The following is a 144,179-nucleotide window of genomic DNA, read 5'->3' as shown; positions in this document are numbered from 1 at the left end:
AACAGTCTCTGGGCTGTGTAGCAGGGCTGGTAAACTTGGCTAGATGCGGCACATGAAGGACTAGTGCCACTGGAGAGAGACAGGCGTAGGTACACAGGATTGCATACTCAGGAGGCAGTAGTGTAGCCTGTGCCGCCGGGTTGACACAAGCAGCTTACGCTGGCGTGCGGCCCATGCCGCCGAGTTGACACAAGCAGCGTATGCTAGAGTGCGGCCTGTGCCGCCAAGTTGACACAAGTAGTGTATGGAGAACTGCGCACTCTTGGACACTGTAGTGCGGCCTGTGCCGCCAGGTTGACACAAGCAGCTGACGCTGGAGTGCGGCCTGTGCTACCGGGTGGACACAAGCAGCTGACACTGGAGTGCGGCCTGTGCTACCTGGTTGACACAAGCAGCGTATGCAGGACTGCGCCCTCATGGACACAGAGTGCTGACAGCACCGCCTAGACGACACAAACCGCAGGTAGATGGAATGTGAACTGTGCCACCTGATGGCAGAATAATAGTCTTAGACAGGAGAACTATAACTCGATTGATAACAGGAGACAATGCCAGAACCGGAAACATGAAAACTCTATCACCGGCATCAGAGCAGTGTTCGCATCAGGAGGAAATAGATGCCGGAGCCAATTCAGAAAGATCCTGAAATGACGGACAGGAGGAGCTTCAGCAAATGCTTGCCCGGCGTAAATCCGGAAATTGCAGCAGAAAGGAGACACTGATGAAGTAGAATGGCAGGAGTTGTTGTATGCAAATTCAGCGAAAGGCAAAATTGGAACCCAGTTGTTTTGACATTTGGAAATTAAGCAACGGAGGTACTGCTCCAGAGACTGCTTGGCCCGCTCTGTCTACCCACTGGACTGTGGGTGATACCCTGATGACAGGCCGACATTGATGCCTAGATCAGCTCAAAAGCACCTCCAAAATCGAGCAACAAATTCTGTACCACGGTCTGAGACAATGTCTGAGGGAAGTCCATGAATTCTAAAAACATGCTGAACAAAGAGTACTGCCAACTCTTTGGCTGAGGGTAAATTGCTGAGGGGAACAAAATGTACCATCTAGTAGAACCGGTCTACAATAGTCCAGATGACCGAGCAGCGAGAAGATGACAGAAGATCCACCACGAAGTCCATCACGATATGAGTCCATGGTTTAAGAGGAGTTGGTAATGGACACAACAGGCCAGAAGGAGTGGTTCAGAGAGTCTTCTTTCTGGAACAGACATCACAAGTTGCCACAAATTCATGAACATCATGAGACATGGACTGCCACCAGACAGAGCAGGAAACTCATCTATACACATTGACAATAATATCTACAACCTGTCGCCATAAAAATGTTTCAGACAAATCCCACAAATATGTTATTATCTCTCTCCTGCTGCTTCTATTAGCTGGTGACATATCACCAAATCCAGGCCCAACACACATGCCACACCAACAATGAACTATAAATCCGGCTAACCTCAAAAACATTGTGTGCCTCCCTTCACCCTCCAAATCACTAAAATGTGCCTTATGGAATGTACGCTCTGTTTGCAATAAGATAACATCCATCCATGACCTCTTTATTTCAACTAACCTCAAGCTTCTGGCAATAAGAGAAATATGGCTCACACAATCAGACACTGTCTCCCCTGCTGCACTTTCACATGGTGACCTACTCTTCTCACATACCCCCTGGCCTGGTAATTGTAAAGGAGGTGTGGTAGGAATATTACTCTCCCAATCTTTCACATACACAGTTCTCCCACAGGTACCTTCACTCACATTTACATAATTTGAAGTACATTCTATCAGAACTTTCACCCCTTTCTCTCTGCGCATTGCTGGGCCACCTCAACAATATCTGGAACATTTTTCTGCCTGGCTCCCTCACTTCCGATCCTCAGACATCTCCACCATGGTTATGGGTGATTTCAATATCCCCATTGACAGTCCACAATCTCCTCATGCCTCCAGACTACTCTCTTTAACCTCCACTCTTGGCCTCACCTAATGGGCTGACTCATCTACTCATCAGGATGGCCACTGCCTTGATCTTGTATTCACCAGACTATGCTCAGTTTCTGATTTCACTAATGCTCCTTTCCCTCTCTCAGATCACAACCTTATCACCTGCACACTCTCCTCCATTACATCAACGTCAGTGAAATCAACCAAACCTCCTAAAATCCGGAGAAATATTAATGCTATTAATTTTCAACAACTATCTACCTCTCTACAACAACGACTCTCACCAATTTCTACATTCACTTCTCCTGAGACTGCTGTATCACACCTAAACCAGATTCTAGTAAAAGCCCTCGAAGAAGTAGCTCCAGCTACCCATCACACACCATGTAGACTTAGACGTCAACCGTGGCATTCTAACTTAACAAGGCATCTACAAAAACTGTCACGTAAAGTAGAACGTCAGTGGCGAAAGTCTCGTACTCCAAGTGACTTCCTCACATATAAGACTATCTACAACTCTTATTGTACTGCTCTGGACGTTGCCAAACAAACATATTTCCAATCTCTAATCTCTACTCAAGCCTCTAACCCCAAGCAACTTTTTAATACATTTAAACTGCTTCTTACCCCTCCCTCACCTAAACCACCTGCTACTATCTGTGCACAAGATCTTACTTCCTATTTCAAGGACAAGATTGATAAGATCCAAAATGAAATGGTATGCTCTTCCTCAGTTAGTGACCTGCTCAATTCCCTACCTGAATCCACTGGCACATTCTCTTCATTTGATCTCACAAACGAAGATGAAGTATCTACAGTCTTCTCATCCTCCTACTCTATTACCTCTCTTCTAGATCCTATACCCTCACAAATCAGTAAAGCTCTGTCTCCTGTGCTTATCCCAACCCTAACCAAAATCTGTAATCTCTCTCTCTCTACTGGCATCTTTCCATCACTGTTCAAGCATGCAGTGATTACTCCCATTCTGAAAAAACAAAATTCTAGCCCTAACACTCTCTCAAATTACCGACCTATCTCCCAGCTCCCATGCCCCTCCAAGCTATTTGAGAGACTTGTCTACCAGGGGCGTATCTACCCATTGGCCAGGATGGCACTCGCCAGGGGCGCCGGTCGAAGGGGGGGGCGCCGCCCGGTGGTGCTATCCGCAGCCAGGGGGCAGATACTACCCTCCTCATGTACACATCTGCAGAGCCGGCTTACCCACTATGTAACTGCCTAGGTCCCAGCGCCGGCAAACCCTAATGATGCTGCCTGCTGCCACCATCAGCGAAGGGGAAAAATTCCGGCAGCAGGTGTATACTAGTTAATCGGGGGCTCTAATTCACTGTGACTGGCCCCTCCCCGGGACCTTCTGCAAAGATCTGTCACACCCTTTCCTTCTCAGCTGCTGCTCAGGGAACTTCCTTGATAAGCGCCTGGCGCGGCGGCTCGCTCAGTGCAGCACATTGGATCCCCAGAGGCCTCCATCACAGTCACCCCTCACTGAGCCAATGGTATCTGCATATCGTGGTGAGGTGATGACATCACACCACTGCCGCCTGTCCAAAGAGCGCAGCCGAAGTGAGGAAAGAACGGTAAGTTAGCTACATTTTGTAGGGACGCTGGGGGAGCACAGTAGATGAAGTAGTCACACAAGGGGAGGGGAGAATAAAAGGCTAATCTGGGAAAAGGTAGCATAGTAAGGACAGTGAGGTCATGGGTACAATACAGTTTATATGTCCATTCCATATGAGGGGAGGATATGTGTGTATATAACTATATATATATATATATATATATATTATATATATATTTATACACACAGACACAGTCAAATAGTGTGTGACAAATACATTTATAGCCAATGGTTTGTTCTCGGACAGAGGGGGCCCCAAGGACTATCTCACATAGGGCCCCAAACAGTCTAAACCTGGCTCTGGTAAGATGTAAAATTACTGAGCAGCGAGCACTGCACACCGTGATTGCACGCACCACCAGGACTCCAAGCTGACTGTTCCAAGTTCTAGCAATGCGCCTGCGCTGCTGTCTAACTGTCAGTATCCCCACACAACTGTGTGCCAGAAAACTTTCTGTAACCCTGGCTGTCTCACGAATGTGGGATGGGAGAGCTGTGTGATGTAGGTAGAGCTGGGAGAGAGCTTTGTGATGGGGGAAAGCTGTGAGAGGGGTAGGGGGGGCGCCAGTTCCTTATTTTGCCAGGGGCATTCGGACCCCTAGATACACCCCTGTTGTCTACACCCGCCTCACACACTTTCTTAACTCACACAACTTATGGACCCTCTTTAGTCCGGCTTTCGTTCCCAACACTCCACAGAGACAGCACTGACTAAGGTAGTAAATGAACTGGTCACTGCCAAGGCTAAAGGCTATTACTCACTCCTAATTCTTCTAGATCTCTCTGCTGCTTTTGACACTGTTAATTATACTAGAAAGTTGCCACTGCAACTATTACCAGGCGCTTACAATTAATATGATTTAATCTATAATATAAACCAGACCTCCTTTTACATAAAACAAATTATATTATACAAGGCAGCACCCAAAGAAATGTCTCTGATCACATTAAATATCAAAAGCTAAATTGGTAATGGAAGTTAAACGATCTAGAGGGTGCGCATAATTAAATCACAGGTGAGGAAGATTGAATAGGTTTTAATATATCACTCTATGTATACAATACCAATTATAATTAAAAAAACATCTTGTACTAAACCATACACATCTACCTCATAAATTAAGCATATAATAAATATTTAAAACTGAGTCTAACAGATGTTATTAGCAATAATATCCTTCACATATTAACTCAATGTATTGATGAGTTTAAATGACCAGTTGATAGTCTCCGAATAGTGAATGTCCACTTATCCAATTTGTCAAAAAAACTGTCCTTTGAGACCTTTACTGGAGCAAACAGAATGTACTTGTGAAAATATATTCCATTACATGGTATAGTCACACCTGACAAAGAGCAAGTCCCAATATATGCCTTTTTTAATTATAATTGGTATTTGTATACATAGAGTGATATATTAAAACCTATTCAATCTTCATCACCTGTGATTTAATTATGAGCACCCTCTAGATGTTTTGACACTGTTGACCACTCTCTTCTCATACAAACACTACAATCCCTAGGTCTTAAGGATACAGCTCTTTCTTGGTTCTCTTCCTACCTATCTGATTGCTCTTTTACTGTTCGTTTTTCTGATTCTGCCTCCTCTTTGCTACCTCTATCAGTTGGAGTACTGCAAGGCTCTGTCTTAGGTCCTCTACTATTCTCAATCTATACCACCTCTCTTGGCAAACTAATCTGCTCTTTTGGATTTCAGTACCATCTGTATGCGGATGACAATCAAATCTATCTATCTTCTCCAGATTTATCACCATCTGTATTGGTCCGTGTCACTGAATGTCTTTCTGCCATTTCATCTTGGATGTAATCCCACCACCTGAAACTTAATATTTCTAAAACAAAATTAATTATATTTCCACCGGCCAATAACAGTTACCAACCTGATCTCTCTATCACTGTTGATAACTCGACAATCCACCCTGCCCCACAAGTTCGTTGCCTTGGTGCCATCCTTGACTCTGAACTGTCCTTTGTTCCCCACATTCATACTGTCTCTAAATCATGTTACATACATCTAAAAAACATATCCAAAATTCGACCATATATCACACAAGACACTGCAAAAACTCAAATCCGTGCCCTCATTATTTCCTGCATTGACTATTGCAATAGCCTCCTTACTGGTCTTCCCAAAAACAGGCTATTGCCATTAAGATCCATTATGAATTCTGCTGCGAGGCTTATCTTCCTTGCCAAACGTTCATCGTCTGCTGCCCCGCTGTCAGTCCTTCCATTGGTTACCAGATTTCTACCGTATTCAATACAAAATACTGTTACTTACAAATAAGGCTTCTAACCAAACAACTCCAACATACATCTCTTCACTCATCTCAACCCGACTTCTCCGCTCAACACAAGATCTGCGTCTCTCATCCCCACGCATTACTTGCTCCCATTCATGGTTACAGGACTTTCTTCAGGCTGCACCCACTCTATGGAATGCCTTACCACGCACAATAACATTTTCCTCTAGTCTCCTATCACTCCAGCGTTCCCTGAAAACTCACCTCTTCAGGCAAGCTTATCAGATTCCAGAACCGCCCACATAACCTTCATAGCTTCCATATCTAATTACATCCCCTTTCACAGTCCACACATAACCTCACACATTGTCTTACTTTCACATCCTCCTGACATTTGGCCGACATTCCTGTGTGACTGGATCATGCAGCCCACCAAGAAACTTCATTCTGGCTGGACCAAAATGCAATATATAGCACCTACCCTTGTGTATCAATGCCTATTTCCCTATAGATTGTAAGCTTGCAAGCAGGGCCTTCCTACCTATATAGCTGTCTATTATTACCCAGTTTTGTTCTATTAATGTTTACAATTGTAAAGCGCAACAGACTATGTTGCGCTATATAAGAACCTGTTAATAAATAAATAATAAATAAATGCCAATCCTGGGGGAATTTCAGGATGAGCTTCAGAAAGGCACTGCCTAAGAGAGTCCACTAAAGTTCTTGTTAAGGCCAAATGAATCCGAGAAGCCAGAATGATGGTTTCTTCCTTTATACTAGGAAATGATCAATGGGAAAACTATGAGAAAGGGCAACCGCCTTCACATTCTTGGACCCAGGCCGAAAGGAGATGATGAAGTTAAAGCGTGTGAAGAACAGGGCCCATCATGCTTGCCTAGTATTCAGTCTCTTGGCAGTCTCGATATAGGCCATATTTTTATGATCCGTCAAAACTGAAGCAACATGGTTAGCCCCTTCTAACCAGTGTCGCCAATCCTCAAATGCCCACTTAATGGCCAAAAGCTCTCGGTTGCCCACATCATAGTTTTTCTCCTCTGGAAGAAATTTTCGAGAGAGAAAGGCACATTGATATAATTTGTCATCCTCCAAATCCCTCTGAGAAAGGATGGCCCCTACTCCGATTTCCAAAGCATCCACTTTATCCACAAAAAGAAGGTCTGGATTGGGATGTCGGAGGACAGGAGCAGACACAAAAGCCGTCTTGAGAGAGTTGAAGGCGTGAACGGCTCTAGAGGACCAATTACCAACATCAGCCCCTTTCTTTGTCAAATCCACGATGGGGGAAACAATTGAGGAGAAGCACTTGATAAACCTGCGATAGTAATTCGCAAATCCTAAGAATCGCTGAAAGACCTTTAATGATGTGGGTTGTTCCCACTTCAAGACAGCCTTCACCTTATTAGGATCCATGGAGAATCCGCGAGAGGAGATAATGTAGCCCAAGAAGTTGACCTTTTCCACCTCAAACTCACATTTCCCCAACTTGGCATACAAACTATTATCCAGGAGTCTCTGCAGAACCAGTCTCATGTGTTGTCGATGTTGTTTCATGGATTTGGAGTAGATGAGAATGTCATCTAAATAGACAACCGCAAAGTCCTCCAGGAAATCCCTAAAAACCTCATTAATAAAGTCGTGGAAGATGGCTGGGCATTGGAGAGACCGAATGGCATAAAAAGATACTCAAAATGCCCCGAGTGAGTGTTAAATGCCATCTTCCACTCGTCTCCTTTCCGGATGCGGATGAGGTTGCATGCTCCTCGCAAGTCAATCTTTGAAAAAATAGAAGCCTCCCATAATTGATTGAATAGGACTGAGATGAGTGGCAAGGTATACGCATTTTTGAATGTGATTTTATTCAGTCCTCAGGGCTGGAGTGATCCGTCTTTTTTCTGAACAAAAAAGAAACCGGCTCCTACCGGGGACTTGGATGGCCGAATAAACCCTTTTTCTAATGTTTCCTGGACATACTCCTGCATCGCCTTACTCTCGGGAACAGACAAGGCATATAACCTGCCTTTGGAAAGTCTGGCATCAGGCAGCAGATCGATGGCACAATCGAAAGACCGATATGTAGGCAGCATGTCAACCTTCTTCTTAGGGAACATTTCAGCCAGTTCACGATAGGGAGCAGGGATAAGCTGATTCTCTGATGGAATGGCCGCTGCTAGACGAACAAGAGGACAAGATAAGAGGACCCCTATTGCAGTATTTCCCCAGTTTGCCACTGGATCACTGGGATATGCTTCTTCAGCCACGACAATCCTAGTACAACGGGAGCCAGCAGACACTGAAGGAGGAGAAACGAAAGTTCTTCCAAATGCAGAGCTGCAACGGTCAACTGTATCAGTGGAGTCCAGAGGGAAATTGGAATTGAGGAAAGACTCTTGCCATCCAGACCCATGACTGTGACTGGACTACATAAAGGTTAAGGAATAAGTCCCAATGTCTCAAAAAATGCCAGGTCCATGAAGTTATCTGCGGCTCCACTATCAACAAAGGCTGAAACAAATACTTGACCATATGGTGACTTGAGTATTGTGGGAAAAAATACTGAATTTTTCGGCGAGATGGATGCAAGGCCTAGATGCAACTCTCCACTACCATCTAGACCTTGCCTTTTCCCAATTTGACGGGACAAAGTTGGGCCATATGTCCTTTACCCCCACAATACATACGACCCAGTGTGCATCTCCTCCGTTTGTCTTCTGCAGAGAGACGGAAAGCCCCCAATTGCATAGGCTCCTCCTGTTCAGCCGAAGGCATCCAAAGATGTGATCGAGGAGCCTTTGATGGCAGATTCCTTTCTAATCTGCGTTCCAGGAGACATCGGTCGATGTGGATGGTCAGACTCCTCAGGTCATCCAGATTTTCTGCAGAGGGATGTTGGACCAAGATGTCCTTTATCTGATGCGAAATACCCCTTTGGAACTGACTCCGAAGAGCTGAAGCGTTCCACCCAGAGTCCACGGACCACTTATGGAACTCCGTACAGCAATCCTCCGCTGCCCTGTTCTCCTGTTTTAAAGACTGGAGGCTAGCCTCAGCCATGGCTGCTTTGTCCGGGTAATCATAAAGTAATTCCAGGGCTGTGAAAAAGGAATCCACAGTCTGAAGTGCAGTTGAGGTGGAGGGAAGACCACAGGCCAAAGATTGAGGGTCTCCCTGTAGGAGAGAAATCACAATCCCGCCTCGCTGGATCTCAGAACCCGAGGACAGGGGTCTAAGTTTAAAGTAAAATTGACAACTTTCCCTAAAGTTCACAAAGTCGTTGCGATTCCCCATAAACCGGTCTGGCATGTTCAATTTGGGCTCAAAGACCATAGGACGGGCAGGTGCCGCCTGAGACTCCTCCACTCGGAGGGAAAGTTCCTGCACTTTCTGGGTCAGAACAGAAATCTGACCTGCAAAAATTTGTGTGGGATTCTGACCAGGGTCCATGACTAGAGAGGAAGATAGATGAATACCTCAATGTAATAAAAAGTTCTCAGAACAACTCTTATTGGCCAGTGATAATGTTAGGAACTGAGGTATTGTTAGGATTTGTTATCACAAACTGAGTCCCGCAACAGCCTTGTGTGCTGAAATCCTCGACAAGTCGACCCTATGGCCAAAGAAAAAGATGGAGCTTTTGAGCTGTGAAGCAGCCTTTGGGCTGTGTAGCAGCTTTGAGGGCTGGTAAACTTGGCTGGATGCGGCCTTTGGGCCATGTTTCTGCCTTTGGGTTGAGTAGCAGCCTCTGGGCTGTGTAGCAGCCTTGAGGGCTGGTAAACTTGGCTAGGTGCGGCCTTTGGGCCGTGTAGCAGCCTTTGGGCTGAGTAACAGTCTCTGGGCTGTGTAGCAGCCTTGAGGGCTGGTAAACTTGGCTGGATGCGGCCTTTGGGCTGAGTAGCAGCCTCTGGGCTGAGTAGCAGCCTTGAGGGCTGGTAAACTTGGCTGGATGCGGCGTTTGGGCCGTGTAGCAGCCTTTGGGCTGAGTAACAGTCTCTGGGCTGAGCTGCAGCCTTGAGGGCTGGTAAACTTGGCTGAATGCGGCAGATGAAGGACTAGTGCCACTGGAGAGAGACAGGCATAGGTGCGCAGGATTGTGTACTCAGGAGCAGTAGTGTGGCTGTGCCGCCGGGTTGACACAAGCAGCTGACGCTCGAGTGCGGCCAGTGCAGCTGAGTTGATAAAAGCAGCGTACACTAGAGTGCGGCCTGTGCCGCCGAGTTGACACAAGCAGCATACGCAGGACTGCGCACTCTTGGACACTGTAGTGCGGCCTGTGCCGTCGGGTTGACACAAGCAGCTGACGCTGGAGTGCGGCTTGTGCTGCCGGGTGGAAACAAGCAGCGTACGCTGGAGTGCGGCCTGTACCGCCGAGTTCACAGAAGCAGCGTATGCAGAACTGCGCACTCTTGGACACAGAGTGTTGACCGCACCGCCTAGATGACATAAACGGCAGGTAGATGGAATGCGAACTGTGCCGTCTGGATGACACAAACGGTAGTATAATAATCTTAGACAGGATAACTGGAACTCGACTGGATAACAGGAGACAATGCCAGAACCGGAAACACGAAAACTCTATCACCGGCATCAGAGCAGCGTTCGCATCAGGAGGAAATAGATGCCGGAGCCAATCCAGAAAGATCCTGAAATGACGGACAGAAGGTAGGAGGAGCTTCAGCGAACGCTCGCCCGGCGTTTGCCTCGCCCTGCATTCGCAGAGCGGCGGCTTGTGACAGTGAGTAAAATCTAAAAAAAGACAGAAAAAAATAAAAACAAGAAAAAATCCCAAACTAAAGAAACACCAAAAACAAAATTGAGAAATATTTCTGTAACAAATAGCAGCCATGAGTTATAAGTATTTTTCAATAGATAACAAATGTGTGTATTAAAGTACCACATATACAAGGCATGAGGACTATCTCCTTTAACATAGGATTTGCTTTTTTTGCAAATTATGGTACAATAATACCAGAGGCGTCACTAGGGATGGTGTCACCCGGTGCTGTAACTCATGGTGACACCCCCCCTCCACAAAAAAAAAAAAATCAGGACCAAGGTGCACAGCTCGGCACTATTTCCCCCCTTTACCAGTCCACTACTCACACTGCAGTGCTCCTGCATAGAATGTAGGAGTGCACTCACCAGAATTTCAATCAAATAGGTATCAAAAATCTTTTATTCCATCATCAAAAAAGTGTTCACCAACGTTTCGGTCCTCTCAGGACCTTTGTATACACACACACACACACACACACACACAGCAGTGGGGGGTGCAGCACTCCATGCTCTTACATAGAACACAACTCTAGCATTAGATTTGCAACGTTTCAGGCAGTCATCAGGCTAAGAAACACAAAATAACACTATAACAATAGAAAACTACCATTCACCACATGTATGCCGAAGCCTGGACCACTCACCCGGAGCGGCCGCGCCCGATCAGTAACAGGTTTCAACCCTTCACCGTAACATCAAACAACTTAAACAACATGATAGCAGCAAAACAATTACATATTATAAAAAAAGTATCACTATACTGCCATTGTATCTAATGTGCATATAGTCAAATACATATATAATTATAAATGAACAATCACAGTAATGTCATAACACGTAATAATTATCTATATATCAGGAAGGATAATTAAATTATACTGTAAACATCACTAAAGCGAGAGATGCATTATATCCTCTTATAGTCAATCACATATAATACAATGTGCTATCTATATTTCATATCATATGGTATGAAACCACGGTTTCCCCAGACAGCATGCCCCCCCTTCTGTGTCCAGCCAGCCAGCCTTCTGTGTCCCCAGACAGCATGCCCCCCTTCTGTGTCCAGCCAGCCAGCCTTCTGTGTCCCCAGACAGCATGCCCCCCCTTCTGTATCCAGCCAGCCAGTCCCCATTCTGTGTCCCCAGACAGCATGCCCCCTTCTGTGTCCCAAGGCAGCATGCCCCCCCTTCTGTGTCCCCTGCCAGCCTGCCTCCCCTTCTGTGACTTCTGCCGGATTTCCCCCCATTCTGTGTCCCCAGACAGCATGCCCCCCTTCTGTGTCCCCAGGCAGCATGCCCCCCCTTCTGTGTCCCCTGCCAGCCTGCCTCTCCTTCTGTGTCTTCTGCCGGCTTTCCCCCCATTCTGTGTCCCCAGACAGCCTGCCCCCCATTCTGTGTGCCCATGCAGCATGCCTCCCCTTCTGTATGCCCATGCAGCATGCCTCCCCTTCTGTGTGCCCATGCAGCATGCCTCCCCTTCTGTGTCCCCTGCCAGCCTGCCTCCCCTTCTGTGACTTCTGCCGGATTTCCCCCCATTCTGTGTCCCCAGACAGCATGCCCCCCTTCTGTGTCCCCAGGCAGCATGCCCCCCCTTCTGTGTCCCCTGCCAGCCTGCCTCTCCTTCTGTGTCTTCTGCCGGCTTTCCCCCCATTCTGTGTCCCCAGACAGCCTGCCCCCCATTCTGTGTGCCCATGCAGCATGCCTCCCCTTCTGTATGCCCATGCAGCATGCCTCCCCTTCTGTGTGCCCATGCAGCATGCCTCCCCTTCTGTGTCCCCTGCCAGCCTGCCTCCCCTTCTGTGACTTCTGCCGGATTTCCCCCCATTCTGTGTCCCCAGACAGCATGCCCCCCTTCTGTGTCCCCAGGCAGCATGCCCCTCCTTCTGTGTCCCCTGCCAGCCTGCCTCCCCTTCTGTGTCTTCTGCCGGCTTTCCCCCCTTTCTGTGTCCCCAGACAGCATGCCTCCACTTCTGTGTGCCCATGCAGCATGCCTCCCCTTCTGTATCCCCTGCCAGCCTGCCTCTCCTTCTGTGTCTTCTGCCAGCTTGCCCCCCATTCTGTGTCCCCAGACAGCCTGCCCCCCATTCTGTGTCCCCAGACAGCCTGCCCCCCATTCTGTGTGCCCATGCAGCATGCCTCCCCTTCTGTGTGCCCATGCAGCATGCCTCCCCTTCTGTGTGCCCATGCAGCATGCCTCCCCTTCTGTGTGCCCATGCAGCATGCCTCCCCTTCTGTGTCCCCTGCCAGCCTGCCTCCCCTTCTGTGTCTTCTGCCAGCTTGCCCCCCATTCTATATCCCCAGACAGCCTGCCCCCCATCCTGTGTCCCCAGACAGCATGCCTCCCCTTCTGTGTGCCCATGCAGCATACCTCCCCTTCTGTGTCCCCTGCCAGCCTGCCTCCCCTACTGTGTCCCCTGCCAGCCTGCCCCCCTTCTGTCTCCAGCCCAGCCCTCTCACTTCACTTACCTTCTTGACGACTTCAGCCTTCCAGTGGCGGCGGACTGTGGCAGCGGGCTGCTCTCTTCCAGCAGCGGTGGACGGGCAGTGGGCTCCTCTTTTTCACCAGCGGTGGCGCAGTGTGACGCCTCGGCGTCATGCGCCGCGCGCTTTCTTTAAAAGCAAAGATAACTTTAAAGCAGGGCGGCAGGGGCGGGCGGCAGCCGGGGAAGTGGGCGGGCAGTGGGCGGATCCCCTGCCCGGAACTGTGGCTGCAGAGGGGATCAGTAATTAAGGGCTTTGATTTAAAGCAGCTGTGTGGCAGCGGCGGGGGGTGCGGGCATGAGCGTGTGGCTTTTGGTGTCACCCCCTTGGAGGGTGACACCCGGTGCGGCCCGCACCCCCTGCACCCCCCTTGTGACGCCACTGAATAATACCCCTTTTACACCAGAGCTAAAACCCGGGTTATTGCAGGGTTAACCTGGGTAGCTCCTTGGTGTAAAACGGGACAGGGTTGGAGTCCCGGGATGTGATCCGAGTCACGATGACCTGGAGCGTGCCGTATGCCGGCTTTTGGAGATTACATCATCTCCAAGCGTCCACTTCAACGCCGTAAGAGCTGGGTCACTGCAGACCCGGCTCCAGTATGCACGGTGCCGACTCGGGAATATCCTGGGTCGGCGCCGGCTAAATTCCGGGTTTGATCCGGGTTGGAACCCAGGCCCTGATTCAGAGCCGAATGCTCTGACAGAGCTCTCGCTCTGAATCAGGGCTGTCCCTGCTCCATTTTGGAGCGGCCTCCTGGACGCTCGCATAGCTGTGGGTGACCACCCACAGCTATAGCGAGCGGCCAAAATGATTGTCGCGATGGTCAAGACCATTGCGACCATCGGGCTTGCCACGAGACCCTGCGGTAGGGTCCCGCTGCCGCAAGCCCTGGAGTGCTTTTGGTTCTATCAGAGCCAAAAGCACTCCCACTGACATCACTAGTGATGTCAGTGGGGCCAGCCCCAGACGGTAGGCGTTCCCATGGGAACGCCTCCGTCTGGGCAGCCACGCCCCCGGTACGCCCACCAAAGGGGGCGTGCTGTCAATCACCATCGACAGCACGCCCCCTTTGGTGCGAGACCCATAACGACAGCTTGGCCGTCGTTATTCGGGTCTCACGCATGCGCACGACGGAGCCGGCTCCCTCGTGCGCATGCGCACTTGGGCAACATCGACCCACTTGCGAGCGCTCTGCGCTCGCGAGCGGGTCTGAATCAGGCCCCCTGTTCCAACCACCGGGTCAGACCCGGAATTTAGGTATAAATGCAGTATAACTTTTCTAATAATTTATCCTACTGATTTGCAGTTTCTGTATTCATTTCTGTTAATCTGATTTAGTTCCAGAGACCTCAACAATACAGTAGCCATTTCAGGAATTAGAATGTATTATTCTCTGTAACAGCCACATGTATCTTTGTGGAGAAATTATTACTCTGCTGAAATGTGAGCTGCTCACAGGTATCTCTTTCCCCTGTCTGTAACAGTCACTGGCTAAGCGCACATTCAATTGTGAAGCTGTCACGCGTGATAAGAGACAGGTGGGAGATTGAGATTCAGGCTCACAGATGAGGCAAAGGCAGATTTTCCAATCTCAGTGATCTTCTCTGTATGTTTTATAGTAACACATGGATGCAGGACATCCGACAGGAGTATAGTACATTTATCTTGTGAACTCAATTCTAATAATGTCTGTATGTTTGTAGGTATATGCACTCTCATGACCTAGGAGTGGGAAACAAATCATTGCCTTGACACCCGTTTAAAAAGTGACACAACCCAGTGACAGCTGTTGAGAACCTTGGTAGGTCATCTTAACTACGTGACCTTCAGTAGTTGGAATAAGGCTGCAGTTGCCTGTCTAGAATTCCTATCAACTAAGTTTACTCCTTGTCTCTATAGAAATATCCGCTTATTATGTAAGTAGTGGATGTACTTAAGTCTCATTTTTGTCCCCGTATATTAACACTATTGATTGTTTTTATTAAATAGATTTATACTACAGCTAACGAGGAGTGGAACGCAGGCCTTAATTTCAACTACACTTGGATGTCCAAGTCAAACACTAAAAGCAATCATTTTATTCCTGCTTCAGATCAGACGGAGCCCAGTGTTTCCACTGTGAAGTGTACACCTGACCATCATTGTGGGTGGTCCCCTGCGTCTCTATTGCTTGTTAGAATAGTCTAAGGCCATCAGAGTACAGAGGGTAAGAAGATTAGTGCAGTCTGGCATCTTTTCCTTATAGGCACCCAAGCCTTGTTTAAACATATAGATTATAAGCTTGCGAGCAGGGCCCTCTTACCCTTATCTATGTCTTTTACGTATGTCTTATATGTATGTCTTTTACAACTCAGTAAAATGTTAATGTTGATTCAAATTGTAAAGTGCAATGGAATTTGCTGCGCTATATAAGAAACTGTTAATAAATAAATAAATAAATAAATATAGCTCCAGTCAAAAAAAAATTTCTAGTGACAATTTTATGAAAACATGGTGGCAACCATTATTGCAAGCATTAGCAAAGCAAACAAAGAGCTGTGGAAACCGAAAACAAAGGTTTTACACCATTACACTGGCCCAAACCATGGTGCATTGGAAGTTATATGTCACTTAGCTGTGTCAGTGAGGTGTCATTTTACAAATTGTATTTATGTTTTACTTACTAAAGATAGCAACCAGGTGGGAACCATAGCATATAAAGCTGCTTAAGGGGACTTACAGAGGAAAAAACATAAATCAAAGCATGCAGACAGCATTACAGCATACTTGCCTACTTTTGAAAATGCATTTCAGGGAGATTGTGAAAGTAACACCTATATGCGTGCGTTAAAGTGGGCGTGTACTGCTACATCTGAGAGGCGTGTCATAAATTTGACTTACGTCCAAATGTAAACGAGCCTCAAAGCACTTAGGGCTGTATTTACTACATTCCGCATATTGAATGCAGATTGTAGTGTGATATTATCGACTGAATTCGCATAGCGAATTCAGGCAATATCCCAGGGATTTACTACAAATCCCTTGCAGGGACAGAGCTTGCGATAAAGCTCTGTCCCTGCGAATCCCCTCCGCACACTAGTCACGGTATTTTCACAAAAAATACAGTGACAAAGTGCCCGCACATGCGCCGACTGACCGTCGCTGCTACCCCCGGCGCTAAGCTCCGCCCCGGTGCTAAGCCCCACCCCCACCATAGCAGACTTCCCCCCGACCCTCCCTCTCCCTTAATTACACTTACCTGGATTCTCCGGGCCTCCGGTGATGTTCTCCATGCCTCCGATCAGGTGATCTCCCATACTGCACTGGGACCTGATCACCTGATGACCGGGCCGCAGTGCACTATGGGAGACCAGCTGACCGGAGGGGCGACATCACCGGAGGCCCGATCACCGGTCCCTGGAGTCAGGTAAGTAAATAAAATTTTTTTCTTTTCTTTTTTTTTTACAGTAATCAGCTTGTGGTCTGTTAAGACCACACAGCTGATTACTGGGACTGACTCCCAGCTCTGCTCTCCCCGTTAGTGCAGAGTAGGAGGCCGGTAACTGGGGAGACCCTGGATAACACTACCTCCAGGTGGCGTTATTATCACAGGGCTTTCCCCGATATTTTTTTACAATTTATTTTTAGTAACTCTGGTCGGATCACATTTCTCATTACAATTATGGGAAATGCGATCTGCTTTACTAAAAATAAGCGATACTTAGGGGTTGGAGTAGAATTTTACGAATTCTACTCCAATTGCCCTGTAATAACTATAAGTGATACTAATATAATGTGGAAAGGGTGTGAAAACACCCTTTTTCACTTTATTTTAGTAAAAATAATGTTAATAAATAGAGCCCTTAGTAAGATCTACCTGCTGATGAAAACACACTGATACTTTTCAGAAAATGCATGTAGCCATAGGGATCATTGTGCCAAATGCAGGGAAATTATACTAATGATCCCATTTTAATGTATATACCTCTGTTTTTTTTGTTTTTTTTATTATAACAGCTTCAACATGGGGGTAAGGTGCAATCAGGGAGAAAGGGACATTGCTACTATTTCAGGGAGTCTCCCTGACAATGAGGGAGAGTTGGCAAGTATGCATTACAGTTGAGGGTAAGGGAATAGTGGCATAGCTGATGGACCCTGGTCTCCAATACAAACTCTGGCCCATTACCCCCTATACACATGTAAGGTGAGTTTCAGATATTGGAGACTTCTGAATTCTTGAACTACACAGCACCTCTGATTTTGAAAGCCTCCTCAGTTCTTTTACCATTTTGGGATCACATCAAGTTCTCACAGGGCCTTGTTGTGGTTGTAACTGATTTTCCTAGTGTAGTTTCTCTTGTCAGATTTTGTTTTGTGAGCCAAGGATTCCCTTTTTCAGTTTAATCAATGTAATTGTTATGTTTAAAGTACTGGGAGGACATCTATCTGTCAGCAGCAATGGGAGTGATTTAGAGTTGAGCGAAGGTTTGCAAACTTGCATAATGATATGCATTGCAAGTTATATACATTATTATGGAAATCCAGGACACAATGGCACTAATGCAGATTTCAACGCAAATCAGTTGTGCAGACGCATCTTCCGTCTTTTTGATCTGTGTGTCCTCCGGAGCCAAGGGCACACAGGTATGGATGATTCTGAGGGTACGTAACTGGTCGCTAGTAAGCAGATTAGTGACGGAGCATCGACAGAATTGCAGGCTATGCAATGTTGTGTGTGTATATGTAATTGCGCTTGTTTTCAGATGAATCTCATGCTCCAGGCAGGGCTATAGAGAGTGTGGCCAAGCAGGGTAGAGACGAAGGGTGTGTATCTGTGTGCTCCACAGGGGGGCGCCGTTGTGCCTCTCAGCCAGGGGCTGATCCAGGGAAGGGGGGGTGCAATCAGTGCGTTCGCTCTCCCCCTCCCATCAAGTGCAGGGCACTCAGGAAGAAGAGACAACTGCTGCACTCAGCAGCAGTATTAGCCTCCCTGTAGACAATCTGCTCACGGAGTTTGGAGGCAAATGGCAGGAAAGAGATGGGGTGGTAGTTGAAGAGAATGTTAGGATCAAGACTGTTTATTTTTAAGAATGGGGGAGACAGTAGCATACTTGAATGTAGAAGGGACTGCGTGCATATCCACATTTGTCTCTGTGCAAGTAATATGAGTGATCTGACAAAACTATGGAATAAGTAAACCAGGTGCCAGCAGAATATTAATTTACAGATTCCAGAATACCTGCAGATCCACTTGGAGAAACATTATACAAATAGAATTATACAAAATAGAAAAGACTGTTAAGAAATATTTACCTCCGCAATTCTGAGGCTTCTTTGAAAGCTTCACAATATGAAATGTGTCCAAAAATAGTTTATATCGAGTGGGAAATTGCTAATGTCCGCGGTAGAAAGGTCCTAACTGTAACCAAATACCTGCAACTCAAATGTCAGATGTGGAAGTACAAGTGTGCAGACTTATCTTTATGTTACACTGTAAATCACAGCCTGTGTACAGGGCCACCTGACCGTCAGGCTCCTCCTACATTGGAAACCAGCAATGGTGATGTGCTCTAGTATGCACTGACACCATGTACAGCAGGTAGAGTTGAGTCTCCTGGAATACAGCCCATAGCAAATGCTACCAGGACTACCATGACTGTCACTGTAGAGAATCCTAGAATCTTGGCAAGTTGATGTATTAGAAAAATGCCCTTTTACGACATAAGGAACTTGGAATGGAGATAAAGAAAGGTTGGCATGTCATTGTTACTTTCAGCAGTGTAATAAAAAATGACAGCAGTTTTGGGGCCTGATCCAGAGATGGACGCTAATGGCACTGCAGCTGCAATTTGTAAGCAGCGGATGTGTGAAAATATGCAAATGTTGAAGTTGCCTGGATTTGAATTGAGACGCCCACTGATGGTTTTGCAAATCCAAGCGACTGCGAACAAGATGTCGCATCAGTCATTAATCGGCCTCCTGAGTAACCCTATGGCCGTGCAGAATGGCTGCGGTAACAGAGACGCTGGAGCTATTTTAACTGCATATGGGATCAGAGTCGCAGCCTGCATTTCAGTCGCCACCCCCCACGTTGCCATCTACAAACTGTTTCTGCCTGTCAGTCACTTTGGAAATAAATCCTCACTGCCAGCAACATTGGTAATGAAACTTGACGCATGCGCAGATTGACGATAATCGCTCTGCTGCATAAACTCGCCGATGCCTCCATTGCGTCCATCTTTGTATCAGTCCCTTGGTTGCCAGATATTATAGTGAATAAGGAAGGTATTGAGAGTGTGATTCACGCAATGATTTGCTAAACATTCTACCATTTAGAGCAGTGGTGTCAAACTTGGGCCATCCAGCTGCAGTGGAACTTTATATCCCAGCATGCGCTGCCACAGTTTTGCTATTAGGGCATGCTGGGATGTGTAGTTCCACTTCAGCTGGATGGCCAGAGTTGAACACCCCTGATTTAGAGTATATGAATTACAGATAAAAAAATGTTGTGCCTAGATTTATTAGATTATAGTCAAGAACTCTACTAATCTTGACTGATGTACATAGGTATTATGTAACCAGGGATTCCTGTCAACGGAAACACAGCTTTTGCCCCCCATGGTGCTGTAGAGAATCTGAGGAGAAGTCATTCATCACTCTTCACGCGGATGACAAAACATGGACAAGATTGCTCCCGGTTGGGCGTTTTGGAACATCTACGTACAAATATATATGGTATAGTGTTATAGTCTTACTTAACTCATCAGAGAAATCCATTCTAAATAGCAATCTGTGTACAGGCTGTAAAAGCTTAGCTGCCAAGTGCCAACCAGTACTCTGGGAAACAGCAGATGTTCTAGACTAGAGTAGACTGTACAAATGTTACCAATACTGGAACTAGTCAGGTTTCCCCTATACATAAAGTTTGTATTAGGTTTCACATTTAGAAGTTCTCTAGTTCAAAGTACACTATTTAAGATTAGCAATCTCTGTTCTACAAATCTTCTACAAGACTGTTTTGGGAAGACGTGTTAAGGTTAAAATAGTTGTTACCTCTATTGGTAAGTGGTCTGGGAAAAATATATCCTTTCCTCAACTCAGGTCTGTCTCCTAACACTGGATGGAGCACTGCAGCTGTTCTATACTCTTTTCTGGGGCCTTCACAACTTATTACTGTCAGACACAGGACACAAGACTTGATAGATCTGACATTGGCAGATCTTGTATAGAAATTAGATCATTTTAACCTTTGTGCCCCATCACTGCACAGGCATTCCATGGCCCCTTAACTAAATTGCAAAATATTTATTCGGTCTTCTATGGCCGTGTCCAGCACATACATTAACAGCTTCTATGTCAGCAGTTTAATATGATTGTGCTGCGATGGTTAAATCTTTATAATTAGTCTGAGGACTTTATAATGTTTTTTAATCCTAATAACAGTAGGATGGAAATTTTAGATCAGAAAAATTATTATTTTTTTTAATATTAATGCAAAACCATATATGAAACACAATCTTGGAATAGGTAAAAAGGTGACATATTAGGTCATGGGCCTGACTCAGCAGCACCGTTTCATGAGCGGGCATTACTTGCAATCGCAGCATGAGACCTCTCTGCGTGTGGGGAGAGCTGCAGTGTTTGCTGCTGGTCGCACATCAAGCTGCGTGACTGCTTGATGTGCATTGATAGTACCGATGTTTATGCAGGACGGATATGAGAAGGCAGCAGTGGGCGTCTTTATATCCGCTTTGCTTTGGCTAGCTTCAGCAAATTTTAGCAACTGCGATCCGTGGGCCTGATTCAGCAAGGATCGCAGTTGCTAAGATGCATGCAATTGGTCGCTTAATTCGCATTGCGCATGCATCACTGCTTGTGCGCGTACTAGCAATTGCGATGGGAAATGCATTTGTAGAGGCTACGCAGACCCTGAGCACAGTGATTGACAGGAAGTGCTGTTTGTGGGTGGTGACGGGGGGTGGTCGGGCTAACACAGGCGTGCCAGTGCGTTCGGACACTGTTGCAGGGGCGTGCATAAATTATCCACTGCAATACCACACGCAGCACGAGGCCTCATAGCGTGTACTGATGTTAGCAATTCCTGAGTGAGGTCTGACCTGCCTTAACTGCGTATGGGTCCGATGTTACCGATCACTTTGTTATGTTGCCAAAGTATATGGATGTGTGTAAGGGGAAGTGGGTGTCCTTATGGTAAGCTGTGATCGCAATGCGATTGCAAAGTGCAAACATTTGCATTTCACCGCTAATATTACCAACTGCGGTGCGTGCATTCTAGCAGAATAGCGATCCTTGCTGAATCAGGCCCTGTAAGCGATAGCAGTTGCGATTGCTTTTGTGTCTGCTGCTGAATCAGGCCCAATGTGCTAAAATAAAAAATACACATATTGGGGTAAATGTAATAGTCTGCGCGATGCAGGCATGGTGAGTTTCTGGCAAGTCTGCCCAGAGGGAATCCATTTAAAAGGAAAAAGCAGGTTGGTTTTGCCTTTTAAATAATTGCCGCTTTAAAACATGAGACAGACTTGCTGGAAACTTGCAGACGCCTGCATTGCACAGTATATCACATTTACCACATTGTGTTCCCTGGTGAGTATGTCAGTATGCACTCACAAAAGCAACACCACAAGCTTGCATGTGTGTTTCATTGTGTAGTGGATAACACAATGAAACATAGCATGTAAATATTGAGGTGTCACATAAATTGGAATGCAGTTGATATCCCAGCTGTCTGGATCACGGCGCCGGCATCCCAGCGGTAAGAAGTGAGGTTAGGGGGAGAGTTAGGGGTTAGGGTTATGCACTAGGGGCGGTGGCGTCACAAGGGGGGTGCGGGCCGCACCCGGGTGTCATCCGCCAAGGGGTGACACCAAAGTACAGACTCCCCCTCAGTGACAGGAGCTACTCCAAGTACAGTGGTCCACGGAGGCAGCCCGGACCTCCTGGACCCCCGGATAGACTTAAACCGGGGTTCGGGTGCATGACCCCACCCCCACACATGAGATCACTCCCCTTATCATGAGGTCACGCCCCCTTTTTTCTGGCACACGGCTATGCAGTGCACACTGCTCTGCTGCCCGCACCAGGTGCATCTAAAGGTAGGGACGCCACTGACTAGGGGGGGAGGTTAGGTTTAGGGTAAGGGGAGGGAGGGTAAGGGGTAGGGTTAGAATACTTAACTGACAGATGTCGGTATCCTAACCCTGTCAGGATCCCGAGTGCCGGCATCCCGTACCCGACTCACATAAAGTAACTATATATTTTTCCATTCGTGTTACTGTGGGCATGTGGGAGGTACCAAAACACTAAACACTTTCAGCAGCACAGTGCTTACTTTTTTTTTCTATAATAATGGTATAAAGAGGGTGACGACATACAACACAATTACTGTAGTGCTTTCTTATCAATGTTTCTGAAGAGAATAAATGATGACTTTATTAAGTGGGTATACAGAAGAATTTCTTTACTCTGTGTGTTTTGTATTACGTGCATCTTCCTACTGCTACTCTCCCAACATTTATTAAAATTGTTTCTAACATCTGCCCTTTGCATAATTAAGACCAAGCGGAGGTATTGGTTAATGTAATCTAAAAAGAGAACTAATAAAGTTAATTTATGATCCTGAAAAATGGGGTGTATTTATAATGGGTGCAGGGTGTGCGGGGCACACGGACCAGGGGAGCCTGCACCGCATGCCCTGCACCCATAAAGCTTACCTCTCTGGAGTCCCACTTCGGCTCCGGTGTCTGCACCTGTAAAAATGGCTGGAAAATGGCTGCCGCGGGCATTTTCCCGTTGTTTGTGCATTCCCAGTACAGGGAAAATGGGTGCCGCACCCATTTTCCTTGGTCACCTGTGCATGCGCTATAGACTCTGGGCACACTCTAGTGCCCAGAGTCTATAAGTGTGGTGCTAGACGCGCACCGCTCAGTGCACAGCCAGCCACCGACTGGAGAGGAGGGGGCCCATGTCGGAGACTGCACACGGGCCCCCTCCTCTCTAGAAACGCCCCTGTAGGCGGCCATGAAGAAAATGCTATTATGTGGAAATGTGTCTACCCTGGTGCATAACAAGGAACATGCAGAGGTGTAGCTTGTAGCCATGGCGCCCCGGAGCATTATAATGCAAACCCCTCCCTTCATCCTGAAGTGTGCCAGGGAGAGCGGGAATGTCCAGCATGTGGGTGGAAGGTAAAAAGAAATAAAATTGAACATTAGGGGCAATATCGGATTATGGCCCCTTTGGGCCACAAACATTATACACGTTCGCCCTCTCTCCCTCAACCCCCCCCACTTGTGTATGTGATTGTGTATGTGTGTATATGTACATTAAAATATATAAATGAGCACTTACTGCCTATGAAATATATACATGTAATAGAAACCACTAAATTATAATTATGCAAAAATAAACAATGATTTAATCATCACATGGGAAGAATAAGAGCAGCATTATATTGTCATTGCCTAAGACTGGGGTTCCCAAACGCAGTCCTCAAGGCACCCTAACAGTCCAGGTTTTAAGGATATCCATGCTCGTGCATAGATGCTATAGTCAAACTTACTGAGTTACAAATTAAGTCACCTGCACTTAAGTATGGATATCCTGAAAACCTGGACTGTTAGGATGCTTTGAGGACCAAGTTTGGGAACCACTGTTCTAGTATGTTTTTGGACTGTGGTAGGAAGCTGAAGCATACAGATGACGGCCACACAAACAAAGTAGACAACCTGCAAACGGCATACAGATAACACCCTGATTGGAATTAAACTAAAGACCCCAAGCTTTGCCAGACAAAAATTCCAATATTTCTATAGAAATATTTCCATGTTATAGGGAAAGAAATGCATGTGTGCGAGAGGGCAAGTTGCTATGGCGTGTCAACGGCATTGGATCTTGCCCCAGATTCGTGGATTTTTGTACGCAGCACTATAGTGTAATTGGATTTAGCCAGAAACAAATAAAACCATAAAATCATTTCAGAAATGAATAAAATAAGCACCTGAATAATTGTAACTCAAGGTGAGTACCAGCACCTTTTTTCAAAGAGAAAAGAAACGACTCTGGGTAATGTTATATGGATATGTACCTTTCAAAGATGTTCTGGCTACATTTAAATTTCCTCCCTTCAGGATCTGCCACTAACTGCTGCCATCTTGCTGGGCAGGTACTGAACAATTAAATGAGAAATCAGGGGATTGCGTAAAAACATAGCACATATTGCATCATTATTCTGTATTGTACCATGAGTTTTCCCTGATAAATCAGTGGAACTGATCAACCAGCATGGTCAGCTACAATCTATGTGCTCCTGCAACTTGGACTGAGCAGTGGCGCAACTAAGGGGGAGTGAGCGGGGTGCATGCCCTGGGCATTTTGCGTGGCATTTTTCATCTTGTCCTGGGCTCTAAATACAGTACTCTAGTTACGCCACTGGCACTGAGCGAAAAAAACAGTGTCAAATTTGGCACCAAAATTGGTCTCCCCCCCCCGCAGGTAATAGGTTCCGATGCCAGGCTTACCTACGTTCGGTATTTCGGCGTGGGACTGATGATTAGACACCTATCATTTGTCCGATGCTGGGATTTCACAGTCGGGAAGCCGGCGTTTCGGCAGCCGGCTTCCTGACTACATACCGTTTGCGAGAATGTCTCTCTAATGCCAAGGGAAAACAGCACAGGATTTAACATCCAGATGTACCCAGAATGTTTAGGAAACCATGGTCAATTCCTTAACGCACTTATCTTATTCAAGAAATAAGTATATGCAACAAATATTTTTACCCATCTATAGAACATTTGTCAACTATTGCACAGTAAACACATTGCAGACAAAAACAATATTCAAAGATGCTTTTCTATAATGACAATTTTCTATAGATGTCCCTAAAATAACTTGCGCTTATTCGAGGGCTGGTCTTTCTTGTTTGAAGACAAATACTTTAATATCACTGGGTTTTCTATTATGGTCACTCTGCTCTGAAGGATTAATCTGCATTTTACACACAGGGGTCTATGTGCTAACCGAACTGCCGCGATTATTAAGTATCCATATCGTACCGGCTATGTACAAAGGGGAACTCACACGGACAGCGATTGCGGTAACCTCTTTCCCTGCGAGTTATATCCCCGGCAAATTGTAGAAGTCTTTCACAGAAGTGAAACATTTCTCCGGGGGAAGCTGACACTGCGCATGAACACAGTGTCAGCTTCCGGAGCCTGCGAGAGAGATCGGAAGATATCTCTCCTGCATCGGGAGCCTCCATAGGCTTAAAGCAGTTTACAGCATCTGATGAAGATGGTGTAAACTACCGGGGCCAGATCAAAGTCTACATTGAAAATAATGGGGACTGTGATCTGCAGCGCTAGTTAAGTTAGCACTTTGCCAGAGATTTCTGTGAAATCTCCTACATTGGGCTATTAGTATATAGGTACAGTGGATAATTTATGCACACCCCTGCAACGGCGTTCAAACGCACTGGCACGCCTGTGTTTCTTTGACCACCCCCCTCGTCACCACCCACAAACACTTCCGGTCAATCTGCGATGGCTCTGGGAAATCACGGAAATCGAAGTGGCCGGTTCGAGCATTGCGATGCATACATAGTACGCAACAATTGGCCTATTGCATGTGTAATCGCCGTTGCGATCGGTAGTGAATCAGGCCCATTGTGCACATGTTGTACTGCCTGTATTTTCCGCTGGTGATTCTAATATTATAAACATATCGGATCCATTTTAGACGTGGACACTTTCAACTAAAATAGGAGGAAAGACACCCTTTACACAACACAGGAGAACCATGAAATATAAATGCTAGGGCACCTGCAGATTATAAATATGAAGCTCATAGATAAGAACAGATTATTAACCAATGAATTCAGTATTACAGTTCTGAAATATGGTCCTGTATATTCTAATACCTGTGTGGAGTTGTAGCAATGCCAAAAGCAGCGCTCTTAAAATAGTATATTTGAAAGAGCCAGGTGCACCTTATTTACATCCTCCGTGATACCTATCGTAAGAGTAGAGCCAGCACAATGGAAGGATACATCAGAGGAACCTGCACTTTATGTACTGTACCTTTCTGGGAACAGGTGGTACCTGCTGCTGTTGAGCAAGGTTACAGGGTTTACGGATGTGGAGCATGAACACGATATTTATTCATAGCTTTTGTTTTTTTTAACCAGTTATGTCCAGACACGATCACGGTCTAATGGTACTTATACATGTCCACCCTCCTTGTTGTAGGTTTATACACTTTTGCACAAGGCTGCTATAGGACTGTAGATATCAGCATTAGAAAGCTTTCTTCTTAATTTAAATATGTACAAAGGACAAATAGGCCACAAAAAAACAAAATTACCTTAGAACACCCCCCCCCCCCCCCCCCCCGAAAATAAAAACATGTCACTTTGGGGGCAAAAATGAAAAAACTGGAGGAACAAGGATAAAAAGTAGCAAAAAATAGGTTTCTTGGGGGGCTGTATAGATGCAGCAGGTGGATTTTTAAAAATTTTTAAAAATGCACTTGAGACACAAAAATATGCTAGCACCCATTTCAAGCACCCCAAATTTGACAGGACTATTTATTTTCCACAAAAAATACTGTTTTCTCTCATTCTTCACCACTTTTACAAATATGCTTCTAGAAAGCTTTTAACATAACTTAAGGACACGAAGTACATTTATTATTTTTAGCATTGCTCCCTCACAGCACTGAGGTCATGGGTTCGATTCCCACTACGGCCCTCACTGTGTGGAGTTTGTATATTCTCCCTGTGCTTCGTGGGTTTCCTCAGGGTGCTCCGGTTTCCTCCCACACTCCAAAAATATACTGGTAGGTTAATTGGCTTCTTACAAAATTAACCCTAGTGTGTATGTGTGTGAGCATGTGGCAGGGAATATAGATTGTAAGCTCCACTGGGGCAGGGATGGATGTGAATGACCAGATATTCTCTGTAAAGTGCTGCGGAATATGTGTGCACTATATAAATAACTGGTAATAATAATTAAGGCTAATAGTGCACATCTGTAATGATTTCCAGTGTCAGAGCATCTTATTTTGGGGTACAGACTGATTCCCCCAATCTTTTCAGTACTTTCTGCCGGTTATGCATTCGCCTATTATCGTTTTCACCTGTTCTGTAATTGAATAGGGCGAATCGCAGGGCCACGCATGCCACAAATTCACATCTCAAACAGGCGAATGCGGCAGAAAGTGCAATAGGCGAAAAGTATCAGACTTTTTGCCTCTAATTGAATACGGGCCATAGTGTAAGATTTATTTTTAAAAGTGAATTAAATACATCTTGAATTAAACTGGTCCTTCATACAAGAACACTGAGCTGTCGGGAATAATTGCATTATAGCGTGTGCTCTGTCCATGCAGATTGGGACATTGATCCTCTGCACCGTCACCCTCTACCAAACCCAGAACTGCTATATCACCACTGCGGATTACAGCCAGGCTTCTGAGCGCCTGCAGTCAGTGCACTGGGATCCCAACTACATCCCCTCCCCCTATACCTGCTTATCATCCATACTTACAAGGCTGGGTGGCAGCAATGTATGCTAATTGCAACAAAATAGACTTATTGGCTTTTCACCATACTTACTGCATTTTTGGTATTCCGTATACAAACTAATTCTCAGAGTTCCCTGGATACTAACTACCTATAAGTGTATTAACGATTAAATATTGATGGGCATTTTCTGATTTTAATATTTTAAATTCATAAAGGGTATTGTGCGCACTACAGCCCTATATTTAATAAACGACCCATCATTATGGGTATTACCTCTTTCTGGTTGTATTATTGAGTGTTTTTGCCAATTTTATGGCTGTTTAATAAATATATACAGAAGTGTCCCCATCTTACCTCCATGCGCTACAAGTCGCGGTGAACATAATGCGTGAGCACCCTGCAACTCGGTAGCACTGAGCATCTTCTTGTGCAACTTTTACTTTCAAATGCATCTTATTCGCAAAGCGATGCAAAGTGGGTGCACAAGCAGCTCCTGCTGATTACAATGATATGCAGCACGTCTGTATTCTGTCTGCGACTGCGGGTGTATCTGCATGCGAAATGCTACGTTAGTGTCACAGTCGCTGACACCAACATAGTATTTCGCATGGCGAGACTAGAAGAGCTGTTTACTGCGCAAACTAGTAAGATGTATGTGGACACATCAGTATATTATAGACCTTATTCCAGCGCTCTCCCCATTGCTTTTAGTCCTTCACACAAGGACTTGTTACAGTAACAATGCAGAGAAAAGGCAGGGAGACCCATAGATGAAATGTAATCCTAAAACTCAGCAGTGGAGTTAGAGTGAGATACTGTAACCATGGTTATTACCTTTATATATAATGCAAAATAGATACTACTGGTAACTTACTGTATTGATGAACAGGATAGAGATGTTCTGCACACTAATCGGCAGCCTCGCCAAGGCCTATTAGTGCCGTCACAATGAACATCCCCCTGAACCTAATGCAATATTCCAACCACTTTTACCAAATTCTGTGATCGAGATTCTTTTGGTATACTTTAGATTATAGAGCATCAGGACTGTTTCAGGGCGACACATACTACAATCTTGATATGTAGTTTATAGCCAGCAAATGATATTTAAGTACTAACTGTACTTAACGGTTAACGCAGAATCCTTATACGACAGATTTCACTGTCGCCTTACACCTTTACTTTATATTATTATTTATAGAACTTCTATTCTAAGTTCTTTGGGGAGATCATGTTAGTATAAAGTCCAGCAGAGGTGTTCAGAACTTATTGTTTTTACATTGCTATAAATGATGCACGCAGAACACTGCAGATACTACTGGACACTAGTGTTTTCTGGGTAACAGAATAGGCAATACCTTCTTTAGACCTGAGTTAAAGGAGACCTTTCTATAGCAGTGGGCATGTATGCAGCAAGCCTCCGGTTTCTGATACAGTCACGTAATATTAAGGGATGCCACATCTACACAGAGGAGAAAAATGCTCTGGTCTACGTGTAGAAAAAACAGTCATGAAAAACTTAGGGAAACTGCGGCAATGAACAAATATTTGCTACTATTACAGTATTTTTTATTCAATATATTAAATATATATTAATCAGAAAAACACATACTGTAAATCCAGTAAGGTACACAAATATAAAGGTTTCTTTTTAAAAATTACACATATATACACACAGCTTAGAACACTGTGGAAACCATAGTGACCATTACAAGGGATAGCTTTGCATTTTAATACTATATACAGTTTGCTCTTCATTTATGTACAAGACTTTACAAACTGGCTGACACTAAAATAGGGTCCATTTCTTTCGGCCCGTTACAACACAGACGGGAGGCCGGACAGGGCAGGTGGGGTCCCTCTCCCACTGATTTCACTTTAGAGTCTGATGCAAAAGGACTGGCTTAGCCCTGGAGTGCGGTAGGAAAGGCAGTTTAGGAGCCACATGAATTATAAAAGTATTTTGGAAAAAAACAAAAAACAAAAGTGAAACAAAAAGACGAACAAGTACAAAGTCTGTCTTAGCCAAAGGCACATCCGGATTTTCTAGAATAATAAAAAGTCTTCATATAAGACCCAGAAGATCCCACCAAGGACAGGATCAACTGGGTTAGGCACCTAATGTCAAAGAATAGGTTCCACGAGTTTGTAACAGGATACGTCTCCTCCTCCCAAGCGTGGCTTTCCTTTTCTCTGAACTTGTAAGAAAAGTGCAAGGTTTACTTAGAAGGGCAGGGTGTCCATGAATATTTTCTCTACAATTGGAGGCGGTGGTACTAGGTCCTCTAACTTCAGGTAAAATATGCGCTGAAGACCCTGCGTGCAGAGCGTGCGGAGCTCAGGAAGTTTTCCCAGTAACTTTGACAGACAGCTGGATCTGTTCTGCTCACTCAGTGCTGATGGTACATGCTCCTTAAGGCAATTAATAATACGACTCTGCAGTTCCTCTACTTTCTTAGGCTCTTTCAATCCATGTCTGTCTGCAATGGAGACCAAACAATATAACTGGTTAGATTGTAAATGAGAAAACCAATGTTATAGAACAGTTACAGAAGCTTATATTTGTTATTTGCTCCTCAGCTAAAGTCCTAATTTCTGTTCCAACCACAATGATGCAACTGCAGCATTTTAGAGGTGCCGCATATCGTTATACAATCTGTATATGTCAGCACAAGCCTACAGTCTGCCTTAGAATAGACCATGTATGCTCCCTTTGCTGTCATTTCTTCTGACTCAATACCCCTTGCTATCCTTTCAGTTACATATACAAGTGATGGTGGAGGTCCCTGGGTGGTATACTGGTATTTGGCTTTTGTAACTATTAGGAATGTTGTATTTTGGATTTATGGTATCTTTTGCTCTTCTCTCCCTTTATGTTCAACCACTTTACCTTCGATTTATATTGTTATTCAAGAAAAGCTAGGACACAAATGAATATCCAGAACCTCTGACAGTGTGAACATTCATAGATACACTTAGTATGAGGGAAAAGCATATTGTGAATGTAGTTTCTCCATGACAGATAGTTGACTGTAAAAGGCCATGCTAAATTCTGAGCCTAAGATTTACCTGTAATGATGACAAGGGCAGAGAGGCAGGAAAAAGACGGGACGTCAATGTTCATACGCTGAAGACTGTGGGAGAATTCTATTATGGAGTCTATCCACTCCCCAAAGCCTCGCACACACTGCATACGGTGGAGCACCAATCCATTGCAGAATATTAACTTCCCTTCCTCTGGTTTGGAACTGTTCGTAGAGAGTGAAGTCAGGGTTACACAGGGAACACAGTATGGTCAACAGTGCCAAGCGCAAATATAGATGATGTAACAAATATAGCCATAGTATAACCATGTTTTACCATGGGGAGGCAAGAAAAAAAAAAAAAAAAAAAAAGTGTGGCAGAAGATACCCAGGTAGTATTCATTCTAGCACCCTGCACTTGTCACAACCCGTGCAGTTCCTCTTTCCAGCCAGCGGTGTCGCTCTCTGCTCTGGTACTTTTAGCACACTCTGGTCTGTATCTCAGCAGTCTGTTGCATAAGCTGAGTGTGCTAGAAGCACCAGAGGAGACAGCGACATCCCAGGCAGAAAAGAGGGACTGCACAGGTTGTGACAGGAGTAAGGTGCTAGTATAAACATTACCTATGTATGATAAAAATGACAAAACAATAAAATGGATGGTTGCAATGGATAAGAAGAATCACTAAAAACTTACATTGTAATACTACTCATAAAATGTATTCTGAAACACAGCTAGGGGGCACATGTCATTTCCATTACAAAATTTGTCTTAAGCCTCAATATATAAAGGGTTTTATTTGTACTGCTTTTAATAATATATCAGGTGTGCAGCGATTGCCAAGAAATCAGTTTAGGTACATATAAAATGGCTAAAAAAAACAAAAACAAAAAAAACCACCCAATTAAAATGACTTTGTTGCTAAGAGATCATACGATGCAAGCTAAATGGAGACACTTTATTTTGACTCCTGCTGGCTTTAGCTTCTTCATTGATGGAGAATTGAGATTCTCCTATTGTAGAATAAGTCAAACTTTTCTAACTTGTTTATTATGCTTGACCTGCTCATTGTTGAGGACAGGATTAGCAGCTCTAACAAGAACACGCATCCAGTGAGTGACAGATGGTTTACCTGTAAGCAAGTCGTAGGATGAACAATTCCAGGAATGATGACTCCAGCAGGAGATCCTGGTCTTCTTTGGGGAGCTCTAGGAATCCATGGATTTTCTCTGCCCATTTGCGAATTACTTCCAAGGAACCAGACAGAAGGTCATAGAACTGCTGTACGTCAACAGGATTCTCCTTCTCCAACTGGATGGGGACATTTTCCTGGTACTAATGAGGACAAAGACAACATGGCTGTGAGGCCAAGGGGAAACTAAATACAGACACACACAGCAAAAATAAAAAACAACAATTTCCTTTTCACAAATAATTTTACCAACTAATAAAAAGGTCATGCTACTAAAGAATATTGTTCAAATTCCAATTATGACTTTGTAGACTAAAGGTAATGTAACATTTAAGCTTAATAAACATTACCCAAAAAGGAACAAAAACATTTTAAACTAAAATAATTAAAAGTCATGCTGACCAAGAATCATTTCGGACTATTATAATGATTTTATGCCATGCTAGGGTTTGTTCCAGGATCTATTCTAGCATCATTCTAACCAAAGACAACATTCAACAGTCATTCTACAAGTTTAAAAAGGAAAATAAACCTCCGCCGATGCAAGATCAATTAGCTATACAATTACAAAAAATGTCCTATCCCTATGCAAATAGATAGCTAAAGAAAACCTTATTAGACGGTTTAAAAAATAAAACTGTGGTTCACTATGGGATGGCCTAACAACTGGAAAGAAAGTAGAGAAATCATGACTTGGTGACTTACCTGAGAAAAATCCAGATTCGTGGAACTGGGGATGGTGTCAATGTGAGCTCTCACCAGCGAATTGATAAGACTAACTGGAGAAGAACACTCGGAAACTTGCCTTGGTTTAGATGGGAGACGACCCCTCCTGCCCTTTAAGCTGTCTGTACGTACAACTGAAAAAGAAACATTTAGGTTAAGAGATGTGCTAATGAGTCAATTAGGCATGGTTTAACACCAAAAAACATTAGACTTTCATAGACTTGACACAAAAGGCCTAATTCAGCTAGGATCGCACTGTTAAAGTGTATGCAGACGGTCAATTGTTGCGTGCTGCACATGCATCGCAGTGCGCAAATGAATGCCTCACTACGATCGGGACTGCGACCGCAGTGTGATTGACAGGAAGTACTGTTTGGGGGGTAGTGATGGGGGGCAGAGAAACGCAGGTGTGACAGTGCATTTGAACGCCTTTGTGGGGCGTGTATAAATTAGCCAGTGCACAGGCATACGCAGCTAGAGCTCTCACTGCGTGCAACGAGGTTAGCAATTTATAGGCAAGGTCAGGGCTGCACAAATTCTGCGTGAGGGGGTCAATGGTACTCGATGGTTCTGATGTTTGAGGAGGTTTGCAAGGTATTACAGATGTGAGAGAGGGGAAGTGGGCGTCTGCATGTTGTCCGTGCGAGTGATTTGCGATTGCAAGCATTAGCATACTTTCGCAGCAGACCTGCGTGCGCGATTGTAGCCACAATCGCATCAGTGATCCTTGCTGAATCAGGCCCAAAGTCCGATGTTCTCAAATGGCAACAAAACTAAGTTAAGACACAAAAACGCAGTTGTAAAGTACTTAAAACAAAATCTTCATACTAATTGCATTTCTTTTCTCTCCTAGTCATATAGAACAACCCCTTATGAGCAAGTTTTTGGAAATCTTATTTTACTTAACTCTATAAAATGTGATAAGTGATAATATGTGAATTTGGAGCGGTAACTACCTTCTTTTACCATTCCAACTGCTAGGCATTTTTGAAAGCGACAGAACTGGCAGCGATTCCTGCGCCTTTTATCCACGGGACAGTCCTTGTTAGCCAAGCAGATGTACTTGGCATTTTTCTGTACAGTCCTCTGTGGGGAGAAAAGACAACAATTGTCACGGGAAGAAAGATGCCAGATCGACACAAAGCCCCGTCTGTTCCCATTTATTTTTGTAACATTTCTCTAGTGTCTGACTGTTCCCAATATCAAGTTGACATTTGGCTCCAAGTATTAGGGAGCGTTTCACCTATCTTAATTAGTCGAGCATCTTTTCTAAAGCACCTGATTTACCTACAATGCAGATGGACCTGGACCAAGATGTGCAAAAGCTAAATATCTGGTGACTGGCTGAAACTGTAGCCAGTTTGCTCATGCTAAAAATATTGAGATTGATTACTGCAAATGTGAGGGACAGCAGCCAAAATACAGTCTTTAAAGTTGGAGAAGACCAACCAGATAGTGAAAAAGTCTGTTGTGATGTAAAAAATTAAATGTAGTCAATGTGGCATTTTAGCACCAAAGGATACACTAAAACAAGCTTGTATCTTTTAAGTAAAAATCAATGCAGCATAGGTTTTCCTGAAAGTTTTTATTTCACATGCAACACACAGTATAGGAAACTTGGCTTCTTTGATGCTCAATGAACTATGCAAAGACCACTTTATCTGAAAAAAAAAGTATATTTAAACAGCTGCTAAAATATAACTCAATACCTCAAAGCAATGCAGCATTTTATACACATACGGATTGTTGCAGGTATCTTCACAAACTAACATCTCAAAAGAGATTAAAACATAAAAAAAAAAAAATTATAAAAAGTATCAGTGTGCCACAGAAATCTATCAGACAAATTAGGAATAGCTCTGGTGCGCTCAGATTTCCTAATCAGTTTCCGCTGCAGAATGTCATTGTGTCTGTGTAGGCTACACATAGCTGGACCTGGGTTCTCCAGCATTCCCCTTTGTAAAGTTGGTGCATGCGCCGAATGGCCCCATTTTATACTGTAAACAAAGCCAATTATCTCTGCGAATGGACTGGTGCCGCAAAGTCCTCCTCCTCAACCTGATTCTACCAATTATTTTTCTTCATCTATTTTGTATTGTAACCCAAGAAGTAGAATATTTAATAATTTTTATATTTTATATATTTTAAAGGTTAAGCACTTTTTTTTTTTTTTTTTTAACAAATTCATAGCGAGTGTGAAATAATGTGAATTGAATTAAGACTCAAACCAAAAATTTATTCTGCACGGTGGCTATAGCCCATGCAACTCCTATCTGCTCTGTTATGGAAGGGTTAAAGTTGCAATTTATTTTGCACCGTTCCAACACCTGCTGCCTAATGGAAACTTCTGGTCCCCTAGCCGCTATCTAATTGGTGTAGGGTTCCTCCTCTTATCCCTAGTGTGCCCCTGCTCAATCCTTCCAGTTGACGTTAGGAAAAGACAGCAGAGATGATCCACTGCTGTAGAATCAGGCCAAGAAACTGTACACGGGGGTGGACAGCTGGTTTTTAAAACCACAGGACAGTTTTGGGACGAGCCCTCTTTCTTCATCCCTAGGAACGCGTATCAGCTAAAGCGCAAAGACTGGGTGGCTCAGAACCAAATACATGTGCCAGGACCACCTGCCAAGTCTGCAGGGCAACCAGTACCCTGGGAGACCAACAGGTGAGGCAATCAAGATCTAGTCAAAGCAATGACAGTCAAGCAGTGAAAAGCAAGTATTTAATGCCTACCTTAAAAAAACCTTTACATCCTTCACAGGTTCGTACACCATAATGCTGACATGATGCATTATCTCCACAGACAGCACAACGCCCCTCATTTGAACTGGGACTACGTGCTTTTGAGGGAGATAGAGGACCATCCAATAATACAGAGCTGTCCAGTGCCACAGGCCCCTGACCAATGGGTATTGTGGGAAATCCGGCTGAAGAGTTTTGTGCCAATGCAAAAACATCAGGATCCACAATTTGCTGTTCAAGTCTATGTGGAGCTTGGGTCATCTTTAATGAATTAGCCATGTTTGGGCTGTGAGATTGTGTCCCAAAGGAGAAAAATGAAGGCTGTGGAATGCAGTTTTTCTGCTGCTCAGTCCACGGGCGCATGCTGTCGTAGGTCTGAGTTGGAGAGTAAGCTCCATAAGAGCTCTCCCATGACGGTACTTGAGGATTCTGAAAACCGGGGGTAGAAGGAGATGGGATGGAGCAAGGGCTACCATAATAATCCGAACCGCTTGACGACATGGTTTCGTCCAACTGGTTTGTGAAGGAACCTGGGTAACAGCCAAACACTTGAAACTCCTCTACCTTCAGCGAGGATTGGGGGTTTGAAGTAGGTATCTGGTAGAGAAAAGCATCAAATTCTCCAGTATAACCGTCCATGAAGGTGCTAAAACTGGGTAAAGAAGTTGAAGCTGCAATTTCACTGTTAACAAGGTCCATGGTGAATTTACTGAACTCTGAGCTCAAGATGTCTGGTACATAGCTGTCACTTGGGCCTGCACACTGGGACAGACTTCCATACTGCGTTTGAATACAGGGCATTTCTAGACAAAGAAAGGAAAAAGTAGAGGGTTATTTTAACACATTTTAAATCATAAATGTATATTTACAATACTTTCAATAACATATTTACAATGAGACTAGGGCCAATGATGGACCTTCAATCATTCCAGAACTACAGAGGTCTCATCATGCCCTGCCAGGCACCATCAGAAAAGCATACTGAAGTTTGAGTTCAACATGCAGAAATAAATAGCTGACCTCCAAATTAAACATTTCACCATACAAAGCACTCCGAACAATGATCATTATGGAACCAAACTTAGAACAGAAGCGATGACAAGACAAATGGCAGGTGCAGGTGTCACTGGTCATCAGTGTGGCTTCAATCGGAAACAAGTGATCTATTTCTGCAGCAATATGCTGTCCCACAAGGCTCCTTTCACATTGCAAAGTATCAGTCCTTTCTTTTTTGAGCACAAAGTGCTATAAATTTAGTTGTCAACACTACAAGTCATTGAATTTAAGCCAGATAGACTGTAATCATGCAGCGATAACATGAGTCTGACACTTGTCCACTGAATGGTACCAGCAATTGTACAATCAAGACATATATAGAATTAGAATTCACTCCCTCTACCTTGACTGCTGTAAAGCCTGGATGAGACATATTGTGAACAAAGAAGCCATTTTAGGTTTATCATTTGCAAACACATCCCTTGGGGTTGGCAGAAAACTAATACAAACAGAGAATGGCAAATCTTAAATTCCTGGATTCATGGGGGATTTTATTTTCTGAATTCTCTATACAGTAGATCAATCACTAAATTAATGAAAACAATTCAGCAAAAACAAAAGTCATGGTAGCGAAGGCTTGTTTTATACCTTAAGGAGGCAGCGGTCTAGGGAAGCAAATGTTGATGAATAAAAGGGAATTTAAATATTCCAATATGTTCATGAAAAGGTATCAGCAATATTTACATTGTTGGTGGTTCTAATAATGCTTAAAAAGTGCAGATGACCCATATACAAAAGATTATGGTGCTTTGTAAAAGGAATCATTTCTGTCACAGGCATTGGAAGGGCTGGGAACATACCTGGCCTTACATGCGATGTACACTGACTATTTGAATCTTTCACTGTACTATCTATTTTTTTTTTTCTCCACCGACATGAAGTGGCTGTGAAGAGCCTACATCGAAGTAAGCAGATTAGCAGCTACCCAACTTGGTGTTTGGGTGATTGACAAACGATATTGTGGACTTGTTCAACAACAGCTGAAAGTATAATATATTAAAATAAACAGAAATATATCTAGTGTAAGACAGAAAAATATAAAGCCAAATATTAGGTCATCGCTGGGCTTTTAGTATTCTCACCGTATTTATAGACAGAGATGGGATCTGCCAGGATAACTGGATTTAACAAAGGCATCTCAGCTGCTGCAAAGTGCTTGAGAAGCTGTTGCTGCATGTTCTACTTCCTTACATCATACTCTAGTAAAGAGTGGGACGTCATCAAGCAGACCTCTCCCAGAGCTTTTTATTTACGCCTATGAATTCCAAGAGCTTCTGAAGCAGCTGCAGCACTTACAGCTCTCTGGTTTTTATGGTCAAACATCTGGATCCATTAGAGTTCTATATTAAAATAAACTACACTTGCATGGCTACAACCTTTTAGTGTAACCAAATGAAGCATTTTAATTTAAAAAGCTATGTTGTGAACTTCTGCAAACTACTAACTTGCAAATAAATCATCTCTCAAGTGTGGGTACATTTCAGGGAAACCGCTACTTTTTTTGTTGTTCAGTAGCTGATAAACACCATTGTAATACAACACAATAAAACGGTTTTATAAGCCTTATAGGTTAGAGTTTTCCCTAGAGGAAATGCAGCCAGAAGCATGAGATAGGAGACTGCATAGAGCCAAGAAAGCACTTTGCACAGGAACACAATGCAGAAGATTGGCTCCCGATAGGCCAGACTTCTATGCATCTTATCCTTTCTACAAATAGGAAAAAACACTATGAAATTCCACCTTGTTTTATGCTACGTGCTTAGATTCAAATTTACAAAAAGTTCAACAGATGGCAAAGTTGAGTACAATGTAAAAATCCATTGATGGTAAATAATGTAAACATTGGCAGTTTGCTAGCTCTACAGCTAAGTATTTTCAGTACATAGGTGTTTAAAAGATAAGAGTAAAAAAAGGCCGCATGTTATTATTACTCATGTATTAATGCTATAACTTACTCGGATTATACTTAGAGAGGCAATGCAATCATGTAACAGTGAACAATGTGAACATGCAAAACAGAATGAAGCTGGGATTTATTTTGCAGACACTAGTAGAACTGGAATCTACAGCATGTGCAGGTGCACACTGGAACATACAAGGCATAGAAGCTTCCATTGAAAAGTATCAAATTCACTGTACAGGAATAGACTAGGATCCTACTCTATATAGAAGCAGCAGGTGCAATTTTTGCAGGTTATTATGCATGTATGTATACACACAAGCCTGTTGCCTAGATGGATGAAGATGGTCTGCATGGCACTGGGTGTCTATAAATCTGCACCTGTTGCTATAAAGCAGCCAAGAGCAGAATTCAGTACCCGGGACCATCATCCAGACCAGCAGAGGATTGCTCGCTATAAAACTGAAAATGCATCTAACCTACAGAGTGCAATCAACTAATATTGTTCATCAGTGTGGGGGGAAATGCAAAGCACAGATTACGAAAGCAACAGAAAAACAAACCGTTAATCTACAGTAGAGCATCAGTTTTCTTCTATCGCCATCAGCAATATCCTCAATTAAAATGACAATTGAAGATTTCAAATTGTGTGATATAGTGCAATGCTGACCCATTGTTATGACTTATAAAATGGAACCACCAATAACCATTCTAGAAATATAAATGATCGCCCATCTATCACTGAAATATGAACAATGCTGCTATAAATCACATGCATGTGCATGTACAGCGAGCAGCATGGACCGGTCATGACATACCAGAGGTGTCAGCTGGAAGTCCCCAGGGTGGGCTGTCCGCGGGGGTCAGCGTGTTGCAGAGTAGTGCTGCGGCTGCTGCCTGTCTCCCTCCCTGTAACCCGGTGCACTGTGCTCAGTCTCACTGTGCTCCAACCGTGCAGCCACATTCTATTAAAGCCTCTGTGACGCACTAGGGGGCGTGGTCATGACACAGGGGGTGTATGACGCACGCGGGTGATTCTACTCCGCTCTCCATAGAAGGCAGAAGGGGGCGTGGCCTTTCCGGCAGCCCGGCCTGGAATGTCTCCGGTGACGCACGCTGTTTCCTATGACGCAGGCCACATTGTTTGATCTATTAATAGCCCCAGCCGCTATTAATAGGCCGGCGGCTGGAGGGACGCGGCTCTGAAATAGCAGCCAGGGGAGGGGAGACCCCGAATGGACGTCATCAAGCGTCGGATATAGCACGGACGGGAGGCTTCCCTGGGATTCTCTGCATATTTACGGCAGAAGGAATTCCATATGCAGCGTGTGTATAAAGTCATCAGATGGGCAGAGTGGAGCATGGCTGTCATGTGCCCGTGATGTCAGAATAGACACGAGGTGTATGTCTTACATCACCGACTCTTTATATATATATATCTATATATATATGTAGGCTGTGTCTGTCTGCAGTACTGTACTGTAACTGTACTAGCATGTGCAGGAGAAAGTATGTTGTTACTACATGGGTTTATGTAAACATGATGCTGAAAGTGACAGGAAAGTAGAAGCCAGTACTAGAACACTATGCTCCTTTTAGCCTCTGCATTAAATATGATAAGTTGCCACATTTTAATTATAACCCATGACAAAAGGATATACAGAACATTTATTTGGGGACCTGTTTAAGCAAAGCAATAGAAATAGTGGATGTAGGAAATCATTTATCAAACAAAAGTCTATTTTTCTTACATATATAATTAGACCCAAGTATTAAATTTCCTCATTGCTAAGTGTAATTTCAACTACTTATGTCAATCTTTTCAGTACTAGTGAATTTCTATCCTAGCAATTATTCACTTCATGTTATATGCAGGAGCCTATAATTTGTCAAACAATTCACCTCTGCCTCCTCAATGTCTGGCAAACGGTTTTGCTTCTAAAGAGTAGGTCTTCACCTTTACTTACACATATCACACTGCTCCGCTAGCAATAATCCAGATATTGGCTGTTTGCCTTCAGACTGTATATAATATATTATTGTCATTTATAAAGCACCAACATATTACAGCACATCACTGTATGTTGAGGGGATCATGACACAAAGGGCCTGATTCAGAGATGGACGCTAATGCGATCGGAAGTGCGATTTAGCACAGAACGCAGCTACGAAAATATGCTAATCGTTCCAAAGCATATGGATGCCCACCTCTGCCTTCTCATCTGCGTACGTCATCGCTTACCAGAGTAAATATTGGTAACATCGACACACATCGAGCAGCCATCTTGGCCTTGTGGAAGGTCTCAAATGCCGCAAACACTGCAGCTCTACTAACACGCAGAAGGCTCTCATGCTGCCTATGTAATTGCAATGGCTAATATATGCATGCCAATGTAACAGTGTTTAAATGGTAAGACAAGCCTGCATTTTCCTAACCACCCAGTTACCTCCCCCAAACGCTGACTACCTGTCACTCACTTTGCGAATTCATCCTCTGAGCGTGCATAAACGCAAGCCAGTCACAACTCGTGCGGCTTACACGCATGCACAATGGTGAACAATCTCTTGACCTGCGTAAAAATCACATTAGCCTCCATCTATTAATCAAGCCCAAAGTCTATAAAATAACATAAAAACAGAAGGTAAAGGAAGTTCTGTCCAAACAACCTTACAATCTAAACACATATGGCATACCTCTCAAGGGGAGGAGCTTTGCTTAAAGGGCGTGACCTCGTGGAAACGGGGATGGAGTCTCCCCCTGTTTAGCTCCAGCCCCCCCACCCATCGCAGTACACTGCAGAATGCGGGACATGATATGTTAAAGCATACCTAACTACTGCATTTGTGACTGGTATAAAAAAAAGAGGTGGCCTGACCTAATGACGCCATTTGCATCATCCAGTGGGTGTGGCAAGGCATATGACAATGCAGTGGGCACCATTTCCCTCAAGTGGATGAGGCTTTTTGATGGGGCTATTTAGTGTCACAGCTTGTCTCTATGGTATAGTTGGGTGTAAGTATAGACATTTCTATATGTGACCCATTAACAACGTAGCACTACTGCTGTATTTTGAGTTGGACAGATCTTGAAATACCCGAGTGTATTGAACAACTGCATTTTTACGTGATTGTTCAGTGTGTAAAGATGCATCAAGCTTTTAATCAGGCCCATACTGTACGGTATATATTGTTATTGTTGATTGTATGGCTGCTCAACACCATATTATGGAAAAAAACTGCATACATAAATAAATAGAAGGGAAATACAAGGTACACAAAATAATACAGAGGTGAAAACAAAGGGTAGGTAGAGCCCTGCTCATGAGCTTACAATATATTGTGAAACAGTTCAAAGTGAGTGTGGCTCAAAGTTGAGATAGGGACAGTAGCGAGGATGTGTCTGTGAAAGTAGGGTAGGTTCTAGTGAAATACTCCGTATATATCATACCATGGGGCCTGGACCGTAGGGAGGGGCGTGTGAGCACTGCCATCGCCCAGTGTGCCACCATCGCTGCCCCACGGCCCATGCATCCGAATAGCAGGGTGCCTCGCACCCAACGGCCAGTAGCGCTGCTGCAGTGAGCAGAGGTGCCCAGAGCTTTAGGGCAGCTCTACACCTTCTCCTGCCGGCAACACCGCACCCCAAACGTGACGTAATGCCGAGCACAGGGATTTGGTAAGTAATGCGCCAGCACTGATCATAAAATTTGAGTATGTCAATACATGTTTTAATTTAATTCTAAAGGTGCCCATACACGGTGCGATATAGCAGCCGGGATTGGTACGATATCGCTGCTATATCGTACCGTGTATGGGCATGATATCGGACAGTGCGCACTCCCTTGGGGTCGTACATCGCACCTCCAGATCTTTCTGCATGTTCACTTCATCTGGGGATGAGATGTATGATCCCATGCAGCGCTATTGTATTGTATTGTATTGTATTTATTGTTGTCATCAGCAAAACAAGTTTGACAGACGAAATTACATTGCACTTTTTTAAAACAGTGAATAGCAATCCATGGTAAAGGTTATCACAAACAATTTCACAAAAATAATAAAATTAAAATTAACTAAAGAGATACAATCATAGCATTCAACATGCGCACAGCAGATGGAAGAAAACTAACCCTCAAGCGACTCGTACGTGCCCGAAGTACTCTAAACCGCTTTAAAGATGGGAGCTTATCAAAAAATTCATGAAATGGATGGCTTGGATCCGATATGATACCTTTGGTTCTCTTTAGAACCCTAAGCCCATAAACATCATGAATAGTTGGCAACTGCACGCCAATGATTTTGCTGGCGGTCCTAACAACCCGTTCCAGTGCACTTCTTTCACTCGCTGTGCAGTTGCCATACCAGATAATGATACCAAACGTCAGAATGCTCTCAATTGAGCATCTGTAAAAGTTTAGCATAGTTACTTTGCTAACTCCCGAGGCCCTCAAACGTCTTAGGAAAAACAAACGCTGTTGCGCCTTTTTAATTAGGGACAGTGTATTTAAAGACCATGTCAAATCTGCCGCAACCTGGATACCCAGAAATTTAAAAGACTCAACTATATCAACATCCTGGTTGTTAATAGACACTGGCAATTTCTGCTCTAAACATCTCCTACGAAAATCAATTACCAGTTCTTTTGTCTTGTCACCATTTAGGAGCAAGTGATTATCACCACTCCAAGAAACCAAATTTTTGATCTCTTTCCTATAATGGGACTCATCATTCCTGCTAATTAACCCAACGACTGCAATATCATCAGCAAATTTGATGATTTTCACAGAATCAGAAGTCGACACGCAGTCGTGGGTAAATAGCGAGTATAATAGGGGGCTGAGAACACAACCCTGGGGAACACCAGTCTTAATCAACACTTCCCCCGACACAGCACCTCCAATTCTAACTACTTGTGGTCTATCAGTTAAAAAGTTTAAAACCCAGTTACAAATAGACCCACTTAACCCCAAGTCAAACAACTTAGATGTTAGTGAGATGGGAATAACCGTATTAAAAGCAGAACTAAAATCAACAAAGAGTATCCGAACATAAGAATCCCTCACTTCCAAATGAGCTAAAATAGAGTGAAGTGCTGTAAGTACCGCATCATCAGTGCAACGATTTTTCCTATATGCAAACTGAAAAGGATCAAAATCTACTGGGAAAAAAGATTGAATATGTCCTAATACCAGCCTTTCAAAGCATTTCATTATCAATGAAGTTAGTGCAATTGGGCGATAATCATTAAGGCATTTTACTACCCCCTTTTTTGGAACTGGAACAATATTTGCCTTCTTAAAACATCTCGGCACTACACAATTAAAAAGGGACAAATTAAATAAGACCGTTAATATCCAACTTAACTGGTCTGCACACCCCTTGAGGACTTTACCGCTAATCCCATCCGGGCCGGCTGATTTACACAAATCAACCCGACGTAGACATTTAATCACATCATACTCCTCCAACATAAGAGGAGACTCCCCCACCCGGGGAATTTGGGGCGTAACAGAAAAACTATTCTCTTGATCAAACCTAGAGTAGAACAGGTTCAAATCTTCAGCTAATAGATTATTGTCATTGCTAATCACCTCCTTTTTTATTTTACAACCAGTAATATCCTGGATCATCTGCCACAGGCTTCTCGGATTCCTGTTATCATGACTTCTAGCTTCAATCTTTGCGGAGTAACTAATTTTAGCCCTCCTAATACCTTTCTGCAATTCACACCCGGAAGATTTCAACATTTCTAAATCACCAGATTTAAACGCTCTATCACGAGCCTTGAGTAGAGATCGAACTTCCCCGTTCAACCAAGGCTTCACGTTGGGAAATATTTTAATACTCTTTGTTACTGTAACACTATCCGTACAGCAACCGATGTAACCTAATATCAATGATGCTAGAGAGTCAATATCTATATCGCCATTTACCCTACTCTGATCAATAAACAAATCCCAGTTTGTGAATTCCAACATATCCTGTAATCTAGTCAGTGCGTCCTCCGGCCATATAGTTACCAGACGTCTGACCGGTCGCACTCTCCTAACTAATGACCTGTAAACAGGTATGAGAAACAGGGACATATGATCGGATCTGCCAATATGGGGGCAAACAACAGTTTCATAAGCTGACTTGAGGTTTGTATACACCTGGTCCAAGGTACGCATGCCCCTAGTTGGAGCCGATACATTTTTATATAACTTAGGCAATACTTTCCTCAGGTCAGCTTGATTGAAATCACCTGCTATAATGAAAACTGCCTCAACATACACAGATTGTAATTTTGCAATTTCCTCGTAAAGAATTCCCAGGGCAATTGTCACATTAGCCTGAGGGGGAATATAAACGGCAATGATAATTGCCACCGAAACTTCTCTGGGCAAATAAAAGGGTCTACATTTGACAGACAGATATTCAATATCCACTGAGCAATGATTACCAATACAGATAGCATCAATACACCAGGTACGCAGGACATACAAACACAGCCCCCCACCCCTACTTTTCCCTGATGAAGAAGTTCTGTCTGCTCTGAACAGAATCCTGTTTCCAAAAGAGACCGCAGTATCCAGAACTAAGTCATTTAGCCAAGTCTCGGTAAAAATTAATACAGAGCAGGACTCCAGATGCTTCATGTATGAAAGAACTGCATGTAATTCGTCCAGTTTACTAGTCAGGGACTGAACATTTGCTAGAAATAAGCTAGGCAAAGGGGGTTTGATAAAACATAAATTGAGCCTGGCTCTAGTACCAGCTCGTTTACCCCTTTTTTGCCTCCTCTCCCTCCTCCGATGCCTCTTCCAAACCTGCCTGCGTCTCCAGGGATAACCGAGTCTCCAGAAATGCCCCCCTCCAGAGCGCTGCCCACCCCCATAATCTCTACTTCCATTGCCGTGCACATGGCTCTTCTCACAACTCCAGTCTCCAGACCAGCCACCACTCACCACCCCAGCTGCGACAGACCCATCCAGGGCCGCCACGCTTGCAGGCACAGTAACTCCAGGGGCAGCAGACACACAAGCTCCAGAAGCGGCAGCAATCCCAGCCACCCCCGCTCCACCCACAATGCCTGTGGCTGAGGGGTTACCCGGGGCTGTACCTCCCTCAGAGACCTGCACAGCCTCTGCGCCGGACCCAACAGCTCCTGCAAGCGGCTCCACTCCACCAGCTCCGGAACCTGCCACTCCACTCCAAACTCCAGTCAGGCGGAGACCAAGGAGCACCTCACGGGGGGTATGTGATCCCACACCAGCCGCCGTCACCACACAGGACTCCGACAAGCAGGAACAGGAACAACCACACCACATCCGGAGCGCGCAACACACGGACACCCGGACCATAGGAATCGCCATCACCGGCACCAACGGTAAGTGCAGCCGCAGCGTATACACGCGCCGCCATTTCCAGGCACAGCAGGGATCTGGCAAGAGTCCACGAAAGACTTTATCATTCAGTGTGTATGGGCGAATGCAATGTTGTTCCATCGGTCACCCCATTGCCTGGGAGGGGTGGGGGAGGGGTTGCCGGCATATCGGGCGGTCGGGCAGTGGATCGCTCCGTGTATGGGGACCGCCTGATATGTCGGCTGTCTGATCGCAGGTCGCGTCGCAAGGTGCATATCACACCATGTATGGGCGGCTTTAGACGTTTTAGACAAACTGTTACCGCTTAATCAATTTAAAATATGTCTAGCCACGCAACCAAAGACACAATTAACAAATGTATACAAAAGGCTAGGTAACATTAGTGAAAATATATCGAATATGTGTTGGACTTTTTTTTTTTCTCTGTTTCTGCAGAACTTCAGTACAGGGGTATCAAACTGTTCAAACTGTTCCCATGGGAACGCCTTCGTCTCTGTTAGAGCCGAAAGCACTCTGGGGCTTGCGGCAATGAGACCCTACCACAAGGGTCTCATCGCAAGCCCGATGGTAGCAATGGTCTTGACCATCGCGACCATCATCATGGCCGCTCGCTATAGCTATGGGTGGTCACCCACAGCTATGCGAGCGGCCAGGAGGCCGTTCGAAAAAAACAGAAGGCAGGCCCTGATTCAGAGCGAGCGCTCTGTCAGAGCGTCTGGCTCTGAATGCGCAGTTGGGCTAACATCGCTCGGAACGAACGAGCGCCGCTTACGAGCGGCTCTGAATCAGGCCCATAGTTTTAAGTACCAATGTAACGTTTAGACAAAGCATTTACTATACACATATGAAGAATGTTACAAACCATGTATTATATTTATGTAATGCTTCAATATAATGTCTCTCTTGCTCTATACCTGTGCACTTTGACTCATTACCTCCTATAACCATTTCCATTCAATATGCAGGAGATTGCAGTAAGCCAGGGATGGGGAACCTCAAGCCCAGGGGCCTTATAAGGCCCGCGGAATAATTTGGTCTGGCCCTCGGAGATTTATTCTGCTAGCCTCATCTGGCTAGCAGGGTGCCTAGAATGGCACACTGCAGCCAGAATCTATGCAGCAGTGCCGCTTGGAGCATCCTTAGGAAGTTTCAGACGGTCACACCGCTGACCTTACAGCTCCCCGGAGCATTCTCAGGATGCTCCGGGGCATTGCCGGAATCTCCGGCAATTGTGGCCCCGTCCCGTGTGACATCACTTGGAGGGGGCGTGGCCTGCAGCGGCCCCACAAATAATATTTTATAAATCAAAATGGACCTCAGCAGAAAAAAGGTTCCCCACCCCTGCACTAAGCCATCAAAGCTTTACTTTTGCTTACTTTTGGGACAAACGTCTATATAAGATATGATGCTTTATAAGCATTCTTCCTCTTCATTTGAAACATTTGCAATCAAAATTTCCTAACCCAGGCTGAGGGCTTAACTCGAGAATGAGACACAACTACTTTAGCACTCGCTAAAGGGGTTATGCCCGCCATTCATTTTTAACAAACAGGAGTAAGCTTAGCTTACCGCTGCAGGTCACTGTACCGGTTACGCCATCTACAGATGCTGTTAGCCTTCCAGACTTTGCTGAGGTTCCACCAGGTGAAAGTGCAATACACAAACGGCTGCCTCATATGCACATTACACAGCAGCGGTAGGCTACCAGCTACAATGCTGTACCTCACCAGAGAGGTGAGTCTTGTTGAATGCCAGCGGGATATTAGTTATACTAAACAAAAAATGCCGCCAGCAATAAGTACTGTTATTAAATGGTGCCCTGAGTGAGAAATGTAGAAGTAACAGATTAACAAAGTTTGTTTCATAGTACCTGGAAAACTACCTACATTCCATACTTAACCTTTTCTCAATAGAGTCCTGTGGTACATGCGAGGAAGGGGTTAATATGATTGTGCTACCCTTTGCTGGTGTAAATGTTTATATTGTATATAGCCTTCACTCCCATCTGTAACACTTGTTTTGTGCACTTGTGCATCTACACTTAGGTGTAATAAAGTTGCTACTGAACTGTACGTCTGTACCCTGGAGGCTTGCCTCCACCCCTACCTTCCACAAGGCCTCTGCCACAGCACCATAGTAACCTATCCTGCCTGTTCCTAATGACCCCGGCATTATTAGAAACGTGCTCACACTAGTTACCATGGCAGCCGCCAAGAAGGGGGAAAGAACAGACTTTAAAATACACTGTTAGGAAAGGAATAATGCACATTGTCTTCGCTCACCTCCAGCAAACAATGTATATTGCAGCACTATGTCTTTCTCATTAATGGCAATGGGTATTTTATACTCCATTCAAAAAATATAAGTGTACCCCTAAATGTTTCAAATGAGAAGTATCAAACACAATGTACAATAAAAGGATGGCTTTATGCTTTGTCACTCTGGCTTATAGATGTAAACTTGTCTTCATACAGCTATCAGTAACTACAAAGACAAATAAATGTATGTATTTATGTATATATAATTACCTCATTGGCCTCTGGTTCCACTTTGTGGTTTATGGGTCATTAGCCAATTGAAGTGTGTAAAATAAAATCCATGTAACACTTACTTAGCAATTACTCTCCATACTGCATGTGGCAGTCACGCATAAAAGTAGTAATCAATAGAGATAACATCCCACTTACGTCAATAGGAAAACTTGACTTGCTTGAGAGATTATAAAGATATGATGCTTCTCTCTGAGCTCCTATAACATTTCATTTTATCTTTAGATGCCGAGCTCACAGATGGCCACATTATCATGGGGGGCAATTGGAGTTTATCCTCCAGGCCCCTTTCATAGATAGGTCCACCAAATCCAGTCAACTGTAAAAAAGCAGCCGTGTCTCATTAAAAAGGCCAGGTCTCGTACATTCAGTGTACCACTTGCAGTTCTCAGTGTGACCGCGGGTGTTCTCGTAAACTGGAAGAACTTAGCCGCCACTGTGTGGAGTAAAATAGGACCCAAGCATATGTCCATATCTAAGTAAGCTGCAATAGAAAACACCAGCCAGTAACTAGCTGATGTATAAAAGTGTGTTGGATACCACAAGTTGCCTTAACACCCTCCCATCCCTACTTTGTGCTGCTGTTAATGTTTAGATGATCAACTACAAGTTATCCTGTTAGTTCTGCCCAGAGACCACCACGAATTTGCCACTCTCTAAGTAGAGGATGTTTGCTAGTGCTAACTGTTATCATGGCTTTTTAAATGTACAGTGCAACTTTAGGGGACATATTTACTAACTGTCAGGTCCTAGACCTGATAATATAATTTTTTTATCGCCGCTATTTGTGACAATAAGCAATTAAGTTCTGCCTGAGGGACAGGGGCACAGACAGTAGCGCACTCCTGCGATGTGTAAAAGTAAAGTGATTGCATTTGCGGCCGAATCAGTACTGCACATGTGCTCTCTGCTGACCGTGCATGAATGAGTGGAGAGTGTATGTAGTGTATAGGCTACAATGGCTAACACCATCTTTAGATGCAGTTAGATAAAGAGGGCCCCCAGTGTGGGAATCGGTATGCATCACCGCCGGACGTAAGGCCGGCGGTTGAAATCCCAATGCCGGAAGCCCGATGGGTGAAGATCCCGATAGCAGCGGTGAGTAGGTTATCCCTATCCTTCACCCCCCCTAACCCTCCCTTAGGGGTGCCAACCCTAACCTCCCCCCCTTAGTGCCTAACCCTAAGCTCCCCCCAGGGGTGCCTAAACCTATCCCTCCCTACCCGCACCCTAAACCTAACCCTCCCGGGGGGAGTGCCTAACACTAACCTCCCCCGAGGGGTGCCTAACCCCCCCTTCCCCTAGCCTATCCCTCCCAGGGGGGTGCCTAACCCTGAGTCCCCCCAGGATTTCCTAACCCTATAGCTGATAAGAGGCCCTGGACGCCTGGCTTACCTTTGTTTGGTATGCCGGGCGTCGGGAATTTGGGTATGTGGAATAATGATAGGCGTCGGGATTTCAGCAGGTGGAATAATGATAGGCGTTGGGATTTCAGCAGGTGGAATAATGATAGGCGTTGGGATTTCGGCAGGTGGAATAATGATAGGCGTCGGGATTTCGACGCCTATCATTAGTCCCATGCTGGGATTTGACAGTCGGGAAGCCGGTGGTCGGTATTTCGACCCCTGGCTTCCTGACTAGATACTCGCATAGGTTTCTATTAGGCTGATTTTGTGAATGAAACCTGGGGATCAATATCTTCAATATCTGCTGCGGTCCCCCATAAATACAAACGGGGATACTTATTATTTGCGGGAACCCCTCATAGATACATATAGGCAATGCTTAGTTCTTCTGGGTAACTCAGAAATAGTAAGTGATAAATAGGTCTCTAAGTATCAATATTCCAATTACACCTAAGTTTTCCACATGATGTATCATTTACCAAATACAGACATTACCGGCGGGATGTAATAGAGTTCTAGTTTTTCGAATTTGCGAGTTTCCCGCAAAACTTGCACATTTTGTAATCTCGACAAATGTAATAGCGTGCGCGATCCTGCAAACTCGCATTTTTCCAAATACTCATAATCATAATTATTTTAAAAGTGTCTAAATTGAACCCATATTCGATTAGGAGCCAAACCGCTATTGTGTGGTGAAAAATTATCCCCTTTTTTTGCATAGACTTTTTCGCCCCGGTGAAAAGTCTTGGGGATAAGTTTTCGCCATGGCGAAAAGTCACGATCAGTGTTTTTTTTTTCCCGGAAACCTACTTTTTGCGGCTAATTAAATACAAACATCTGTTCCATTTAAATATAGTTCAAAATAAATGATACAATCTAAGTTTAGTTTATAAAGAAAGACAGACACAAATTTAATTGAACTTACTTTACTAAACTAGTAAGGTATCAGGAAAAAACCCACAAATTCTAAAAACAAGTATCAGGAAACAGGTATCAGGAAAAAAAAAAACAAATTCTAAAAACAACAAAAAATGTGAGGCAGATGAGCCTCTACCCATCTCTGACCCTGAAGTTGCACCCCCCCGTGTAGGGGCACTTCGCCTCGGGGGACTCATTGGTGAGGCCGTTTGGGGACTGGTGGCTTGTGAGCTGGGTGAAGATGCTGATGGCACTTCCATAAGGGCCCTTTGTGCCACCAGCTCCCTTTGTAATGCCACAAACGCCTGTGTTTGCTCCCGTATGGCAGCATTTTGGTCTCTGGCGGCCTGTGTTAACTCCACCAGATGCCTACTGAAGTCACTAGCCATACGGGTGCGGTCGGCATTTCGCCTCCCGGACTTTCTGCCTACTTCGCCTGTTTTGCAGGCGGAAAAGTATTGCAGGGACGCGCGCGATACTTTTCCGCCTGCAAAACAGGCAAAGTACGGTAGGCGGAAAATCCGGGAGGCGAAAAAGTATCGCACATGTCCCCGCGATACTTTTACGCCTGCAAAACAGGCGAAGTAGGCGGAAAGTCCGGGAGGCGAAAAAGTATCACGGGTGCGAATCAAATTGAATACGGGCCCAAATTGAATATGGCCTTAATATGGGAGTGCCTACAGGTGCGTACACACTACACCATTTAAAATAATAAAAAAAAATTAAGATCTACAATACTTAAAAAAATGGACAGTCAAAAGTAGTAACATTTGTTTGCATACTCACCACGATGCCTAGGGGTTGCTGGTTGGTCAGTGTCTACAATATGTGGACCTGGCAAAAACTGGCCTCAGCTCCTGTTCATATGGAGTGAAGTAAACTCTCACTGCTCGTCCTCCTCCTGTCATGCGTCGCTGCCTATGCTCCTCAGCCATTTTCTCTTTTGTGTTTAATATCATTATAGCGCCGGCATTCACTCACTGCATTCACTGCATCAGTGATGTTATTCCACATCTCCTTTCGCCGCACTGCTGACGTCCGGTGTGACTGTGTCCCAAGTAGGTTCGGAAAAACAGGTACTATTGCATGGACCAGGGCGCAATTTATCATAACTGAAGCGTATATTACCCCCAGTACTTGTTTTCCCAGGGGCTGGGGGTGCTTCAGCCTCCTCATCCTCAACACTACTCTCAGCCTCAGATTCCAGCTCCTGCGCTTCCTGCTCCTCACTCTCCTGCTCCTCCATCTCTTCACTGCTCACCTCCTCACTGCTCACCTCCTCACCAATATCAGATTGCAGCACAACCTCCTCCTCCTCCACCATCCTGGCCACCCTCCTTGCTTGTCTGGATGCCATGCTGCAGCACAATAACAATACAATTGTAGGCTTTTTTTATACTCTCTCACCACTCCTTCACAAAACTCCTCAATACCATTCAAAGGACAAAATGGAGGATAAGGTTTATATAGAGTGTGTGAGGTAGGCATCAGGAGACTTTGGAGGGCCAATGAGTGACTTTGTTTAAACTCGACAGAACACTAAATGAAACTCGCATTCTGGTTGGTGCAAAAAAACGCATACTTCCGGATCTGTATTCTCGCGAGAACACGCACGTGAAATCGCAATTTGGCGGACGAATCGCACCCCATTATATCTCGTGAGTTGTATGGGAAACACAATCAAAACAAATGTGCGAGAATGTGCGAGTTTAGAAATTACTAAAAACTCGAACTCTGTTACATCCCGCCCTAAAGATCTTAATGAAATTAAAGATACATAAGTTAATTTGAAAATGTTTTATATAGTATCGACTCTAGTGAATGGATTGTAGCTAAATGATTTTTTTGTTTTTTTGCAATGTTTAAATAAAATTATGTATTTAATTTTCAATTATCTTAAATGATGTAAAGCTTTATTTTTAAAATAATAGAATCAGTTTCCTAGTATATGATACTTAGATGTAAATGGTTACAGCTGCCACATACCAAATATGCTAAATATCATCTACAAAAACTGTTCTATAGAGTGCAATTATTTTTCATTTTTACTGTAAAGTTAATTATACATCAATACACTTGGATTTAAATTTTGAATGCTGTATTCTAAAAAATATATAATTACTTGTGATATAATGGCATAATAGATACAGTTTTAATGGTATAAAATATATTGTATAAATGGTTTAGAAAAATAAATAAATTACAAAACACATTTTTGAAAGGTGATACGATAGATTCTGAAAGAACATCAAAGAAAGTCTGTACACTGACAGTTTTCAAGGTTACAAAGTAGCAGCTGTGGTATATTTTATATATATATATGAAGAATGCTTAACTAGACTCAAACCGCAGTATTGACTTATTTCCCCTCCTGTTGTTCACTCAGCAGTGATCCTAATGGGGTTAGCAGTGAAAAAAAGTAATAATGAAAAAATAGCACAACTGTCTAGCGCTCAGTGGTAGAAACATAATGTAGCTGTGGTTTTAAGCTGAAAGGAAGTCTTGGTCTATCTCCTGACCTTGTGATTAAGTCAAGGCAAGTCCTGCACTGTACATGTACAAGATGTGTGCATTGTTCTTGCCTTGGGATAAGAATCTGCTCAGAAGATAAGAGAGCTCAGGACATTTCAGGGTAATGTTCTTTAACAATGAATCTACCAATACTAAAAATAAAAATGGTCATTGCAAGAGGTTCCACCAAAAAAGTGCTATCAAATAATACAAACTGGATAGTCCATTGATCCCCATTGAGGACCCATGTTTTGTTTACAAATTAATATGTCAAAAGTGAAGGCCTGGTTAAAAAAAAAAGATAGTGTCAATTCATCTTCATCATGCGATCAAATTTGAGGCCATCACAGTTGGTGTTATTAAATGTACTTCAAAATAATAATATGTAGTTACCGTATATACTCGAGTATAAGTCGACCCAAATATGAGCCGAGGTACCTAATTTTACCACAAAAAACTGGGAAAACTTATTGACTCGAGTATAAGCCTAGGGTGGGAAATGCAGCAGCTACTGGTAGTAATCCCCCCTCTGGTACTGTCCCCAGTAGTAATCCCCCCCTGGTAGTGCCCCCAGTAGTAATCCCCTCCTGGTACTGCCCCCAGTAGTAATATCCCCCCCTGGTAGTGCCCCCAGTCATAATACCCCCCTGGTAGTGCCCCCAGTAGCAATATCCCCCCCTGGTAGTGCCCCCAGTATTAATCCCCCCCCTGGTAGTGCCCCCAGTAGCAACATCCCCCCTGGTAGTGCCCCCAATATTAATCCCCCCCCTGGTAGTGCCCCCAGTAGCAATATCCCCCCCTGGTAGTGCCCCCAGTATTAACCCCCCCTGGTAGTGCCCCCAGTAGCAACATCCCCCCTGGTAGTGCCCCCAGTATTCCCCCCCTCCCTGGTAGTGCCCCCAGTAGCAACATCCCCCCCCTGGTAGTTCCCCCATTATTAATCCCCCCCCTCTGGTAGTGCCCCCAGTAGCGATATCCCCCCCTGGTAGTACCCTCCGTAGTAGCCCCCCCCAGTAGAAAGAAATGTAAAAAAAACCAAAACACTTACCTGTAACCCCGCTCCTGGTCCCGACGCTGCTACAGGCTCCTCCGCCGCTTTTCATAATGGGAGAGACGTCGTCATGACGACGTCTCTCCCATTACCCACTGCGGGAGCCGGAAGATGGCTCCCGCAGTGGGAGCAGCAGTAGCCGCTGAGAGTCTGACAGACGCTCAGCGGCTGCTGATTACACCAAACACATAGCTGCCGGCTTCGGCGGCTGTGTGTTTGGCAGTGTGTAGCGCTGACCGAACTCCGTCCGGTCAGCGCTACACACGCGGTGCAGGCTGTGTCACAGTGACACAGTCTGCACCGCGGCCCGCATGGTACGCTACTCAGCAGCGTACCATGCGGACATGACTCGAGTATAAGCCGAGGGGGTGCTTTTTCAGCACAAAAAATGTGCTGAAAAACTCGGCTTATACTCGAGTATATACGGTATGTAGCCATTAGAAATCCCTGCAAACTTTTTAACATTTTAAAAAGTTAGAAGATGTACCACATATGCTCTCAATATCATAAAGCCAATTTGAGTTCTTTGGGGGTGATTCAGCTTAGGTCGGAATTGCAAAGCTGCACACAAGCAGCTTTGCAATTCTGTCCTTGCTAATATGCAAATGCAGCAGGAGGTGTATGACACCCGCCTGCTGCATTTGCGATCCCAGTACTGCAACCGAGGTCGCAGGCTGGGATCACCATAGGTGGCTGAGACCTAAATTGTAAAATTAATATCAGAAGACGCCATGTTTGCGTTGTCTGCACGACGCTATCTGGTGTAGTCGGTATAATATCATTGTGCACGGCACTATTTTAGCGTTGTGTACATCTGCCGTGTTACTGCACACTGTTAAAAATATATATAATAAATGCACACGGATACAAATATATAAATATATTTTTAAAGCCTTCATATATTCAGTGATGACAGACGAGTCTTGTGGACATGTTTGTGACAAATAATTAAGAATACACAAAGATACTGTGAGTGTTTGCTCCGCATACAGATACAGTGTGTCTGTGACAATTGAAGTATAACACAGACACTGATACGCTCAGAAGGAGCGTTCTGAATGTGTATTTGGAAACAATGGTCAGACGTTTAGCTATCGTTAAGAATTGTAGGCCTTGTGTCCAATGCTGATGTGGTTAAGTAGAACTAACAATTGTATTCTGTATAAACATAGGAAAGCCTTTTGTTAAAATGATCAGGCTGTTTGCCAAAGCTTGTTCCATCTATGACCTGGACAAACTCCACTGTCTGTCATTATTGTAGTTCAGACAGAAGTAATATTACTGTTTGAAGTTATGTATATATATATATATATATATATATATATAGGTATATATGTATATATACACTTAAACGATCACATGGGTATCCACAATGCGTGCACACATATATATATACAGTTGCAATTATAAATAGAAACACACACAGCGCATGTTTTGCGCTGTAACACAAACCCTGCACACAGCGCACCTTTTACGCTGCATGTAGACACACAATGCATACTTACATAAAATCATGAATATACACGCACTCATAAAAGGTTCCTGCACATTATGGTTTATATTAAAGTTATTAATTATTATGTAAAATGTATGTATTTAATATTAATGGTATACAACATGATACACATGGCATGTTTGGTACTAAACTGACACACTGTTTATTTCCAGATATCTGAACCTATCAGCGAAGGAGTCGCATCTTGCGTTCGATGGTTATGGAATATAGGAAATTATTGGTTAGAATGTATACACTGTAATGTAGTGTCTCTATCTAGTTTAAATCAATTAAAGAAAGACAATGTAATCTGGAGAATTGGGACATACCCCTAGTGAACTGTCCTATGAACTACAGCGTACTACAAAGACCAAGAGCAAGAACCAATGGAATTATGTTTGTCTGTCTACAGTGTTGTTATCATGATCTGTTAGTATAGCCTGTGGGCCTGATTCAGAGCCGCTCGTAAGCGGCCGCTCGTTCGCTCCGAGCGATGTTCGCACATCTGCGCATGCGTATGGGTCGTAATGCGCATGAGCCAACCAGTCAGTGCGGTCGGAAAACGTGTGTTCGCAAAATAGCGAGTGCCTGCTAATTTGAGTGACAGGATGAGGCGTTTGTGGGTGGTTACAGGGGAAGGTGCTTGAAAACGGGGAGTGGAGATCCGAACGCAGGCGTGCCAAACGGTCAAAACGGGCGTATTAAGGGTGTGCATAATTAACAAAGCAGCGTCATCGACCACGTCACTTGGTTGTTTCTTAGCCTGAACTGTTCGCATGATTGCGGTAGGAAAATCCAACCACAAGCACTGCGAGCAGTTCAGACGCCTTTCGATGTACTCGATTAATCAAATAAATAGTGGAGATGACGTATGATGCGAGCGGCCAGGGGGCGTCTTTACAAAATAGCGAGCGCATGTTTCGTTTGCTCGCTCAGCAATAGAGGTGTCAACAGATCGCAAAGAGAAAGCGCTCAATTTAAATAGGCCCCTTTTTCTGAACGAGCGCAAATAGCATCCGGCTCTGAATCAGGCCCTGTGTCCCGGTCCCAGTTAGTAGCCATTCTCATGATTGACTACAGACCTCAGGATTGATGACTGTAACTGGGACCGGTGCGCTTGCGTATGTATCGACTGTACCTTATGTATTAAATAATCCTTTGCACTCATTGTTTAGATCAAAGCGCGTAATACTCTTTTATTGTAATAATAGCTTTTTGTGCTTTGGAACCACACTCAAAGTCTGGAAAGCAATTCTTGTGCAACTTGCAATGCTAATTAGCGATATTTGGGTATAAAGGTTATTAGGTATTCATAGTTGGGGGCTCATAGAGTGAGGTCACGCTACCACAATTCACATGGTAACACACGTTTATCGGTCTCACCAAAGGGTGGAGGCGCCATACGCAGGAAAGAACGCACTGCCTTCGAAAACCTGCTACCACTTGATGCTGAGAGACCGCTATCCGTTATTGTGTGAGTTAAAGGAGCACTGACTAGAACCTAGGGACAAGGAAGGAAGAGTTGTTTTCTTTCATTGTTAAAATTTTGTGTTAGAGGGTAATTCGCACAATAGCGTACGCATATTTCCTGTAATGATGCCACATGTTCAAACGGTCATTGTATGCATAGCGTGATTGCTTGTTAAACCTCTGAATTATACTGCTATATTAAGGGAAAAGGTTTTATTTGTTTTCTGCGCAGAAAAGGTGTATGTAATTGAAACGTGTGATTGTAAAGCGGAGGCTACTGTCTGGTTAAGCCTAAGTGTAAAGTGGAGGCTACGGTCTGTTAAGCCTAACTGAAACTCGGTAGGTGCCTGACGGGGCAGCACAAACTACTGGGCCAGTGTACAAAGCAGGTACATTGTGGTTATCGAGAAACTAAGGAGTTTCTTGGTCCGGCACCCATTAATCGCAAAGTCCATTGATCAATTAGGTTAATTGGGAAATGCGATTGAACCACATAGTTATATAAACTGTGAATGTGAAGTGGGTTGTTGTGGGTGTGAAACTGCTGGCAAGGTTAGGAGTTATTAATAACAGTGTTATTAACTGTTTAATAGGTTAGATTGTCCCCAGGCAAAACTGTATACAATCAATGCTAACAGGCTGATATTGCCGGAATATACATTGTTACAAATTACTATATAGTTAGCTGTGTACACATTAGAGTCAACAAACTAACATTATTACAGTGAAATTTGTTATGTGCCCTGGACATCTAAACCTTGTACAGTATAACACCAATGACACATGCAGCATGAACTGTGTTACACTCTAACAAGCTGAACATATGTTAAATTAAATAGATTGTTGCAAAATAGCTTACTACTTTCTCTTCACTTATAAGAGCCCACAAATTGATATTGTCACACTGGGAGTTGTTGTGTCACCTGTATATAGCATAATTGGCAGCAGCAATTTATTGATATTACCGCGGATTGAGCAATAACCAGCCTAATATAACAACTAAGTTACTATCTTGACTAAAGGATTATTATACTAATCCAATAAAGACACCCTATCCATGTTAGAGACAACTATCTGTGGAACCGTGGGTGCAACCATTTTTTTGCAATTTAGGAGTAACACTCTGATGGTAGTAATATAACTTCTTCATTAATTGGTGTGTCATTTTCATCATATTGGGTGTAATACTTACCTATTGGGTAGGATTAATATCATTTACGCTATACTTTGATAACTTAACACAGTACCAACAGGAATACTAAATGTGACATGTTAATTATAATACATGTCAATTTGAATCTGACACTCTAATGATATATAGAGAGGGTGTCTGGCCGCTTATTTACTTAGCATCTGGAATGGATAGGAATTAATCAGTGTCATTGATACTTATATGCAATGACTCCATCTATCACAATAGTCGTTCAAATATAATTAGATTCTATGCAACAACACATCAGTGGATCTGCCTTTTATTATATATGTGTGTTTTGATTGCTATCAATCTTTTAAACCTTATATTTCACTGTATATTCCCCTTTAAATGGGGATATTCATTTTAGGTAATTACCAATAAAAGTTATATTTTACTTTGTTATTTACTTTATTTGTGCACCCATTACCAACAACTCATTTTCTCTTTTCTAATTATATGATCTAACTCAGTTGATTAGGGCTGCACCCCTGTTAATATATGAACTATTGAGCCAAGATTACATAGGGGTCGAGAACCAATTTAGTGACAGAGTGCAGATACTTTTCCCTTCCCCCCCCTCTCTTTTTATGAACTCCTAGATGCTGCCAGCTGGGAGTAAATTCAAAGTAGGAAGCGAGTGGTGAAACTTGGAGTTAAATTCATCACAAGTAAAATAATTCGCTAGGTGGTTATTTTACTTCTCGTTTATGCACACGGACCATATCGCCTATCGGGTCCCACAGAAGGGACACCCACCACAGTCAGGACAATTCCAGCCATCACCTGCTCACATCAAAGCAGTGAATGCTTTGCTGGAAGAAGATAGTCAACTCTAGGGGTCAAGTCACACCTGTAGTCTACAGCCAGTCAGGTTAACTGGGGATACTAGGGAAGAACCTGTAATGATAGTTGATGTAGCTGGTACCAAACATTCTTTTCTTGTAGACACAGGGGCGACCAGATCAGATCAGTCATCTTGACTGTCAGTACCTATTCGCCTTCACATACAGGGGGGGTACAAGACACATGGACACGATTGCCCCAGGGTTTCATAGACAGCCTTAGTATCTTCTCCCAGGCCTTACACGACTGTTTACAATATTTTCAACCTGCCAATGGATCTGTTCTAATACAATATGTAGACGATTTATTGTTGTGTTCTGATTCGTTTATGTCATGTTTAAATGATACTAAACTATTGTTGCTTCATCTCTCACAGACAGGACACATGGTTGCTAAGGACAAATTACAGCCATGCCAGATCAGGGTTAAATACTTGGGACAGTGCCTAACCACTGCCTCATCAGACTACTGACCAAATAGCGATTCAAATGCCTAAAGCAGTGGCCTTCATTAAGTGTAAAGCCCATACATGCGAGGATGATCCGGTGTCACTGGGAAATAATAGAGCAGATGAAGCTGCCAAATGGGCAGCAGGGTTGAAAATGAATATACCAATTGATGAGATGATGATGCTTTCATACTACTTATATGCAGAAGTTAATTGAGATGCAAAATTTGTGTTCCATTCAGGAAAAGGCAGTCTGGAGATCCAAGGGATGTGCACAGGAGTCCTCTGGACTCTGAAGAGATGGACAAGGTAAGCCAGTGGCACCCAAGGCATACTACCCAAACTTGGCTGAGGCAGCGCATGGTCTGACTCACCTGGGAAAGCAAGGTATGTGCAAATTAGTCAGGGCGTATGGGTGTGCACCGGGTTTCTCTTCCCAAGCTGAAAAGAGGGCAATGTCCTGTTTGACATGCTTGAGGAAGAACGTTGCAAAAACAATACCAACCGAGCCATCCCACATCCCTCCGACAGACGGACCTATTCAGGTAATACAAATTGATTTCATCCAATAACCTCCCTGCAGGAATCTCAAGTATGTATTAGTTTGTACAGATGTATTTTCTAATTGGGTAGAGGCATATCCAGCTGCCACTAATACTGCTGTGTTCACTGCAAAAAAAAGATTGTACAGGAGTTTGTATGCAGATACGGTATCCCTAAAATGATTGAAAGTGATAGGGGTACTCATTTCACAGGTGCTGTCTTCTAGAGTATGTGTAAGTTGATGGGTATTAATAGTAAACTTCACACCCCTTGCCGATCCCAGGCCAGTGCCAAGGTGGAGAGGGTAAACGGTACTATTAAGAATAAATTGAGTAAGATCATGGCAGAAACTGGACTGGGATGGCCAGAAGCCTTACCGCTAGTCCTTCATAGCATCAGGACAACTCCTAGACCCCCTCTCAATCTGTAACGGTGAGCAGATGATGGAGAGAGAGGTCGATGGTGATATTGATGGACTGGAGTCGGGAAAAGGAGTGTTAAACCAATCGGGGGAGTATCTGACCAAACCCAGTATAGTAATTGCTAAGAGATCTATTATTTTGGAAACTCGGAGACAGTGTGAAGGCCTATCGTCTGAGGACTATTGTATTTGTGAGTTTTGTGGGTCCCTAGTCGATGAGAGATGCATCCAGCGGTGTCAGCCTAAGTATTGGGGTGGGTATCCTTTAGAGGATTATCTTACCATGAGGTGCAAAGTTTTAAACCAAACTGACTGTTGGGTGTGCTCTCATGTGCCTCAGGGACAGCATAATGTAGGGTTAGTGCCATTTCCATTGAATGTCTCTGAGGTTTTAGAACTGCAAAGAGGGGATGCACTGGATGGAAAATTTCTTATGTCCAAACCACCCCATTTTAAGCTCCACCAGTACCAAGTAGATAGATCACTTTTATGTTTAAACATCACCAACTCCAACAAGCCAGGAAGTTGGGAGGTGACTGGGAATAACCAGACGATGACCTTCTCACTAAGAGCTGATAATGAACCTATCAATTTTGAACTTTTACATTCCATTAGACTAGGTGGGAGACACTTCCGGTATAAATATACACTTAGTTCCACCAAGGTAATGGTTGGCAGAGTACAAGAAGGGTACTGTGCCAGGGTTATACAACCGGAAATGTGTGTTAGTCAGATGGGAGAACCTGAGATAGGATCATTTGCTAGGGAAATGTGTTTGATGATTGTGATACATTCTATCCCTTACGTTCTCCTCAATGATGTGTATTTCATATGTGGTAGGGAAGCGTATAAGTGTCTCTCTCCGAGTTCAGAAGGTTTATGTTACCTGGGAAGGGTACTCCCTTAAGTTATGATCCTTACACATGGTGAAATGCTTGGTATTCATAAAAACACATCATCACCATATTTTCACACACTGTATGAACACAGAGACAAAAGAAATATGATACCTGGTGATGTACATACAGCCACACAGTTGATTAGCGAAACAACTGGCTTTCAAGTTTTAGTAGCATTGGATCCCACCAGTATCGCTCGGGGTACTTTAAATTTTAGATACATCCAAGATCTTGCTAAATGAATAGATTAATAGATAATATCACCGAGATGTATGATGACACATTCAGATACAGGTAAAGAGCTACAGGCTTATAGACTAGTGTTAAATTATTTAACAGCTGTCACTGGAGGGTACTGTGTGACCTTAGCCACCCAATTTGGTGTAAAGTGTTGCAGGTATATCACAAATAACACTAGTGACCCCAGGGAGGTGATAGACCGGAAGATGGATGAAATTCTGCAGTTAAAATGGGAATTTCGGAAGAACCATAATGCTTCATTGATTGAAGGTGAGGAAAAGGTAGAAGAGTGGTTCACTTGGTTGAACCCTGTGAAATAGTTCTCTGGTCTAGGAGAATGGGTCCAGGAACTGGTTGCTACTGTTGGTAAGCTCCTGATCCTTATACTGATTGTCATCTTAGTAATTGGCTTATGTGTCAGACGTGTTCCTGCTATGTTGAAGTGTGGAAAATATAATGCTAGAGTAAACCGAGAGAATGAAATTATGGTGGTGGTTAGTAGTAATACCATGAATACTAAGGTAAATGAAGAATTGCATTACAATCCTAAACAAGAATGTTCCATCAGATGATGTGTGTTATTTTAAACATCCTAAATAATATAAGTCCCTATCTCCTTCAAGACTTCCTTTATAGGATAGATGCATCCCCACATCTTTCCCATGATCTTCCAAGATCCACGGTGTGCGTATAAGGGTAGTGTTATGTCCCTCCCAGAGACACATTATTGATTGTTTAATGACCACATTGTGCCATCCCATAACATAACTTTAAATAATATTTCTTAGTGTATGACTGAATAAAAAGTAAGACCAGAGTGTGACAGCGTATTGTTTGCTATCAAAGGGTGGACTGTCGAAGCTGGATTGTTGGCTGTGACCTAAATTGTAAAATTAATATCTGAAGATGCCATGCACGACACCATCTGGCGTAGTCAGTATGATATCATTTTGCACGGCGCTATATTAGCGTTGTGTACATCTGCCGTGTTACTGCATTCTGTTAAAAATATATATAATAAATGCGCACGGATACAAATATATAAATATATTTTTAAAGACTTCATATATTCAGTGATGACAGACGAGTCTTGTGGACATGTTTGTGACAAATAATTAAGAATACATAAAGATACTGTGAGTGTTTGCTCCACATACAGATACAGTGTGTCTGTGACAATTGAAGTATAACACAGACACTGATACGCTCAGAAGGAGTGTTCTGAATGTGGATTTGGAAAAAATGGTCAGACGTTTAGCTATCATTAACAATTGTAGCCCTTGTGTCCAATGATGATGTGGTTAAGTTGAACTAACAGTTGTATTCTGGATAAACATAGGAAAGCCTTTTGTTAAAATTATCAGGCTGTTTGCCAAAGCTTGCTCCATCTATGAACAGGACAAACTCCACTGTCTGTCATTATTGTAGTTCAGACAGAAGTAATATTACTGTTTGAAGTTATGTATATATATATATATATATATATATATATTAATATATTGGCGTATATATATATATATGTATATATACACTTAAGCGATCACATGGGTATCCACAATGCATGCACACATATATATACAATTGCAATTATAAATAGAAACACACACAATGCATGTTTTGCGCTGTAACACAAACCCTGCACACAGCGCACCTTTTACGCTGCATGTAGACACACAATGCATACTTACATATAAACATGAATATACACGCACTCATAAAAGGTTCCTGCAAATTATGGTTTATATTAAAGTTATTAATTCTGATGTCAAATGTATGTATTTGATATTAATGGTATACAACATGATAGACATGGCATGTTTGGTACTAAACTGACACACTGTTTATTTCCAGATATCTGAACCTATCAGCGAGGGAGTCGCATCTTGCGTTCGATGGTTATGGAATATAGGAAATTATTGGTTAGACTGTATACACTGTAATGTAGTGTCTCTATCTAATTTAAATCAATTAAAGAAAAACAATGTTATCTGGAGAATTGGGACATACCCCTGAACTGTCCTATGAACTACAGCATACTACAAAGACCAAGAACCAATGGAATTATGTTTGTCTGTCTACATTGTTGTTATCATGATCTGTTAGGGTATATAGCCTGTGTCCCGGTCCCAGTTAGTAGCCATTCTCATGGATGACCACAGACCTCAGGATTGATGACTGTAACTGGGACCGATTCGCTTGCGTATGTATCGACTGTACCTTATGTATTTAATAATCCTTTGCGCTCATTGTTTAGATCAAAGCGCGCAATACTCTTTTATTGTAATAATAACTTTTTGTGCTTTGGAACCACACTCAAAGTCTGGAAAACAATTATTTCTTGTTCAACTTGCAACGCTAATTAGCGATATTTGGGTATAAAGTTTATTAGGTATTCATAATAGTCTCGATGGTGGATGGCGCCAGGCCACCAGCCAGCTGAGTAAGCCTCAGCTTATGCAGGCTGGCCGGCTTGCAAGGCCTGGAAACTGCATCCATGGACGCAGCCCCTGGCCTTGCCACTCCCCAAAAATGGGACCGACGTGCTCCGTTTCTGCGAACGCTGACCATCTTCGCACCGGCCCTTAAATGCCTCTGCTTGTCAAGCAGGCAGAGGCACAGCAGGGGCTGCATGCAATCGTGCAGGACCATTCGCAGATAGGGTCCTGCGCACATGCAGATTCTCGATAATCGTGAGACTGTGTTCAGCATTGTATTTACGTGTTATAATACAAAGATTATTAAATCCTAATTATTTTAGCAACCTTACGAAGATAAAGTTTTGCTAAAACATCCATATCGGAATAGAACGCAGCACAAATGATCTTGAGCTTCCTTGAGTGACGCTACAGTAGAAGAGCCATTTGGACAGCCAACATCCTGACAGAAAGCATATCTAACCAGAGATAAGAATGCAGCAAGATTTACTGGGACTTACGGTACATACTGGTACCAAGCTAGTAAAAGTTTGCATTCACACCAACACTTGCTACTGAATAATACAGGACAGTACATCAACAGTGTCTTGGTCCTAACCACTTACAGTCAGCTGGTTTGTTCTCATTTAAAATATATATTAGTTCCTAGCCATTTTTTGAAGACCACACATTTCTTGCCAATTTCTCCTATCAGTTGCTTTAAATGTGTTATTTTAAAGCCTGTAAATGTCTTTATAAAGGGGCCTATCCATTAGAAGATATATGGTTCAATCATTCATTATATCTACTAATGGATAGGCCCTGAACAATGACAGATGCGCACTCCTATGGCCGATAAATCGTATCTATCATCTCTCCAACATGTTGGTCAATTATCGCATATAGCTGTACGATATTAGCAATATTGTGCAGTTTATATGCGGTGAACGACGAAAGATATTAGCAGCAACTACAGAGCGGTGCAGAGGAAAAATCCACTCCCTGAATGATGTCATGCGATATCGTTCATCGTTTGCCAAAATCTATCATGTACATGACAGATATCGTTCTGCACAGCCACCGGAATTTTCGAGGGATATCTTTTGTCTTTCATCGCTCAGAAATACATCTGCTAATGGATAGGCCCCTTAATACTGAAGTCTTTTCAGATGCTGATATTAAAATCTTTACGATCAATATTTCATTAATTGTGGCACTACTGTTTCATTTGACTGCAATTATAATGCCCTGCTGGCCCATGATGAAGTCACAGACTGGGTTTGATCAAGTACATCCTTCAGTTGGGTACCATTTAGCCTTTGTCCCTGACACTCAGCAATGCAGAAATACCAGTATACTCCACAGATCTACTCCAATAACGTTTACAGCCATTGTTTCTTTTTTTGCACTATCTTTGGCAATGCAAAGTTAGATGTGTGGGAGCCTCTTTGCCACATTAGTTTGCTTAAAGAAGCAGTTCTTCATAGAAGACCCAACATTTTTGGCCGTTGACAAAAAAAAATGCATTCAAGGTGAGAAAGTATGACTGGTTGCAATTTACTGTAGCTGTTCTCTATCTGGTCCTGGATTCACAGACATCACTCTACCTTGGCAGCTGTGGCCTCTTAAAATTTCATATGACCTCGTCTAGAATCCAAATTTCTCCAAAAGCAAAAATATAATGCCAATGGTTTGAAAATATGGGTAAGAGAAAAATAACTCTGCGATAAGGGCACTCTTGAATAATACATTCTAAATGTTGATCAAACTTAACTTTTATTGTAGGGTATTTCTGAAATTGACTAATAACAATTAACTATAGACAATAGAAAAAATTGAAAAGTAAGTGCTAGCGTGTGACGTATAGAAATTTGTGGGAAGCTATCCCTTTGTGTATATATTTAATTCCTACACTTCACACTTTTGCACTTACCTTTCTGTTGTCTATGATTACTTCTTGTTAGTACATTTCAGAAATACCCTACAATTGAATAAAAGTACATTTTAGAAATACCCTACAATTGAATAAAAGTACATTTTAGAAATACCCTACAATTTAATAAAAGTTAAGTTTGTCAACATTCAGAATATATTCAAGAGTGCCCTTGTCATTTTTTTTTTCTCTTACCCATATTATCCAAACTATAGACATTATAATTTTTGCTTTTGTAGATATTTGGATTTTCACATTAGGATTTGATTACAATAGGCAGCGAGTAACATTTAGAACACAAGGCTGATGCATTATTCAAAACAAGGCAGCTGTGATTGCTCCCGCATTGCGTGTGTGGAACCAGCTGCGTGTACTTGCCTGTATGCAGAGTGGTACGCATCTTAGAAAGCAGACTTCCCCTATCCATATGCTTACTTACACATCATCATCATCATTATCAGTGTATACTAGGTGCAAAAGCTACTTTTGAAAAACAGGCATATTTATGCTTTCGCAAATCTGTTCACACTCTGGGGTATATTTACTAAGGTGCGGGTTTTTAGAAGTGGTTTTGTTGCCCATAGCAACCAATCAGATTCTAGCTATTACCTTCTAGAAGGTGCTAGATAAATGTTAAGTAGAATCTGATTGGTTGCTGTGGGCAACAAGACCACTTCTAAAAACCAGCACCTTAGTAAATATACCCCTCTCTCTGAACCCCCATTGTGTGAAGAACCCATTACAGTCCAATATACGCCTTCTTGCAAGTGGAGATGCACTTGAAATGCATATGGACTTTGCATTGTCTGAAGTGTGTGCCATTTATTCAGCTGTGATCTTATTATGTACACTGATTTCCATTACAATCTAAGCTCTTGCACAGTATTACTGTTTTTATTGTTTTTTTCTCTGAGGACTATCCTGCAATGATGTCAAACCTGAGTTGCAGTGAGGAGGGGTGCAGGGGTTAAGGAGGTATTGCAGGCAGCATAAAAAATATTTTTTCTTTAAAAACACCCACCAGCGACATAGCCACACTCCCCATCCTGCTGCCGAGACTTCCGGTATTGGGAGGAGTGTTTTTGGGATGGCTAAGTCAACATTTTTACTGATGTAAAACTGAACATGTGGCAAATATGTAAAATCAAGGGACACTCTGTACAGTTTATAATAGGTTGTTTTCCTATGTTCTATGTCATACACCTTTACAACAAGATGCTTGTTTGCAAACAGTATACTGCTGTAGATAAGAAACAGAGCTCTGCAAATAAAACAATGGTACACTGGCAATGGATAGGGGAGATCTGGAAACCCACACGTGCAATAAGAAATACAAACAGAAATAGGTTATGCGCTTTTCCTATTGTTAAATTCTATTTTTGGAGTTCTCTCCGGGTTCAGTTAAGCAGGTCCACACACAGGCGTAATTAATACAACTTTATGGCATGTTTGCGTTGGATTCTTGGAAAAAGGCCCAGGGCTGCTGCTCTTCGGAATGCGATGGTGGTTATTATTATGTACTGCTTTGCTAACAACTTTCTGGGATCCTAGCCACTGCCTAAAGAACACTTTAAATGACATGCATTAATCATACATCAATAAGGGAAGAAAGATCTGCACAGATGGCATTTTAGAAATGGAGGAATTGTGTTAATTTCATAAAATGTTGTTATTTCTGTGTTTTTCATCTAATTTTACTTTGTGTTTAATTATGACATGTTTTCATCTGCAGGTAACTGTGGGAATGTCATAGGAAGAAGGTATGCTGAAACATTCATATTTATATATATAGCACATTGAAATATGAACTTTTCATTTGTGTTACAATTTAAGGGGAAATTCATTTAGCTGTCTTTCCAACATTTCGCGTGCGAATGTTGCTTATCTCGTCTATGCATGCTCCTGTTTTTCACGCAATCCAATTCCCAAAAGTCGCAAAGCGGCATTCCCGTGAAAATTCGTCCTAGTTTTATCTGCGATAATTATAGGTGAAAATGGGGAAATCTGCCTCTACCCCCAAAAAAGGCAAAGTGATATAGGATAAAAAGTGTATTAGTGGGGTTATTAAATTGAGTCCAATGGCTGTATTATGCATATTTCTAAAACAGTCAAATAATGATAGAAAGCAAGTGTTTTTTTGCAAAATAAATGTTTTTTGTTTTTTAAGTTGGGGTGCATAAAAATGCCTATAAGTATATATTTGTGTCATTTAAATGTGCCTCTAATACCTACTGGCATTCTTAAAAACGCATGTCCCATTCATACAGCACCCCCATATACGTGCCCCACATCAATTAACCCATTTTCCTGCACTTTTTTTTTTACCCCCAAAATGACATGTCATTATAGGCCAAATAAAGCTAATGAAAATATTATTTTTGCCTAATTAGTCAATAAGGAGTGGTTCTGAATCAAGTCCCGAGTAATAGAATTGCGCGATACATATAACCGCAGCTAAAAGGATTGCGCGATAAATATAAATTTGCACAATAAGCCATTTTTCGCAAAATAAGGCTCATCGCAGCTAATTGAAATCCCCTTAGTCGCACAGTGGTGTTCTCGGGAAAAAATACATTATTGTAGTATTCTTATTTTTATAATATATAATCACACTTGCAGACTTTCCCGGAATGGCTGGGAGACTCCTGAAATAGTGAATGATTCCCACCATACACACTCCAGAGACAATCTGACAATCTACTTTACATATCCAGGCCCCTGTGCTCTGCCCACCATGGTGTAATGACATATTTCTCATCAATGCACTGTGAAGGTGCACCATTAAGTTCTGTCTGCCCCAAAAGGCATCTCTGGAGGGGAGCTAGGAAGAGTTGGCAATTAAGAATATAGCCCTCTGCTTTAAAGAGCTTTGCATTTTACATCCTCAGCTTTCCTCAATTAATTTCTAATTCTGTAAGGTTTTCAAGAGTTTTGTAAGATTACAGCACTTTTCATGGGAGCTTCCTTCATCCATTGTGTGAAGTCTAATGGTGCATACACGCGGTTAGATTGACAACAATAACGACATCGTTGTCTGATCGACCTGCATGTGCTGGATGATCGACACCGATCATCCAGCACACCACCAACCCCCAAACGAGTAAACGACCCGCGATCGATATTGACCAGGTTGGAGTGCATTTACGGGCGATGGTCGTTATCGAACATCCGTGCCCGCGCATCGTCCGTCGTTTGGGGTTGAAAGGATATTAACGGTATAACGATAAACTATATAGTTTATATCATCCTACAAAATCTGACCGTGTGTATGCACCATAAATATGAGAAAAAAAGCATCTGGAAAACAAGTGGTGAGGGATTTATCATCTGCAAAGTCTGTATCTTTTTCCATAGTAAGATTACATTAAAAAAAGTCACCTAGTTTCTCTCCACAATAGCGGTTATTATCTGGTAGTGACGGCAGGAAGAGGCAGGTTGTACGCATTTACTTAATAGATGTTCCACTAAACAAGTGGAAATTGTGCCTTTATTTTTATCCATCCCTCCTTAGACCCAGTGCTGCTGTATCTGGCACTTTTTAGTGAGTAATCAGTAAACATGTCCTGTGACAGTGACAGTCAGTGACAGTAATTGGACCAGCATTAGTTCTTGTATGAAATATTGACCCATGTGTACAAAAATACAAATACATAAATATTATTTAAAATGCCTCCTAACACTTTTCATAGAACCTTCTGATGATCATTGTAGAATGGCTGATTGGTTGCTATGGGTATCTTCTCCACCTGCCCTTTTTAGAAGGTGTGATACATCCCCCTAATACTGTGAGATATAATAGGAAAGCGCCAATAACCAATAACAAATGGTGAGCTCTGTAAGCAAAGGTACTAGTATCATCACTGCAACAAGTCATATAACATCATTATATTTAATTCATACATATATCAGACTCGCCGACAATCTGGCTGTCTCTTCCGGGAGGATGCCGCCAGGTCAGCACAGCAGGGGAGGCGTGATGCGATTTTGTGGGTGGGGGGCGTGACGCTATTCTGGGGGTGGGGCGTGACTGCGCGAATGCCTCATCCCGGCCCCACTCCCCGCTACACAATGCAGATATTACCGGTATTGTGCAGCTGGGGCGTGGCCACAATGACGCGATTCATCGCAAATCGCGCCATTGGCTCACCCACACCGGCCACTTATACAAGGGGGAGCGGACGCCGGCAAGGTGGTGAAAGGAACCTGCGTTGGGGTGCGGGGGTTTGGTGCCAGCCGGGAGACTTGCCCACTCTTCCGGGGGTCCGGGAGTGCCACACGATTTTCGGGGGGCTCCCGGCCGTTACGAGTGATTACACAAGTATGATATATATATATATATTTTACACACTGATTCCTGACAAGTGGTCACTGAGTTTCAATTATTCAAATTCAATACCTGAAACCCCAAATCATTGAAATGTAATGATACTGTAGTAAGAGAAGACAATTTGTTTCAGAACATACCCTGCATTTCCCAGGGTACTACCATGTATTATACTTATCAGCTTACATGATAACAAGACTGTGGGTGGGGGTAAACCATCTTGTGTTCTGTTGCTTGTGCAAAGAGACACCAAGGCCTGAACACTACAATAAAAATCCGGTACGCTCAGACCTCTATTTGCTCAACTAACTTGTTGTTACCCATCGAAATCTCATCTACTAGAGCAATTTAAGGACTTTTGCATTGCCTTCCTATGTCTGTAGAATGTCACAGCACAGTACTGTGGCTGGAGTCTATAAAACACCTGTGTATATGCCTGCACAAGTTAGTTGAGTGCTAATAGTAGTGGCAGCTCTGATTCCTCAGTCACTACTTAGCAAATAGCAGAGAACCATTACGGCATCCACCTGCTCCGTGCACCTGTGCTTCACTTGGATGCTGTTATTTGGAGCTATAGGTCTCTCCTCTATTACTCTTCCAAGGGTATGTCCACATGGATATTTTATCTCTTTGTTAAAGTCATAGGCTGTTTTTTTTTCCTCTCATGCCAGTCCCAGAGAGTGGAAAATAAGCCTGTCCTTTTCCAAGCCTGTATCTGGCATGTTCTAAAAATAATGCTCATACTGTAGCTGTTTGAGTTTTTCCCTTAGAGTTCCATTCAAGTGACTGTAAAGACATATTATGGGCACATCCGAAGCGTCAAAGCAAAGCACGAAATAAAGTCCATCTGGATATTCCCTAAAAGAGAGCAGTGCTGCAGGAATGTCACCCTTCAGATACTATGTACATGCTTCTGTACATGCAAGGAGAGGGACTATATAAAGGAATGCGCCTTTTTGAAAGTGTAAGGCCAGTTACACACCTGCCGGTTTTGGCCGGCCGGGCATGAACCTGGCGGTAGCCGGACGGGTTCTTTCAGGCACTCGGTGCCTTTCACAAGCAGCGGCTTTGAGACGCTTTTAATGTGTTTTTTTTTTTTATTTATTGGGCATGCTGCACAAGCCCGGCCGGCACAAGCAAGTGTGTGTGAAAGGAAACATTGTTTCCTATACACCACTGGCGTGCAGGGACGGGACGGACACGGCACGGCAGCCGTCCTGCGCAGTGGATATTCCCGGCTGTAATGCGGTGACCGTGCCGTGCCGTGTGAAAGAAGGCACCTGCTTTCAGCACCACTATTTTTCACACCTGGCAAAAAAACGTGCAGCTATTTGCTGTGAGCGCCTCAGCCCGGCGCAAAGCCAGGGGGGGCGCGATCAGTGTGATCGCTCCCCCCACAGGCATAGGAGACTGCTGTGGTTGCTGCTCAGCAGCCACAAGCAGTCTCCCACTGCAGCTCAGCACACGCTGAGTAAATGTAATGACTGTAGTGCAATGCAGTAAATGTAATGACAGTAGTGTAATGTAGTAAATGTAATGACAGTAGTGTAAAGCAGTAAATGTAATGACAGTAGTGTAAAGCAGTAAACGTAATGACAGAAGTGCAATGCAGTAAATGTAATGACAGTAGTGTAAAGCAGTAAACGTAATGACAGAAGTGCAATGCAGTAGATATAATGACAGTAGTGCAATGCAGTAAATGTAAAGACAGTAGTGTAAAGCAGTAAACGTAAAGACAGTTGTGCAAATGTAGTAAATGTAATGACAGTAGTGTAAAGCAGTAAACGTAATGACAGAAGTGCAATGCAGTAAATGTAATGACAGTAGTGTAAAGCAGTAAATGTAATGACAGTTGTGCAATGCAGTAAATGTAATGACAGTAGTGTAAAGCAGTAAATGTAATGACAGTAGTGTAAAGCAGTAAATGTAATGACAGAAGTGCAATGCAGTAAACGTAATGACAGTAGTGTAAAGCAGTAAATGTAATGACAGTAGTGCAATGCAGTAAATGTAATGACAGTAGTGTAAAGCAGTAAACATAATAACAAGTGCAATGCAGTAAACGTAATGACAGTAGTGTAAAGCAGTAAACGTAATGACAGTAGTGCAATGCAGTAAATGTAAAGACAGTAGTGTAAAGCAGTAAATGTAATAACAGCAGTCTAATGCAGTAGATGTAATTACAGTAGTGTAATGTAGTAAATGTAATGACAGTAGTGTAAAGCAGTAGATGTAATAACAGTAGTGCAATGCAGTAAATGTAATGACAGTAGTGTAAAGCAGTAAACGTAATGACAGTAGTGCAATGCAGTAAATGTAATGACAGTAGTGTAATGTAGTAAATGTAATGACAGTAGTGTAAAGCAGTAAATGTAATGACAGTAGTGCAATGCAGTAGATGTAATGACAGTAGTGTAATGTAGTAAATGTAATGACAGTAGTGCAATGCAGTAGATGTAATAACAGCAGTCTAATGCAGTAGATGTAATTACAGTAGTGTAATGTAGTAAATGTAATGACAGTAGTGTAAAGCAGTAGATGTAATAACAGTAGTGCAATGCAGTAAATGTAATGACAGTAGTGTAAAGCAGTAAATGTAATGACAGTAGTGCAATGCAGTAGATCTAATGACCGTAAAAAATAAATAAAATGTTTGTAAAAAAACAAACATAAAGCACTTACATTTTAGGGATGTTTACGGTTGTGGTATGTTCAGTCTCATCGTCCTCTAGATGTTTTCTGTTTATGTATGTATATACAGTATGTATGTATTTATGTAATCAGGTACGTACCCCGAGGGTGCATGTGTGCAGCAGGCCTCCTCCTCTGACAGGCGCCTTCTCCCCTCTCAGCAAGACATGTTACCTTGTGCGCCGGGCGGATAGCGGGTCCCTCCTCCTCAGCGTCATATTCCCAGTGATAGTTAGGGCGCATTAGAAAGCAAAGGCTCTGACACAGTGCCACAGTCTTTGCTTTCACTGTGCGGCGCCATCTTCCCGAAAATTTCACTGGGAAGATGGCACCTCGGAGGAGGGACCCGCTTGCAGACACAAGGTAAGTATAATTTGGGCGTAAGGTGTGCAGTGTGGGGCCCCCTGGACCCAGGAACCCATAAGCATTGCACACACTGCACCCATTATAAATACACATATGTATGCAATAGAGAGATGATCAATTAAATATTACAGTGTAGTTAAAATGCTGATTGTTTGTATCATTGTAAAAAAAACCACGTACATAGAGAGCAGACTCAGTACACACATATACAAGTGTTGAATATCAAAATAATCAGTAAGATCTCAAAAAAATGGTTTGTTGCATCAGACTACAATTAAGACACATTTTTGGACTAAAAATACTCAACAAAACATATTCAGCACAATGTAATGGTGGGAACAAGCCTGGAAGAAACCATTCATCCATTTCTATCTATTGTGTTTTTAAGACGTTAGTTTGTAGCTGAGACGTGCATTAATAGTGGATAGGGGCTAGCGTACCACAGTGTTGTAAAACAGTGGAAAACTGTAGTCAAGCAACATACTGACGAAATCAAGACGTGATGAAGCCAATTTACAAGCCATGGTGTTTTCCATAACCCCAGTGATAAAAGAAGGAGATTCTGTACATTCCTTCCATGAGCTACCGCCAGTAAAGGAGCGCAGGAAGGGGAATTAGTATACACTCAGAAAGAAAAACCCCACCAGCGGGAGAGGAACCAGACAATAAACTCCGACCAGACATGGGATGTTCAGTTTTTTTCACTTTCCTTCTTTTCAATATAAGAAATGAAGAGACGCAATAATAACAGATAATAGTAACTTTATTTGTTTAATTACTAAAGATATTATTCACTTCACTATCTAGACCAAAAAATATGTAAAGGTTTCTCCTTAGATGTGGCCATACAGGGAATGTGGGGTATGAAACACACCAACAGCCACGAGTTTAACATTTATGAAGCAATTTAGTGTGCCTATAGTACCGGTATGTAAAGAAACACAACAACTTGAGTGTAATACAGCTACAGATTCTATTAAAAGCTTTCTCAGTGCGTAGAGTGTGCCAAGTTATTAAAGTTGTAGTGACATCAATCCTGACTACTTAGCACTTAATTAATCTCTCTCAACACTATTTTTTTCTCCAACTCATTGTGAGGTCAGTTGCAGCAATGAGGTGAAAAGGGGGTCACCCGTGGGCATATTTGTGGCCAGTTAGGATTTGTCTTTACTGTGGGAATTATTACAGAATGCAGTGATTATGTTATGTAACAGTCTACGCAGGGGCGTTACTAGAGAGGAGGGCACCCGTGTGCAGTCTCCGACACGAGCCCCCTCCTCTCCCTCCGGCTGCCGGCAGCGCACTGATCTGTGCGCAGCCAGCGCCACACTTATAGACTCTGCGCCCATTTTTCCCTGTACTGCACATGCGCAAATGATGGGAAAATGGCCCAACAGCCATTTTCCAGCCGTTTTTACAGCGCCGCCACCCTGCGCCATGTGGGACTCCAGAGAGATAAGTATACTATGGATGCAGGGTGTGTGGTGCGGGGCCCCCCTGGACCCAGGGGCCCATGTGCCCCGCACACTCTGCACCCATTATAGATATGCCCCTGCGTCTATGATAGGTATGCTAGCTAGTCATTCCCACACAGTCTGAGTAAAAGAAGAGCAATGCATAGTCTAACACAAACTTAGGCACAGAATGGGACTCTCCAGCTGTTGCGGAAGAACCACAGATGACCAAGCAGACATTTACTGTAACTAAAAGAGAGCTAAGGAGCAACTAGGTACATGTGTCATTGACTAATTAATATTGATGGGAATCTATATAAAGATCGGATCCATACTTGCTTACTCTCCCGGGTCTGCCTGGAGTCCGCCCCCCCCCCCAACAGTAGGCAAGTCTCACGGAATGGCTGCCCCCCCGCACCCGCCAGTTACGTGGGGTGAGGTAAATTGCTGGGGAGGCACTGGCTAGTATCAGAGCCAGATTTAAAGATACATATATAGAGGGTTCATGTGGGCATTATACAAAGGTGCAGCAGTATGTAGTGCTGGAAATTTGGTGTGTTTTGATCAGGAATGTGTGGATAAGGTAGACAGGGGAGGCAGTGCCTCACCTGCCATACACTTTTTACTCCAGAGTTTTGACTATAAAAATTATTAGAATAATACAAAGAAGCTATTTATAATATTTTCTTTACAGTTTTCTTATAATTTTTATAGTCAAAACTCTGGAGTAAACCTAAGTATGACAGGAAAGGCTCTGCCTCACCTCACCGCACATCACTGGCGCCCGCACGTGATAGTGGGCAGTCCAGGAAGGGGGTGATGATGCAATTTGTGCTGAATCATGTAATCGTAGCCCCACCCCTGCTTTACAATGTAGATAATATTGGCATTATAAAGCGGGGGCGGGGTTGTGATTACGTGGTCGCGCGGGCATGCCCCCCGCACCGACCATTTAAGCCACCCCCACACCCCTTGCTGCATTGACCTGGCAGCACCCTCCCGGAGGGGGCTGCCAGTATGTCGGTAAGTATGATCTAATCAGTCTTTTTATTTGCATTTGACTTGTGAATTAAGAATTGATTCAATGTATTATATAAATTTATATAGAGAATGATATAGATAACTATTGATAATATACATACATACAACACTCAAACGGGACTTTAAAATAAAACCTATGTTATGGAAAATACCTTTTGGCCCAGAACATTAGTTAATGAGAGGTTTAGGAACTGAGGGCCCGATTCAGACCCGCTCGCTAAGAAGTGTTCTCCCGCAGCCAGCCGATTTGCGTATTGTGTGCATGCGTACGCCTCGCAGTGCACGTGTGTGAACCAGTGCAAGAGATCAGGAAGCGTTTTCTCACTGCGCATAGACTGCCCAGCAGAGTGAGTGACAGGAGAAGCGTTTGTGGGTGGTGACAGGGGCTGGCTGCTAGAAAGTGGGGAGTGGAGATGAGAACGCGGGCGTGCCTGAGCGTCTCAACGTCGTTTCAGAGGCGTGCATAATTTAGAGGCCGTGTCATAGTACACGTCACCTGGCTGGTTTTTACACTGACATGCTCACAGTGCTTGTGGTAGGGTATAGTCAGCCACAAGCGCTGCGATCGCATCCCTTGGTTGCATACACTTCCTGGAGATGACATCCACAAGTAGGTGTCTTTAGACTGGCTGGTGGCCATCTACATACACAAAGCGATCGCACACCAAGACATAGTGGGCGTGCTAATGCCTTGCCGTGCGATCGCCTGCCCTGCTGAATGTGCATACGTATCGGGCGAACGAAAGCATCTAGCGAGCGGGTCTGAATCAGGTCCCGAGTTCCTGATGAAAAATAGCACTGCATATAGTACATGTGCACATGCAACAACATCTTAACACAGTAGACTAAAGTCTCCAAATCAATATTATTATGCCCACCAAGCTCTTCATAGACAGTGCCGCATATACGTAAAAAAATAACACATTGAATTGGTCATGTAGCTGAACCTGTGGAGGTTCTCAGAGAAAACGGAGAGAAAGGGGATTAATCACAACAGCAAAAATACCCATAAAGGGAAAGACTCTGTAGACCTGCAGGAACAAGCTAATATATTTTAGAGGCCACCCATGTGACCTCGTCTTATCCTCTATATATTTATGCTAGTTCCCGTGCATGTGTTTGCACACAGAATATTTATTGTTGGTAACCCATGCTTTAAATGAAGCAAAGTATTTCAATAAAGACAATAATTAAAACAAATGAGTACATTTATAATGAAATGCAGGGAGAAACTATTATTATGATGAGCGGATCACATTCCCAGCACTACTGGCTCACATCACAGCAGTGACCTTATACTCTTCTTCCACCACTCCCTCACCCACATATTAAAGAGAACACAAATACAAGGTTGATAGCGCCACTCGCCTACCCCAGACCAAAGAGATACACAATTCAATTCTAATATAATAATATATTTTATTTATGTTCAAGAAAAGAACACGTCTTAATATGCCATCTATCTCAAAGGGACTATAAATCCGATATTAATGACATATATAATGTGCAATATCATTATATAAAAACGATCCAGTTAGCAAATACTATTATACATAATAGTTCCAATAAAATGTATGTACCTGCAATTACCTCTAGTACATGTGCCATGTCATAATACATTCAATATGTAAGATAATATACAAAACACTCTAGCGACAAGAAAAGAAGAAATCAATAAAAGAATACGTGCATATGTGAAGTAAAATAAAAATAAAATCTGAATATAAATATGGAAAAATAAATCTAAATCTTAGGCCTTCTTCCACATATCTGATGTATATGCAATAATTACAGTGTCATCAAAAAGGTAAGGAAAGAAAACTCTAATTGTCTTCCTTGTTTTCTAAATATTATAAGAAATACCAAGTATCAAAAAAGCATCAATAATGCATTCCAATCTTATAAAGTATCCAATCGGGGTGCACCCCTGATAGCTCTAGAGAACAAGTTACAATGTTCTTCCCTTAGCCCTAACCGGGCAGTTGCTCCAATGCCAATTTCCCTGTTATGCATAAACTGTATTAAAGAAAACTCTGTAATCCTCCGGTTTGCGGATACTTAAGTTAGACTGAAAGGCAGGGCTGTGTAGTTGCCGTAATAGCCGGCTGTATATGAGCGTAGCCAAAGGGTCGTAAAGTATGTAAAAGTCAGCTCACCTAGTGGGGGTATAGCACCGATACGCTCCGTCGTGTCCGCCTCAGTCAGTCAGCTCCTGTGGCTGCATGTACGTCGCACATCGGCTCACAGCTCCGTGATGTCTGGTGCTGCTCACAAAGGCCGCCTCACGTCCAGTGTGACGGCCAGCAGCGAGTGAACAGCTGACCGCTCCCCCGTCCCGGACTCCAGGCAATACCCGGAAAGAGGGTAGGGGCAAGGCAGACAGGTGAAATAACTCAGTCCCGGAGCAAGTTACTGGCGATGAAATAGCAGATTGGAGTTACAGTAATACGCTGGGGGATTTCCTTAAAGCATCAGCAGTGTAGGCTAGAGACAGGGACACTCTTAACACGTTTCTATCTCTTTCTCTTCATATTAAAGATTCAGAGCGCTCGCTCTGAATCAGGGCCGGGCTTTTTTTTGTTTGAAGCGGCCTCTTGGCTGACCACCCACAGCTATAGCGAGCGGCCATGATGATGGTCGCGATGGTCAAGATCATCAATCGCGGGACGCTAGCCGTCGTTGGCGGGTTGGTGGTGTGCTGGATGATCGATATCGATCATCCAGCACACCCGGGAGATCGTTCAATGATATCGTTATCATTGACGATCGTCCCGTGTGTATGCACCATAAGTGTTCCTATCAGCGCCTCACAGAACTTTTCCTTTTACGATGGTAGTAAGTGTCTGTAAGTGGGTTAAGGCCACAGAAATCTCTGGTACATGGCACGGGGCAGTAAGAGTTTTCCTGTAGTGTCGCAGGAAAATGGACTATTGACAGCTTCAAAAAAAGTCTTAAGTCCCAAATATTTTCGCTAGCAAAGGGGGAAAAAAAGCCTATAACTATAGAGTTAACAAAATATATTTTCTTGGTATGTACTGTAAGTATACCTGCCAACATGACTCCATTATTAAGTTACTTGATGTAACAAAATTAGCAGATGCAGAGTGCTCAATAACACAGCAAGGTTGACTGTACATCAGCAGTTTTGAAAAGTGGCATATGACAGATGGTCTGTCAGCAGCAATGTGCTGTATACAAAGCATTACATTATTGCAGATAATACTGCCACTGAAGAATGCGAAATGAGCTCCGATCACACTGAAATTTAGTATTTGTCTTTTTTCTCTAGTGCAGGAAACATATCTTGGGGTGCCAAATGTTCAACATAACAAGCCCCCAATAAAAACACCATTACAATACAGTATACACAGTTACATAAGTAACAAATGAATACTAAAACTGTTAGTGTTTTCCCCTATCTTTTTCTTGAAGCTAGTTTGCTCAGGTTAGCTTGATAAGACAGGTCAGCAATGGGCACACAATACTTGAATTGTAGGTACAGGTCAGCCAAAGGGGGCAGTTTTTGGACTGTAGCTATGTTTGGCTTGTAGTTACAGGTCAGTAATGGGGGCAGTATTTGTAATGTAGCCACATGTATGTAAAGGGTGTAGTGTTGTAGGTACAGGTAGGTAATGGGGGCAGTGTTTGTTTTGTAGGTACAGGTCAGTAATGGGGGGCAGTGTTTGGTTTGTAGGTACAGGTCAGTAATGGGGGCAGTGTTTGGTTTGTAGGTACAGGTAAGTAATGGGGGCAGTGTTTGGCTTGTAGTTACAGGTCAGTAATGGGGGCAGTATTTGTAATGTAGCCACAGGTATGTAAAGGGTGTAGTGTTGTAGGTACAGGTAGGTAATGGGGGCAGTGTTTGGTTTGCAGGTACAGGTCAGTAATGTGCATAGTGTTTGGTTTGTAGATACAGGTCAGTAATGGGAGGGTAGTGTTTGGTTTGTAGGTACAGGTAAGTAATGGGGTGTAGTGCTTGTACTATACTTACAGGTCAGTAAAGGGGGGTAGTGTTTGTATTGTATGTATAGGTCAATAATGGGGGTAGTGTTTGTATTGCAGGTACAGGCAGGCCCTACCAGAAAGGAAAGGGGGTGCGGGGGCTTGGGGGGAAATTTTACCAAGCCGCAGACAAGGCCTCAAAAGTTTTTGACTTATTGTTTTTGTTTTCTGACTTCTTTTTTTTATATATATGTATCCATTTGCTAATTTGGCAATATCCAAGTAATAAAAGTTCAAACCTAGTGCCTAAACATATTAAGTGGTTAAATTGGCATAACGCGCAACTGTGCATGTGCCTATTGCTGTGTGTGTGATGCATCGGAATGGGATTGTAATGCCGGCGGCTGTTCAAATCCGGACACTGTGAGCCCGACAGATGGAAATCCCGACAGCGTGAGTTAAGTACCCTCTCCTTGCACCGGCTTACACTGACATCTCATGAGCCCCAGCTTTTCTATCCTCACCAGAGTGCTGCTGCAGGGCATCAGCTGTCACTGGCTCGGCTGGCTCCGACTTTGTTCCTCACTGATTGATTTATTATTGAATCATAGCCTTCTTATATAATGCATTATATCAATTAGGATTAAGGAGATTATATCACTTTTATTTATTTTTTTATAATACATACTGTATGCTAATCACCAATTATTTAATCATGCATGTCAGCTAAGCAGGCAGATAGTGCAAATATTAGGTAATTTCCAATCAAAATGGATAAACTGCAAAATAATTTGAACAGAGGGGGGGGGGGGAGCCCTGTTTAAATGTTGTTATAGGTCTTGCTATGCCCCTGCAGCAAAGGGCTATAGACTTCCATCTGCAAAGCCCAAATCCCCATGCAGGGTTCAAGAATAAAGAATAGAGATTCACCTAGGAAGCACTAGCTTATACAAACATTTACTGATGTTATATAAATGTGGCTGGTAGGTCCCAGAGCTAATCTAAGATACAGTCATCTCTAGCTGCTGCCTGCATGCATTGTGATGTCACATTGCAGGTCACAGCCCTATATAAAGGATGCCCAGATACTGGCAGCCATTTTGTCCTACACTGATATTGTTAGTAGTTCCTGCTTTATTTAAGTGACTTTGGATAACGATTACTGTCAAGGATTTTGGATTACATCTTCCAGTAAGGTCCTAAACAGCAACATCTTCAGAAAAAGAATCTGAATAACATCTTCAGGTAAGGATTACGTAACAAATTTTGGCCTGTCATCCTTACCCTTTCAGACATCTACCTCCATTTGATCTGCAGTTTTTAATTTAGAAACAATGGCTAAAGCAAATTCATTATCTAGGGCACTGAATGACTTAAGATGGGAACACATTTGTCCAATTCTACTGGAGACCTGAATGCAGACAACACCCAATAAATGCCTACTGATGTTATATAAATGTGGCAGGTAGGCCCCAGATCTTATCTAAGTTACAGCTATCTCTAGCTGCTGCCTGAATGCATTGTGATGTCACAATGCAGGTCACAGCCCTATATAAAGGATGCCCAGATACTGGCAGCCATTTTGTGGTGACATTTTGACCTACATTGATACTCTCTGAGTAATTCCTGCTTTATTTAGGTGACTGGAAATCGACTACTAATAAGGATTTTGGATTACATCTTCCAATAAGGTCCTAAACAGCAACATCTTCAGAAAAAGAACCTGAATAACATCTTCAGGTAAGGACTATATAACAAATTTTGGCCTGTGACCCTTACCTCTTCAGACACCTTCCTCAGTTTTATCAGCAGTTTTTAAGTTAGAAACTTTGGATAAAGCAAATTATTAATCTGATAATAGGCTGGATGACTTAAAATGGGTACACTCATGTCCAATCCTACAGGGATCCAACTCCAGACCATACTGTTGACACAATCCTACAGGAGACCTGGACGGAGATTCAACACCCAATATATGCCTAGACAGCCTGTCCAATTTTGCAAAAGATCTCAGATCTGCATGTGCTGAAATAATTTGCTAAAAGGATTTTGTCACTGTACACACTCCTCCAATCTTTGGCAGACCAGCTACCACTTACAGGCTGCTATGAGGCCCGAGCTGCCTCTGGCAGAGAGACTATCGTTAAAAAAAAATATATATCATTTTTTGATTTATAATACTTACTATAAGACGATCACCATTTATTTAATCCTGCATGTCAGCTAAGTAGGCATATGTGCAAATATTTGATCATTTATAATCAAAATAGATAAACTGCAAAATAAGTTAAACATGGGGCCTCCATAGGTCTTGCTACGCTCCTGCATGTTAGGTAAGTTAATTTAATCAATTTTGTATTATTACGATGCTCATGTTTGTATAGTTTCAACAGGAGTTTTTAATACTACATCTTAAAATATCACTTTTTTATGTGAAGAACTGAACGCTTTTAAAGGTAAATTGCATAAATTAGGTAACAGGGCTGTAACTAGGGCAGTGCAGCCGGTGCCCTAGTACAGAGCACAGGCTGTCCTGGGGCGGTCCTCCATGAACCTCTGAAAGGGTCTGGGCACAGGCAAGTAATGGAAGGGGGGGGGGATAGTTCTTGTATTGTAGGTACATGTTAACAATGGAGGGCACTGTTTGGTTTGTAGATACAGGTAAGTAATGGGGCAGTGTTTGGTTTGTAGGTACATGTCAGTAATGGGGGGCAGTGTTTGGTTTGTAGATAAATACAGGTCAGTAATGGGGGCAGTGTTTGGTTTGTAGATACAGGTAAGTAATGGGGCAGTGTTTGGTTTGTAGGTACAGGTCAGTAATGGGGGCAGTGTTTGGTTTGTAGGTACAGGTCAGTAATGGGGGCAGTGTTTGGTTTGTAGGTACAGGTCAGTAATGGGGGGCAGTGTTTGGTTTGTAGGTACAGGTCAGTAATGGGGGGCAGTGTTTGGTTTGTAGATACAGGTCATTAAAGTGCAGAGTTTGGTTTGTAAGTACAGGTCAGTAAGGGGGCAGTGTTTGTAATGTAGGTACAGGTCAGTAATGGGGGGCAGTGTTTAGTTTGTAGGTACAGGTCAGTAATGGGGGGCAGTGTTTGGTTTGTAGATACAGGTCATTAAAGTGCAGAGTTTGGTTTGTAAGTACAGGTCAGTAAGGGGGCAGTGTTTGTAATGTAGGTACAGGTCAGTAATGGGGGGCAGTGTTTAGTTTGTAGGTACAGGTCAGTAATGGGGGGCAGTGTTTGGTTTGTAGGTACAGGTCAGTAATGGGGGGCAGTGTTCTGTTAGTAGGTACAGGTCAGTAATGGGGGGCAGTGTTCAGTTTGTAGGTACAGGTCAGTAATGGGGGGCAGTGTTTGGTTTGTAGGTACAGGTCAGTAATGGGGGCAGTGTTTGGTTTGTAGGTACAGGTCAGTAATGGGGGCAGTGTTTGGTTTGTAGGTACAGGTCAGTAATGGGGGGCAGTGTTCGGTTTGTAGGTACAGGTCAGTAATGGGGGGCAGTGTTTGGTTTGTAGGTACAGGTCAGTATTGGGGGCAGTGTTCAGTTAGTAGGTACAGGTCAGTAATGGGGGGCAGTGTTCAGTTAGTAGGTACAGGTCAGTAATGGGGGCAGTGTTTGGTTTGTAGGTACAGGTCAGTAATGGGGCGCAGTGTTTGGTTTGTAGGTACAGGTCAGTAGTGGGGGCAGTGTTTGGTTTGTAGGTACAGGTCAGTAATGGGGGGCAGTGTTTGGTTTGTAGGTACAGGTCAGTAATGGGGGGCAGTGTTTGGTTTGTAGATACAGGTCATTAAAGTGCAGTGTTTGGTTTGTAAGTACAGGTCAGTAAGGGGGCAGTGTTTGTAATGTAGGTACAGGTAGGTAATGGGGGCAGTGTTCAGTTTGTAGGTACAGGTCAGTAAGAGGTTGCAGTGTAAGTATTGTAGGTACAGGTAAGTAATGGGGGGCAATGTTTGATTTGCAAATATGGGTCAGCAATGGGGGGTCAGTTTTCAGATTGTACTTTCATAGAAATGCTTCTTAAATTGTATATACAAACAAAACAATTATTATAATTTTCACATTCAGTGTGACCCACAGAAACTGCTCAAACATTTGGGCAGATTTCCAGTGTGCACAAACATCTGGGCAGATTTCCAGTGTGCAATGGTTAGAAATCCCAGTCAATCACATCAAGGGATTTCCATGTGGAGCTTGGGAAATTTCTAATTCAAAAACAACTCAAGCTCGGACACATCTCATCAGAACCTAAAGGGCAAAATGAACATAACTTCCTCAGTTACTTGATGTTTTGCTTTGTAAGTAATCCTCATGTCTGATTTATACACATGAAATTATATATATATATATATATATATATATATATATTATACACATATACAGTGTTCTCCTCAGGCTGTGTTCTGCGGGCCCATCGCCCGGCAGAAACAGCCTGCCGGCCTGGCGCTTTTCCCTGCCGTGCTGGGCTGGGGCCAGGACCAGTCTAGGGGCACTATTTAAGTCTGGGGGCACTGCATAAGGGACACTATTAAATCTGGAGGCACTGCATAAAACGGGAAATTAATAAACATAACAAATAAACCTCCTCCCCTCCACTAGTAGAAGCACTAGGTGCTAAATGTTAATACTCTCACAGTTTGGGAATCCTCACCCCTTCCTGTAAGGATAAAGGTGCATACACACACAACGATTTTTTGAACGATTATCATTAAACGATATCGTTTAACGATAATCGTTTGTAAAAATCGTTCACTTTCTGAGTCAAATGATGAACGATTTTCGCTCATGCGTGTTCACGTTTGTAGTTCAGTCAGACTTGTCAACTCAACGATTTTCAGTAAGGGAATATGCAAAAATCGTTTGTAGTTCTAAAAAATCATTCATTACATTTAAATGAACATAGTAAATGAACAACTTTAGTAAACAATTTTAGTTCATTTTTTCAAGGGAGAAAATCGTTTACTAAAATCGTTCATTAACTAAATCGTTGTGTGTGTATGCAGCTTTCCACTTTCTTATCAGACTTCATTAAAGTGCTCCAGGATTCATAGTACACAAGCTTCAATCACACACCATGCCGCCTTCTTATTCACTGTGTGGAGGGATGTTCAGGTCAGAGCATACTCATCGACCTCTTACCAGAGCCGCCCTGGACATGCCAGATGTGAATTGCATCGTCACAGGCCTGCACCCGCTGTATCAGAAATGTGTGAGTATATTGGGCATTACGGGGAGTATGGTTAGAGTGCCTTTTCTAAAATAACTAAAGAGCTCTGTTTTTGGTAAAGCCAATGTTACAGATACCAAAAGGGGGTATAGATGCCAAACTGAACTTTCCATTGGCAGGTTCTACTATTTTGGAGATGGGAGGTTTATTGACAAAATGTATTGTAAAATGTTCATAATAACAATCTTTTGTATTTCTTTGTATTTTTTTTTCCAAGACAACAATTAAAAATGTTCAATGTTTCTAATTAATCTATGAGGGGAAAATATATTTATATGATTTATAGAGAGGGCTCTTTTATATCCATCAATTTGCCATTTAACATGTCACCAATAATTTGTATATCCTGCCTTAGTGGTTGCTGTCACACAAAATGATGTTTTATGTTTTATGTTTAGATTTTTGTTAAATGCTAACAAAAATAAATTGTATTGAATAACAGAATGAAAAGAATGTGGAAGAAGTTTGAAAACATGAAAGAGGTAACAGAGCAGCTTTCTGGGGCTGATACAGAGCAGTGTAGAAAGTACCAGCAGGCCACTACCAATAATTACTGCCTACACTATATTTGCAGCTATGCTTTTACTCTGCAGGGGTTACTTTAGTAAAAAGGTATCTCCAAGAAAAATTATTTTGATTTAAAAAATGTATTTCCCCCATGCAGCACTTTTATTCATTTGGTTTCCTTTATTATTATGCTGTATTTGAGAGACAAAGGGCCTGATCCGAATCGCACACAATGCTGATTCTTGTCGCGTAGCTGAGCGATTAATTGCAGCTGCGCATGTGTGGAAATGTCTGAAAACCCCTACGGCGCATGCATTACTTGGAGGGGACACACAAAGGCGCTGTTGCGTTCGGTTCTGACAGTATCATAAATGTGACAGAAAAGTGATGGCCCTTCCTGGGTAGTGATTGGGAGGTGTCTAGTAGTGCTGGGAATGCAAGCTGCTGCATTCCCAGCCGCAGGTATAGGAGGCCATGGTCAGATGGAGAAACACGACCTGCCATAGGGCTGGAGCAAGTTTTAATGGTACGACCAATGTTGGGTATATAAGGACACACCAATTAGTATTACAGCATACATGGGCCCTAAAACTGGGCGTCTCAGTCCTTGCACACAGATGTACACAAGGGGAGGAGTTTGTAGCAACATTTGCATAAACTCGCAGATGGGCGACCGCCAATAGACGCTGCTGCGAGTGCTTTTGCGTGCAACTCAGAATCAGGCCCAAAAGGTATAGAAAACGCAGTTAATTGGCAGGTGAACTGGCTGTTTTGGGCTTACCAGCTCTAGCACATATAATGGACACCTATGTGTAGTTTCTTTATGTCAGTGTGTCTGCAAACATCAAATTGCTGAACCATAGTTAAACATTTTCCATCTCACGTTAAAGTCAGCCTGTCAGGGGCAGAACTATGGGAGGCAATGGAGGCGCCTGCCGCCAGGATCCAGCTCTGAAGGGGGCACCTCCTCTATTGTCCACAACATATTCACCCCACATAGGGCTGTAACTATGTACCCGGAGTGTACCGTCACGGCCGCCCAATACATGGCACCCCTTCCCAGCAGAAGACACTAGTGGAGGGCTCCATGTCAGACCATCAGCTGTCACCTTCATCTATCTATAGCCTGTCTATGTGCAAAATTATAGTGTCAGCGGCTGGGACGGGAGGGGGGCGTGGGGCACCAAATTATAACTTGCCTCCAGGCGTCTGGGATGAACTTACGCCACTGCAGCCTGTGTCTGACACATAGGACCTGACTGTCAAGTTTTACCTTTTTTATGGTTAAAAAGTTGTCAGGTGCATAACAACAACTCAGAAAATGTAGCCCGACTAGAATTTTAAAAGTGTCCTTAAAATCAGGCGTATGTTGCTGCAAACTACGTACAGAAAATAAAGTGTATATTGGCCCAGTTACAGAAGTGCAGACATCCTGCAACGTGTCCCCTATGTGTATTCCTGGTTGCTACTAGCCATCATCATCCGTGCGCACTTACCTGCCCAACACTTCAGTGCAAAAGATTTGTATCTAAACGGCAGTATTTCGCTTGCATCATCACACGCTCACTGAACTTTGCCTGCAAGCTATTATCACCCAGTTCCGTTTCTCCTGTCCGAAGTATAAATGCATACAACTCTGAATAACCCATAATAGGATGTTCTCAGTTCTGTAGCTTATGCCCTGTGTAAACAATAAAGATACACAAAAAGGTGCACCTTCAACTCTGCATCAGACAACACTGATTTCTATAACCCAACTGGGTTTTCTCCCTTCTCCTGCAGTAGCAGAGAACACTGAAATATGCCATCAGCAGCCACAAGTAGCAGCACAAACTGGAGCTCATTAGGATCTATCGTGGGCGACACACAGGAAGCACCATTATACAGTAATTATGTTTGTCAATTACCTGCCACCAAGGCCGGATCGCAGTGAGCGATCGGTAGAGGCTGAAGGACAATCCTCCTGCAGACCCAAACCACCTACCGTAGTGTTCTAGAATTGTAAGAATGGGATTTTTTTGCAAATTATAGCAATATTCACGGGAATCTAGAAACATTGGCCCTCATTCAGAGGCACTCGCAAGAAGCGAGCGCTTATCCTGAATGTGGGCGGCCGCTGGTATTTTTCAGTGCGGCCTCCTGGTCGCTAGCTAAGCTGTGGGTTACCACCCACAGCTTTAGCAACCGACCAGGTTGATGGTCGCAATGGTCAAGACCATCGGGGCTTGCGATGAGACCCTAAGTTTGGGTCTCGGCAACCGCAAGCCCCCTGATCGAGCAGGAAGCTCCCCACTGACATCACTGCTGATGTCAGTGCGGCCGCCCACAAAATGGCAGGCGTTCCTTAAGGAACGCCTCCGTTTGTGAAACCACCCCCCCGCCACGCCTACAAAACGGGCCGAGCTGTCGATCAACATCGACAGCAGGCCCTTTTGTAGTGAGCTCCGGAGCGAGAGCATTTCTCTCTCGCTCCGGGGCTTGTGCACGTGCAGTGCGGCCGCTGTGCATGCGCAGGGCCTAAACATCGGCCCAGTTGCGAGCGCTCAGCGCTTGCGACCGGGTCTGAATGAGGACCTTTATTCCAGACAACTTTCACTGGACCAAACATTGGCCCTGATTCAGACACGCTCGCTGCCGGAGGCAGCTCGCAGGGTCTGATGGGCGTGTTTATTTTTATTTTTTTCTCTGGCCGCTCACTAAGCTGCGGGAGACCTCCCACAGCTTTTGCGAGTGGGCTGGAGGCCGTCGCAATAATCTCGACCATCGGCCTTGCGACAAGACCCTGTGGTAGGGTCTCGGCTAACGCAAGGCAGAGTGGACTCCCTGCTCTAATAGAGCAGGAAGTCCACTACTGACATCACTAGTGATGTCAGTAGGGCCTCCCACAAACGCCAGGCATTCCTAAGGGAACGCCTGCATTTGTGCAGCCACCCCCCCTCCCCACCTACAAAACGGGGCGAGCTGTCATTCACCATCGACAGCCGTCCTGTCTTGTAGCGAGACCCGCAGCGACTGAGCTGCAGTCGCTGGACGGGGTGAGCGCACGCCGGATGCGGCGCGTGTGCAGTGGGGCACCATTGAGCCGCTTGTGCGAGACCCGTACTGGGACGGCAGCTCCGTCGCAACGGGTCTCGCTACAAGACGGGGCGGCTGTCGATGTTGATTGACAGCTCGCCCCGTTTTGAAGGCGGGGAGGGGGGGGGGGTGGCTGCACAAACGCAGGCGTTCCCTTAGGAACGCCTGGCGTTTGTGGGCGGCCCTACTGATATCACTCGTGATGTCAATAGTGGACTTCCTGCTCTATTAGATCAGGAAGTCCACTCAGGCTTGCAAGACATGAGACCCTACTACAGGGTCTCCTCGCAAGCCCGATGGTCGCGACCATCGCCAGGCCGCCCGCAAAAGCTGTGCTTAGCGAGTGGCCTGGAGGCCGAAAAAAAACAAAAACCGCCGCCCTGATTCAGAGCGAAGGCTCGCAAACAGCGAGCGCCTCTGAATCAGGCCCTGGATTCATTATTTCAATAACAGTCCAAATAATAGCCTAAACCTAAATCTCTCGGGGGTGCCTAACCCTAAGCCCCCCTTCCCCTAGCCTACACCTATCCCTCCCGGGGGGATGCCTAACCCTAAGTCTCCCCCGGGAGCCCTAAAACCTAACCCTCCCCCCCGCGGCTGTCTGCGCCCAGCTTACCTTCGTTCGGTATGCCGGGCGTCGGGCTGTCATTAGTACCTTGACGCCTGTCATTAGTACCTTGCCGGGATTTGACAGTCGGGAAGCCGGCGGTCGGCATTTCGACCGTCGCCTTCCAGACTGCATCCCATAAGAAAGAAGTAGTGAAGTCCTAATAGATGAATGGGGACACTATTAATGTAATTATCAAGAGGAGTACGAGGCGTATAACCCAAGGTACTGGTATAAGACCTGGGTCACTGTTTGCTCATTGGATCTAGGATAATAGGATTCTGGGAAGGATAGCTTTGTGCCTAGGCTATTACAAAATACTTTGTAAAAACTATTTGATGGTTGACAGTCCTCTGTCCCCTTGTCATAACTGAATATGGTGAGGGACAACTGTAGGGAGGAATAGGTGCAGGGATGGATTTTATTGGAGGAAGAGAATTTCTGTGACAGAACTGCCCGACTTACAAACTTCAGATCAACCAGTTCAATAATTAAATGGCTGAGTTGGGCCAGAATTACAAGCCTTTTTTGATCTTTGAAAAACTTTAACAGCTTCAGTGGACCTGTCCTAAGGATTTGCTCCGGAGGGGGGAGGGAGATGTACTAAGCCTTGGAGAGTGATAAATTGGTGAGAAATAAACTACTAACCAATCAGTTCCTGATATTTTTCAAACACAGCCTGTAACCTAGCAGTTAGGAGTTGATTAGCTGGTACTTTATCACTCTCCACGGCTTAGTACATCTGCCCCCATCTGAGATGGGACCTGGATTTATATAGTTAAATAACATCTGTAATTCCTCATGATTCCTCATGCGCAACTCATCACATAACAAAAAAGAGGGGGGGATTCTGCACAGAACCGATATTAAATCAGTAAAGGCCAACAATATTACATCTCTCCATCCTAGTGGAACATAAATGACCGCTGGCGGTGCTCCCAAAGCCCAGGATATTTAGTTGTATTAATTAAAAGTTATATTTTAACTTTATACTTCATATCAAATATTTAATTAAGAGTGCCCCGACAACAAGCCCTACTTTTCTTCTTCCTTTGTGGGCAAGTCATCTCATCCCAGGACCCCCACCACCTCCACTTGGAAGTGGCACCATCACTCCACCTTGGCTTCTTACCATGGTAGGCATGGGCTGTATACTTGGCTCCTCAGACTGGGACTGTGGTGCTTACCTGTGACAGGTTCCAGCCTACCAGCCCATCACAGCCACGGAGGAGCAGTAGCTTTAAAGAAGCTTTAGTTTGTTTCATCATATCAGCGGCCGCAGCTTGGTGTGGAGGCACCACCTGAGCTTTAAAATCAATATATGAGTTATATGTCACTAAGCTGTTTTTTTTAGGTGTCATTAACCATTGGCACCCTAGGCAAATGCCCAAGTTTGCTAATGGTAGCACCAGCCTTATTAGTATGGCAGGATCAGCTGCTATATGCGTGTCTGAAAACTTGTGGTTGGCTATGCAGAGGCACTGGCCACTGAACGTGGACCTGGTGAGTGATACTCTGCAAATTGACTTATGTGGTCTGGCAAGACCTACAAATAAGTTTTCCTGCAATTCCTTGGGTTTAATTTACATTTATATGTAATACGCATCTTACATATAAATAAGCCCTGATTGGCATGCGACCGGCGTCACATTAGACTGATGGCTGCGCTGTGTCTCTCAAGGCCGGGCTGCAGACGGCTGCCTGCAGGTCCCGGCGTGCGGCCCAAACCCACACGTGCAAATGCCTGTGGCCGCCCCACCTTAGCAGCCTCTCCTTGTCACCCTTTCAAGTCCAGCACGTGCCCCCTTAGCCCCCCCTAGTTGCAGCCCTGCTGTAGCTTTTTTTTTATCACAATACAATAATTCAGTACCTCTAAGATCCCCCCAACTCCAGTTATTCCACTAATAAAAGCCACTCCATCCTTCAGCCCCCTGCCACTCCAGCCCCCTGCCACTCCATCCTTCAGCCCCCTGCCACTCCATCCTTCAGCAACCCTGTCACTCCAGCCTACAGCAACCCTGTCACTCCAGCCCCCTGCCACTCCAGCCTTCAGCCCTCTGTCACTCCAGGCCCCTGCCACTTCAGCCTTCGGCCCCCTGTCACTCCAGCCTTCAGCCTCCTGTCACTCCAGCCTTCGGGCCCCTGCCATTCCAGCCTTTCAGTCCCCTGTCACTCCAGCCCCGTTACTTCAGCCTTCAGCCCCCTGCCACTCCAGCCTTCAGCCCCCTGTCACACCAGCCCCTTTATACAGTATATCAGCCCCCATTATATATCAGTGTTGCCATCCCCCTATCCTCTCCTGCATCACACAGGCACCTAAAATAGATATATCAAATATAAAGTGCACTGTCTAACAAAAAGGCGCCGCGCAGCCAACACGCACCTCTTATATTTTCTTTTTTCTCTTTGGGTGTGTCCTGGGCCCAGCTCCTCTGTCCGAGCATGTGACGTCATGATATCACACGCACAACGTGTCAGCCGCAGGAGTCAGAAGTACCCCTGGAGCTGGCACCCGGTAGTCTGTCAACTTAGACAGCTGGCAGATAGACTTAAGGCAGTGAGCGCGGCGCCGAGCGCCCTCTGACTACTTCAGCGTCTGGAGCTCGCGCTCCACCAGAACCGCCCCCCCTATACCCCTGGATAACAGTAATCTGAGGGATGACTACTAAGAAAACTTCTTTTCAATATCCCTCTGGAAAGAGATAAAGTGGAGAGAGATAAAATACTAACCAATCATCTTCTAACTGCCATTTACAGACTGTGTTTGAACACTGCCAGTTAGAAGCTGGATGGTACTTTATCTCTCTCCAAAGTTTGATACATCTCCCCCATATGATCCAATTAGGTGCGAAAGGGGCATTTCTACTACATCCAATTGGACAAAAGCAGACCCCTACAAGAAAAGTATGGATGCTTTCAATGCTGGTGCTGATGGATAAAGAAGATATTAAGGGGAGCAAGGATTCTAAACTGAAAACAGTAGAAATGGGTGGTTGGGAAAACATATAACTGCATCACCTACTAGGGGACTCCACCTGATTAGCTAAAAAACTTCCCTGACCAGAATATATGTAAACATAATATGAATCACATAGAAGAAGCAGATTATAAATGATGAGTTCTTTTATATGGGGCAATCACATCAGTATGGATCAGGTGACTTTTAATGTCCTTGTAGACCAGTGACATTAATATACGTTTTGCAATTTAAATAATGACCTGTGCATGGGGATGTTATCATTAAAGTATTTATTAGGAATTGTTAAATTATAAAGGTGCAATCCCAGCTCCTCTCCACTGTAGGCAATAAGAATGTATTGTCATGTCAGAGACACATGCCCTGTATAAAAGCACTCATCTGGCAGCTTCTTATAGTCACCAATTATTGTGGTAAATGATGACTAACATTCAGAGATTACAGTATTTTATAACCTGTAGTAATACTATTCCCAACACATTTTACATGTTAAATTGATGACATCTTTACACTGACTCACTGTGTATAGCAACATAAATTACAGGATAGTTTACATTAGATTTAAACCAACGATTTAATAATGCCTGGGACCTGGGTACTGTTTATGGCTCTACATAATTGAGAGACAACTATTTTATAAAGTTTTCTTTCAGTGGCAACAACGACAATGTAAACAACCTTAAAATACACATATAAAAATAATCTATCATCTATCTTGTCACATGCAAGAATAGCAGCCTCTGTACTTACACACTGGGACTCTCTGTGTGTCTCTCTCTCCAGTCCCGAGTGCTCTGATCAGGTTACACAGGACCCAGACACATCCACCTGCTGTGTATGGGGGGAAGAAGCTGGGATCCCTGGGTCACTTACAGCCCTCTCCCCCCTCCTATCTCTCCTCTGTTCGGGAAGCTCCGTCGGCAGCCCATGACCCAGGACTGGAAACCTGAAGCCTCTGTGTCCCTGCACTGCACACTGTCCTGCTCGCATTCTGGCTGCCAGGTTCTTCCTTCTGCTGCTGCTGCTGCCCAGGAGGGAGGGCTGGTGACGTCAGCGCAGAGCCCCATTGACGTCAGTGGAATCCCTCTATCTGCATCAATGAGCTAAAATTAGCTGCAGAAAAGAAAAGACCAAAATAACTCTCATGCCTTTTGTGTCACAAGCTCCAGCAGTTATTCCACAGACAACAATGGGGGCAGGTTATATTTATAGGCTCAGTGAGCACAAGGAGAACTAATTACAGACTCTTTATGCATGCCAATTTTATTTTGTTCCTGAGTATAAAAGCTCAAGACGTCAACGCAGACAGCACTGAATCTCCTCTGATTTCACCAGCTCCATTACCAGTCTGTGTGTAAAAAGAGGTTAATCATTTATAGTCGTGAACTATAGAGAAATTCAGCAATCACTCAGGCGAAAGTAATACAGAGACTATTGTTTGCTAATTACATAACTCAGGTTCTATGAAAATGATTGTGTAGGCTAGCCCAATGATAGTCTTGTGTAGGCTAGCCCAATGATAGTCTTGTGTAGGCTAGCCCAATGATAGTCTTGTGTAGGCTAGCCCAATGATAGTCTTGTGTAGGCTAGCCCAATGATAGCTTGTATACTGTACGCCGCAAGTATACGCTGGAATGCAATTTAAGTCAAACATGTAGTTTGAAGCAATTTTTCTATCCACGTTCCAACAGTAAACCTATTGAATAACCCAGTGGGAGACATTTATAAAGTCACAGATTGCCACAGACAACCAGTAAGATGTTTGCTTTCATTTTCCAATCTGCACTGAACAATGATAGCTAGAAGCTGCTTGGTTGGTCTGAGCAATGCCATTTTTTTTTTCATTACCTGTGGAAGTTTTATACATGTTCCCTCAGTAGGAGTCACTCATAGTAAGTTATGGAGCATTATAGAACTCTGGGCCTGATTCAGACCCGGTTGCAAGCGCTGTGCACTCGCAACCGGGTCGATGGTGGGCCAGTGCGCATGCGCACAACGGAGCCGGCTCCGTCGTGTGCATGCACGAGACCCGGACAGCGACGGGCACTCCGTCGCTCTGGGTCTCACAACAAAGGGGGCGAGCTGTCACTCAACATCGACAGCTCGCCCCCTTTGGTGGTCGGGGCGGGGGAGTGGCTACCCCAACGGAGGCGTTCCCATGTGAACACCTCCGTTTGGGGGCGGCCCCACTGACATCACGAGTGATGTCAGTGGGAGAGATTACGGCTCTGTTAGAGCCGAAATCTCTCTGGGGCTTGCGGCAACGAGACCCTACCATAAGGGTCTCGTCGCAAGCCCGATGGTCTTGACCATCGCGACCATCTTCTTGGCCGCTCGCTATAGCTGTGGGTGGTCACCCACAGCTATGCGAGCGGCCAGGAGGCCGTTCTAAAAAAAGAATAGCCTGGCCCTGATTCAGAGCAAGCGCTCTGTCAGAGCATCCGGCTCTGAATCAGAACCTCTGTTGCTTAAACTTAGAACATGGGATTTAGCTAGTCAGTAACAACAGAATTGGTATGAATCCTGACAGCGGTATCCCGGCAGAGGAGGAAATCCCAATCGTCAAAGGTAAGTTTATACTAACCTATTTCTACCCCCTAACCCTAACCCTCCCTTAGGGGTGCCTAACCCTAATCACCCCTCTAAGTGCCTAAACCTAACCCCCCCCTTCCCCGCCGCCTAAACCTAAGTCCCCCGGGGGGGTGAATAACAAAACCCCCCGTTCCCCTAGCCTAAACCTAACCTCCTGGGAACCCTAAACCTAACACCCCCTCCGCGGCTATCCGTGCTTGGCGCCCGGCATCCCTATGATCGGGATGCTGGGCGTCGGGCTCCCAGCGTATGTCTAATGACAGGCGTCAGCATATCGCCGCCTGTTTTTAGACCCTTGCCGGGATATGACAGTCGGGAAGCCGGCTGTCGGGATCAGGTCCGCCGGCTTCCCGACTGCATACCATTACAACATACACTTCAAGTTGACATGAGCATATGTACCTGTAAATATTATATGATGTCTAGTTCATTTTGGGTCATGTCTGTTTGCCATCAGGAAGGATGGAGTCCAGTGGTGGCTCCAGAGATGGGGCTGCAGCACAGTCCAAAATTCAAATAAGGGGGCCCTTCCAAACACTGCCAAACATCGCCGGACGGTTCTCACTGGCAGATGGTGTGGTTCCCCTATTTGAATTTTGGACTGTGCCACCTCTGGAGCCACCACTGATGGAGTCATTGATAAAGCCAATAATTACCACCTTTTTGATGTTGTCACTGGCAGGTTCTTTTGTAAACAAGATGGGACCCAGAGCAAAGAATAATTATGGGGGCTCCTATAGTTACAGCAGTACATAGAAATGGTATTGCCCCTATATATTGAGTAAAAGCAAATGCTAGATTATACATATTTGCATGCTTGCCGACATTCTGGCTGCCCTTTGCAGGAGGGAGCAGCCAGATCGGCATAGCAGGGGGGCGTGGCCGGCATAAGGGGGTGCATCCGGACATCTTACCCGGCATGTGTGGGCGGAGCGTGGATGTGGCCACATGACTGAATATTTGTGGCCCTGCCCCTGCTACACAATGCTGAGATTACAGGCATTGTGAAGCAGGTGGCGAGGCCACAATGACGCGATTTAGCGTGAATCGCATCATTGGTCTGGGAGACTCACCCATTCTTCTGGGAGGCCAGAAGCGCCAACCGATTTTCTGGAGCCTTCCAAACTGTTCCATGAGCGAATACAAGTATGGTCATGAGTGTATATGCGGAATTGGGAGCTATACAGAGTTGTGCATACTCAGAGATTCACATGATTTTGGTTCTCTTACACCAGGTATGGGGCTGTTCCAAGTCTGCACTGATAATGATGCTAACTTTCACAAGCAGATGGATAGGGCATAAGTGAAACTCTGCATAGGGGGAAAACCAGAATTTATTTCCATGCACCCAGTGGGAATGCAGTTGCAGCCAGGGGTGGGCTGGGCAGGGGGGCAGGGTCCCGTATGCCCCAGAACCAGTACAATTTTAATGATCCAGGGCTGCTCTGTGCTATAACATGTGTAAATTAATCTGGCAGGGGCTAACGAAAATTACTGCCTACATAGCAGGATGGCTGCTGCTGACCAATAGGAAGCCAGGTTTCCTTTCCCTTGACTACTTTTCCAAATATCACAATCCCTGTAACTTATGCTAGGTAGGTGCCCACTACCCCGACGGCACATTCGAGCGAATGTTAGAGCCGAAAGCACTCTGAGGCTTGCGGCAACGAGACCCTACCACAAGGGTCTCGTCGCAAGCCCGATGGTCGCGATGGTCTTGACCATCGCGACCATCTTCCTGGCCTCTCGCTATAGCTGTGGACGGCCCTGATTCAGAGCGAGCGCTCTGTCAGAGCGTCCGGCTCTGAATCAGGCCCTCTGTGTCTGACGCTTATACAGAATTCTGCTTGCTACTGGTTATTCTTGGCTGTTGCCCACCTCAACTTCGGTTTATGACACTTCTATTTTGCTAGCTGTTTGCCCCAATGTCGGAGTGTTACTTGGACATGCCTTGCCATTTTGTATGTCGGTTGTTGTCATTTCCAGTATACCTCGCTATACACTACAGGTAATGCTTTGGATTTTTAGGAGTGTGTTATATTTTGTCAACATTCATCATGTCGACATGAGAATGTTGACATGGTTGTGATGTCGAAATGTAGTGTGTTGACATGCTACGTCCATACATACAGCAGCCCCTTCCAGGAGGGGGCTGCCAGGTCGGTCCAGGAGGGAGGGTGCGGGCGGCTGTAATGGGCGGAGTGGGGGCGTGTCCGCGCATATGCGTCATCGCAGCCCCGCCCCCTGCTTTATAATGCCAATATCACCAGCATTACAAAGCAGGGGGCGGGGTTACGATGACGCGATTTAACCCGAATCGCGTCATCGTCACCCGAACCGCCCACTTTTACATGCGGTGTCGGGGGTAGGTCGCGGGGGGTGGCGGACGATGCGGGAGATTTGCCTCCTCTTGCGGGGTGTCGGGAGTGGCACCCGATTATCGGGAGGCTTCCGACAGTCCCGGGAGAGTAGGCAAGTATGGCTACGTCAACATTCATCGTGATTAGAATGTCGACAAAACATCCTTGGTGGGCTAGTTATGACTTATCTGGTACTGCGAGTCTGGTGGCCCCAGCAATATCTTTCAGGTTAGCTGATGAAGACTTCTGGCAGATGCAACGGCACATCCAGCAGCAAGTATCACTAACCAACCCTAAACCTTCCCCTGGTACCTAACCCTAACCTCCCCTCCCATAGCCTAACCCTAACTATCCCTAGTCCCTAACCCTAACCTCCCCTCCCATAGCCTAACCCTAACTATCCCTAGTGCCTAACCCTAACCTCCCCTCCCATAGCCTAACCCTAACTATCCCTAGTGCCTAACCCTAACCTCCCCTCCCATAGCCTAACCCTAACTATCCCTAGTGCCAAACCCTAACCTCCCCTCCCATAGCCTAACCCTAACTATCCCTAGTGCCTAACCCTAACCTCCCCTCCCATAGCCTAACCCTAACTATCCCTAGTGCCTAACCCTAACCTCCCCTCCCATAGTCTAACCCTAACTATCCCTAGTGCCTAACCCTCCGCTGCCGGTCCGGGCAAAATGTCAACGTTTCACATGTTGACATTGTGAACATGTCAACATTTTAACAGTGTCAATATAACTGTTGACAGCAGTGCCGTTGAGGAAAGAGGGTTCTATAGATTTACTCAAAAACTGGTGGCAAACTTTAAATTTAGGGATCATCTTACCAGCAAATACATAGCATTTAAACGTATTGGAATATGCTGGCAGGATATAAGTACCGGTAACTGATAATAAAAAATTAAATAATTGAGATTTGTTCCAAATAATTAATTATCCTTATTGTTTAGTATGCATCTGTGTCTAAACGAATGCGCTTTTTACTAAATGTAATATTATGGTAATCCTGTATAATCCCAAGTAAACATCATAATTTACAGATTTCATCACTAGAAATAGAAATGGTCCTGCACACAAAAGAAGATTAAAAACAAACGTCACTGACAGGACTTCTTAAGGTGGGTACATACCTGACAGATATACAGTATCTGCAGACGATGGTTGTTCATACACACTGAACGCCATCATCTGCTTGTGCCCTCGGGTCCCGACGGCCGGGGGCCGGACCCAGCGGCTGTGTGGCTGTGTGTGTATGGATGGTCTGCCGACCGCCCGTACACACCTGCCGATGGACAGATATGTCTGCAGTGCAGACATATCTGTTCATCTGCTGTGCAGCACAGCCAATACGATATGTTGGTGAACGATGACATTTACCGTCATATCGCGGGTACACACTAACCAACGTGCAGCAGATATATTGGCCGATCAATTGATCGGCCAATGTATCTGTCAGCTGACCCGCCATCAGGGGGGGACTGCCGGGCCTGTAGTCTCGGGCCCGGAGAGAGCGGGGGTCCGGCCGGGTGGCAATGGTGTAGAGCCAGATATGCATCGGTACCCAGGGAAACAGCGCCGCCGGCGCAAGTGCACTAGTGCAGCACTTCAAAAATGGCACCAGCCGCGAGCACATCACAGCTCGCGGACCGGCAGCCAATCAGGAGTGGCTTCTCCTGATTGGCTGCCGGTCCACGAGTTGTGATTTGCTCCCGGACGGTGCCACTGGCGCTTTCTAGCTGGCTGCCGTGCCGGTGCATAATTGCACTGATGCGGCGCTGCCACCCGGGCCCCTGCTCTCTCAAGACCAGCTGAAGTCTGGTAGGTACATACGCTAGCTGCATTAGGATGACCTCTCACTGCATGTCCGCCCCTCCAAGTCCAGACATCCTTCCCTGCAGGGCCGGATTAAGGACTGTGGGGGCCCCTGTAGTAGTTCCCCCCTATGCAGTGCCCCCTGTAGTAATCCCCTTATGCAGTGCCCCCAGTAGTGGTCCCCCTATGCATTGCCCCCAGTAGTGCCACTTATATAGTGCCCCCAGACCCAGTAGTGCCCCCCTATGCAGTGCCCCTTATATAATGCCCCAGTAGTGGTCCTCCTATACAGTGCCCCCAGTAGTGCCCCTTATATAGTGCCCCCAGACCCAGTAGTGGTCCCCCCTATGCAGTACCCCTTATTTAATGCCCCAGTAGTGGTCCCCCTGTACAGTGCCACTTATATAGTGCCCCCAGACCCAGTAGTGGTCCCCCCTATGCAGTGCCCCTTATATAGTGACCTTAGTAGTCGCCCCTATACACTGCCCCCATTAGTTGTACTATGCATTGCCCCCAGTACCCCCATGAAGCGGCCCCCCCCTATGCAGTGCCCCTTACACCCACACAAAAAAAAACAAACAACTTACCTGAATCCCCGCTCCTGACGCAACCGCCGCTGTCCGCTCCGGCTCTTCTCCTGCACTATGGGAGCGATGTCAGCATCATGACGTCACTCCCATCATCACCCAGGGGGAGCTGGAAGACGGAGCTCATGAGTGAGCTCCAGCTGGCTCCCTCTGTTGAAGCAGCAGCCAATGAGAGTCTGTGTGACTCTCATCGGCTGCTGTAACATACACACAGCTGCCGCCGCCGGCGGTGTGTGTCACTGTGTAGTGTGGCCGCACTCACTGCGCGGTCTACACTAGCGGCGGGGACTCTAGTGGCGAGTGAAGCCACCGGCTGCACCGCTGCTAGTGGGGGCCCCTCTGTGTGTGGGGGCCCAGGGACAACCGCCCCTGTCGCCCCCCCTTAATCCAGCCCTGCTTCCCTGCCCCCTGTGCCTCTCCCCTACTCCAGCCCCCCCCCCCCCCCTCCAGGTTCAGCCTTCCCTGCTCTATGCTCCCCCCCCTTCCCCAGGGGGGCCGTGCCTATTTTAATAGTACCGGGCTCCACAATTTCTGGTGGCAGCCCTGTCTGTCAGTGTGTACCCACCATTAGAGTAACTGACCTTGTGGGAACGGGGCTGTGATATCCATTGTCACTGTTTTTATGGGCCAATCTGACTAGGAGCTGCCAGTATTATTTTTGTCCTCTAGGCAATAAATTATCTTAATATACGAGTGTTAGTTTTCTTTTGTTGTACCTTTTTATCTTAAATAAAAAGGGCAGTATTCAATTGTTGCGCCCCTGTACGCACCAGACAGGAGCTATTTAATTGTTTCTCCTGTCGGGCGCGATCAGCTGCCGATGCACCATTTCAGCTCGCAGCCCCAGGGGGGTGCGAGCTGAAATGGGTTGAAAAGTGACATGTTTGGGCGCCCAAACATCACAATTCGTGATCACGCCCAGCACCTTGGTCGGGGGTAGCTGTTTTACGCGACTAGACCAACATCGACCCGCTTGCGAGCGCTCAGCGCTCGTGAGTGGGTCTGAATCAGGACCTGAGCGCGGTAGTTTCTGGCTTCATGCCAGAATCTACTGCGCATGAGCGGGTCTCCGGGAAAATGGCGCCCGCACCTATTTTCCCGAAGACATCTTTTCTGAGCATGCACAGGTCACCGGGAAAATGACCACCCCCATTTTCCCAGTGGATTTTTGGTGCTCTGTAGCACCAGTCCTGAAAGGTAAGTAGTATTAACTATGGGTGCAGGGTGTGCGGTGTGGTCCCCCTGGACCCAGGGGCCTGTGTGCACCGCACATGTTGCACCCATTAGAAAGACGCCTATTCAATATATTACTGTATGTTTTCTTATTCCTTTTCATAGACCATAAGCATTTTGAAAGACTAAAATTAATTTAATTATCCTCTATCTTAGTGATTTTAACAGACTCAGGTGCTAGATAGATAGCATGACTATTAAAATGCTACACAGCTAAAACACAGGAGATTATTTGGTTTACAATAACTAGTTAATTTATCTTTACTGAGTATTGGGTTATAAGTCCCGGAGAACTCTGCAAAGGGTAAGCTTTGAAATCTAATATTTGGTAACAGTGGGGTAGCAACAGGGTCAGACTGGCCCACAGGCGTACAGTGGAAATCCCCGGTGGGCCCCACTGTGTGGGGGCCCACCTCTGCCTCTATGCGTCATGTTCCACCCTTAATGCATGGGCCCCTATCACTGCATTTCCCTGGTAGGCCCTTTATGCCTAAATTCGACACTGGGTAACAATAGTTTCTAGACTCCCCATGTGGTTTTACTGTGAATTACCGTGACTGTCAAACACACATCACACAGTGTCGAATGTGACAGAGACCATAAAGGCTTATGTACAATGCCGATCAGATTCTGGCAGCATGTGTACGACAGACACTCAACATTCTGTAGTCTGATTTGGTTTTTAGTATAAAAAGCAGTGCCCATTCCGATGACCAGACTACTACACAGAGCTCATTCTGGAATCAAGTGTACAAGTATATAGAGTATAGTCTATGTAGATAGCTAGTATACAAAGCTGTGGGCCTGATTCAGAGGCGCACGCTATTTGCATGCGCTCGCTCTGAATCAGGGCGTCCCTTTTTTTTACATTTCCAGCCACCAGGCCGCTCGCACAGCTGTGAGTGACCACCCACAGCTTGTGCGAGTGGCCTGGCGTTTGTCGCGATTATCGCAACCATCGGCATTGTGAGGAGACCCTTGTGGTAGGGTCTCAGCACTGGCAATGCCGAGTGGACTTCCTGCTCTAATAGAGCCGGAAGTCCACTACTGACATCACGAGTGATGTCAATAGGGGCGCCCACAAACGGCAGGCGTTCCTTCGGGAACGCCTCCGTTTGTACAGCCACCCCCCTCCACGCCTACAAAACGGGGCGAGCTGTCGAACAACATCGACAGCCGCCCCGTTTTGTTGCGAGCCCCGGTGTGAGTGATTTCTCACTCGCTATGAGGCTTGCGCACGCCGCGCGTGCGCATTGGCCCACCATCGACCCGCTTGTGAGCACAAAGCGCTCGCGAGCGGGTCTGAATCAGGCCCTGTGTCCTTACTGCAGACCAGTATACAAGGTTTGGTAACTCCCAGACCCTGGCAATTCCCCCCCCCCCACCCTCTCTTCCTGCTGCTAAGGGGACGGAAATTCCTCCACAAAGCTCTCTAGTTTGACATAATGTTGCAACATTATTATTATTATTATTATTATTATTATTATTATTATTATTATCCTTTATTTATATGGCACCACAAGTGTAACATAAGATATTGTACCAATGGTCCTGGATTGTGAAGAGCTAGAACCATACACAATGTCAAGCACAATATACTTGTGCAGCATAGCATTTGAAATCTGCTTTGGGTTTAAGTGTGTAAAAAAGATAACAGCGCAGCAACCCAGAAAATCATAATAGTAATGTAAACGTGTTTATTAGCTAATGAAATTAATACATTTTACAGGAAAAGTGTGCATTTTAAGCTGTGCAGATTTCCATTTTATTGTGTTTTATACAGTAACAAATGAAGAGTCATGGGGCCTCCAATCTTGCCTAGTGACGCATTGCAGCCATAAACTTTCCTCTGAGTTGCATGCATGTCTTGATAAACATGCTGCAAGTTCCAGTGGTTTTATTTGCTTACATTTTACATATTTCGAACTGTGACTCACGTCTCAAGGTTGTGAACACAGCTTGGATGTTTCATAGGCTTAGATAATTATTCTAGCTGTCAACTGCTTGTTTTAGTGTAGTTTATTACAGTAAAAATAAATGGTTCATGAAAAATCTATTGTAATATGTTACCACCAGATGTAATGTTTTTGTATTCATGGTTATGAAAAGGGATTAACAATGCCAATTTAGAGTATGGGTAAATTTATGTAAAAAAAAAATTCTGGTTAGGATAACGAAATCCCGTCAAAAGTAATGGTGCGTACAGACAATGACATCCTTGTATGATCTCCCGGGTGTGCTGGACAATCGATATCGATCATCCAGCACACCACCAACTCACCAACGACTATAGCGATCCGCGATCAACGATCGCGGGTCCCTATAGTAACCTGGTCGATATCGATCATCCAGCACACCACCAACTCACCAACGACTATAGCGAGCCGCAGGTCCCTATAGTAACCTGGTCGATATCAACCAGGTTGGCCTGCATGCACGGGCGATGGTCGATATCGACAATATGTGCCCGCGCATCTCAGGTCGTCGGGCACCGAAAAATGCAATATATGAACAATACCGATATGATCGATATAATTATCGTTCATATCATCCATTTTAATCGTACCGTGTGTACGCACCTTAAGAGATCACATAATACTCAGTTTGTGATGTTAGCAGTCTGATGTTGTGCTACAATGAGTCTCATCCTACCTGCTTCAAAAGCTATGACAGATTCCATCTGCCCCATCTGATATCATCCTTCTTTCTCAGCTGTCAAATGCAGCTGGCCAAATGCCAAAATCAGGCAATAGTGAAGGTTACTGAAGGACTATGGGGGGAATTCAATTAAGGGCGAATCCGTTCCCCAGCCAAATCTGCGCAGCTGCCGTCACGCTTTATGGCAGCAGTATCTTGCACAAACGTATTCACAACCCCTTAGGGTAGCAAGCATATTTTTGCAAATCGGGAATTTGGACAGCTGGGCAAATAGTGCAAGATGGACTACTGTTTGCCGGCAATTGAACTACCCCCCTACATATCATACAGGTTAACTTAGGGCCTGATTCAGCAGTGCACGTTAGAATAATTACTTTGTATATCGCTTAGGTTTTCTCCTTTAAATTAGTCATTAGATATGCACTATTAGAGGGTGATGAGTGTCATCATAATGACAGGGAGGTTAAATATTAAATAATGTATCATACTTGCCAACTTTCTTGCTGCCCCCTCCAGGATGGGGCGCTAGGTCAGTACAGCAGGAGTAGTGGCAGTGGCTTAGGTGGGTGGGGGTGTGTGTGGTGGTGCTATAGGATCATGTGATGTCATTAAATTGCACTACCTGATGGCAGCAAAACAATGGAGCCGCAAAGAGAAGAGAAGCCCAAGAAGGTAAGTTTCGGCTCAGGCTGGAGTGACACAGGGGGGATCTGGAGTGACACAGGGGGGAGCTGGAGTGACACATGGGGGGCTAGAGTGACATGGAGGAACTGAAATTAAACATGGGGGGCTGGAGTGACACAGAGGGGCTGGAGTGACATGGGGGAACTGAAATGACACATGGGGGCTGGAGTGACACGGAAGAACTGAAGTGATACATGGGGAGGCTGGGGTGACACATAGGGAGCCTGGACTAACACATGAATGGTGAAATGACACAAGGGTGAGCTGGTGTGACATGGGCTGGAGTGACACAGGGAAGCTGGAGAGACATGGGGAAGGGGATGAGGCCTGCTGGAGAAATGCAGGGGGGTGGTGGAATTAGTCTGCTGGAGAGCCTCAATGTCTAGACTAACAGACAGGACATCAGGACAAGAACCACTCAGCTCCCCTTTCTGTCCATTGCACTTCTCCCTTCCTTTTGTTCTTCCCATTGACATGCTGAGGAAGGACTAAAGGGGCCCATACATATGTGACTGATTGCCGCAGTTCCCTGATTCACCGATGCCTAGGGCATCGGGGAAATCCAACATGATGGGGATCGGCAAATCTGGGAATTTTAACATTAAGAATTTCCCTTATGGATCACCAATCATCGATTTTGAATGCAGATTGGCAGGTCGGCATTGGGGGATCAGGGAATTCCGGCACTGATATATGGGTCCCTTTACAATTGTTTGTAAAGGTTTAGTCCAATTGGTAAATAGATTATGGTCTGTGTGTCGTGTAGTGCCACCTGTAGAGCAAAAGTATATATATATATATAGATTTTTTGGGGGGGGATTGCGCCAAAATAAGTTTTTGTCCTCGATTCTACATAGTTTGGAACCAGCCCTGATAACATACCATCAGGCATTTTAATGTACAGTAATGTAAGACAATCAAATGTTACAAGCTATAACAAACAAATCTGACAATTCATTGTGACTCTAGAGCAGTGGTTCTCAAACTCGGTCCTCGGGACCCCACACAGATCATGTTTCCCATGTCACCCAGCAGATGCACAGGTGAATGCATTACTCACCGACACATTTTAAAAAATCCACAGGTGGAGCTAATTATTTCACTTGTGATTTTGTGAGGAGACCCGTAAAACATGCACTGTTTGGGGTCCCGAGGGCTGAGTTTGAGAACCTGTGCTCTAGTCCAATCAGATTTTCCAACAGTATTTGAATTTAGATGTAAGGCGCACTTTTTAATATGAATCATGACAAAAACTGTTCATATGTGTAAACAGAAAAACAGCTTTGCTGCACATTGGTGCATAACAGGGCCTGCCTAAAAAATCCCTGCCACAGTTCTTTCCCTCTGAGGAAGGAGGGACACCATGTGGTGCAGACTGTGCATTCCTCCTCCTCTGATCTCAGATGGGCTGCTGGCTCTGTGTGACTTTATGTTGTGCAGAGATCACGTGATATGAAGGAGGTCATGTGATGTTGAAGTTGGCTCCTGGACAAATAATAAGTTCAACTTCAGTATTATTCTCTGTTTATGCAGCAGACCTTCACACCCTGCTGCAACAGAGTTGCTACTGGGGCAAAAGGCAGAGAAAAAGACTGATAGGGCTTAAACAGGGATGGAGCCCAGGGCCGCAGGTTGAGGCTGGGTGCGTTATGTATTGTTCAACACTGGTCTACTTACTTAACTCTAGTGTTACAGAAACATTGATTGCACTTTAATTCAGATTGACATCTCTGATAGATGACCTGTGATTAATACAAGTACACAGGGCAGTAATGAGGGGTGTCGCAAGGCCAAGGAGGCAGCATGGTCACTGCCTCAACAGCACACTGGAAAGGCACATAGAATAGCAGAGTGCACCTGACCTGACACTCATCTTCCTGCCCCAAGTGCTCCCAGCGGCACTTTTTGTGTGCTATGAAGACGTAACGTGCGCCAAGGGAGGGACAGTGGGTGCCAGCCCAGGACGCTTAGGCACTCTGCTACAGCACTGCAAATACGTCTGGAACAAGATATACTGTATCACAGCTATTTTTGCAGAGACACATAAGAAAGAAGTGTTATATCACTGAAATTATGCCTGGGTTCAGGACTTTGGGCAACGTCTGTTAGCAGCGATGTTATATTAGAACAGAGATATGACTTCTTTCCTTGCTGGCAGTGTGAGTGGCACTAAAAGTCACTAACGTGTTTTAGCATTCAATGTTAGTCTGGTGGGTGGATCTTCCCCTTTTGGGAAGGGTTTCCTCTTTCTACCACTATCTTTAAAAAACTTGTTTCACACATGTGCAAGTGTTTCCTCATTGTATGCGTCTTGCTAATTCCTTTATAACCCTATAAAGTATATTTTTAGTAGTGAAAGTAACTAGAAAGGAAACATTACTACACATAATAATGCTTGGAGTAAAAGCCATATTCATGCATTTCCTTGAGTAACGACAATGGAAACAAAGAACAGAAAGCTATAATTATGCCTTAGAGGCAAAAATAAACATATTTATTTATGTAATTCCCTCAAACCAACTCTCTAAAGGAAATAATTTAGAAACTCCAATACCATAGATGCTGGAACAGGGGGTGCAGGGGGGGGGGGGGGAGAGCAAGGGAGTGGCTAACCCCCCCCCCACCCAACATTCAATGCATCGGGACTCAATCCATTTAGGTGCATGCATGGTCCTGTGGTGAACTTGTGTTACATTATGGTCTCTGTAGTCCTAGAGCGAGGTTCAGTGCGCCGTAGCGATATTCTCCTAAGCCTACACCAAGCTGCAACTCCTGGAAGCACGTGGGTAGCCATCCTCCTCCTCTCCCAGAGCTGGTTGGATAAATTGTCTATACAGGGACGTGCTACTGGCTGAATACGGTGTGGTAATGCTATGCTAGTGTTCAGGGGCGTTTCTAGAGAGGAGGGGTCCATGTGCAGTCTCCAACAAGGGCCCCTTCCTCTCCGCCCAGCGGCTGGCAGCGCACTGAGATGTGCGCGGCCAGCACCGTAGTTATAGACTCAGGGCACTAGAGTGTGCTCAGAGTCTATAGTGTATGCACAGGTCACCGGGAAAATGGCTGCGGTGGCCATTTTCCCTGTACTGCGCATGCACAAACGACGGGAAAATGGCCGCCACCGACATTTTCCAGTCGTTTTACAGCGCCGGACCCCCGCGTCGACATGGGACTCCGGAGTGGTAAGTAATATTATGGGTGCAGGGTGTGCGGTGCGGGGCTCCCCTGGACCCAGGGGCCTGTGTTCCCCACACACCCTTCACCCATTATAGATACGCCCCTGCTAGTGTTAGTGGTCTGTCTGTGAGTGAGGAATCTGAGAGTGAGCAGTTATGTCTGCATAAAGAGGCCAAATCAGCAAAAGTTAAGATCCTTTAGGCTTACTGATCTCTGTCATCAGCTAGGAGGTGTGGTGAGTCCAACTGCCCCTGAGGTGGTGTCATTTAGCGATTTAGGGGTGCTAAAATGAAATTATATATTGCCCGACCCCCAACCTAAAATCATTGTGGCGCCTCCATCTAATACCAATATAATTACCAATATGCTGATCTTGTCACCTCGGGGTTCTCTTTGCCGTGGTCTGGCACTTTTTTTTTTGCATTTACTTCAGGCCACCTCCCAGTAACCACCCAGAAACGCCCATGGTCTTTCCTTGCCATATCTGATACCAGCGATCTCGGAGACAACAGCGCATGTGTGCGTACACTCAGGGTAATGTGGCATAGGGAATTTTAGAATATTTTACACATGCGCAGTAGCAAATAATCGCTGAACTACATGAACAGGGTCTGATTACGGTCTGTTGGGGCCCCTGGACAACAAACTTGTGGGGGCCCATATACTGTAAATATCTCCTCTCTAAAGCTTCCACTATGATAATTGATATTCTTTAATAGAGGGCTGTTTCATGCGTATATTTATATTTTTCATTTTTGCATTATATTTTTCTCTTCTCCCTGACAGCCTTTATATTTCTGTCTTGATTGCTCATAGTCCCCTTCCTGTACTATTAGCTGTAGCTTTGTGTCATGACTTGTGGTAGTTCCGCACTTGACACGGAGATGAATAGAACTGTGGATTCTCTGCTATCTCTTTTTATGTTCAGTTTGTTTACATGTTTCCTGGGTGATGGGATACACTGTGACAACGTCCCCTGAGGATGACCAAGATGCCTGTGCCTCGGTGCATCTGATGATGTCACCGGATCCCCTCTGTGGAAGAGCAGCGTGATCTATTGCACTCAATGGATGTTATTTAAGTATGTATGTTTTTATTTTCATGCTAGGTCTTGATAAAAGAGGTACAACTCTGAAACGTTGATCATTAACTGCACAGCATTGCGATATTTATTTGGTTTACTCCTGAGTGCCATCCATTTCTACACATTGTCTACCAGGGCGGAGGGGCACCTGAGCATTGGGTATTTGAATAGGACTGCTGGTTTCTCTCTAAATATATATATATATATATATATATATATATATATAGCGATGACTTGGGGTAATTAGCTCAGTAGAGGGGTGAATGGTCTTTAGTGCTCAAACAGGATCCAACACGGCTTTCAGGTAAATAACCAGAATGGTGCTTTACTTTTCAATCAGGTACAACACAAATGAACACAAAACAATAAAAACCTAGCTCCATTCAGGGCAACTAACTCACTTTTACTTTTCAGCATAAATCAGGTACAACACAAAACAATAAACGCCTAGTTCCATTCAGGGTAACTAACTCACTTTTACTTTTCAGCATAAATCAGGTACAACACAAATGAACACAAAACAATAAACGCCTAGCTCCATTCAGGGCAACTAACTCACTTTTACTTTTCAGCATAAATCAGGTACAACACAAATGAACACAAAACAATAAAAACCAAGCTCCATTCAGGGCAACTAACTCACTTTTTCGCCCCTAACTATAATTGTTCAGCTAATCTGCAAACACAGGGCCTGATTCTGCAAGGATCGTAATTGCAAAGCTACAAGCAGGCTATAGAATATAGATATATGACGCAGGCAGCTTTGCAATTGCAATCCTTGCAGATATGGTAATGCAGCAGAAGGCATGTGCCTCCTGTGCATTACTTATCTGAGCTGCGTTGTCCAACGCAGCATCGGATAATCTGCGTACCATCGGCCGGCTGAAGTGACCCATGGGCCGCCGCAGTTTAGAAGAAGAGGCCAGGAAATCTCAGCCAGCCGACGGAGATCCTGGCTTCTTCCCTCCCCCGTAACGGCGGCGACATCCCTCCGTTTCGGGAAACGGAGGGCATCACCGCCCCCTCCCCGCCCACAAACGACAGCAGACTGTCAACCACTGCCAGTCTGCTGCCAGTCTGCGAGTGAGTTAGCAGGACCCATTCTGCACACTCGCAAAATGGGTCCTGCACAGATTCCCAACCATCACACTGGTCTCCAACTGCAGTTCCACTTGCTTTCTTTATGCAGTACTTGAGGCTCATCCTTGGCGACATTCCAAAGCGACATACTTCATCTTTACTCTTGCCACCTACATCAAAATCAAGCAAGTTCTTTTCCACTGAATCCGCTGGATTGGATAAAGAAGTTTCTCTTACTTAAACCTCTTAAAGGCACATCAGAGCCGTATCTAGACTTTTTGGTGCCCTGTGCCAGAAAGAGCATTTGTGCCCCCCTCATTTTTCAAAGGGACATAATGCACCCAAAAAAGGGGAATGGCATCATGGGGAAGGGCCAGGGAAGAGATAGGAGAGGCCAGGAGATGCTGGGGATGAAATAAGAGGAAGCTACAAGTGAGAATGATAATAAACAGAAATTTGACAGGCCCAAACAACGCCCCCTGACCTGTGGTGCCCTGTGCGATGGCACCGGCTGCACTACCCTAGCTACGGCCCTGAGGCACATCTTTTGGCCAACTTCTGCTTGTCACATCTTTAACCTTCAGCCTTGAAGCACTGTATTGGCTACTGGCAACCTTCACTGGCAAATCATTTTCTTTCAAAAAGCCACCCTCATCCTGAGAGTCACCAGCATTACAACTTCTGGACATTGGCTTTATATCAACAGACCATGTACTGGCACTGTCACCCTCAGATTTTGGACTCTCATGTCCACACAAGATACTTGAGGGTTTACTTCCAACTTACTCTCTGACTGCAGAAGATTGCTCTCCACAACTTCAAATTTAGCAAGTCTCAACTTTTGTACAGCTATTTGAGACTTTGCCACGTTTAATTCAGATTGCAACTCCAGTTCTTTGGTATTCCTCTCCATTTAGAAGCTTTGCAACTGGACATGTGTGCTTAGCAGACACTTCTCAAGGTTTTCACTCTGTTCCTGTAATTTCCAAGCCGTGCCACGTGCCTGGTTAAGCTCTGTCTCTCCATAGCTTCACTGTGCTCTACTGTCATGCACCCTTTCCTCCAGAAATACATTTCTTTCCGTCAGACCCTCTGAAACTGCTCTAGCTGCAGCTAAATTGGATTGAAGAGTTTGTACTTGCTCCTTACAGCTGTCTTCAAGACTGACAATCTCCATCTCTTTTTCTTCATGGTCTGTCTCCCACTGAGCGTGAGTCTACACCATCTGGAGATATTTCTCTTTTACTTCACAAAACTTTTCAGCCAGATAACTTTTCTACAATTCACAATCTTTAAGCTTTACTTGTGTGGACACAATTAAAGAGTTTTTTTCTTTTAACACCAGAGTCAGATCTGCCACTTTCACTTGCAAGCGAGCTGCGTCACTCTGGTGTCCCTTGACACATTCTTCCAGCTCCTCCACTTCCTGCTGTAGGACTGCACACTTTTAATGCAATTCAAGAACATCTTGCTCTAATACTTCATTCTTTGCTAGCAGCACATCATTTTTATACTTTATCATAGACTTTAATGCCTCAGCATCCTCAAAGCGTTCAGACATAACCACTAATTTGAGATCTGTCTCTTTAAGAGTTTTAAGTCTTTTTATTTTCTCCTGCTCAAATGCCATTTTCAAAGATGACAACTCACTCTGTAATGTTTTTTCAATTTGCGCATGCAAAAGATTCTCTTTTGTAAACTTGTCTTCCAAGTCATTTATCTGGTCACAATAGCATAAAAGTGTTTTATGCCAAACGTCACACAGAGAGTCAAATTTGTCTATGCCGATATAGTCCGCTCCTGGTGGACCTGGCACCATACACTGACCACACACACTGACATGTATTACTCTGCTTTGGCAATTTAAATGTCTCTTTCTCTGGAACATTACTCAGAGCCCCAGCATTTTGAAAAGAGTCACAACAGAGGATTTCAAACAACTTTAAATCACTTCCTTGTAACACACTTTTACTTTCAGACTGGAGACTCCAGTCTTAGATTAGCAAATTTCCAGCTTCAACATCTTTAGGCCACCTGCCTTTTCTGCGTGCTTGATTCTTTTTCCCCATATTTATCTCCACAATACACACTGGAATAACTTGCTTTTGTTTTCACTTTTTTTTTCTCTTAGCACAGTTCTTTTTTTACTTGTAATAACATTTGACTTTCCACTGTATGTATAGCATAATATAACACAGCACCTCCTTTCATATCTGTGGAACTACAAAGTCCAGTAATCAACATAGCACTTGCTGTTTTCTTTGCAAAAGAAAATGTTCAAACCACATATTTAGACACACCTTGTCTTTAACAAGCAGACCATAGGCTCTAATCATTTCAGCAGAATAAAGCCCAGACTTTCCTGCTGTTTAACTCTGTGCTGCAATAAAACACTGCTCTTTTGCTGCAGGAATCTCTCAATACACATTTCTCTTCACAAACACAATATATGACTGGCATACATTTTCAAATTGCACAACTTTTAGCAAACTTTGTAGCACGGTTTTTCAGACATGTATACAACTTTTCCATGAAATACTTCAGAACAATCTAACTTTTTCTCTTCAGCAGAAAATACACTTGCAATTTCACTTTTACAAAACACTTCAGTACTTCTGTTTCTGGCAAACTTTGCATCTCCCGTAATACAATTCTCTTTCTACACAGTTCAACATGCTTTGGGTCCACTCACCACTCCAGGCTTTGCAACTCTCTCACCAGCTGCAGGTGGATCCATTATGCTGCTGAAGTAAGCATCCATTTTTCCCATTAAGCTGTTGTAATGCACTTCCTCTGTGTAGAATCTTTGTGCCCGCATTCTCCACCATTTTGTGATGACTTGGGGTAATTAGCTCGGTAGAGAGGTGAATTTGTGCATAGTCTTTAGTGCTAAAACAGGATCCAACATGGCTTTCAGGTAAATAAACGGAATGGTGCTTTACTTTTCAGCATAAATCAGGTACAACACAAATGAACACAAAACAATAACCGTATAACTCACTTCTTCGCCCCTAACTATAATTGTGCAGCTAATCTGCAAACACAGTCTCTCAGGGTCAAAGTCCCAGTCTTGTCTCTGACAGGTATTCTTGCAGGCTCCAGGCTACTCACATTCAGGCTCCTGGCCTGCTTGCAGTCTCACACTCTGCTACCTGCAGTGTAACATAAACAGGGGTAGATGTATTATAGCGGCACTTAATGTGCCGCTATAAAGCTTCCTGCTTCGCCTCTCTACCGAGGCGAAGTAGGAAGCACTACCGATGAGATGTATGAACATCTCATCGGCCAGAGCGGGGGAACATTAACTCCCTTCTTTGGCGCTACCCGCTAGAGACCACAGCGCATCAGCCTAGTGCTGATGCGCTGTGTCTCAGTCCCGGGCCGGCTCCACTGAGCATGCGCGGGATCTCGCAAGTATCGCGAGATCCCCGTGTGCAGCCCTGGAGCCTTCAGCCACCGCAGCAGGGACAGCACTGTCCCTGCTGTGGGGATAGGGCATCACCAGGCTGTAGCTGTCGATAGCGACAGCTGCGGCTGGCGGAACGGTCAGGCAATCTGACCTCTCATACATAGCCCTGCCGTTCAGCACTGCTATCATGTAGATAGCAGCACCGATAATGACAGGGGCGCACAGCGCCCCTGTCATTTACCGCCAAACCCATGATCATACATTGAGTAGAAGTGGTATATATCAGGTAGAAGCAGTATCAGCGCACATAACGTGCACTGATACAGCTTCTGGGCTTCTTACATCTCACCCACAGTCTTTGGGATTTTTAGGGTTCTCCCTACCTCCTGTAGGTCTGAACCAGGCTTCCTAGCCACAATTGGCTTCCCAGCCCACACTGGTCTCCAACTGCAGTCCCACTTGGACAGGACACACAGGCCCTGATTCAGAGCCGGACACTCTGACAGAGTGCTCGCTATGAATCAGGGCGTCTTTTTTTTTTTTTAATGGAGCGGCCGCTCGCATTGCTGTGGGTTGCCACCCACTGCTAATGCGAGCGGCCGGGATAATGGTCGCGATGGTCAAGACCATCGTGACCATCGGGCTTGCGATGAGACCCTTGTGGTAGGGTCTCGTGGCCGCAAGCCCCAGAGAGCTTTCGGCTCAAACAGAGCCGAAAGCTCTCCCACTGACATCACTTGTGATGTCAGTTGGGCCGCCCCCAAACGGTAGGCGTTCTCATGGGAATGCCTCCGTCTGGGCAGCCACCCCCCCCGGCCCGCCTACCAAAGGGGGCATGCTGTCACTCAACATCGACAGCACGCCCCCTTTGGTGCAAGACCCGGAGCGACGGATTGCCCGTCGCTATCCGGGTCTTGCGCATGCGCACGTCGGAGCCGACTCCGTCGTGCGCATGCGCTCTTGGCCACCATCAACCCGGTTGGGAGCGCTCAGCGCTTGCGACCGGGTCAGAATCAGGCCCACGGGCCCCAGCCTGTCCTGACTGCAGAGTCTTGCAGACTGACTCTCACTACAGCAATTAGACATTTTCCCACAATCCTTTTCTTCCTTTTGTGGGCGGAACTCTCCTGACCCACACAGAATCTGCTGCTCACCAGTGCCATCTCTGGTGATACTACCACAAAAAAAAAAAAAATATATATATATATATATATATATATTTATATATACATACACACACAGTCAGGTGCATAAATATTGGGACATTGACAGAATTTTCATATTTTGGCCTCTATTCACCACCACAATGGCTTTGAAATGAAACAAACTAGATGTGCTTTAACTGCAGACTTTCAGATTTAATTTGAGGGTAATTACATCCAAGTCAGGTGAACGGTGTAGGAATTACAAAGGTTTCTATATGTGCCTCCCACTTTTAAGGGGCCAAAAGTAATGGGACTATCAACTCAAAAGCTATTTCATGGACAGGTGTGGGCTATTCCCTCGTTATTTCATTATCAATTAAGCAGGTAAAAGGTCTGGAGTTGATTCTAGGTGTGACATTTGCATTTGGAATCAGTTGCTGTCGACTCTCAATATGAGATCAAAAGAGCTGCCGCTATCAGTGAAGCAAGCCATCATTAGGCTGAAAAATCAAAACAAACCCATCAGAGAGATAGCAAAAACATTAGGTGTGGCCAAATCAACTGTTTGGAACATTCTTAAAAAGAAAGAACACACCGGAGAGCTCAGCAACACCAAAAGACCCGGAAGACCACGGAAAACAACTGTGGTGGATGACAGAAGAATTATTTCCCTGGTGAGGAAAAACCCCTTCACAACAGTTGGCCAAATCAAAAACACTCTCCAGGAGGTAGGTGTATATGTGTCAAAGTCAACAATCAAGAGAAGACTTCACAAGAGTGAATATAGAGGGTTCACCACAAGATGTAAACCATTGGTGAGCCTCAAAACCAGGAAGACCAGATTAGAGTGCCAAACAACATCTAAAAAAGCCATTACAGTTCTGGAACAACTTCCATGGACAGATGATACAAAGATCAACTTGTGCCAGAGTGATGGGAAGAGAAGAGTATGGAGAAGGCAAGGAACTGCTCATGATCCAAAACATACCACCTTATCAGTGAAGCATGGTGGTGGTAGTGTCATGGCGTGGACATGTATGGCTGCCAATGGAACTGGTTCCCTTGTATTTATTGATGATGTGACTGCTGACAAAAGCAGCAGAATGAATTCTGAAGTGTTTCGGGCAATATTATATGCTCATATTCAGTCAAATGCTTCAGAACTCGGATGGTGCTTCACAGTGCAGATGGACAATGATCCGAAGCATACTGCAAAAGCAACCAAAAAGTTTTTAAGGCTAAAAAGTGGAATGTTATGCAATGGCCAAGTCAATCCCCTGACCTGAATCCGATTGAACATGCATTTCACTTGATGAAGACAAAACTGAAGGGAAAATGCCCAAAGAACAAGCAGGAACTGAAGACATTTGCAGTAGAGGCCTGGCAGAGCATCACCAGGGATGAAACCCATTGTCTGGTGATGTCTATGCGTTCCAGACTTCAGGCTGTAATTGCCTGCAAAGGATTTGAAACAAAGTATTAAAAAGTGAAAGTTAGATTTAGGATTGTTTAGTTTGTCCCATTACTTTTGGCCCCTGTAAAAAAAGTAGGAGGCACATATAGAAACCGTTGCAATTCCTACACCGTTCACCTGATTTAGATGTAATTACCCTCAAATTAAATCTGAAAGTCTGCAGTTAAAGCACATCTTGTTTGTTTCATTTCAAAGCCATTGTGGTGGTGAATAGAGGTCAAAATATGAAAATTCTGTCAATGTCCCAATATTTATGCACCTGACTGTATATATAACAAAGACATTATTTCACTTTATACAAGTCTCCTGAGTGCCGCCTTTGATTGTCCTCTCTCTGTCTATGAACTTTAAAATGATTATTACTTTTTACAGCAAAATGAATAAGCTGGAATTTCAAGTTCAAATACAATTTGAAATTATGTATATATATATATATAATATATATATATATACATACATACACATTATACATAGCTATTTAAACTTGTTATTACAGTTCATTACAGTGTGTGTATATATATATATATATATATATATAGAGCACAGAATCTGCGGCACTCAATCGGGTTTCACAACGGTAATAACGATAAGACCATATTAATCTTCAACGTTTCGGAGTTTAATCCGTTATCAGGAAGAATATGAAAAATACAAAAACAACACTTACCTATATACATGTTTTCAAAGACTGAACCCATCACCGATCGCGCGCCATGCTCGGGCGCCGGGCGGGGCCATCCTCCGACCATCGACGTCACTACCGGAAGTGAACATCCGGGGTCCGGCCCCCACCAGCGTCCGTAACCATGGCAACAAGCAACACACCACTACGTGTCTATTATAAAAGAAATATACAGAGGACAGTCGGATGGTGAATATCATAATGATAACATCATTGGAAAAAAGCAATATATCATCTCAAAACTTAAGAACAATATTTAAATTGATGTCATGATATTACTACCTCTTAGCATGGTCGTAGAAAAAAACAATATTTTCATATTCAATAAAGAACATTACACTGGCATCCGCAAGAAAATAGTGTATCACTATTGATGCTAATATAGACATGCACCCATATCTGTAAACAAAGACCTATAAACACATCTGTCTAGAATGTATTTAGAAACTACCTACATCTTATTCCTTTTAATAGTTAAATCCACAAGCTACATATAAAGTCCCCCACGACTATATGTGGGAGATAGTGAGTTGATGCAACACAGTTTCGACAAGAAAGCACTATATGTTAAATGTTCATTAAGACCCCGTGGAGATACAGTATCAAGTCTGTGGATCCACTGGGTCTCTAATTGAAGCAGTCTCTTGCCTCTGTCTCCCCCTCGTATGTCCTCCGGCACATGATCAATAATCACATATTTCAAAGTTGATAGACTATGTTTCGCTAACAAGAAGTGTCTTGCTACTGGCTGGTCTATATCTTTTTTATTACTATTATTAAGTGCTGCCCGGATGGCCGATCGATGGAGGGCCATCCTTTCTTTAAAAGAACGGATCGTTTAATTTAATTTGATGGCCAAATTTAAAGAGAGGGGTTATTCAGATAAAACCTTATGTGAAGCAAAAAGAAAAGTTGATTTAATCCCACGGGCTACTCTCTTGAACTGTGCGGTTCAAGATAGTAACAGTCCCACAGAACGTTTACATTGGGTTCATGAATTTAACACGGCAGACAAACTGATTAAACAATCAGTTAGATCTTTATGGCCTGTAATACAACAGGACAAAGACCTAAAAAAACTTAAACACTCTAGGATTATGTCGTGCTACAGACGTGGTAAAAATTTGAGGGACATGATTGTTAGAACAGACATTTCGAATAGATTACCCTCCAATACTCGTAAAAAACCGGGGGGGTGTTACAAATGTCTGGGCTGCACTACGTGCAGTTATATACTTCAGACTAAAGTTTTTTTTCATCCTCATACGGGTGTTAAGTTTACAATCCGTTATCCCTTAACATGTTCAAGTAACTATGTGGTCTATTTGATCAAGTGCCCATGGGGCTTATGCTACGTGGGTAAAACGATCCGTTCTTTTAAAGAAAGGATGGCCCTCCATCGATCGGCCATATGGGCAGCACTTAATAATAGTAATAAAAAAAGATATAGACCAGCCAGTAGCAAGACAATTCTTGTTAGCTAAACATAGTCTACCAACTTTGAAATATGTGATTATTGATCATATGCCGGAGGACATACGAGGGGGAGACAGAGGCAAGAGACTGCTTCAATTAGAGACCCAGTGGATCCACAGACTTGATACTGTATCTCCATGGGGTCTTAATGAACATTTAACATATAGTGCTTTCTTGTAGAAACTGTGTTGCATCAACTCACTATCTCCCACATATAGTCGTGGGGGACTTTATATGTAGCTTGTGGATTTAACTATTAAAAGGAATAAGATGTAGGTAGTTTCTAAATACATTCTAGACAGATGTGTTTATAGGTCTTTGTTTACAGATACGGGTGCATGTCTATATTAGCATCAATAGTGATACACTGTTTTCTTGCGGATGCCAGTGTAATGTTCTTTATTGAATATGAAAATATTGTGTTTTTCTACGACCATGCTAAGAGGTAGTAATATCATGACATCAATTTAAATATTGTTCTTAAGTTTTGAGATGATATATTGCTTTTTTCCAATGATGTTATCATTATGATATTCACCATCCGACTGTCCTCTGTATATTTCTTTTATAATAGACACGTAGTGGTGTGTCGCTTGTTTCCATGGTTACGGACGCTGGTGGGGGCCGGACCCCGGATGTTCACTTCCGGTAGTGACGTCGATGGTCGGAGGATGGTCCCGCCCGGCGTCCGAGCATGGCGCGCGATCGGTGATGGGTTCAGTCTTTGAAAACATGTATATAGGTAAGTGTTGTTTTTGTGTTTTTCATATTCTTCCTGATGACGGATTAAACTCCGAAACGTTGAAGATTAATATGGTCTTATCGTTATTACCGTTGTGAAACCCGATTGAGTGCCGCAGATTCTGTGCTCTACATACCTTATAATTGCTGTGCACCACGGTATTTGCCTTTGATTAGGAGTGCCATTCTTTTGGAATATATATATATATATATATATATATATATATATTTATATTTGCCTGTTAGGTGACTTATATGTGTTACCTTACCAGCTCAGCTTATACAATGGACTCCAACATGACGAGCGGTCGAGGAACAGACAAGCCTTGGGTGACTCAGCCCTGCTCTCTGCTGCTCAGCCTCACAGACACACACACTACTCTATACAGTCACTCTCGCGTGATGATGTCTACTCTTGTGAGACTATACTGTGATTGCCTGATGTGAAGCTCCTCATTCAGCGGGCGCTCTATAACAGGGAACAGCTGAACTAAGCCACAGAGGAGGAGAGGAGGAGACCAGAGACAACTAAATGCTGTACTCTAGTTTTGTATAATAAGTGTAGGGGACAGTGTGTGGGGGCCCCCTATTTGGGGGGCCTTGGGGCTGCTGCCCCGCCTATAATCCTCTGCTTCAGGCCCAGTATGAGACCAGCCTTCTCCATCATGATCCCCGATAGATATTGATGCCTAGATTTACTCCTCTTTGGGGAGACATGGGGAGAATGTGCGGTGGGTAGATAGTGCTGTCATTCTGGGTGTGCCATGCCCTGATGCTCCAGTTGGACCACGCCTGGGAATATTTGTTTTATACCATTGCCTTACTTTAAATACTTATTATATTGCTTTTATATTTATGCAACTTCTGCTCTAATAAAAAAAACACTTGAATAAATAATGATTTAGATGTAAAATAGGGGATTAAGAAAATAGGTTAGAAAAGCTTGAAAATAAAAAAGATGTTGAGTCTTTCATGTATTCCACATCATGTACATAGGTGATCACAACAATGTTACATCATAGTTTATTATTTATTTGCTTATTAACAGTTTCTTATATAGTGCAGGATATTCAGTTTTACAATTGGATTCATTAATAGAACAAAACAGGGTAATAACAGACAGATATATAGGTAGGAAGGCCCTGCTCGCAAGCTTACAATCTATACACTGAAGCTAGATTAGAATTTGTTATTTCTTACAAAATGTAGATTTTGTTTTCAGTATAAAAGTTTATCAGGTAATCTATAACAATGTATGTGTGATGCTTTTCCAGTTATCAACTACTGTAATCATACTTTCATGTTTGCCATTAGAAGTAATAGAGGAAAGGCAGACAGATATATAAAAGGAAGCAGGGAAAATGAGGATTCAATGAGTGGTCCTTCATTTTTTCCCTTTGACAGTACGTCTCATGTTAATGCATACAGAGGCGTAGCTCACCCAGGAGAAAATTAGCCTCTAATCATAAATCAGGAATTTTGCTGGTCCCAGGCGGCATAGGCGCCCGTGATGAATTGGAGAGCTGTGTGTCGCCCAGCGCTATGGATTATGCACCGCCCAGTGCAATTGATGATTCATTGTACGGGGACACAACATTGGACATAGGAGGTGAGGAGGGGCACCAAATAGGACATATAGATGGGGGGGGCTGGAATGTGAGGGGTCTGAGGGGCCTTGTAAAGGGGCATATGAGAAACATCAGGGCCTGGGGAACCTATTTTTCAATATTCGCTGCCACTCATGTCAAAAGCTGGCTACACAACTGAATGCATACCCAGTACTATTGTCGATGCGATAGTTAAAAATGTGGCATTTGCTCAGTAAATGCGACCACCTCCTACAGCTAAGGCATTTGACACTCCTTTTGGCCTGTATTGTATAAATGTCTTACCTTTGGCTTGCAAAGGCACTGCCACATTCCAGCACATCATGAGTCATATGCATTCACTAAATTGTAAGCTCTTTCATGTCTACTGTTTTCACATCTACCGTATTGCGTTTGTTCCTGATTTATGAATGCCCTATGTTCCCTACTATCCAGCACTGTAGCAGATGTACACAAATGCCTTCGCAGCTGCAATCTATCGCAGATCATAATTGCGAAAATATGCTGATGACTCACTTGCCATGCAGTGCTTAGAGACGCCCACTCGTAGCATCTCACATTCACTGCTCATGCACAAAACTGGAAACATCAAATGCAGATCAGGCGGCCATCAGCCTCCTGTGTAAGTCTAAGCTACCACAGACCTAGCTGGTCTCCAGACACGTAGGGGGCTCTCCTGCTGCGAGCAAGGAAGCAATATGTTACAGTTCAATCACGGTTGCGTAAGACCTCTAGAGCCAGGGAGAGAATCTTCCACCAATAACAGCCACCCGCTGTTCCCTTAGTGATTTATTTACACACCAGTACTTAGGTGGCTGCCTGGATTTACGTCTCCAGCAGTGGAGGCTTACACAACCGGCGAGAGACTACAGGACTGCTGACTAGGACAAGACAGGATGGTGATGTGGCAGTCTTTCCACAACTGGCTAACTGGAGTGAGGCTGCAGGTAATGGTATTAAAACGCGTAATGGACAGGGTACACCAGCAGCGACAGATGATGTCTAGGGACTGTAGCGCAGCTGAGTAGTCAGGCAAGAAGCGAGTGTACAAACTAAGCAGGCTGCACAGCAGGAATGACCAGGACTGTGATACTGCAGGATATCAGACAAGGACTGGACAGGCAAGATACATACAAGAACTAGACAAACAAGCACTAGACAGACAAAATGCAAACAAGGACTAGACAGACAAAATACGAGCTAAGACTTGACAAACAATGAACAATGAAGTGGCAGGACCAGTGGCTGAAGCAACAAAATTCAATGGTGCGGCCTTGAGGGCTGGGGTGTGACTGGAACCTTAATGATGTGGCCTTGCAGACCACAGCGTGGCTAGTGACAGCCGAGATGCTGCTTGACAGCCGAGATGAAATGCAGGCTATGATGCGGCCTTGCGGCCATATTGCGGCCGAGATGCAGCTTGAGAGGCGAGATGAAATGCAGGTTATGATGCTTCCTTGCAGCCTGAGGTCTGTCTGGAACAATATGGCAGACAGGTGAACTCTGGCCAGACAGGAACACAGGCAGGGAGCAGACTGACACTGCTTGACAGAACTCTGGTATGAAAATGCCACAGGCAGTGGCAGGGTATTATTCTCAGGCTAATACAAAACAGACAGACAGGTGCAAGACACTGGAAGAATGACTCCGCATACAGGAACTGTGGGACAAGGTAAGATCGGCAAAAATTCAGATTTCTGAGCAAAGAACAAACATTCTCCAGACGTCAGATAATATAACTGACATAGAGTGCAGGGCTGGCTGTAACTTAAAGGAAGCAGGGTCCTATCAGAACCAATTCCTGGAGACAGCAATTCCTAATCAAAGGCATGTGTGCACCTGCTCTGCACACAAACAGCTAGTTAATTAGTGAACACATGAGATCAGCACACAGACAGGCAGGAATGACAGACTATGAGCTGTACACAGACAAGACAGGATTAGATGCAGTATCTCAGTCACAACTATGGCTGGGACCTGCCACCAAGATGATCCGCTACCTGCGGATCCTAACACAAAGGCTAATTTATGCACACCCAGAAAATAGTGTTTATACGGTCCTAACACGCCTGCGTTTTTCTATCCACCCTTTGTTACCTCCCCCAAATGCTGACAACCTGTCTTGCAGTTTGCAAGTGAATCCTGTGTGTGAGCGTAATCACAATTCATATTCTGTGCATGCATAGTACTGCTTACATGCATGTGCAATGGCTAACAATCGCTCAATCTGCACAACTATCTGATTTGTGACTATCTCTGAATGAGGCCCCAAGTGTATACTGGATAGGGGAACCTATTAGGATTACCTTAATGATTGTATATTGTTATTGTTCTGCTTGGGTACACAGGGCCTGATTCAGACCCACTCACAAGCGCACAGCGCTCGCAAGTGGGGCGATGGTCCCCCACTGCGCATGCCGCAGCCGGCTCCGGCGTGTGCATGCGCGAAACCCGGCCAGAGACTAGCGCTCCATCGCTACGGGTCTCGCACCAAAGCGGGGCTGCTGTCGATGGTGATTGACAGCTTGCCCCATTTTGGAGGTGGGCAGGGGGGGTGGCTGGGAAAACGGAGGCGTTCCTGCAGGAAGGCCTGCCATTTGTGGGCGGCCCTACTGACATCACTCGTGATGTCAGTAGGTGGACTTCCTGCTCTATTAGAGCAGGAAGTCCACTAGGGCTTTCAGCCATGACACCCTACCACAAGGGTCTCGTCGCAAGCCCGATGGTCGCGATGGTCTTGACCATCGCGATCATCACCTGGCTGCTCGCATAAGCTGTGGGTGGTCACCCACAGCTATGCGAGCGGCCAGGAGGCCGACTTTAAAAAAAAAAAAGGGACGCCCTGATTCAGAGCGAGCGCTCTCAAAGAGCGTCCGGCTCTGAATCAGGCCCACAGTTCTGTAAATACCGGTATAATTTACATTTGAACCAAATCTAGCCTCAGCAAACTCTATGTCAAGTCCTCCACACCTCTAGACCTGGATGTAGTTAGATTACCGGCTGCCGGGATGCTGGTGGAATCTCGACACGGGACTAAATATAGGCATCGAAATCCTGATGCCTACTGTATCTTTAGCCCCACCCCAAGATCACGACAGCTGGCATCCCGAACTAAGGTAAGCGAGATTTCTTAGAGCTTATCCGCGTGGGTGGGTTGGGGGAGGGTTATGTTTAGGCAGCCCCAGGGGGACTTAGGGTCAGGCAACCCCCCTACCCCTCCGGTAGGATTAGGCTAAGGGAGCGGTAGGGATAGCATACTTACCACCCCTGTCGGGATTTTCACATATCAGGATGCTGCTGTCGGGATTTGAACCGCCGGTATTTCATACCGATTCCCTCTAGACCTGCACCATTGCTAGAAAGAAGCAGATCAAGCACATGGCCAGCAAGCCCGAAGGACAATTCCTGGTAAGTAACATTTATCTTATCTAAACAACTTACATTACTAGTGTCTATGAAGTGCCTGATACTGCCTATTTCTAACATTTGGGGTGAAAGGAAGGGAACGGAGGAGGCTGACTGATTGAACAGACCTTTTGTATTTGAGGAGATCACAAAGTGTACATACTACTGTATATAACTCAGACTCTAGATGGTGGGTAGGTCACCACCCAAACTCCACTCTGAAACACACATGGATAGCAGATGCCATCTCAAGTCATAGTGATATCCTACACAAATACATACTCCATCGCATACATTGCTTCATACGTGCACAGTAAGGGTTCTCTAGACTTTCTTAGAGTAGCAAAACATTGCTCAACTGCGCAAACATCGGCACTGCGCGCACCTATGAGGCCCCTTGTCACCTGGGGGTATATAACCACTTGCCTGGCATGGATGCATGTTTCCGACCATACCAGGCAGTGCTTTATTTATTATTTATTTATTACCAGTTATTTATATAGCGCACACATATTCAGCAGCGCTTTACAGAGAATATTTGGCTACTGACATCAGTCCCTGCCCCAATGGACTGATCTGGTCCCTATATTCCGACCAGTCAGATAAACAGTTTGGGTGGCTGCTGGTCACAGTGTTTCTGATGTTCCCAATGTTGGTGATCCGATGTTACGATGTTTGAAAGGAAAAAAACAAACAATTTTTTACAAATATTAAAAAAAAGAAATCTTTTTTTTTTTTCTTTTTTAAATTAAATCATTTTGGATAAGTTGAAATAGATGTTCTTCACCTATTTCACTTATAAAGAAAACCTGACAATTTCTGAACGGTTTTTAGAAAAAAAAATAGTTAAGTGGTTAAGAATCGTGTCTAGCCGAGTTAGTATTCCCGTGAGAGTTTCCCCTGATTTTCAAACACGGAGATTTACTAAAGGCAAACATGGGTGTTTAAAACCCCAATCTCATTGTCACAGTAACATGGCCGCTGATTGACTAAAATCAGCTGAAGTGCAGGAAACCTTGTGGGCTGTAACTACCATAGGTGCAAGGGGTGCAGCTGCTATGGGGCCCAGAGCTGAGGGGAGCCCATCTTCCTTGTCAAAGTTACATGTGTTATATACATTTTTCAACATAGGATGGTACATAGAGGCCCTTACAAACTTTTGTTATAGGGCCTTCAAATACCTAGTTATACCCCTGCTTGTGGGTTACCTGTCATTCAGCTAACGCTATACTGTAGATACAGAATGGCGCTGTTTGTGGTCCAGGATACCTACTAATGAAGAGGACCGACCCGTGCCAGGAAGTAGGTAAGTATGTAGTGTAGGTAGTGTGCAAGATGTCGGAACTCAGGATCCCAGCAGGGAGAATCCCAACGCCAGCATCCTGATTAGGTTAGAATACCGACATCTGCCGATAAGACATCTCCCCCGCAGCCTAACCCTCTCGCCACCTAAACCTAAACCTGAACCCCCCCCCCGCAGTCTAACCCTAACCCTCCCTCTAGTGCCTAACCCTGACCTCTAACTTTCCCCCTAACCCAATACTTACTGTTGGGATGTCAGCAGTCGGGATGCCGGCGCTAGGTGGTATCGGGATTCTGGTGCCAGCATTCTGGGCCGTCAAAATTCCCAAAAATTTTTGTAAGAATTTTAAACCAAATCTTAACCCTTACCCTAACCCACCCCTTCCGTAGCCTAACCCACCCCTCCCGCAGCCTAATCCTAACTGTCCTGTCCCGCAGCCTGACCCTAACCCTCCCCTCCCGCAGCCTAAACCACCCCTCCCACAGCCTAACCCTAACTGTCCTGTAGCCTGACCCTAACCCACCCCTCCCGCAACCTAACCTTAACCCTCCCCCTAGTCCCTAAACCTAACCCTAATACATACTATTAGAATGTGTCGGGATTGTGACCGTCTATTTGCCACTGTTGGTATTGTGACCATCTGCATTCTGACGATCCCGACTGTATCCTGATTTTTTTTTGATTGATTTGGGAGCAAAACTAAAAAAAAAAGAAAGTAACTTTGCACCTGGACAAACCATGTTGCAAGGCAAGAGGTATAAATACATTTATTATTTTGTCATACAGAGTAAATACTGGCAGTTTTTTCCTGTAGCCCATAATTACTGGACAGTTTTATTTTTATACTGCAATTTAGATTGAGGGTCTTGTTCAGATGTGGACGGTATTGCACAGCAGCAAGGCAGCAACTATGCAATACTTTCCAACTAATATGCTAATACTGCAGGTGGCTGTAGGAAATAGACACCTCCGGCATGTATCTGTAGACGCTGCCTCAGATCACTATGGTGACCATTAGTTGCTCCTTTGGCTAGGTTACATTAGCTGTAGCTTACTCAGCCTAACCGGCTCCTGGCCACTTGCGATGCCAGGAAATCTGCGTTCTACTACGCAGAGCTTGGCCACGGCCCCTCCACGACACCAAACGGCCGAAGCCTGTCAATCAGGCTGCGACTGTGACTGTGATTGCAGGACCTGTCCTGCACATACGCAGTATGGGCCCGGTGCCTATGCAGATGCCCCACCATCAGATATGTATCTGAATCAGGCCCTACAGTTTGGACACCCCCTATCTGCACATTTTAAATTTGCATTTTGTTTGCTTTACTCCCAACTCAGAATCAGTCCCATTATATTCAAGTGATATATATAAATGTTAAAAAAAGAAAATGTATAATCAAGTATAGTAAGCATGGCATGACATGGATGTGGTGTACCCGGGACTGCAGATATAGTGCTCTGGAATATGTCTAAATATACGTGCCCAGCACTAAAATGCCCCTGGAAAGGATATGAAAATGTTGGCAGCTGTGACAAGTAATGGTGCATACACACGATCAGATTTTTTCTTCAGATATGGACGATAACGATTTAAAAATCGTTCAGTCGTTCATATCTGAAGGAAAATCGTTCATATCTGACATGCCTGAACGATGGACGATCAACGATGCGCGATTCCATTCATTTTAATGCAGTCAAAAATCGTTCAATCGTTCAAATCGTTCAAATCGTTCAAAACTTTGGTCAAATCGTCCAAATCGTTCAAATCGTTTAATCGTTCAGTCGTTCATCTGACAAATCTGACAAGTCTGACAAATCTGACCGTGTGTACGCTCCATTACTGTATCCATCCAGTCAGATGTGCTGACACCACTCTGTGCTGACTTTGTACTTTCAAATGTCTCAAAGCAGTTATTCTTGGAGAAGTAACCCTTAGGGGGGATTATTAATTGCCAGTGTTTGATTCATTTATTGTATAGTAGCTCAGCGGATTAAAATGTAAGTTGTCGGCCATATGTGTTTTTTACAAACTCCTAAATCGCATTGGAGCTGTTAAAGCATATGGGTCCAATGTAGTAGCTGTAACGAGAAGCAGTTCTGGTTGTTGTTGTGACTTATTTAACAACATAGTAATACACAGAATGGTGCTTGCTCAATCAATTTATTGGCCCATCACAGGTGCATGTAATGCTGGGTACACACTGACAGATATATTGGCCGATCAATTGATAGGCCAATATATCTGCTGCACGTTGGTCAGTGTGTACCCGCGATATGTAGGTGAATGTTGTCGTTCACCGACATATCGCATTGGCTGTGCTGCACAGCCGATGGTCAGATATGTCTGCAGACATATCTGTCCATTGGCAGGTGCGACCGCCCGTACACACACAGCAGCAGCTGCGAGGAGGGGGGCGGGGCACGAGCAGAGCATTCTGGCCCTGATTCAGAGCCGGACGCTCTGACAGAGCACTCGCTCTGAATCAGGTCCGTCCCTCCTACCTTTTGGAGCGGCCTCCTGGCTGCTCGCATAGCTGTGGGTGACCACCCACAGCTATAGCGAGCGGCCAAAATGATGGTCGCGATGGTCAAGACCATCGCGACCATCAGGCTTGCGACGAGACCCTTGCGGTAGGGGCTCGCTGCCGCAAGACCTGGAGTGCTTTTGGCTCTATCAGAGCCAAAAGCACTCCCACTGACATCACTAGTGATGTCAGTGGGGCCGGCCCCAGACAGTAGGCGTTCCCATGGGAATGCCTCCGTCTGGCCAGCCACGCCCCCGGCACGCCCACCAAAGGGGGCGTGCTGTCAATCACCATCGACAGCACGCCCCCTTTGGTGCGAGACCCATAATGACGGCTTGGCCATCGTTATTCGGGTCTCGCGCATGCGCACGATGGAGCCGCCTCCGTCGTGCTCATGCGCATTGGGCAACATTGACCCGCTTGCGAGCGCTCAGCGCTCGCGAGCGGGTCTGAATCAGGCCCTCTGTACCAAATGGAATGGGTCATGTTGGAGGGTTGCAGAGTGGGTAAATCATGGTAACACTGGCTACTGTTTAATGGAAAAACCTGATATGTTTTCTGTATCTCTACATATTAATTTCTTTATAGAGGAACTAAATGATCAAATCAAAGCACATCCATTAATTGAATTCCTTTGAAAGTAACATGTATCTACATATTTATAGGAAGCTTTTACTGCAAGTCTGTATCTCATGTTCCCAACACTACTTCTACCATGTTTTTCTTCAATCCTGAACTTTTATTTCTTATCTATTTAACCTCTAGGCTCACATAGCTAGATCATGGCTTTCTTCAGTGAATAGTTATGCTGGGTACACACTGGCCGATCAATTGATCGGCCAATATATCGTACCCCTGTCGGCAAGTGTGTACAGATGATATGTCTGTGAACAACATCGTTCACAGACATATCGCATTGGCTGTGCTGCACAGCCAATGAACAGATATGTCTGCAGATATATCTGTCCATCGACAAGTGTGTACGGGCGATCTGCTGATCGCCCGTAAACAGGGGTTCAGAGAGGGGGGGGGAGCCGTGAGCGGGTACTACTTATCCGGGTCCGGCACAGCTCACCATCCACAACAGCCCAGCACATGCTGCTGTGTGCTGGGCTGCACTGGGAGACTGTCTGAGGCTGCTAAACCAGTGGCCCGAGCAGTCTCCTATGTCAAAGGGGGGAGCGATTACGCTGATTGCGCCCCCCATTGGCTGTGTGGCGGGCTGAGGGGAACACAGCGCCTCCTTCCCCAGCGCCGCAAATGTTTTTTTTGTCTTGAAGGATTAGCTAGCCCAGATTTAGCCAACTCTGGTCCTCGAGAGCTACCAACAGTGCATGTTTTCCAAGTCTCCTCACTGAATCACAAGTGAAATAATTAGCTCCACCTGTGGATCTTTTAGTGAGTAATGATTACACCTGTGCACCTGCTAGTTGATGGGCAAAATGTGAACTGTTAGTAGCTCTCAAGGATCGAGTTGGCTACCCCTGAGCTGGCCCTATCTAGGAAACTTGGAGGTCTGGGCTATACTTCTCCATCTCAGGCAGCTATTACACTGTAGTTTCTGGGGAGAGACCTGTGGGTGGAGGTAGAACCATTGCTCAATCTTTCCCCTCTTCTGTCTCCCTTTTTTTCCTTTTTTTCTAGTCGGGGGTTTCGATTTTTTGTTCTCTCTGATTATATTCTGCGTCTTTCTTTCCCTATCATTCTCTAGGGCCTATTCATTATTTACTAGAAACTCTCTGGAGGTAATTAGGTTTAGAACTCGCATGTAGTTCTACCTAATTACTGGAGGGATTCATCATTCCTCCTCTCCATAAGTTTATATTCCGAAAAGCTATAATTTTTGCGATGACAGCTTTTAGGAAAATAGATACTTTTCTCTCCCTGCCTTCTGGAATCATTCTATTTGGAGAATCAGCGCATGTGTAGCACTGATTACAGCTGTGCTAATTGAATATATATATATATATTTTTTTTTTTTCAAAATACTAATCTGTGCTCTGCCCACCGCTGAATGCTGCTGCTGACGGGAAGCGTCTGCCCTCTGTTCCCTGGTGGCACTTATAAGTGTTTCTTCAATTGTTAAGCCTACTTGTAAGCGCCACCGTGGGAAAAGAGTGGAGACACTTCCCGTCAGCAGCAGCATTCAGCGGCGGGCAGCCGTCTTTTGATCTATTAATTTGGGGACCGATGCGGCTACAGAGACTGACGGTATATGGGAGTGTTATCCCACTGAGGTACGGGAACCCCTTCAACTGCGGGTATTACATTCTACCAACGTCGCCTGAGGCTGCTGGTGAGAGGTGACGGCAAGTACTAAAGTTCTCAGTAATACACCAGACTTACATTTCCAGCTGGGGTGCTGGGAAATAAATGTCCTAATGTTGAAATCAAATTGAAAATGACTATATGAATGCTTTGAGGTGGACTGCCGTATACTTGTCATACCACTTGCGGCAAGTGAGCATTTTATTTTGGATACAAAGTGCAATAATTCCATTGGATACATGAGAGTAAGTTTTTCTTATGAATAATATGTATCGCATCAGATGCATCAGTGCACAATTGAGCAAATAAGCTGAATTAAATTGTGATTTTGTGATTTACTCCAGACTGGGGATTTTTTCCTGTTTGGGAAAGTACTATATGGTTCCTATACATAGAGTCTGATCAACTCTCTGTATTTTTTATATTACTATCTATATTGTTATCAGTATGATATATATATCAATGTATTTATTGGTATTTATGTCTATGTAAATTTACATAGTGTGGGTAATTAAACCTATTCATTTTTTACGTGTGTTTGAATTAATGTCCTGACTGGGGTATATTAGTGCAGTATATTGCCTTTTCTGTACTGTTGTCAAGAGGTAGCAAAAACCTCTTTTTTACTGCTGCATAAATACTTGTTTCCCTGATCTGGGTAAGCGCTGTTTTTCGCCAGAGGGGAGACCTGGAGGGCGCAGCCAGAGGGGAGACCCGGAGGACGGAGCCGGAGGGAGACACAGAAGACAGAGCCAGAGGGGAGACACAGAGGATGGAGCAACGGAGGAGGACCTGCTCATGCTGAAAGCAGGAAGTATTGTCTCTTTCTTACAAAAGCTGCCGTGTAGATGGCAGCTTGTGTACACTATCGGGACTGTACGCCATCTGAGAATGGAGTACAGTAACACCATCAAATTCCAAAAATACATCTTTTTCGGAATTTGATGAATAGTCTAATTTCTACATCCCCGTACAAAGGTATTAACGCAGACGGACTTAACCAGGAGATATCAGTGATATCTCCTGTGTTAAGTGTGTTAATGAATACCAAAAAAAACTGTAATTAAGGAAAAAGTCCTTAAAACCGTTAGTTTGGTGTTGATGAATAGGCCCCTCTATCCTTTATCATTGTGTTTCTTTATTTTCTCTTTTGGTTATTCTTATTTTTTTTGCTTTACTTATGCCCGGCTGGATGTGTTTGAGTTCTGGGAATTTAAACTTACTATAATATTGAGTATAAAGCATACTTATATTACTTTCTGCATGTGTTATCAGGCATACACAAGAACTACATTATACCAATTTCAGACAGGAAAAAGACGAAATCCTGGCTTTTACCCGGCATTTGCGTGCCAGGTCATTTTTGCCGGTCCCTGCCTGTACCCGCCTTCAGACAGAAGAGCAAATTACCGGGTCAAAATTTCAACTCGGTAATTTACTGATTAACCCGGGTATTTCTTCTGTCTGAAAGGGCCAACCCAGGTTGAAATTCCCGGATCTCCGACCCTGGAAAATTCCTGGGTCGAAGTCCCGGGATTTTCAACCCGGGTTGACACTTTCAGACAGAAAAAGGACCCGAGTTAATAAGCAAATTACCGGGTTGACCCGGTAATTTGGTTTTCTGTCTGAAAGGGTATTAGTGGGGTTAGATATATTTTGTTGCCGTTTATAATGGTGACATTCATCAGGAAGACATGAGAATGTTGACATGTAACATGCCAACATTGAGCATGACTACACTGATGAGATGTCGTCATACTAACAATTTTGACAATCAGCGTTGTGACTGTTCCAGTGGTAAGTACCCTAACCCTAATTCGATGGCTGTGGCTAATGTTCTAGAGTTTGCGGCTTTAGTCACAGGTTCCTGCTAATGTTGTAAAACAGCGGTTGCGGTGGTTAGTATGTTCTTAACCCTAATGTCGGCATTTCACATTTGCAATGTCAACATATACAAACCAACTTAAATGTCTTCTACATTTGGCAGCTACCATGATGATCTCTTGCAGAAATGGCTGTTCCAAGCTATATATAGTGAGAGCTTATAAATGTGACTTATAGTATTGACAGGCCCCACAGTGCACCTATTTGCAAGTCTTGGGAAACACTCCTGATAAATATGTGCCTAGTCTAGTGGGTTAGCAGATGTTCCAGAAAATACACATAATGGAAAAGTCAAAGTCACCATTTTACTATTTTATAGCCACCCTATTTATAATCTTAATTGTTTTCATTTTTCTCTTGAACGATTGCTTAGCTTCATTATAGCTTAAACTAACCATGAGAGTGGTAGAATACTGGGATTGTCTCTATGGGAGAGATGTGTCAAGCCTTGGAGAAGTTACCCAAAGTAGCCAATAAGCTTCTATCATTTATCTAACACAGTCTATGAAATGACAGATGCTGATTGGTTGCTTTGGGCATCTTCTCCACTCTATCTCCCTCCAATGATTGATACATCTCCCTCTTATTGTTATATGAGTAACTTGTGTGTTTGCAGCTTTCTATTTCATTGGTCAAAGTGCGCCTAGAAATGTGCTTTCCTACTAATGTGCACCTGAAAGGTTTACAATATATAAGTATAGGAGAAAAATAACGTGCACCCTTCCAAAAAGCAAGAACTCCCCTGTAAATGCCTCCTCACCAAACTTTTATCTTATTTAAACAATCTTATTCTACAAATTAAAGTCCTCCCATTGGTGAGTGCAACTTTTGTACTGGTACAGGCACTGTCACCTTTCTCTTCCCATAAAACCTTATGCAATCACACAAAATAAGGTGCATAGAGGGCACTTGCAGTTCATAAATAAACTCTGGAGTGTCCATTCTTTCTCTGCTGGTAAGGCTGATTTGTTGTAGCAACACATCTTGCTTACCAGGCCGATGGTCTTCGGCAGAAATGTAGGTGAACCAACCTCCCACAAAACTCTTATTTTCATTTTAACTACAGTGCTAACTTCATTGAGAATCTGCTGTATTATTTCCTAAAGTACAGTAGTCCAAGGGGATTAATATGTAACAAAAAAACCCATAAGAGAGTGAATCTAGCGGCACCTAATTCCAAATGCCAATAAATGAACCTAATTGGACTTTGAAGGATAAATTTGTGAACCACTAATCAGAGAATTGCCCATGCACCAGCTAAACAGTCGCAAACCTCTCTAATTGGTTGTTTGTATTTTGACCCCTTTCTTCAATCTTGGTACCACTTGGAAATCAGGCCCTAAATGACCAAATAAATGACAAATATTTGCTGGATCCCATACAGAATTTTTTTCCCACTTCTCATCCATGGTGTGAGTTATCTTATTTATCCTAAATGACCATCAGAATCAGTGACACAGCATTTACTTGTTACAGGTTGGGATTCCGGCGTTCGGGATCTCAGCGGTCAGAATCCTGACACCGGTATCCCGACAGGGTTAGGATACAGACACTTGTTGGTCGGTATCCTATCCCTCCCCCTCTCCCTTCCCCTAACCCTCCCTCTTCGGTGCCTAACCCTAACCTCCCCCCCCCCAAGTGCCGAAATCTGACCTCCCCCTACCTGCACACTAAACTCAACCCTCTACCTTAAGTGCCTAACCCTAACCCTCCTCATAGTGCCTAACCCTCCCCCTAACCCCGCCACTTAGCTTTGTGATGTCGGCGGTGGGATTCTGACAGGTGTCAGGAATCCAATCACAGTCATTCTGACCACCGGAATCCCCTGCATCAGTATTATGACCACCGAAATCCCCTGCATCAGTATTATGACCACATCCCACCTGTTACAGACACAGCTCTAATACAGGGCCATCTAGTACAGGGTCTGGGTACACAGAATGGGGACTCCCTCACAGTTTTCAGATACCATGGCGACAATGGTGCCCAGCTATGGACTAAAGCAAATATATACATTTTATAATCTCTATATTTATAAAAAAAAATTCTCATTCTGCAAGTACAGTTTTCTTAATACATTAACAATATTATCACCGAAGAACATTCCCTGAAAAAATATTAACACACAAACAAAAATATATCTAAAATTGGCCTCTATTAGGGGAGCCAAGACTGCAACAAAAATTAGTTTGCTAGTTAACTAATTTAATGTCTGAATGATCAGCAGAGCTCAGTGTAAATAGGGCTGCTATTGTACTGGACAATGCCTCTTCTTCCGGCCTGTGGACGTGTACCAGGCCCCTGTATCAAGGTTAGGGAACACACAGGGGATTAGTGGGATCTGGTCGCATACAGGTTGCTAGGCAGCCAGCCTTCTCTTATTCCCAGCTAATTCCTGAGCGTTTCCTGAGGCCAGGAGAGAGTGTTTTATTTCAGAAAAGAAACTCGTGCACCTGCTTGTTTTGAATCAAACTGTATTTGGGCTTTGCTGATATAATCAGTGCCAGAATTAAAAAGCTCAATCCTCTTATTGCTATAATGGTTTGATGCTTCTCATGCATTTAGATTTTTTTTAAACAAATAAATTAATTGTAAACATACAAATCTGATTATTTTTTTTTTAATTTGCATGTGTGGGACAAAATGACATAAGGCTGTCTTGAAACAAATGTAGCATTATATGTTTCCAAGTAGTAAAAAGTACAGCTGGGTATACGTTATACCACCCGTCATATGATATATTGTTTTGTCACGGACTGGAACGATATTGTCACGACCCTGTCTTGTTGTCACCTTTTTTGCCTTGAGACTTACTCCTGTCAGCAGCCCCATGGATCTGTGTGTGTAATTTGCCTGGAGGATTTGCTCTGATTATTGCACCTGGCCTCTCCACTGGAGAAGCAATCGGGAAGCCGACTGCCTATATACCGGCAGCCGGCTTCCCAACTGTCTTATCCCGGCAAGGGTGAAATGCCGGGCGTCTAGATGTAGACGCCCGCATTTCCCCGACGCCGGGAGACCGGCGCCCGGCATCACGATCGTAGTTAATCTATAAGGCAGTGGTTCCCAAACTGTGCGCCGTGGTACCCTGGGGTGCCTTGGGACACTTGCAGGGGTGCCTAAGGTTGGTGGCCCAGCACCAAATCGGTCAATGTAATGTAAATATGTTGTCAAACAGAAGCTCAAACCTGTCCACTACCACATAACTGAACCCAAGTATGACAGGTAAACACAATTTACTTCACTTTTACTACTTTACTACATTTTTTCAGAATTTTTCAATAACAAACGTTTGGCTTAGGGGTGCCTTAAAAACAATGCTGATACTCTAGGGCACTGTGATTTAAATAAGTTTGGGAAACGATAGTTTGTACTGTGCAGAACAGTAGTGGCAGATTAACACTACCATGAGATGAGGGCTTCCACTCCACATATTTAGTCACTCTTGATCACCCACTCAAACACCAGTATATATCTAATGTACACACTAATGACTAGACCAGAGGTTCTCAAACTCGTGCCTCAGGACCCTACACAGTTCACGTTTTCCAGGTCACCCAGCAGGTGCACAGGTGTATTCATTACTCACTGACACATTTAAAAGTTCCACAGGTGGAGCTAATTATATCACTTGTGATTCTGTGAGGAGACCTGGAAATCATGCACGGTTTGGGGTCCTGAAAACCAAGTTTGAGAACCTGTGGAATAGACCATTTAAAATTGATCCTAGGACACACCAAAGCCCCAAGGTCAAGTGTACTAACATATACAGCAAACCTTATCCTCCAAGAATTTTACAATAAACAAGTCCTGTTCCCAAATTCACTAGATTAAACAGCATAAGCCTCATCACAACTTCAACTTTATCACTGGTCAAGGTCAGTGACTAACCAAAGAACGACACAGGGTTAAACCCTTCAAGCCCAGCTCAGAGAACACACACATTTTAATGGGTTTTGCCTACATTAGTTTCACCAGTATTTGTAATTTTACGCAAGAAAAAAATTATTTATTTTTTGCAGGGCATAGAAAGATATATTTTGGTAAGATATTTAAATAGATAGCTTTATATTTTACATCTATTAGCTAGGGAATAAACAAATAAAAATAACCAATCTACTTTTTCCAAGAATAGTAAATATATTATAATTATATGTATTTTTTTAGGGTGTTAGGGAGATAAATAAATAAGTGCCCAACAAACCAATCCTCTTCAGATAACTTGATTTATTAGTGAATACAATAGAAGTTAGTTTTAGATCCATGTTAGCGTGAAGCTATTGCATTGCCAAAGTGGGTATGACCGCTAGCATGCAAGGTATACGGCTATTAGAATATCTACCAAATTATCCCGTCCCCTTTAAAGATTGCAGCAATGCTCATATTAGGTGCACACGGCTCCTACTTCACAATCAGAGCAGTGCAAAGCAATATATTCCTCCTGACTGTCGGGACAAGGTCCTGACAGTGTGGGACAGTCCCCCAAAAAGAGTCAGCAGACTGTGCTTCTCCCTGTCATTGCATATAGACTACCTACTGATGCTGGTATCTTAAGCCATCTATGCGTATATGGGCCTCTAACAGGGGCGTATCTATAATGGGTGCAGCGTGTGCGAGGCACATGGGCCCCTGGGTCCAGGGGGGCCCCCGCACTGCACACCCTGCACCCATAGTATTACTCTCCGGAGTCCCACATTGGCGCGGGGGTCCGGCGCTGTACAAACGACTGGAAAATGGCTGCCGCTGTCATTTTCCTGTCGTTTGCGCATGCACAGTACAGGGAAAATGGCCACCGCTGCCATATTCCTGGTGACCTGCGCATACTCTATAGACTCTGGGCACACTTTAGTGCCCAGAGTCTATAACTCCAATGCTGGCCGCGCAGAGCTCAGTGAACTGCCGGCCAGAGAGGATGGGGACAGTGTCGGAGACTGCACACGGGCCCCCTCCTCTCTAGAAACGCCCCTGGCCTCTAATAAGCATAAACCAAACCATGATGAACATTTCCCTACTTACACATCACTAACATATATACACAGACAACTTAGGGGCTAATTAACTATTATCGGGAATCTGTGCATGCGAAGGACCCATTCTGTGAGTGTGCAGAATGGGTCCTGATTGACAGGCAGGCATTTAAGGGGTGGTGCGGGGCCGGGGGTGGCCGGCGTTCCCGGAAACGGGGCATGTCCACCCAGTTTTCTGGGAGTGGCCAGTCCAGAGACTGCGAGGACGTACGCAGTCTGCTGGGCTTGCAAGCCGGCCAGCCTGAGTAAGCTGAGGCTTACTTAGCTAGCTGGCCGCCTGGCGACATCCACCATCGTGACCATCGACCACTGATGGTCGCTATGGTGATCCCATCACTGCGACCCCTGTCGCAGTGCTGGGATCGCAAATGCTGGAGGGGGTGTCATACATCTCCTGCTGCATTTGCATGATTGCAAGGATTACATTGCAAAGCTGCCTGCGTGCACTACACTATATGCCTGCGTGCAGCTTTGCAATTGCGATCCTTGCTGAATCAGGCCCTTAGTTGGCAGTGAAAGACCACAGCTTTTATAAATTGATAATCATGAATCAAAACATGACAATACAAAGCAATGCAGGACAAGGACGTGGTTCATAAACATTGCTGCATCAGCGGTTGTAATACTCAAATAAGCAGCAGGATGACAGAAACCAAGTGTTAGGTGCCTCTGTAGGGAGCAGGGCCGTAACTAGGGTGGTGCAATATGTACCATGGCACAGGGCAGGGGGCGCTGCTCGGGTCTGTACATTTTCTGTTTATACTCATTCTCACTTGTAACTTCCTCTTCTTTTATCCCCGGCATCTCCTGGCCGCCCCTATCTCCTTCCCAGCCAACTCCCCCTTCGTCTGGCCACCTCCCCAAACACCTTCAGTCACATGCACTTTTATTTAACACACACATTTCAAAATACTGTCATACTGTCACCTCTCACTTGGCAGTCAGACACCTCACACATGGAGCTATCTGCCCCACAATTTCTAATAGCAGAAACAGCAGCTGGACACAGCACCCGATTCCCAACCCAGGTGTTAGCAGCACACCTGGAGTACCTTTGCCGGGGAGTGCAGGCGCAGGTTACATACATGGACATCCCCGCCACTGATATTCGCTGCATATACTGTACACTATAAGTAGCAATCTTTCTATACATTCAGCTGGTGATCTACACTGCTGGCTCCAGGATTGTGCATGACTGTTCTGATGGGCAAATCCTACATCTAGAGTTGGTGAGTTATACTGATAATTATTGTGTATCATCACTGCAGCCATTGGATTACACTGTATTTGGCAGTGATACCTGGATAACAGTGGTACAATAGGATCGGTCCCCCTTCATCATTGTACGGGTGGAAAGCAATTCTTTCTTAAGCGACTTGCAGCGCTAAATAGCGACTAGCGACTATTAGGAATCAATACACAAATGCTCCTTCTCGCCCAGGGCACCAAAAAGTCTAGTTAGGGCTCTGGTACGGAGTATGGAATAGATTATAGTATAATTAAGGGATGAAAAAGCACATGAGGGAGCATATGTCCCAGACTCAAGCTGGACTGCGAGGAAATCCACCCCTGCCAAATTTGGATGGACTGTATGTTCCTCCTGTACACACTCAGGTCCCATCGCAAGAGCATGACAACTTGCCTTTCTTCAAGGAGGAGGTGCCCATAATCACCTTTTATGCCGACTATGGTCACTGAGTAGCAATGCTCTCCCACTGTTTTTAACAGAGCTAGAGCCTGCCACCCCAGTGACCTCTACCGACTAAATTTATAAAATAAAACAGCTGCCCCCAAAACAAGATTAACCCAGCATTACTTGACCCCAAGGGGATGGGTACGGGATGCCAGCACTCGGGATCCCGGCAGTCAAAATCCCGATGCTGGCATCCCGACAGGGTAGCTATCCTAACCCTCCCCCTCTCTCTACCCTAACACTAATCCTCCTTCTCCGGTGTCTGAACCTAATCTCCCCCCCTAGTGCCTAAACATAACCTCCCCCTCCCCGCACCCTAAACCTAACCCTCCCCCCAGTGCCTAACCCTTCCCGTAGTGCCTAAACCCTCCCCCCACCACACCATTAAAAAAAAACTCCAGGAGACCAACAGCCAGTCAGATTCCCTTGGAAAAAAAAATAGGCAAAGCCCTTCAAGACCCAAATAAGTACTTGCTGAGAGGAAGTGCTTCCTGAGAACACTTCCTTTCAGGAAGTGCAAACTCAATGAGGCAGCACAGTAGAAAGAACATATGGGCCAGAGCTCGAATGGACCCCATAGAGCAATCAGCTTCTTCAGCTGAAGTGGCTGCACTGACCCAATTAAATGGGCACACTAGATTAAACTCACATAGAAAGGCATGTAACACAGCCAGGTCATTCCACAACTACCTAGAAAGCCTAAGTACTAAAGAGCTAATTTCTTTCTAAATAAGAATGTGACAGCAGAGCCCATGGACAGGCAGCAGTCAACATAAAAACTAACATCCAGTTTAAAATCCATGAACTGAAATGAGTAGATCGGTAGCAAACAAAAAGCTGATTCAATATCAACCTTCAGCAGAAACGGAATACATATGGTACACCGCCGGCCGCATCTAAACCTAAGTCCCCCGGGGGGGTGCCTAACCCTAAATTCCCCCCGGGGGGGTGCCTAACCCTAAATTCCCCCCGGGGGGTTCCTAACCCTAACTCTCCATCCCCCTAGCCTAACCCTAATCTCCGGGGGGGGTGCCTAACCATAAGTTCCCCCCCGGAACCCTAAACCTAACCCTCCCCCCGCGGCTGTCCGCTCGCGGCGCCCGGCATCCCTTCGATCGGGATATGACAGTCGGGAAGCCGGCTGCCGGTATTAAGGCAGCCGGCTTCCCGATTGTATACCGTTCACTTTATGTAGGCATGCAATAAGGTCAATTTAGAAGAAACTATTCCAAAGTAACACTGAGTAAATGTGATGTATATTCAATTGTCTGATCAAATGTTTAGTTTGCAGTTGTGTGTAGGTGAAGATTATAGTTTAACTGAATGCCACTTCATCCTAGCTGGCAATGTATACCATCTTATATATCCATCAAAGATTTTACATTTAACTGTCTTCATGGGCAAGTTCAAGAATTTTAAAGCTAGATTCCATGTTTTGCTTTCACCGAAAGGTTCACCTCTCCCCGGCCTAATATGGAAATGTAGACTCCAATGAGCTTACGCTGCTGTTTTCAAATGGCTCAAAAAAAGGGACTTGGTTTTGGGACCCATTCATTACATGTTACATAGAGTTTAATATGAATGCTATAAAACCAATACTCAGCACCTCCTGCCCGCTTTGACATGCTCACCATTTACCCTCCCCCCAAAAATATAGGTTTCTACCCAACACCCCAAAATTATGTTGCAGCGTCTTTGAGTGTCATCACTGTAATTTATGTTCACCAATTCCCAGCCCTAACCCGAATTTCCTACCACCCTAAGAATTTCTGCACACACCACCTTCCTCGCCTTTCTCCCACCCTCATTCTCTCCCCTCTTCTCTTCCTCTGCTCTGTCTCCCCCCTTACTTTTCTAGAGACTGCAACTCTTTTCTAAAACAGTGTTGTGATCTCATTATATCACAGAACAACCACAGTGCAAAGAAAATGCATGGGTACGGCATTGGCTAATAATGACTTGATAAAAATATAACCATATCACCTTGCCATATTTATGGCACAGTCTACCCATCTTCTAATGACTACTTATAGCATGATGAGCCATGTCACAAAGCACAGGTCATCTCCTGCTGGTTCCATGAAAATTATAATGAGCTCAGTGTACACCAATATTCTCCACAGCCACCAGATCTCAATCCCATAAAGCACCTCTGGGATGTGGTAGAATGGGATATTCACAGCATGAATTTGCAGCTGACAAAACTGCATCATCTGCGTCATGTCAACATGGACCATGTTCTGGGGTCAAGAGCTAGCACGGTGTACCAAATAGAGTGGCTAATGATTTATATTTGATTCGGTGTCGAGTTGGAGAAAAGAATGAGAGATGAGCTTGAAAGAAGGGGAGGAATGAAAAGTAGTTTGTCATTACTGAGCAACTGTAGACTTGAGAGGGAGACAGAGCAGAGTGTACCTATGTGAGAATTGGAAGCTGAGAGGGTGGGGGTCACTATAGACACTTTTTGAGTTTTAGAAGGAATAAATCAGAAATAAAAAAACATTCATTCAGGTACAGCTGAGAGATGTTGCTGTGGGATACATTGCTTTCACACTGTACTGGCACTATGGGCCAAATTCAGAGTGGTACTCAAACCCGGTGGTTTGCATACAACTCCATTGGTGGGGCATCTCCTCATGCACAGGACCCGTTCTGCACATGTGCATGCAATGCCCCCTGAGCCGCAGCCTGATTGACACCCTGCAGCTGTTTGGGGGCAGGGGCGCCGAGAGGGGGGGGAGCGGGTACTAATTACTCAGGCCCTGGCTTGCTGGAGGGGCCCGGCACCACCCCCCTTTTCTTACATCACAGCAGCCCAGCACACACTGCTGTTTGCTGGGCTGCACTGGGAGACTGATCTGCGCTGCTAAGCAGCAGCCACAGCAGTTTCTTATGCCCGTGGGGTGAGTGATCACACTGATCGCGCCCCCCACTGGCTATGCGCTGGGCTTAGGGGCTCACAGTGCCCCCCTTCCCAGTTGCAGCAAAAAAAAAAAAATTTCTCCTAAGGGGGCGTGACCACACCTCCCACGATTAGGCCACACCCCCTTTAACCAGGCCCCGCCCGGCTATCAGCGCACCTGTTTGGAGGGAGTGCCATCCTCGGTTTCAGAAAACAAGGACGTGTCGCCCCTGATTTCTGGGAGTGCTAAGGCCACAGACTTCCTGGCCTCAGCTACTGAGCTGAGAGGGCCAATATGAGTAACCACAGAGTTACTCAGATTGCTGATGGTCTCGCAGAAGGTCCGATGCTGCAGGCAGATCTCCAATGGCAACACGAAAAAGAGGTAGTATAATGGTGCACCAATCGATTAATCTCTAAATTAAAATATAACTTTTATTATTTATTCATTAAGAAATAATTCCCCTCCGGGAATAACTCGGCGAAGTATTTAAAATAATAGTATAAGACAGAATATGAAAAAAAAATAAAAATTAATTGTTGTGCCAGGGGTCTTACCATACCAACCAGAGAAAAGACTCCATAAGTATTTTAAATATTATTGGTCACTGTTATGTCATCTGTTATTCTCTTCCAATCGCGGAAGGAGATGTCTTTTTCCATCATTAGTATATTAGTTGTACAGTACTGTACATTTGATTCCCTGCGGCTATGTAATACCGTAACAACTCTGAATCAGGCCCATTGTTAACTGACCTTCATAATATATTTCCAATTAAAACATTCACATTCAAAATATTCCTCTCTACATGTATACATGACTAATTGGGAGAAAATAAGGCCAGACCCGATCTGCCCAAAACACCCATTTTGGCAAAACATTACCGCCCCACCAAAATTTACCCCTAATCTTCAGTTCCCTTGCATATACTCTGTGATGAGAGAGACTAATAAAGTTGGGTACACACGTAAGGATTTTCTGTCCAACCATCCAACTAGTTGATTGGTTGGAATGAAAATCTGGTAACTTAGGGGAGTAACTGATGATCAGCAATTTGCTCCTAAATGCCAGAAAACAGATGAAAATGGGCGTCCGATAAGTTTGTTAAATGTTTGATCTAAACAATTTGTTCAAACAACAGTTTTTGTCCATTTTCCGGCATTTGGGAGCCAATTGCTGATGGTCATTTGCTGTCATACCTTACCAGATTTTCATTCCAACCAATCAACTAGTTGGATGGTTGGACAGAAAATCTTTATATGTGTATGCACCTTAAGGGGGAGATACATGAATCCATCTAAAGAGGACAGGTGGAGCAAACACTCAACAACTAATGAGGAGTATATTTACTAAAGTGAGAGTTTTTAGAAGTGGAGATGCTGCCCATAGCAACCACTTAGATTCTACTTTACATTTAACTAGCACTGTCTAGACGATAACAGCTAGAATCTGATTGGTTGCTATGGGCAACATTTCTATTTCTAAAAACTCTCACTTAAGTAAATTTACCCCTTAGTTTACTTATCTAGTGCCAGCATACTGTTGTGTTGTGCTCTGCCCTCTCCCTCCCTAAACACCAGATAACTGATGACGCTAAGTGCATCATCAGGTAGGTGACTTGGAGGACACACTGCTACAGGTACACATCTATGCAAGCAACAGTGAGTGGGTTGAAGTGACGATTATATACTGTACTGTATATAGTACTTGTATAACTATTAGGGGTGTGCACCGGCCACTTTTCGTGTTTTGTGTTTTGGTTTTGGATCTGGATCTTTCTTCGTGTTTTGGATCTGGATTGGTTTTGCCAAAACCACCCTTCCGTGTTTTGGGTTCTGGGTTTTGTGTTTTGGATCTGTATTTTTTTGAAAAAAAGCATAAAAACAGCTAAAATCACAGAATTTGTAGGTTTTTCTGCTCCTATGCTATTATTAACCTCAATAACCTTAATTTCCACTCATTTCCAGTCTATTCTGAACACCTCACACCTCACAATAGTGTTTTTATGTCCAAAAGGTTGCACCGAGGTAGCTGGATGACTATGCTAAGCGACACGAGTGGGTGGCACAAACACGTGACCCATCTAGGCGTGAAACTGCAGTGGCAGACAGGATGGCAGTTTGAAAAACTAGGCCCCAAACTGTACATAATGCAAAGAAAAAAAAGAGGTGCAAGATGGAATTGTCCTTGGGCCCTCCCACCCACCCTTATGTTGTATAAACAGGACATGCACACTTTAACAAACCAATCATTTCAGCGCCAGGGTCTGCCACACAACTGTGGCTGAAATGATTGGTTCGTTTGGGCCCCCACAAAACAAGCTGGCAATTAATCTGTCCCTGCACAAACTGGCTCTACGGAGGCAAGATGTCATCCTCATCCTCCTCATCCACCGATTCCTCACCCTCTTCAGTGTGTACATCCTCATCCTCACAGAGTATTAATTCGTCCCTGCTGGAACCACAGGTCCCTCTGTATGTTCAGGAGGCTGGTCTCCCTGGAAGAGTTGATAATTCATTTTATGAACATCATCTTCTCCACATTTTGTGGAAGCAACCTCCTATGCCTTTCGCTGACAAGGTTCCCGGCTGCACTAAACACTCTTTCGGAGTACACACTGGAGGGGGGGCACCTCAGGTAAAATAGAGCCAGTTTGTACAGGGACCTCCAAATTGCTTCTTTTTCCTGCCAGTACAGGTACGGACTGTCTGACATGCCTACTTGGATGCTGTCACCGATGTAATCCTTTAACAGACAGACGCACGCTTGTCGCTGCTGCTTTGAGGATGCAAGTGCGGCTACAGCCCACACAATTCACAAAGACAGAAAAAAGAAGAAGAATATTTTTATTGTTTGTGTAGCACACTTTGAGGGTGTCACCACCCTTTAACAGACAGACGCACGCTTGTCGCTGCTGCTTTAAGGATGCAGGTGCGGCTACAGCCCACACATTTCACAAAGACTGAAAAAAAAAGAACAATATTTTAATTGTTTGTGTAGCACACTTTGAGGGTGTCACCACCCTTTAACAGACAGACGCACGCTTGTCGCTGCTGCTTTAAGGATGCAGGTGCGGCTACAGCCCACACAATTCACAAAGACAGAAAAAAGAAGAATATTTTTATTGTTTGTGTAGCACACTTTGAGGGTGTCACCACCCT

At 44.3% G+C, this 144,179-nt stretch overlaps 1 protein-coding gene across 2 annotated transcripts; it reads right to left on the bottom strand.

Moving 5' to 3' along the window:
• Window positions 1–29,202: 29,202 nt before the first annotated feature.
• Window positions 29,203–93,194, bottom strand: NR4A1 (nuclear receptor subfamily 4 group A member 1). 2 transcript variants are annotated; one of them, XM_088446194.1, is made up of 7 exons: window positions 92,958–93,194; window positions 35,332–36,143; window positions 33,555–33,684; window positions 32,578–32,732; window positions 31,813–32,015; window positions 30,729–30,907; window positions 29,203–30,139 (listed from the first exon to the last, which is right to left on the bottom strand). In XM_088446194.1, the coding sequence occupies exons 2-7, from the start codon at window positions 36,139–36,141 to the stop codon at window positions 29,883–29,885; spliced, it is 1,734 nt and encodes a 577-aa protein (XP_088302320.1). In that variant the 5' UTR covers window positions 36,142–36,143; window positions 92,958–93,194; the 3' UTR covers window positions 29,203–29,882. The 2 variants fall into 2 exon arrangements, with proteins under 2 accessions (XP_088302320.1, XP_088302312.1); XM_088446186.1 differs by lacking the exon at window positions 92,958–93,194 and adding an exon at window positions 39,115–39,251.
• Window positions 93,195–144,179: the final 50,985 nt, after the last annotated feature.

This window comes from Taudactylus pleione, unplaced genomic scaffold, assembly GCF_031769625.1.
Source record: "Taudactylus pleione unplaced genomic scaffold, aTauple2 ptg000005l, whole genome shotgun sequence".
Lineage (NCBI taxonomy): Eukaryota > Metazoa > Chordata > Amphibia > Anura > Myobatrachidae > Taudactylus > Taudactylus pleione.
This window is presented reverse-complemented; position numbering and strand designations above follow the sequence as displayed.

Excerpts from the sequence above, each read along its gene's own strand:
- NR4A1 (XM_088446194.1), bottom strand. The coding sequence starts at position 36,141 with ATGCCCTGTATTCAAACGCAGTATGGAAGTCTGTCCCAGTGTGCAGGC. Across the intron at positions 32,733-33,554 it reads AGTTGGAATGGTAAAAGAAG|TTGTACGTACAGACAGCTTA; the intron begins GTAGTTACCGCT and ends TTTCTTTTTCAG. Across the intron at positions 30,140-30,728 it reads TGCCCTTGTCATCATTACAG|ACAGACATGGATTGAAAGAG; the intron begins GTAAATCTTAGG and ends TCTCCATTGCAG.